The sequence below is a fragment of the Diaporthe batatas genome (genome assembly GCF_019321695.1).
Source record: "Diaporthe batatas strain CRI 302-4 chromosome Unknown Contig00003, whole genome shotgun sequence".
NCBI classification, from domain to species: domain Eukaryota; kingdom Fungi; phylum Ascomycota; class Sordariomycetes; order Diaporthales; family Diaporthaceae; genus Diaporthe; species Diaporthe batatas.
This window is the reverse complement of record NW_025408550.1, coordinates 2,945,231-3,074,539: the sequence shown is the minus strand read 5'-3', so window position 1 is coordinate 3,074,539 and position 129,309 is coordinate 2,945,231. Positions and strand designations below refer to the sequence as shown.

The 129,309-nt window shown below is 55.0% G+C and overlaps 34 protein-coding genes across 34 annotated transcripts in view; 12 read left to right on the top strand and 22 right to left on the bottom strand.

Moving 5' to 3' along the window:
• The window catches only part of KVR01_003507 (uncharacterized protein), a 4,111-nt gene extending 2,440 nt beyond the window's left edge, over nt 1-1,671 (bottom strand). The window contains exons 1-2 of the mRNA XM_044786678.1: nt 1,146-1,671; nt 1-1,069 (exon numbers count right to left, since the gene is read on the bottom strand). The exon at nt 1-1,069 is cut by the window's left edge and continues 2,440 nt beyond it. Of these exons, the coding sequence (XP_044648522.1) occupies nt 1-1,069; nt 1,146-1,353 (1,277 nt within the window). The 5' untranslated portion in view covers nt 1,354-1,671. The remainder of the gene's footprint in view (nt 1,070-1,145) is intronic.
• A 202-nt stretch (nt 1,672-1,873) lies between these two features.
• KVR01_003304 (uncharacterized protein) lies at nt 1,874-4,584 on the bottom strand. Its single transcript, XM_044789202.1, has 7 exons — nt 3,634-4,584; nt 3,365-3,524; nt 3,286-3,311; nt 2,847-3,167; nt 2,538-2,791; nt 2,134-2,484; nt 1,874-2,065 (listed from the first exon to the last, which is right to left on the bottom strand). Exons 1-7 carry the CDS (start codon nt 3,841-3,843, stop codon nt 1,957-1,959), a joined length of 1,431 nt encoding a protein of 476 aa, XP_044648319.1. The 5' UTR covers nt 3,844-4,584; the 3' UTR covers nt 1,874-1,956.
• Nucleotides 4,585-6,252: 1,668 nt separating this feature from the next.
• On the top strand, nt 6,253-11,583 carry KVR01_002140 (uncharacterized protein). The gene is made up of 4 exons (XM_044791370.1): nt 6,253-6,983; nt 7,035-7,125; nt 7,182-10,334; nt 10,387-11,583. The coding sequence occupies exons 1-4, from the start codon at nt 6,805-6,807 to the stop codon at nt 11,017-11,019; spliced, it is 4,056 nt and encodes a 1,351-aa protein (XP_044647155.1). The 5' UTR covers nt 6,253-6,804; the 3' UTR covers nt 11,020-11,583.
• Nucleotides 11,584-12,162: 579 nt separating this feature from the next.
• Nucleotides 12,163-16,297, top strand: KVR01_003564 (uncharacterized protein). The gene is made up of 3 exons (XM_044784232.1): nt 12,163-12,918; nt 12,998-14,039; nt 14,346-16,297. The coding sequence occupies exons 1-3, from the start codon at nt 12,822-12,824 to the stop codon at nt 15,547-15,549; spliced, it is 2,343 nt and encodes a 780-aa protein (XP_044648579.1). The 5' UTR covers nt 12,163-12,821; the 3' UTR covers nt 15,550-16,297.
• KVR01_002614 (uncharacterized protein) lies at nt 16,274-20,542 on the bottom strand. The gene is made up of 4 exons (XM_044792674.1): nt 19,447-20,542; nt 19,265-19,385; nt 16,928-19,110; nt 16,274-16,857 (listed from the first exon to the last, which is right to left on the bottom strand). The coding sequence occupies exons 1-4, from the start codon at nt 20,336-20,338 to the stop codon at nt 16,631-16,633; spliced, it is 3,423 nt and encodes a 1,140-aa protein (XP_044647629.1). The 5' UTR covers nt 20,339-20,542; the 3' UTR covers nt 16,274-16,630.
• Nucleotides 20,543-22,715: 2,173 nt separating this feature from the next.
• Nucleotides 22,716-25,114, top strand: KVR01_003891 (uncharacterized protein; the record flags this gene model as incomplete). Its single annotated transcript, XM_044782453.1, has 4 exons — nt 22,716-22,948; nt 23,034-23,460; nt 23,556-23,768; nt 23,825-25,114. 4 exons carry the CDS (start codon nt 22,716-22,718, stop codon nt 25,112-25,114), a joined length of 2,163 nt encoding a protein of 720 aa, XP_044648906.1.
• An 890-nt stretch (nt 25,115-26,004) lies between these two features.
• On the bottom strand, nt 26,005-27,284 carry KVR01_003782 (mitogen-activated protein kinase HOG1; the record flags this gene model as incomplete). Its single annotated transcript, XM_044790619.1, has 4 exons — nt 26,005-26,086; nt 26,169-26,352; nt 26,415-26,493; nt 26,550-27,284. 4 exons carry the CDS (start codon nt 27,282-27,284, stop codon nt 26,005-26,007), a joined length of 1,080 nt encoding a protein of 359 aa, XP_044648797.1.
• Nucleotides 27,285-37,583: 10,299 nt separating this feature from the next.
• KVR01_003625 (uncharacterized protein) lies at nt 37,584-39,190 on the bottom strand (the record flags this gene model as incomplete). The annotated part of the gene is made up of 2 exons (XM_044794942.1): nt 37,584-38,037; nt 39,171-39,190. 2 exons carry the CDS (start codon nt 39,188-39,190, stop codon nt 37,584-37,586), a joined length of 474 nt encoding a protein of 157 aa, XP_044648640.1.
• A 241-nt stretch (nt 39,191-39,431) lies between these two features.
• On the bottom strand, nt 39,432-40,893 carry KVR01_003227 (guanine nucleotide-binding protein subunit alpha; the record flags this gene model as incomplete). Its single annotated transcript, XM_044783474.1, has 6 exons — nt 39,432-39,531; nt 39,596-39,834; nt 39,887-40,016; nt 40,083-40,211; nt 40,354-40,699; nt 40,770-40,893. 6 exons carry the CDS (start codon nt 40,891-40,893, stop codon nt 39,432-39,434), a joined length of 1,068 nt encoding a protein of 355 aa, XP_044648242.1.
• A 2,618-nt stretch (nt 40,894-43,511) lies between these two features.
• Nucleotides 43,512-49,535, bottom strand: KVR01_002599 (uncharacterized protein). Its single transcript, XM_044792619.1, has 3 exons — nt 48,794-49,535; nt 46,709-48,703; nt 43,512-46,652 (listed from the first exon to the last, which is right to left on the bottom strand). The coding sequence occupies exons 1-3, from the start codon at nt 48,947-48,949 to the stop codon at nt 46,464-46,466; spliced, it is 2,340 nt and encodes a 779-aa protein (XP_044647614.1). The 5' UTR covers nt 48,950-49,535; the 3' UTR covers nt 43,512-46,463.
• A 405-nt stretch (nt 49,536-49,940) lies between these two features.
• On the bottom strand, nt 49,941-51,982 carry KVR01_003362 (uncharacterized protein). Its single transcript, XM_044792693.1, has 2 exons — nt 51,034-51,982; nt 49,941-50,969 (listed from the first exon to the last, which is right to left on the bottom strand). Exons 1-2 carry the CDS (start codon nt 51,104-51,106, stop codon nt 49,984-49,986), a joined length of 1,059 nt encoding a protein of 352 aa, XP_044648377.1. The 5' UTR covers nt 51,107-51,982; the 3' UTR covers nt 49,941-49,983.
• Nucleotides 51,983-52,430: 448 nt separating this feature from the next.
• KVR01_002254 (uncharacterized protein) lies at nt 52,431-56,514 on the top strand. Its single transcript, XM_044783915.1, has 2 exons — nt 52,431-53,190; nt 53,256-56,514. The coding sequence occupies exons 1-2, from the start codon at nt 52,745-52,747 to the stop codon at nt 53,671-53,673; spliced, it is 864 nt and encodes a 287-aa protein (XP_044647269.1). The 5' UTR covers nt 52,431-52,744; the 3' UTR covers nt 53,674-56,514.
• On the bottom strand, nt 53,891-54,553 carry KVR01_003827 (uncharacterized protein; the record flags this gene model as incomplete). Its single annotated transcript, XM_044781331.1, has 1 exon — nt 53,891-54,553. The coding sequence occupies one exon, from the start codon at nt 54,551-54,553 to the stop codon at nt 53,891-53,893; it is 663 nt and encodes a 220-aa protein (XP_044648842.1).
• Nucleotides 56,515-56,609: 95 nt separating the features above from the next.
• KVR01_002500 (uncharacterized protein) lies at nt 56,610-60,059 on the bottom strand. Its single transcript, XM_044787392.1, has 4 exons — nt 59,273-60,059; nt 58,917-59,001; nt 58,153-58,347; nt 56,610-58,022 (listed from the first exon to the last, which is right to left on the bottom strand). The coding sequence occupies exons 1-4, from the start codon at nt 59,449-59,451 to the stop codon at nt 57,027-57,029; spliced, it is 1,455 nt and encodes a 484-aa protein (XP_044647515.1). The 5' UTR covers nt 59,452-60,059; the 3' UTR covers nt 56,610-57,026.
• A 630-nt stretch (nt 60,060-60,689) lies between these two features.
• Nucleotides 60,690-63,774, top strand: KVR01_003075 (ribosome biosynthesis protein KRR1). The gene is made up of 3 exons (XM_044784522.1): nt 60,690-60,987; nt 61,056-61,191; nt 61,257-63,774. The coding sequence occupies exons 1-3, from the start codon at nt 60,959-60,961 to the stop codon at nt 62,061-62,063; spliced, it is 972 nt and encodes a 323-aa protein (XP_044648090.1). The 5' UTR covers nt 60,690-60,958; the 3' UTR covers nt 62,064-63,774.
• On the bottom strand, nt 62,314-63,652 carry KVR01_002956 (uncharacterized protein; the record flags this gene model as incomplete). Its single annotated transcript, XM_044793195.1, has 4 exons — nt 62,314-62,869; nt 62,959-63,162; nt 63,260-63,535; nt 63,594-63,652. 4 exons carry the CDS (start codon nt 63,650-63,652, stop codon nt 62,314-62,316), a joined length of 1,095 nt encoding a protein of 364 aa, XP_044647971.1.
• Nucleotides 63,775-64,151: 377 nt separating the features above from the next.
• KVR01_002928 (uncharacterized protein) lies at nt 64,152-65,216 on the bottom strand (the record flags this gene model as incomplete). Its single annotated transcript, XM_044786256.1, has 2 exons — nt 64,152-65,016; nt 65,071-65,216. The coding sequence occupies 2 exons, from the start codon at nt 65,214-65,216 to the stop codon at nt 64,152-64,154; spliced, it is 1,011 nt and encodes a 336-aa protein (XP_044647943.1).
• Nucleotides 65,217-65,691: 475 nt separating this feature from the next.
• KVR01_003079 (uncharacterized protein) lies at nt 65,692-66,198 on the bottom strand (the record flags this gene model as incomplete). Its single annotated transcript, XM_044783830.1, has 2 exons — nt 65,692-66,028; nt 66,080-66,198. The coding sequence occupies 2 exons, from the start codon at nt 66,196-66,198 to the stop codon at nt 65,692-65,694; spliced, it is 456 nt and encodes a 151-aa protein (XP_044648094.1).
• A 353-nt stretch (nt 66,199-66,551) lies between these two features.
• On the bottom strand, nt 66,552-69,286 carry KVR01_003661 (uncharacterized protein). Its single transcript, XM_044794669.1, has 3 exons — nt 68,846-69,286; nt 67,003-68,764; nt 66,552-66,928 (listed from the first exon to the last, which is right to left on the bottom strand). The coding sequence occupies exons 1-3, from the start codon at nt 69,150-69,152 to the stop codon at nt 66,883-66,885; spliced, it is 2,115 nt and encodes a 704-aa protein (XP_044648676.1). The 5' UTR covers nt 69,153-69,286; the 3' UTR covers nt 66,552-66,882.
• A 402-nt stretch (nt 69,287-69,688) lies between these two features.
• Nucleotides 69,689-73,812, bottom strand: KVR01_003204 (uncharacterized protein). Its single transcript, XM_044788547.1, has 2 exons — nt 72,016-73,812; nt 69,689-71,955 (listed from the first exon to the last, which is right to left on the bottom strand). Exons 1-2 carry the CDS (start codon nt 72,212-72,214, stop codon nt 69,965-69,967), a joined length of 2,190 nt encoding a protein of 729 aa, XP_044648219.1. The 5' UTR covers nt 72,215-73,812; the 3' UTR covers nt 69,689-69,964.
• Nucleotides 73,813-76,279: 2,467 nt separating this feature from the next.
• Nucleotides 76,280-77,061, bottom strand: KVR01_003876 (uncharacterized protein; the record flags this gene model as incomplete). Its single annotated transcript, XM_044790139.1, has 3 exons — nt 76,280-76,359; nt 76,782-76,867; nt 76,949-77,061. 3 exons carry the CDS (start codon nt 77,059-77,061, stop codon nt 76,280-76,282), a joined length of 279 nt encoding a protein of 92 aa, XP_044648891.1.
• A 210-nt stretch (nt 77,062-77,271) lies between these two features.
• On the bottom strand, nt 77,272-79,597 carry KVR01_003074 (uncharacterized protein). Its single transcript, XM_044787458.1, has one exon. The coding sequence runs from the start codon at nt 79,234-79,236 to the stop codon at nt 77,902-77,904; it is 1,335 nt and encodes a 444-aa protein (XP_044648089.1). The 5' UTR covers nt 79,237-79,597; the 3' UTR covers nt 77,272-77,901.
• A 2,769-nt stretch (nt 79,598-82,366) lies between these two features.
• Nucleotides 82,367-85,451, bottom strand: KVR01_003085 (uncharacterized protein). Its single transcript, XM_044782136.1, has one exon. The coding sequence runs from the start codon at nt 85,049-85,051 to the stop codon at nt 83,081-83,083; it is 1,971 nt and encodes a 656-aa protein (XP_044648100.1). The 5' UTR covers nt 85,052-85,451; the 3' UTR covers nt 82,367-83,080.
• A 246-nt stretch (nt 85,452-85,697) lies between these two features.
• KVR01_003584 (bifunctional hydroxyacyl-CoA dehydrogenase/enoyl-CoA hydratase FOX2) lies at nt 85,698-89,701 on the bottom strand. Its single transcript, XM_044791784.1, has 8 exons — nt 89,149-89,701; nt 88,750-89,086; nt 88,216-88,693; nt 87,756-88,164; nt 87,268-87,696; nt 86,550-87,160; nt 86,379-86,483; nt 85,698-86,299 (listed from the first exon to the last, which is right to left on the bottom strand). Exons 1-8 carry the CDS (start codon nt 89,305-89,307, stop codon nt 86,113-86,115), a joined length of 2,715 nt encoding a protein of 904 aa, XP_044648599.1. The 5' UTR covers nt 89,308-89,701; the 3' UTR covers nt 85,698-86,112.
• Nucleotides 89,702-89,902: 201 nt separating this feature from the next.
• KVR01_002756 (uncharacterized protein) lies at nt 89,903-93,536 on the top strand. Its single transcript, XM_044795051.1, has 2 exons — nt 89,903-90,295; nt 90,366-93,536. Exons 1-2 carry the CDS (start codon nt 90,223-90,225, stop codon nt 91,217-91,219), a joined length of 927 nt encoding a protein of 308 aa, XP_044647771.1. The 5' UTR covers nt 89,903-90,222; the 3' UTR covers nt 91,220-93,536.
• On the bottom strand, nt 91,584-93,179 carry KVR01_002677 (uncharacterized protein; the record flags this gene model as incomplete). Its single annotated transcript, XM_044789099.1, has 2 exons — nt 91,584-92,368; nt 92,723-93,179. The coding sequence occupies 2 exons, from the start codon at nt 93,177-93,179 to the stop codon at nt 91,584-91,586; spliced, it is 1,242 nt and encodes a 413-aa protein (XP_044647692.1).
• Nucleotides 93,537-94,095: 559 nt separating the features above from the next.
• KVR01_002015 (uncharacterized protein) lies at nt 94,096-95,197 on the top strand (the record flags this gene model as incomplete). Its single annotated transcript, XM_044790468.1, has 2 exons — nt 94,096-94,369; nt 94,443-95,197. 2 exons carry the CDS (start codon nt 94,096-94,098, stop codon nt 95,195-95,197), a joined length of 1,029 nt encoding a protein of 342 aa, XP_044647030.1.
• A 195-nt stretch (nt 95,198-95,392) lies between these two features.
• On the bottom strand, nt 95,393-96,069 carry KVR01_003547 (uncharacterized protein; the record flags this gene model as incomplete). Its single annotated transcript, XM_044793778.1, has 4 exons — nt 95,393-95,581; nt 95,654-95,787; nt 95,889-95,991; nt 96,067-96,069. The coding sequence occupies 4 exons, from the start codon at nt 96,067-96,069 to the stop codon at nt 95,393-95,395; spliced, it is 429 nt and encodes a 142-aa protein (XP_044648562.1).
• A 6,681-nt stretch (nt 96,070-102,750) lies between these two features.
• Nucleotides 102,751-105,549, top strand: KVR01_002323 (uncharacterized protein). The gene is made up of 4 exons (XM_044781873.1): nt 102,751-103,509; nt 103,622-103,739; nt 103,797-104,072; nt 104,151-105,549. The coding sequence occupies exons 1-4, from the start codon at nt 103,498-103,500 to the stop codon at nt 104,387-104,389; spliced, it is 645 nt and encodes a 214-aa protein (XP_044647338.1). The 5' UTR covers nt 102,751-103,497; the 3' UTR covers nt 104,390-105,549.
• A 4,420-nt stretch (nt 105,550-109,969) lies between these two features.
• Nucleotides 109,970-111,944, top strand: KVR01_003970 (isopentenyl-diphosphate delta-isomerase IDI1). The gene is made up of 4 exons (XM_044788675.1): nt 109,970-110,230; nt 110,290-110,566; nt 110,677-111,015; nt 111,120-111,944. Exons 2-4 carry the CDS (start codon nt 110,374-110,376, stop codon nt 111,350-111,352), a joined length of 765 nt encoding a protein of 254 aa, XP_044648985.1. The 5' UTR covers nt 109,970-110,230; nt 110,290-110,373; the 3' UTR covers nt 111,353-111,944.
• Nucleotides 111,945-113,058: 1,114 nt separating this feature from the next.
• KVR01_003134 (uncharacterized protein) lies at nt 113,059-114,059 on the top strand (the record flags this gene model as incomplete). Its single annotated transcript, XM_044789159.1, has 3 exons — nt 113,059-113,369; nt 113,498-113,750; nt 113,829-114,059. The coding sequence occupies 3 exons, from the start codon at nt 113,059-113,061 to the stop codon at nt 114,057-114,059; spliced, it is 795 nt and encodes a 264-aa protein (XP_044648149.1).
• Nucleotides 114,060-114,552: 493 nt separating this feature from the next.
• Nucleotides 114,553-115,556, bottom strand: KVR01_002259 (uncharacterized protein; the record flags this gene model as incomplete). The annotated part of the gene is made up of 3 exons (XM_044794345.1): nt 114,553-115,275; nt 115,376-115,476; nt 115,550-115,556. 3 exons carry the CDS (start codon nt 115,554-115,556, stop codon nt 114,553-114,555), a joined length of 831 nt encoding a protein of 276 aa, XP_044647274.1.
• Nucleotides 115,557-119,392: 3,836 nt separating this feature from the next.
• KVR01_003027 (uncharacterized protein) lies at nt 119,393-123,741 on the top strand. The gene is made up of 5 exons (XM_044783630.1): nt 119,393-120,426; nt 120,501-122,590; nt 122,672-122,841; nt 122,942-123,167; nt 123,255-123,741. Exons 1-4 carry the CDS (start codon nt 119,952-119,954, stop codon nt 123,027-123,029), a joined length of 2,823 nt encoding a protein of 940 aa, XP_044648042.1. The 5' UTR covers nt 119,393-119,951; the 3' UTR covers nt 123,030-123,167; nt 123,255-123,741.
• A 2,765-nt stretch (nt 123,742-126,506) lies between these two features.
• Nucleotides 126,507-127,680, top strand: KVR01_002375 (uncharacterized protein; the record flags this gene model as incomplete). The annotated part of the gene is made up of 2 exons (XM_044794383.1): nt 126,507-126,677; nt 127,570-127,680. The coding sequence occupies 2 exons, from the start codon at nt 126,507-126,509 to the stop codon at nt 127,678-127,680; spliced, it is 282 nt and encodes a 93-aa protein (XP_044647390.1).
• Nucleotides 127,681-129,309: the final 1,629 nt, after the last annotated feature.

The following is a 129,309-nucleotide window of genomic DNA, read 5'->3' as shown; positions in this document are numbered from 1 at the left end:
TTTGGCACGCTGTCGCTAGCATTCCTTGCTGCCGCTGCCGACTTCCAGCCCCCGTCGCCTAAAGATACCATAATCATCGACATTGGCCGCAGAAAATTCGCCATCGTCTGTAGCCTCTGCAAAGTGTCCGAGACAACCGGCACGGGAGCGCCATCCGTGGGCAGCATCTGCAGGCTGTTGATCTTCATCTGCAATGTGTCTAGCAGTTCGGCCAGTGACGACTTGGCCGTCTCCTTGACGGGCTTAAGCGCTGCTGCGAGCGATGCCTTTAGCTCGCCTGTTGTGGAGTCGAGGTTGTTCGAAAGGTTTGACATGACTTCGACAATCTCGTACGCCAAGAAGCAGTCAGTGTTAAGATGACTCCTGATGTGGATATTCAGCTCTCGCAATGTCCGGGCGAGTTCGGCAAGGGGTGCCTGGCAGGTGGATTGGAACACAGGGCCCCAGTCCTCCCTTGTAAAGATGCGACATATTATCTCATACTCGGCCAAGAATAGGCCTTCCATTGCTTGAGCATATGTCCCGATGCCACTTGTTCCGGCGCGGTAATTTGACGAGGTGTCTTTCCTCTTGGCGGTGTTTACACTTGCCGACGCCAGGTTCAACAGCGTCGCCGTCAGGTACTGGCCGCGAATCTCGGTGTAGATCTTGGCTGCCGGAGATTCCTGCATGACGCCGCTCTCGCGGTGAGCGCCGGCGATATACGAGTTGACGAGGCCCAGCCTGTTGTTCTTATCCTGGGACAGCACAGGGAAGGGCTGCTGCTTCGTGATGTAGTGAAGCGGCTCGATGGACCGGGGTGTCTCACTTCGGAGGACCTTGTCGAAATAAGCCTCGAGTTGCGTATTCCCTGATTTTATCAATCGCTGTAGGTCTGAGGTCGTCTGTTGTGTGGAGCGTAGGTTCGAGGCTTTCATGTCAGCGAGGGCCTTGTTCAGACGCTTGAGCGAGCTCAGGTAGCTGGAAAGGCCGGCCTTCTCGGGGCCCATGCGGATGATCTGCTCCTCGTCATTCTTGCTATCGGACTGCTGTCGCAGTCGGCCGATAGCTGCGAGAACGCCGTCGATGTCTGTGAGTGGGGTGGTTGTCAGAGTGCGATGCGCCGATGGAGGGGTGTTGCGGGCCTCTGGCAACGCATCACGTACTGTTGCAGAAGACCTGCAGCTGCTTCGTCTCCCCGTTGAGGGGGCCGACGGCTTCGTTGAGGCGCTTGCCCGTGCCCTGCACGCGAGAGAGCTGGGCCTCGATCTTCTTGGTCAACTGGGCCCGCTTGTCAAGATGCGACTTGAGGACGTCGACCTCGGCGCGCGCCTCCTCCTCGGCAGCATGCCGACTGGAGGGGGCGGAAACCATGACACTGCTGTTTGCGGTTCCAGCGCCTTTGACAGCACGAGTGCGGATGGGAGTGAGTAGTGGGAGCGAGGATCTCCCGAAATGCGGCGATGGGACACGTGGGAAAGGGATGGCCAAACCCTCAACTCGGCAATTTCACGATGACATGGGGAGGAGGTCCACGGGGTGGGTTGAGATGGAGAGTGCACCCAACACGGGCGTGCATGATGGGGCGGGCCTGTGACGCACGTCAGGTGGATGGGGCGGAGCGCACAGACGTTGGTCTCAGCAGCTTGGCTGATTCAGGGGCATCGCCCCAGTGTTGCTGCAGGAGTAAATCGCCATTCTCTCACATGCCAATTCCAGTGCACTGGAATTGCCTTGGGATGAAAATGAATCTCGAGTCCTGGCTTTGTTTTGTTTTGAGACAACAACTGGCCCGGTCATCGTCTGATTGCATCATTAAATACGTGCGCAGAATCGGACCAAAATGTGGCAAACCGACACAGATATTTTACAGTGTCACGCTTATGACTTGGTCTTGTAGGAGTGGAATCCTTTTCTATTTCATCTCGTGATACATTGTGCCTCGTGTTTTCCCATGGGCCCAAGCCCGCTAGAATCTCAGATGGTGACGTTCCGTCGAAGGAAATAGTCCTCTACAAGTCTCGAGACACCAAGCACAATGAATTCAACGTCCTCAGGTGTCACAGTGTACGGCGGAGCGATTATACTGCGACAAGTTAGCGATTGGTCTCAAATCCCGGATCAAGGCTCCGCCTGGAAGGTGGATGTACTCACATGTGGTCACCGTTGACTCCATCCACGGTTCCTGCACCAGGGTACACCATCATGCAGTATGGCTCTGTCAATCCGAGCTCACTAATCCCCATAGCCACCCCGTCCTTGGCTGGGAATGGTACCTTGGTTGCTCTGTCCTGAACAAACTCGACCGCCCAGAATAGCCCTCGCCCTCTGATGTTGCCCACGTGTTTGTGGGAACCCAGGCGTGCCTGCAGTGATTTCCCGAGAAGGTCACCCATAGCACGGACGTTGGCAACTAGATTGCCTTCTCGGATGATCCGCTGTACCGCAACTATTGCTGCACAGCCCACGACGTGAGCCTGGTACGTGTGGCCATGGACAAATGCTCTGCGAACTGGGGGTTAACAAGTGCCCAATTCCCACACAGGAGAAGTACTCACGCGCTGCCATTCTCAAGTGTGTCGGCGATATTCTTGTGGATGAGAACTCCGGCCACAGGTTGGTAACCACCACCAAGGCCTTTGCCGACTGTCTGGATATCCGGCACAATGCCCTCTTGCTGCCAAGCATGATGCGAGCCAGTCCGGCCCATACCTGACATGACCTCATCCAAGATGAGCAGAGCGCCGTACTTGCGGCACACTTCCTTGATGGCCTTGAAGTAGCCCGGAACAGATGGGACACATCCCAATGCCTGTGTTGAAAGAGTCAGCCATTGGCCTTCTCCACGAGCTCGGTCAACCACTTACAGCACCGACAACTGGCTCCGCAACGAAAGCACAGACTGTCTCGGGACCGACTCTTTGGAATTCTTGGTCAAGCTCCAGGGCAAGCCTGTTCACATACGACTCATCTGTCTCGCCTTCCTCCTTCCCGCGATACGCGTAGCATGGCGACACCCTGGAGATTATGTCTGTGAGCATGGGCTCAAATTTAGCCCGACGAGCAACATGGCCGCCCATTGCAAGAGACCCGAGCGTTGTCCCGTGATACGACTGATGCCTAGAGATGAATCGGGCTCTAGCTGGCTCAGGAGTCTCCTTCTCCAGGAAATATTGCCGGGCCAGTTTCTATTCGGCGACGGGGGCAGTCAGTCATCCGCCTCCTTCCAGCAAGCGAGAACACGTCTCGCGAAGTTTATCCTTAAAGCCGTAGACTCTTGCGAGAGTGTACCAGATTGAAGCTTACCATTGCTGCTTCCATGGCTTCTGAACCTGCTGGGAGTCAGCTCAGCTCTGTCACATTGATGCGTATGTATGGCACTAGCCCGAGCCGACAATGTACGCCCTCGTCATTTGCCCGTCGGTTGTGTCGATCATAGCCCGTCCAGCCTGCTCAACAATGGGTGTTACGAAGAACGTCGAGGCACAGTAACTCAGCTTTTGGATCTGATCAACCATGGCCTGATTAACAGCAACATTTCCATGCTAGAGCAGGTTAGCGAGTACAGGGGTCAAGGAAGAGGCCAAAAGGGGCGAGCCCTGCACAATGGAAAAGCGTGACACTTGGGACATCAACGAGATGAGCTCGACATACACCGACACACGCTACAGCTGCGCCGCCTGAGGCGTCAAAGATCCTCCGCCCGTCTTCTAGAACGAGATAATGGCCGTCGCCCCGCGCAATAGTGAGAAATTCATGGTGGAGATGCCGGTGTAACACGGCGGATTTTGGGGCGCCATTTGCCTTGATGACTTTGCCAGGCTGAATGGCCCCGTTGGAGTTGTCAAGCTGGAGTTGAGTCATTATGCCAGAGTAGAAACAAGACAGAGGGCACTGTGAAATAGAACAGACAGGAGACCTTGGTAGGGGTAAATGATCAGCCGATTCTGGCGACTTGACAAGCACGGCACTACTCACCTAGCCGTGGGCCTAGGCGGATGAATATACACACATATATATACACATGTGTGTATGTGTGTGTCTACTCACAGCCCGGCCGGCAGGCACACAGGTATGCCAACAAGAGACCACTCGTTCTCTACGTTGTTGCTGGGCATGTGGTATCCAAGAATCCCAGGGTTCTTTGGATGCGACCCATCCTCCGCAATGCGGACACGTGTGGGCAGTGACTCGGCAGCCCACCGGGCTGCCATTTGGCCAGGTACCTGCCAGGTGGCCGGCTACCTACCGACTTCAGTAGGTAGGTACTTAGATAGGTACGGTAGGTACACATGCTTGGTCTTTCTGCCGTGCCGCAGGCCGGAGGGACAACAATGGGCAATATTCGGGCAAGCTACCAGTCTCAAGTGGCCGCATGTGGTGTGGTTATGTGGAGCGAACCACGACTCGGGCTACAAGGTCGTTGTACAACCTCCGATTTGTCCTGTGCCCCTGACTCAGTGCGCTAGTTTGCTAGGTACAGTACACGCCGGTCTTAGCACCCGGCAGTGGTCCTTCGGCCAGGTCGACTCGGCACGAGGTTTGCAGACGGGGCCGACGGGATTCGGCACGGATGGTCAACGCCGTGCGGACATACAGGAGCACTCGTAACTCAAGAGGTGCGAAGTCGGATTTATTATTGTTGACTTGTCGTGTGGACGAGGTCTGGGTCACACCTGGGACGAAGATCGGCAGCTTGCTGCAGCCAGCCGGTGTCAACGACGATGTTGCCGTGCTTGCAGGCGCAAAGGCGCTCTTTGCGGCCCCAAGTGCTCTCGGCTTGCCGGTCTCGGGCCCTGCCCCCGAGATACAACGCTCTCTTCCGAGCGGCGGGCTTTCCACTGGATGATCCACGCCGCACCTTGGTTCTGCAGTAGTCGCATGTATATCACAAAGATGGCGGTCTGCAGGTTTGCTCACCTGCCCTTTGCGAACTAGCCTTGCGCAACAGCAACCATCAGTCAGCCCCCAATTCTGTTCTGATGGAGACGACTGTGAACTGTAAAGTCCTTGGTGCAGCTACAATCCATGTGTCATGCCGCACGAGTGAGGGCAAAAGTCCAAGCCGGCCAACACTCGTGGATCTCCGCTGGGGCTCTGCAGGTCTTGGCCAGTCGTTTTGATTCAAGTGCGGTTGCTTGTGCACATTATTTTAAGCATTCCTGACAAGGAGGGGCAGTAACGACAACCGGTGTGCAGGCTGCCCACCATCTTCGCCGGGTCGAGAAGAGCTGAAATACCAGAAAGGAACACGTTAACATTCTGGGTTGCGGCAAGGCAAAACCATCTCAACTGACCGAAGGCCGAAGGGATGCTATTCGTCGGGAGCTGTCGTACTTTGAGCGGGTTATTAATGGTGCGTGTAAGGCTTCGTTCGTAATTTGCCCAAAGCCACATTGCGCGCAGACGGTCAATCCGTGTTTAGTGGTTTATAAGTGGCCCAACGCTGCGGATTTCTCCGGCACCAGATAATTCGTGTTTTTTTGCCAGCACCAGTCGAATGAGAGATCACCTCCAAGCTACACACAGCTCGCAAGTCGAACCAGTAATGCGCTGATGCAGCTGCAGAGATATCTGCTGGTCTCGGCCAACTTGTGCAGACGGCCGGCCCCTATGTTGTATCCTCAAGCCAAAGAAGCGCACATTTCCTAGTGGAGTGTTGGCAGATGTAACGCCGCCGTTGCTGCACTGTCCTGCAGACTAGAGTTTTTGTCAAAATCGCATGGGCGTTCGGGGCAGCTGATTTCGACCCGTATTGGGTGTCTTGGCACCAAGTCCGGACAATTCCATTCTGGCTGTTGCGTATCTGGGCTCGTAGAAGCTTGCCTATTGACAGTAGAGGATGTGTCGGCTGAATCATCAACGTCGATACAAGGGTGCCAGTTTCAACTGCGAACGGCCATGCAGAGCACCCTCGTACAGCAGAGCGCCTCATTCCTGTGCAGCTCGGGGAGAGGTCACGAGTCCCGTCCCTCGATATACGTATATGCATCCGGCAGCCTGTCAGCCTGTGCCTGCTAGTCGGAACTGCAAGTGACTGGAACCAGCGGCGGCTATTGCCGTTGGCCAACCCTCTGTCCCTCTGTGGTTGAGATGTGTGCATGGCCCTGCCGTATCACCAATGCAGAACATCAGGTATCACCTAGGCAGGGCCATTGGAACAACATGCCCGAGCCGACTGACAGCTGGTGCCCAGCCTGAGGGAGTAAAAACAGATCACTGCAAGTGATGCCTGTTCAAAGCCTGACGGAGCTCGAACAGCACGGAAAGGCTGGCAGCTCTTCCACGGACCTGGGTAGCATTCACTTGGCGAATGGCATTGTCCCGTCAAAACATATGGTCATGACGCATCTGAATCTGGATCGTCGGTCAGCTGGATGAACAGCCCGTCGCCTCTTGGGAAAGCGGAGAGCAGAGAAGGAGTATTGCGTGCCCGGTACTCGCTCTGTCTGTCAGTCAGTCGAGTCGAGTCGGGGAGGGCTTGTGAGCTTGTGAGCTTGTGAGCTTGGTGCGGCATGGCTGTGGGGTCTGCGAGCCGGTTGGCTGTGATTGGTCCGACTCCACACAAGGGGATCCACCTAAGTAAACAATGGACAAACAAGCTCTGGCACACTCCGAACCCCCTTCACACGATCCATCGGTGCACAGTCGCGCGTACGTCCATCCCTCACACACATCGTCACCACGACGCGGACCTCGCTTTAAACCCTGGCTTTCTCATTCCACACCTGGCTCAAATATGCTTGCCCTACCCTGACAGCCTCGCCACCTTATACCAATTTTGCATCGCAACACACGTAACACGTCTCGAGCCGGCGCCGCATCATGGCAATGCGTCCGGGCCCGCCGCGTCAGGCCGTGGGGTCTACGGCGTGGTTCACAGAGGAGAGGTCCTCGGCGCTCCAGATCGCGCAGTCCGAGGTGGAAGAGTTCGGTTACTCTGCGAGGAACGAGCTGGAATGGCTCAACGAGCACATGGCAGACGTCTTCTCCGAGAACCAGATGTACGTGTCAGACGCGTCAAGTGTCGCATTCATCCACTGACACTGACACAGAAATGTCGCCGACGTCTTCAAAACGCCAGGAAAGCTCCGTGGGAAGACCCCGAGGACCGTACATAAGCCTATCCAAAACGAAAATAGAGTGGTAAGACTCATGACGCGCCCCATTCTCCTTACCCTCGAGACTGACAGGCTTGAAAGCCCTTGTCAAACATATTCTCTTCGACGCCTAAAGGCGAACCGAACCCTTTCACAACATCCGCGTTGCATATTGACAGAACCCCTAAGTTCCGAATCGCCGAGGACGATCCGGCTAGTCCACCCACACGCCCTTCTGTGGCTCGCAAACCCGTGCCCACGAAGCCCGCAAATCGAGAACCAGTTGCAGTCCTTGACTCTGGCTATTATGGGAGCCAGAGTCAAGAGGTCACCTTCAAAAGTGACGAGTTGGTTGTGAATGCCGAGCCAGTACCATCGCAGAGTCCACAACGGACACTGGAACCGCAAAGACAGTCTTTGACGGCCCCCGGAGAATCTGACGCCATAGATGACCTGGACCCGAACGACGAGATTTTCGAGGATCCCGCTGAGGCTGTCAACGCCACAGAGACAAAACATACGAGAGTTACTTCGCCGGAGGCAGCGGTTGATCAAGGATTTGAAGCAGAACCAGTGCCTGCGTCATCGCCCGTCAATTTGCTGGGTCCCGAGGCGCATGAGGAGCCACCAGTTCAAGCCTCGCCGTTGAGATCTGAACCAGCTCGGCCAGAAGCGCCCGCCATTGATGATGGTGGCGAGCATAGCGTAGAGGGAGCTGCACCAGAACCCGCTGTAGGGGACCCAGCCGAGGACGATGAAGTTGTGGACGTTACCCGATCACCATCCGAGGGCTCAAGCCCAATACGACCTCCGATTCGCAAGAGCAGTCTCAACTTTGCATCTCTTCCTGCCCGCGAACCCATGGCCTCTAACAAGAGTCTGGGTGGGCGGGTATCACGAATAAGCCACATCGACCAAACCCGTACCAGCTTCTATCCCAGGCCGACCGGAGGCAAGAGCCTAGGAATTCGACAAGAAATGCGCGGAGATGATCATGACGCTGACGCGATGGATATTGACGAGGATGACATGGCAGGAGCCAGCAGCAAAGAAATCACTATCACTGCTCACAGCAAAACGTACACCCAGAGGCTGCAGGATCAGATCAGTATGCTCGGGAAATCGCAGTCAGGTGGGCCGAGGCTCTCGAAATCGATACCGAGTCTTGTGGGCACTCAAAAAGCCGTGCCCAAATCCCAGTCACAAGTATCGCAGACCACTCGAGTGGACATGGAGGTTGATCAGACACCACCTAGGATACAGCAGGTGACCAAAACTCCTGGAGCTTTCCCTGACGATGACGAGGACGACTGGATTGCACCACCCACCACAATCCAAGCTGCCGTGCAGAGCCCTCGTCCCGCGATCGCCAAAAGCTATACTGCGGACGTGATGGAGGGACTGCACGGCAAGAGTACTGTTGGTGACGCCGAACAACTCGCTGTCGCTCAGCACTCGTCACAGTTGGGCCGATCGCAGTCGCCGCCCCATCCAACTGCCGCCAAGTCAGACCTGGCTCCCTCCACCGTTGGGCACATGAAGTCAGCGTCGGTCGATTTGTCAAATCACAAGTATCTGACCGGAATCTCTGATTCCAACCTCAGGAAGATTGTGTCGGCCTCGAATCCTGTTTCGGTGACAACCCAGCAAAATGACATAGATGCGCCCCCCAAATCTCCTTCAAGAACTTTCCGCGAGAGTCCGTTAAAACACAGCGCCTTGAAACAGGTTAAGAACAAGTTTTCCTCCATACTTAAGAACTCGAAAGGTCTGCTGGCAAGCAGTGCAGCAATAAGCGCGGAGGGCAAAGCGTCGCTGGTAAATTCGCCCTCGACTGTGAGATTGGAAAAGCAGGCGACCACCTCGACCGACTCCCTGCGAGCCGGTAAAGAGCAAGAGCCTCTTTACCCAGATCTGACGCGTCATCCGTCATGGGATTCCCAACCTGCGCCGACATTGTCAAGCCCATCGCGGTCCGGTGGGCGCCGGACTCGTGCCTCTGCGGAGCGAGATAGGAAGGAGCAGAGGCAGAGAGGCAGGGAGGACAAGGAAGCAGCCCACCTCGCCACTCAGCTGGATAAACTTGAGAAGGAGCGGGAAAAGGAACGGGAAAAGGCGCGCGTCTTCAGCAAAGAACAAGAGAGAATCGCGGCGGAGAAGCAGCTCGCCGCACAGAAGGAACTCGAGAAAGATGTACGGACGCCAGCACCGAGGGGAGCCCCCAAGCCGACGCGTAGTAGCCCGCGAAAAGCGAAGACCCAACAAGCCGATTCCAGGGCCGCGGCAAAGATGGCTGAGCCTGGAATTGTGGATCAGGACACAGAGATGACTGATGCCCCCACGACGAAGGTGGCACCCCCTTCCATTCCGCGCCCAACTCCTGGCTCGTCTTTAAGGAATCAGGAGATAAAACGGCCATCTAGGCCAACGACGGCCTCCAAGCCGAAGCAGGCGCCCACTCTGATACGCGTGAACACGTCGTCTCAGAACACCGGATTTCACCCCTCCAACAGCATCTTGGCCGCAACACTAGAGAGCACCCTTGGACCTTCTCAACAGCAAATCAAGGGCAAATCTAGCCAGCCCACATTGCAGACCAAGGCGTCACAGCAAAGCTTCAACAGTTCTGTGAACTCGACAACAGGTCGTCCCAAGGCCCTAGATCTTGCTGCAAAGCGAAAACAGCAGGAAGAAAAGGAAGCTCAGCGGAGGCGTGATGCCAAAGCGGAGATTGATCGGAAACGAGCGGCTATGCGTGAGGAGGAACGGCGCCAGGAGCAGGAGCGTCGGGATAAAGAACGGCAGCAGGCTGCAAAGGAGGAGGATGCCAAGAAAAAGGCACGACAGGCCGCGATCGAAAAGGCGAAGCAGACCAGAGCCCCGCCGCCTGCTGTTCGTCCCCAGCCAAACGCCGCGCCCGAATACAGCAGTGTCCGGGACAAGGCAGGCTTGCCCAGGCCACCGTCTCGCCTGCAGCACTCCACAGCCCACCGATCACAGGAGGATGTCAGCCGTCCGGTCAATGCTGTCTTGTCAAGCACGACGAGCATGTCACTGAAGAGGCCGCTCCAGCCTGATGGCGCGGAAGACGGCACACAGCGACCAGCTGCATCTCGAAGCGGCCAGCCGCAGCAAAAGGAGGTCAAGCGTATGCGCATGTCAGACGAGTTCTCCTTCGAAGACGAGGCAGAAATCCAGTCGTACGGGACGAGCTTGAAAGGCCCGCCTGTCCGACCTTCAGCCGGTTTTAAGAAAGTAAGTTTTCATCAAGCTAGTCGTGGTGACAACAGGCTGACCAGTACACCAGGATCTGCCTAACAAGCCACTGTACAGTGGCTACGCCCCTGCCGCCCAGGGCGCCACACGCGACATTTTCAAGGCACCGGTAGCACCGCAGCAGATCAACAAGTCTGGCCATCTTCTCGACATGGCACAAGTTTCCAAGGGTCCAATACCGTTTGCGTCCAGTCACCACGCTGCTGGGGCATCCCACAAGACCCCAGCCCGGCCAAAAAGCATTGTGGCCACTAAATCGGCGGCCAAACCGGCCAACCGATCATCGCCGCGCTTGCAAAACGGGGAAAACATCGAGCTTCCGGAGATCCAGACGGACGACGACGATGACGATGAAGAAGAAGACGAAGGGGCAAAGGCGACGGGAGTCGCCTCCTGGGCTGACACGCCTGCCCTTCGGCGCGAGCTTATGCGGCAAGAGACGATTGACCCACTGCAGGTGTTTGGGCCGCCAGCGCCGCTGAACATGGAAGAGGTGTTCAGCAAGAGCAAGGACAGGTGGCAGAAGTTCCGGGCAAGGACGAGCAGCGCCAACTGGAGCGGGGCGGACCGGCTCACGGAAGACGAGATCCGGAAGGATATTGCCGCGAGAGACCGAATGAGACGCGAGGGGGGGTGGACATATGAACTGAGCAAGGACATGTGAGGGCCGTATGGGCTCAGCAGCCTCAATGCGGACTGGGATTGGTGCACAAGCGCCGTGGAAGGGACTTTGTCTGTCTATAGCATTGCTTCGGAGTTGGGGTATGATATCGGCATCAATGATGCTCAGGGCCTTGAGGACATCGGTTGTTTACTGTGGCATGAGAGCCTTTTGACTTGGCTTAATTGGTTTCGGGGTATACCTAGACTCACGATCATGGAGTTTATGACAATGTCAGCATGTTCTTTACTCCCTGCAAACAAGGCCTACTAAAGGTGCTGTCCTTTTCGGAAGCGTATGCACGAATCAATCACCGCATAGAGAGAGGTACTGGCCAGAGAAGGACTGATCTTCTGTGCCAACGTGGCAAGCATGTCCAGGGGAACCTGATACTGCTATTTCCCACTGAGTTCTACACCAAATGTGGCAACGACCAAGCGTACCAGAATGCTGGAGATTAAAGGTTTTGGTTATGACCAGCTCAGTATCTCAGGTAAACGTCACGGCAAGCTGTAGGCACACAGCACGCAAGCGCTCAGAGCTGATAAAGGTACTTAGGTATCATCTGCATGTCTTGTTCAAACTCGTCACTGCACAACTCGAAGACTGGACGGGCTGTAACTACCTAGGTAGTGTCCATATCGCCCAGCTCTTGGGAACTGGACCTGCCTTCAGACGATAGCAGCACCCTGGTGACGCGTCTGCTTGGTACTCGGCAGTGCACTTCAGCCAGGAGTGTTGGCTAGGTGATGGTAGGATCATCGCCACCCTGTGGGCCTCCCGTCACCTGTCAGGCCTGTCAGCCTTACTCGATGCCGGGTGTGTGCAGGAGTCGGTTGGTCCTGCCGTGTACCCACCAGGGCGCGATAGACCACTTACCTAGGTACCTAGGGTACTGCAGGCCCGGATATCTATCCAGTCGGGGTTCACACACGGAGGTGTACACGCAGTAGATCCCTGTAGGGATGGGCCTGCTCTGCGCTGCTACGTCATCTCCGCCGTTCACCGGGGCAGCCAGTCAACAGTCCCACCCTGAGTTAGCTGCAAGCTCTCAGGACGGGCAGGGACAGGTGGAGCAGCGGGGGATGCCTGCTGAGGCGCCCCTTGGCCCCTGCTTCAACCACAGGCAAAGCCCCTCTGTCACGAGTTTGTGGTCGCGTACCAACCACCAGTCTTTTCCATATTACCCACCCAGAGGTGCCTAACAAGCCTGACGCGATCTGAGGTGTGTCTTGGTCTTGTAGGGGCGTCGAGGTGGTTGATCTCGAGTCTTGCAGAATTATCAACGACGCCTCCAGCTGTTTGCCTCTGCCTCTGCCTGGACCTGGACCCCAACCGCGAACCACGCACCACGCACCACGCACCACGCCGCCGTTCGCACAGAGTGCATGTCGTAGAGCAGGCCTGATAACCTGCTCATCTGCAGACTGCGGACTGCGGACTGCGTACTGCATTGCAGACTGCGGATTGGCACAGTGCCAGTCAACAGTCAGCCACCCCTTCGCTTCGCCCCATAGCCCAGCCCAGCAAAAGAAACAAGTGCTTTTTCACGCGACAACCCATGCGGCACCACCAGCTTTGGCCATCATCCCCTCCAGTTTCTGATCCAGTCTCTTACAAGCCCTTTTCTCTGTTCACTCCTCCTACTCCTGCCAGCCAGCGCCGTGCCGATAAACAACCCCCACGATACCCAACCCACGCCCACGGGCTCGGCCATACCTTCCACTGCACCCTGCGTGCAATGTAGCTGAACTCAAGGCTGGACAACGTCTCTCGAGCCACAGACACGCGGTCCCCCTGCCACCATGGTCAAGATAGACGTCAACCAGGACTACTATGCAGACCTGGAGCTGCCACAGTCGGTCGACACCGAGACCGTCAAGAAACAGTACAGAAAACTTGGTAAGTCGCCCGGCCCAACTGCCCTGGCCTAGCCTCCTGCTGCGTCTCCCATCTGACCCTCGGCTTGCCTGTTTTGCAGCCCTCAAATACCACCCCGATCGAAACCCCGGCAGCGAGGTCGAGGCCGGCAAGAGGTTCACCAGGATCCAGGCAGCCTACGAGGTCCTTACCAACCCAGAGCAGAAACAGCGATACGACAACTCGCGTCGGTCTCGCTTCCCCGGCGCGTCCGGCGTCCGGGGCAACCCATGGCAAGATGTCTCCAAGAACTACCCTCCGCCGCCACGCCCGCCAGGCTTCCCTCCCCAGCGCCCGCCCCCTCCCAAGAGACCTGGTAGTCAGACCGGCGCCGCTAGGTACGCCCACATGGCGAATGACGCCAAGTCTGCCTCCCCTCGACCCAGCCGGAAGCCCGCCGAAGAGACGTGGAAGGCCTGGGAGGAGATGAGGCCCGGTACCAAGGCCAAGGCAACCGCCGGCCAGGCATCTGCTTCTGGGGCATCCGCAAGAGCCTCGAGTGCCCCCAGGCCCTCGGCAGCACCACCTCCAGTGCCACCTCGCTCTCCTCAGAAACAGCCCAAGGGGTCTTTTGGTCATCGCGTCAGCCGTGGCTACACGCCTCAGTCGCCTAGTGGGGATGAGCCATCCGTTGCCGGCAACAACTATTTCACAACCAGGACCCATACCAATCTCTTCACTGAGACCTCTTCAGCAGCGCAGGCTCGGCGGCGCGAGCCCTCAAACCCCACCCCTAGCTCCGAGTTTCGCGATAGTACATTCATGGACACCAGGCAGAGGACGCCTTACATGTCACACGGCGGGGAGAAACTCGACCCATTCCAGGGCGCCGCCAACATCAACCGGTCCCGCAGCACGCGAGAGACGAATTCCACGTCTTACCGTCACACCGACGGCGAGGATTCACCACCTTCCGGCGCGCGTCAACGTCGCGCCAGTGTCCCCGACAACCTAGACAACGACCCCAAGGGAAAGCGGAGGGAAGACAGCTACGTGAATGGCGCCGCCGACCCAAGCATAGGCACTGATGGCTTCGACCCGACTCCCGAGGCAACATCCCGTACCCAGCAGGAGGGTGTGGACGGCAAAGAAGGATCCAAATTGTATGCCCATCAGCCATATGCTCGTTCTTGTTTCGCAAGCAATGAAGTTCCTTCAAAGGCCCAGCAAGCGACCAGTCGTGCGGGCCAGGAGGAAATCTTCGAAATCTCCAACACGTCGCGTCACTCCAATCCAGCGTTGCACGAGGTACCGTCTTCGAGTGGAGACCCGAAGCCCTCCGGCCCTGGCTTGACCCCCTTTGACCTCAAGGTCCGCGACATAATCGGCCGCCTCTCGGTACTGAGATACCCAGGCGCGTTGCCTTCACAGAATCTCCAACAGCAGAGGGCTGACAGTGAAAACCCCAGCAGCTTTGGTGTGCAGATCGACGAATCATTCACTGACCGCCACCGATTTTCCAGGAACAGCGCCGATAACATCAACACTAGGTTTGTTGCTGATGAGAGTGATGCTACTAACTGGCAGTTCAACGCTGGATCACCAGTCGACGAGACTGGGCGACCAGCCATGCCGCGATCCAAGTCTGGAAGTCGAGTCGGTCGCCAATCGTCCTTCCGCGCCAACCACTTTCAGGCGCCCTCTGCTGAGCCTGCTAACGAGGGTGGCCCACCCCAGAACAGCTCATTCAACCCTGACGAGTGGTCTGAGAAGATTGGGCCCCAGATCTTCCAGGCATCGGGTGCGCACAAGGCAAACACAGCCCGGCCGATCCGCAACAATAGCAAGAAGCCAAAGCCTGTCCGTATGACGACAGGCACGGCCGGCATGGTTGAGTCTGATGAGAGCAGCAGTGGGCAGGACGACAATCTCAAGCCAACCACACCAGGGAACACGAACGGGATCAACGAGACGGCCAGCCCTAATGCCATGGATATCGACCCTCCTATGGACTATCTCAGTGCGAAAGGGGTGCGCAACATCCCCGTCGAGCCATCGCGTCCGGAGTGGAGGGCTGGTGATGTCAAGGGAATGACCCCTGGTCTGACCCCTGGCGCGGTCCCCCATGCTATGGGATCGGAAGATACTGAAGAGTTCCGGGCCAGTCTCTCCGACCTGAAGAACGTGGAGCCTTTCGCCCAACGTCCCACAGGCCTGGAATCATTCGGAGACCTGAAATCGACACTTCCGTTCCAGAGTGGTCCGTCAGGCCAGGCTCCCGTTGCACAGCCCCAGCCCAACCCCAAGACAAACAACCTCGGCCTTCCGGTGGCACCGAAGCCTCCAAACGCACCGCCTACGTTCGCCGTGCCGGGTCTCAAACCATCGGCGGCTGCATGGGAGAAGTATGCTGTCGAGTTTCATAAGTACCTGACGGAATGGCACAAGTTTAACACCAAGTTCTCCGACCACTTCCTTGCAAGGAACCTCGAGGTGCAGAAAAAGGTGGCCGATTCCGCCTGGGTCAAGTCGAGAGACTCCTCGGGTATTCAGGAGTACCTCACGTGGGCCGAGGAGGATCGACAGGTGCGTGCCACATGGGTACAGGCTTGCGACAACCATGAGATGCATGTCAGGGTCTTCATGGCTCACCGGGAGAAAATGATGAAGTAGACCTCGGCAGACCGGCAGAGGAAGTGACTTCATTTTGGTTCCGGCAGAAAAGCCGCAGAGCAAAGTATCATGGGAGTATTGAATTCGGCAGAGTGTTTCCCCAAACAGACTGCTTTGTACCGTCAAGGTCTGAGAGGGCATCGATCCGGCCGGTACGTTTGTTCAGCGAGGTCACAGTCCCTCGATTCAGCAACAAATGTGCTTCTCCGAAAAAAACTCTTTGCTCCGCTCTGGTACAGCTCCATGCCTGGATGCCCCCAGCAAATATGGCTCTCTTGTTTGCGAGCCGCTGGGGTCTCGGAACTGGGCCCATCGGTGCATACGATGCTTTAATAGGCTGGGATCAATCGTGGAGCTTCATCGAGTTGAGGCCAACTGCGACGAGGGACTCATGGGACACGTCAAAATTTGTCCCATCAGAGATGCCGGGCTCCATGGCCATGGGCCGATAAATCCAGGGCACTTGAAGTCTCGGTGCCTGGTCGTGGATGGCCAACGAGTAACGACGGGTTTGGGGAAACAAGTTCATGGATAGGCAAGGAGTGGGAAGGCGGTGTTTTGGTACAATACCTGTCTCGCATATACATTAATGAATCGGCAAGAGCATTGTTCCAGCGTGTATCTTGTTTTAAAACAGACCGGGCTCGGGGATGGAGGAACGGTCGCCGTCCTTTGGGAGCTGTCGTCTTGGGATATATTTCTCTAGGCATAGATCAGATACACCGACCCTCAAAGCTTGATTATTGAAGCGGTTTCCAGTGATGTCTTCTTGTGTGGCGTAGCAACTTTTTCAAAGTGTTTCTCCCATGTAGGATGGGCCTGCTCGACCATATCACGGCCGCTGGGAAACTCAGGACAAGACGTGAGCAATATTCGAGTTGTCCGGGATGGGGGCAATTCTTGGAATTGCGTCCTTCTCTACCTCGTTTCAGTGGTGTGCTATATAAGCTGGTTTCCTGACCCAACATAGCCCCGGGAACTCCCGTACCGTGAGACCTAAGCAGAGAGAATCCGATTACACCTTTAATACAAGCAGCCGAAAACCCAGCACGCCCTACCTTCCTTCCTTTCATCGCGCCTCTCAGATGGCTATGGCGTCGTCAGGCTCCCCTGTATCATCAGTAACGGAGGGGACACCCTCCTGGCCTTCGCCTTCTATCGTCTTGCCCGCCTCGTAGGTGAGGCGGCGCCAGCCGCACTCGGCCTCGGGGTCTTTGATCCACTCGACCGTGGGGAAATAGTGCTCGTTCTTCTTCATGGTGATGACCCACGGCACGCTGTCAAAGGTTACAGCCCTGAGTCGGAAGTCTGCAGGCGTCCTTGGTTAGTATCTTGCGATTGGTCAGGGGGGGGGGGCCTTTGGGACGAGAAGACTCACAGGTGTTGTCTGGGATGTCTACCACAGCCGCAATAAATGACTCGAGGTCCGGCGTGGGTTTGTTGTTGACGTGCGTGATGAAATTTGTCGGGGCCAGCCCGTATTGGTAAGCGGGAGAGCCCCGTGTGCGAGCAGAGACATATACCTCGCTGAAGAGCTTGCTGATCTGCTGGCGCACGGCATGGTGCGGCCTATGGAGGACGGCACCACAGAAAGAGACAGCACGGTCCGTCTCGACGTCGTCCGCAGCCACTGTGGGCAGCTTTAGTTGGATCTCCTCACAGTCGCGGACGATAACGGCGTCCAAGAAGCTGTTTGAGTACATGACATCCAGCTCCGAGATGCGCGTAATTAGCTTGCCGTTCAGCGTCAGTAAGATGTCGCCCTCGAGCAGCGCCTCATCGCCCTCCTTATCTTTCCGCTCGAACGTCCTCTTGGTGACCATGAACAGCTGGTGATGGCTTGTGTTGACCCGGGATACTTGCGCTATCCACTCTTCGGACACACCCATGAGGCGTGCTTGCGACATTGCGATGGACCTGAACTCAACCGACAGCATCCGAAGGTCGGGTACGACACCTTGAGAGATCTGCGACACTACAGGGAGCAGTGTTGGCGTGGCAAGACCGAGATGATACTCCTCATCCCTGTGGGTCGAGGGGTTGCGCTCTCCGAGATATGTCAACCACAGAGCCTGCACAGTACCGTCTGGAGCGACCAAGACGCCGCTACCGCACTGCTGGCTCAGGCTCGTGTCGACGGTGATGGCATCCACGTTGACAGCCCTGTACCTCGGCGCCCCAGAGTTGGCCGGAATGGCAACAGCAAATATCTCAGTGACGGTCGTGGCGGCGTGGACGACGCGGCCGATCCTGTTGTATCCGATGAAGTACGTCGAAGCGCCCTGCGTGATTTCCTCACTTGAGAGTTTCGCGCTCTGGACAGGAGCGTCAACCAACTTGGGGTCGTACTGGATGATGGCGTAGTTTTGCAAGGGGTGGAGGAAAACGACCTTGCCCTCGACAACGATGGAGTCCGCAATGGTGATGCTAATATCGCACAGGTCGTAGGGCACAATAGCCCGAGAGATGACGACCAGCCCCTTGTCTGCGTCAACGACCAAGCCCATGCCCCACTTCCGGTTCTTCGGGAAGCCGTCGAGCTTGACTGGCATCGTACAGTTGACATGGACAAAGCTCTTCACGAGCTCAGCCACGGCCGGGTGGGAAGTATGCTCGAGCTGAATGAATGAGGCCTTGCGCGGGACCGGGGGCACTGGTGGGATCGGGTCTGCAAGGTCGGTAAAGTCCCAGACTCCACTCTCGTCATTGCGCACAGCGAGCTTCATCTTGGAGGACCAATGCCTATCAACATAAATGATAGTGGTGTTGAGTGTGTGCAGATCTCTGAGGTGCTTGTATGTCACGACGACCCGAGCCTTGTCTGGTATGCCCTTGGCGACCTCAATAAAAGTCTCCAGATCCGGTACTTTCTTGTGGTCGAGGGTCTGGAGTATCCAGCCGTTATCGCTGTTATCGAAACGGAAAGAGCCTGTCGCTTCGCAGATGTAGACACCTCGCGCAGCCACGCCATATAGCCTCGCTTGCTGGTAGGACAGCGTGTGGAAGCTGCCACCGGCGACAGATACAAAGCGGTCAGGAGTGATGCTGTGCAAATCACCGACCTTGATCTCCACCTCGACATCATCCCCACCCCTCTGGAGCAGCAGTTTCACAGTGCTGTCGACATTCGAGTCCATAATGTCATCAAGCCGTACGAACGAGGTTATCAGCTCGTCGTTCACCTTGACGAGGACATCGCCTTCCTCGACCTTGCCGTGGGACGGGCCCTCGGGAAGGACTATTTCGGCAACAAGCATGTTGGTCTCCCTGGGGAACTGCTTCCTCATCTGTGCCTCCCACTCAGAAGACAGCCCGAGCCGCCTGCACTCATCGAAGGGCTTCAGGAGAAACTGGCACTGGATATCGCCTCTGGTAATGGGCTTCCCCTCTTGGAGGCACTTCAAAGCTCTCAATGGCCGATCCAGAGGCAAGAAATAATCCGTAGATGCGCCGTCCGCTCTTCCGCCGGCCTGCAGAGCAACGGCACAGCCATCGAGATTCACGACCGGACTGCCAGAAGAACCTCCGCTGGCAGCGGCACTGGCTTGGTAGTAGGAAGTACTATGCGACTGCTTGTCAGCAATTTGGCAGGCTCTAGTGTCACTGATAGTGTCTGGAGCCAGGAGCCAGGAGCCAGGAGCCAGGAGCCAGGAGCCAGGAGCCAAGCCAAGCCAAGCCAAGCCTCGAGCGAGCTGCAAACAGGGGATAGACTTACTTGAAGTCGCTGTAACCCTCACCGTACTCGGGGGCGTTGCGGTCCAGACGGCTGATTACACCGGAGAGGATGCTGAGCTTTTCACCGGCATCGTTACCAACAACGCGGATCTCGATACCGACTGTTTGCACACATGACATGGGTCAGAATCCATCAAACACGTTGGGCTTGGTGAGACATACCTTTAGCCAGGTCGGGCCGTAGCGACAGGGCCTTCACGGGCATGTATTTGATGGCCTTGGGGTCAAACTTGAGGATGCCAAAGTCGTGGACGGGGTCTCGGTAGACAGGGTAGGCGTCCACCTCCTCGTGGTTGTCAAATATACAGTAGCCCCAGAAGGGCCCGGCGCCAACGACGTGCCTGTTTGTCAGGATATAACCCCTCTCTGCGTCGACGACAAAGCCAGTGGCCTCGGAGTTCAGGGCGGGGTCGGTGTCGAATGAGCAGGTCTGGCAGAAGCGGATGGAGACGACATTTCTCACGACGTTCTCGATGGTCAACTGCCACTCGGCGGTATCAGGCCCGAGGGAGGGGAGGGTCTGCAGGGCAGTCTCGTCGATAAACTCGTGGTCGTGCATGTCGAGGTCGGCGGCCTCGATGTCGGGGGTATTGTCGCCGGCAGACTGCTTGCCGTTCAGGGAGTGGCGGTGGTGTTTTGGCGGGCGGCCGGTGTCGATTGCGTCGAAGGGGGAGGGCTTGCGCTTAGCGCGGGGAGAGGCGGTGGTGCCGTTCATGGTGGAAGCGTTTAAAGCGTTCGAAGCGTTCGAAGAGTGTGATGAAGACTGGCGGGTCAGCGGCGGTGGTACGCGGTCCGATGTGGACGTGGAGACGGAGACGGGGGACGTTGCAGCGAGAGCTCTGGCGAGACGAGTGCAAGGTGGTACAGCTGGTGAATGGCGCGGGAATGGCAAAAGACCAGATGACAACAGGTGGATGGGACGGCGGCGGCGAAGGGCTTGGGTTGGGATGTTGTTGAGGAAGGTAGCAGCGAGCTTGCCAGTTCCTGAGCCAGTGCCAAAGCCAATGCCAATGCCAACTCGGCTGCGCAGTGAGGAGGGCAGAGCTGTTCGCATCAAGACCCGTCCTGTTGCCCTCGTCTGAAGGGATGCAGCGCAGTCACTGGCCTATGTGAGGGCTGTGAAGCACAAGGGCATCTGGTGAGAGGTTGGCGGCGAGGACGATGTGAGGCGCACGAGGGGGACGTTGAGGTCGCAAGCCGCAAACATTTACGGGTTGACCTCGAGCTGACGGCCTTGCCAGGCCTGCTTGGACCCCCCCCCCTGTCTAGCCTCACATGCACTTAAATGGACCCGGTGAAACTGAGCTGTTCGCACAAGGTCGCGGATTCCGCTAAAGCACAGTAGCGGGACCAGGCGGGAAGAGCAGGCTTAGTCAGCCGTACACGATACTCGGTACTCGGTACCTATCTTGACCTCTCTTGAACTCTCATCATCCTCTTCCTCCTCCTCCTCCTCATCATCCTGTAGGGGCACATGCTTGGCCGGCAGGATCAATCCAATACCCCATTTGGTTTCCCCGGCTCCCCTCGACGGGTTGGCTACTCAAGTACCTACCTAGGTAGGTACTCGGGCAAGCACGAGAGGTCCTGACGAACGACTGCCTTCACCCTGTCCATCCCATCTTTGGCTATGGCCCCGAGCTTAGCTACTGTGTACACCACCTACTTAAGTAGGCAGTTCAGGGACTCGCCGCCGAGTCCTGCCCACGTGTGATGATGGGCAGCAGGTGGCCGCCCGGCCGGCGTGTGGTGCAAACGATGGGGTCGTGCCCGGCCGTCCTTGAGGCTTGGGGGCAGCAGGTGTCTATTTAAAGTTTGACGCAATATGCAAGACAGCTGGCATCGGGCCCGTGTGCCCTATGGGAGACGGGGCGAGAGTGGGCAGCAGGCCGGACAGCAGATGCGGGGGCAGATGGTGGCTGCAAGTCAGTCCGAGTGTCCTGGCAACTGGTCATGAACCACGTCGCCGTTGAGATGCGAGATCAGGCCTTGGTGGGCCCCACGATGCAAGAGCAGGCCTCCCTGGCCGGGCGAGGAACCATCTTCGTACCTGTAGACTGTACGTAGACCTCTGGACCTGTAGCCCGTCCGTCGTCTGCCTTTCCTCGGCCCGTCCCCTGGGCGCCTGGCAGGCTGGCAGGCTGGCAGGCAGGCCTGGGTGGTTGGTACCTAGGCAGGTAGGCAGGCCTACACACTTGGTCGTTCCGGGCCAGGTGGTGGTGGTGGTCGGCCCACGGTCGAGGCCAGTGGTCGGTGGTCGTGATTGTCGTTGAAACAATATCTTTGGGGCTTGGGCCACCCTGGTCCGTTTCTCACCCCCTCCCCATGTCCATTCCATCCCATCTCATATATATTGAACGCGTGCCTTTTCTTAGATCAGCCAACGCAACCAAAAAAGCCGTCACCCACAACCTCACCCGGTTCCTCTACCTGCAATTGTGGTCTCGCATGCTTGAGCGCCACCTGATTGATGCCTGTCTGTCCCTGCTGGACGCACCCGGTCGCCCCTCCCCTCGGTTGGACTGCATACGTTCGTCCTCGTCTCCAACAACAGCAACAGCAACAGCAACAGCAACATCAACATCAACATCAACATCAACATCAACACCAAGAATAATACGACAAGCTGCAGCTCCACCTCCACCTCCACCTCCCAACTCCCCCGTCCGACTCACAGCATTCACACCACTTGGCGGCTGCAAGTTGCAACCCCCAGCTAATGCCAACGAGGCTGTCCTGCAATCAATTATCCCGGCTCACCTGCTGGCATTGTTCCTCTCCCGCGCCGCCGTTCGTGCAGACCGCTTTGTGCCCTCATCTCGCTTAACCTCGACTTTTCCGTGGTTGTGGTTGCATTGAGCCCGAGACGTCATTCCCTCCCCCATGGGCATTTCGTCGCTCCACGATATTTCCCTTTGGCGAATACATCTCGCCCTTGTCTTCTGGGTCGAAGCGGGCCCCGCTCGCCTCTGTGCCAAGGGCCCCAGCCTTTCTCGGCCGGAGAATTCTTGATAGCTCGCCCGTTCGCCGCCGGCACTCATCAAACCCGCCCCACGCTCGCCCCTTGCCCACCTTGCCCACGAGGCCAGGCCCCGACGACTGCACCGCGACTCCCACCGCGCCTCCCACCGCGCCACCCGAACCACGGCGGCCTCGAAGCCTCTAGAGGCCAAAGACCGACGCCCGCCCGGCCAAAGACCCGACAGCCTCGGCACCACCGGACCCTCCTCCCTCCATCTCTCAAATAAGCATCGTACCGGCGAGTCATTGCTTGCTGCTGGCCACCTCTGACCTCCTAGACTCTCCTGTCTGCTTCATGGCCGTCTCATGACAGCTTGTCTCTCAACCATTCACACAGGCCCCGTGCTGAGACAAAGAGCCAGGAGAAGGCCCGGGAAGCCACAGGCTCGAGGGCTGCAATCGCGTCCACAATGGATACCCTCACCCCAACTGGCAATTTGACTCCAATAACGCCTACCTCGGGCATCTCAACGCCCAGGGGCCCCAGGAGCACATTCGTGCCGCTGGTCACAGTCATTGGCTTCCACCACGCGAGGGGTCCCGAGGTCGAGTCCTGGTATGGCAACCCCGAGGGCACAGACCCGGCCGTCGAGTATGGTTGGTCACTGCTGCCCTTCATGGCGCTCAGCGACGGCGCGCATGCGTAAGTATCTGCCACATCCAGACAATCGACCGCCTGGCGGTGCCTGGCGACATCTATCACTGACTGTCGTCATCTACGGATATAGCGCGACAGAAGACTTCTCCTACTTCACCCTGCTGAAGCCTGCTACCGAGACCGAGCCCGCAACATCGCTCTTTGGAATATCATGTACCAGACAGATGGACGCCTCCGCCCTGATCAACCGCCCCGCCGACGTTACGCGGTCAACCGTGCAAAAGGCCGTCGTCGTCATAGCCGACAACCCACAAACATTTGGCACGCTCAGGGAGCGGCTCAGTGTCGTCACGCATGCGTGGTTTGCCCAGCGCGAGTTCACCGATACGGAGATCCTGCGTCGCTTCCAGGAGAGCCTGGCGGACGAGAAGGAGCGGGGTCTCCTCAGCGAGGATGAGAACCGGGACGCCTACCTCGGCATGAGTTTGAGGGAGATGATACACGAGTTCAGGTGGCAGACTTTGGTACTGTTGAAATGCTGCCTTTTGCAGCCCAAGGTAAGGAGAATCCGACCGTGGGTGGCCGGGGAGGGGGACTCAGATACCGCTCGGAAATGTGGGCTGTCGCTAACCCAACGTCCCTATCTCTTCAGATGTTGTTCTTTGGTTCACGATGCGAGCGACTTTGCATGATGCAGTTTTCTTTAATATCCTTGATACCCGGTCTTATTCGAAGGCTTCAGGACTGTGCCGATCCGGAACTGAACAGCTACGAGAAGCATCTGACCATGCCCACAAACCTGAAATCTAGTGACCGGTCATCATTACAGGCATACATGGGCCTGCCGCTTCAGATATTCGGCAAGGTCGGTTTGCGTCGTCCCGGGTGATGCCTGCGAGTTGGAGCTGACCGAACACACAGGGAAGCCTGTTTGGGCCATATACACCGCTTCAGCAGCTCGATGTCTTGGCAGACCACGAGACAAAATCGTACATTGTTGGAAGCACTAATTCACTTCTTCTTCAGCAGCGCGACAGGTATAGTGACATCCTCATCAACCTCGATGACGATTTCATCAATATTACGTCGACATCGTTAAAACAAGCACTGCAACTCTCGACCCCAGACCGGAGATGGATCGATTTTATCACACAGACTGTAAACGAGACATGGGACGAGGCGAATCCCAGCCGGCCCAAGACGATGGGCTTCATGGGGAGCGAGGAATTCATCCGACTTCAATTCGAGGACTACATCATTGCGCTTCTTTCGGCCGTAAAGTATCACACCTTCCTGGCTAAGCATAAAGATAATCCGAAAATGCTTCTTCCGCACATTGATGGCGATCCAGCAGTGGACTTCAATCTGGACTGGGTCGAGGCCTGGATGAAGACGGAGAATTACCGGATCTGGAACAACAACACCGACAGCCATCTGTTTGACATTGCCGAACCAAGGCACATATGTGCAGGCGGCCTCACCATTGACGATGTATCAAGGCGCGTGACCCAGCAGGTCCAGGACTTACATCTGGACGAGAAGCTGTCTCAAGGAAGAGAGGCGGCCGCGAGGAACCTGGCCGCGGCTAGGGATAAGGGAGGTGCCATGATCACCAAATTCTACGGGGAGCTTGAGGCATATCGGGAGGCCCAGCGGAAGAAGGCGGAGGAGACCAGGCAACAGCAGTCCAGCGACTCTGTGCCTGCCAGTCCAACCATCAAGAATGGGCATGATGCCGAAAAGGCAGGCGTGGGTGCCTATATGAGCAGTTGGGCCACGTGGGCGGGAGAGAAGCGAAAGGCGCTCGCCAACCGCGGCAGCAGCGACAACAGGAACAGCGGCAGCAGCACGAGCGGATGGGGCCTCGGGCTGGGCAGGACCAAGAGCAAGAAGGACGCGAGCAGCACGACCTCGCTGCACTCGGCCTCGGAAAAGGAGGTCAAGAGCCCGCGCATGTCGACGTCTTCGTCCTTCTTTGGCTCGGTGAGGAAGAGCGTGGACAGCGCCCGGGAGCTGGAAAAGGCGCGCCAGGAGGACCCGGTGCGCCCGGGCACCCAGCACTCGTTCAGCGAGAGCATACTCGGCTCCGAGGAGTCCGGGACCGCGTCGTCGCCCGAGGCCTCGCCACAGAAGCCGCGGATCGACTTCGCGATGAAGGAGACGAGCGTGTGGAACGACCGCGAGTCGCCCACCGAGTACAAGCTGGCATAGCGTCCGCCGGCGGTGGCACGGAGGCGGCGCCGGACCAACCCGCTCGGCCCGCTGAGGAGATGTGGCGTGGGATCGCACCGTAATAGTCTGGGGTGAAGTGAGACTCGTGTCCGTCGGGGCCGTGTAATGAAGAAAAAGGCATGGGAACGAACGAAACGCATCAAGCATCTCGGATGGTTTTAGATCAAAAACAAAGTATACCACGGCATGGCATAGCATAGCATTGACGGCACTTGAAAGGGCCACACAGCAGCCACGGCAGCAAGGACGTTGCATAGTTTGGATAGGTCAAAATACATCATTGTCAAAAGACTTTTCTCTCTCTCTCTCTGTCTCTTGGGTCCGTCTCGTCAATGTTCGTGGTGCACACAAGCCTCCACATCTTGACCAAGTTGCCACAGTTCATCAGAGTAGGAGTGAGTGGACAAGACTCGGACACTTTGCACTCGGTCCGCGGCTCTGATTCGGAGGCTTTGTTATTTATCCCCAACACATGAAAAAAAAGACGCCCGCCTTCTTCCTCATAACGCCCTGGCCTCCGTGGGGAAGATTCAGATGCTGAACTTGCTGAAAGTTTCGGAAGAAGAGGTCTGCTGCTGGCCGACCTCTCTTATCTCTGTTCTTGTCGCCTTGCGCTTGTCCGGGAGGGGCCCGGGGCCAGCAAGGGCTTGGGAAAACGCCGTTGTGTATCTACCGAATGGTTTGGAGTAAAAAAGCACGATAGCCAGTTGTTAAGAATGCGCCTGTGATGCAGTGCCCTCATGTTTTCCCCCCTTGCATCTGCCCCCCTTTGACACATTCCCTGTATTCCTTGGTATCACGAACAGCATCGCCCGAAACACGTATTAAACAGCTACGCCGTCGCGTTGAGCCACGTCGGCGTGACCCGCTCACTGTGGGCCGTGGAATTCTCCTTCCATTGCTGCGACCCCGCTGGCCTCCACGTTATGGTAGTCGAGAATTTCGGAGTACCTGCAATTAGGTATTAGCACACGTGCACACTTTCCTGCCTGGCCAACCCCTTGGAGGTCCCTTGGTATCAGCGAAAACCCACATCATGATCTTCCACGTGTCCACAGGCAGGTCTGCGTCGTTAAAGCTCCAGTCGAACTTCTCCTCTGCCACGGGCTCGTCGGTTGGGTCGTGGTAGGGAGCCAGGTACTCATGCGCCAGAGCATCCGCAGCTGTTATCCGCTTCTTGGGGTCGAAGACCAGCATGCGTTCGAGAAGGTCAACAGCTAAATCTATCGTTAGAAAAAGTTGTTGCTGGCACAGCTATGAGGTGACAGTATGTACGAACCAGACTCGTCGGCGTTCTTAAACTTTGTTGCCAGAGGTTGACGCTCCCGCTTGGGCAGCGATTTCACGAATCTCAAGGTCTGCCAAACTGTCAGTCACTTTGCAGTTGGAGCGCGGCACGCGATGCGCAACTCACGTTTTCGCTAGCAATGGTGTTGATGACATCGTCGGGTGGTGTACCAAGGAGCTCTGTGATGATGGAAAACTGATTGACGTGGTCCTTTCCAGGGAAGAGTGGCTTGCCCTCGAGCATCTCGGCGAAGATGCAGCCCGCGCTCCAGATGTCAACCTCGACGTCGTATTTTTGCCAGGTGAGCATGATCTCGGGAGCACGGTAGTATCTTGTCGATACGTAACCTGTCATCTGAGGGTCTTGGATACGGGCCAGGCCGAAGTCGCAAATCTTGAGATCGCAATTCTCGTTGACCAGGATGTTGCTGGGTTTCAGGTCTCGGTGCACCACGCCAGCAGAGTGCACATATTTCAGACCTCGCATGATCTGGTACAGGAAATACTGGATGAACTGCTTCTCGAGGGGCCGGGAGGTCAACAGCCGGTGCAGGTCGGTGCCCAACAGCTCGGTGACGAAGTAGATGTCTTCGAGGGGGGAGATGAAGATGTCGCTGAGAGATATGACGTTCTCGTGCCTGAGGTGCTTGAGAAGTTTCAGCTCGCGGTAGGTCCTCTTGGCCAGGACTGGCGTGCTGAAGGGCTTCATGATCTTCTTGATGGCGACATTCTGGTTGGTCAGCTGGTCTCTGGCGGAGCAGACCAGACCAAAGGCTCCCATGCCCACTGGTTGTAGGTCGGAGTACCTCGATGTGATCTCGAAGGTCGTCCCAAAGATCTGGGCGCGCACGAACTCAGCCATGATGGATGTGATTCGGAGGATCGAATTGGCGAGGGCGACGTGTCGAAGGGAATTAACAGGAGAGGTAGAGATCGACTTGAGATGATGCGATGCTGACGAAGCGTCTCAAACCTGTTACGTCGCTCGTGGCCGAGCAGTGGTGAAGCAGACCAGCGGGGTTGCTGTAGGAGGGCGGAAAAGAATGCAGCAACGTTCGTCAGAGCTAAGGAGTGCTCGGTTGTAGGACGCCTGGCTGGCTGGCTAGCAACAATGGTGGGGACGAAGAGGCAGGTGGGCGACGCGGGGCTCCGAAAGTGCTGGCGGAAGCTGGGGTTGAGGAACCGGAGTGGCGCAGAGGGGGAGGGAAGGCGAGGCGCTGAAAGTCGGTGTATTAGCTCTCTAGTCTAACAATTTCCTGGCAATGGGCGCTTGCGATTCGATTGGGTTTCAAGTGTCGAGGTGCTGCCATGCAACTGCCTCGCCTTGCGAGCTCACTGCAGACATGGTATTACCCGCTCAGACTGGGCATTTGGGGGCTGCAATCGAGGGGCAAAGTACCAAAAGAGTGCTGGGCTCTGGCAGTTGCAATAGTGCAGAGACGACAGGTTCTGGGGTTGTCTCCCTCTGCACTCTGCAGCTGGGGCAAGGGCCGTCCGTCCCACGTACCGACGCGAAAGAGGAGTGCTTTTGCTGCCTCGGGAGTGCGATGTCAGGGATAGTGCCTCGGCGACTAGCCTGAGTGACTGACTGAGTGACTGACTGACGGGCAAGAGAGGACCGCTATGCAGACATGAGCTTGGGGACCTCGGTATTTGGGCAGGGCCGGACTTGTGTGCAAAGGGCCACACAGCACAAGGACAAGAGTGAAGAGCAGTAAAGGACGGCCGAGGCCTTTGGAGGGGATCGGAAAGGTCAAGATGGCCCCAGACTGCGCCGGGTCTCGATTGTTCCTTATGAACAGGCGAGCTCGTACCTGAGTCAAGTAGCCTCGTCTGGCAGTGCCGTTGATCAGCTCGCGAGTGATTCAGGGTCGGTGTGCGTGTGGTATCCAGAGGGCGTGTCCGATTGTCCTGATGCTCGCCTGGGTGGTTGTATGGGAGGGCGGCGGTAGGGTCTGTGGTGTTTTGTCGACTGTACGGAGTAACTGCGCAGAGCTCGCAAGAGAAGGGAAGACTCGAGGCGGGCCGATGGGGGGAGGAAGGGGGGGTCTTTTGGGCGGGCAGAAACCAGGTTTTAGGGATGCTGGCACTGGGCATGCCACTCGACGATAAGATAGTCGGTCGACAGCTTTTTGCAAAGAAAGGGCCAAATCGAGATGGTGACCTTACTGCCTGCAACTTGGGACTGGGACTGGGACTGGGAATCGGCGTGGCAGAGTGGACTTGGAACTACTGGTACGGAGTACTTGCTTGGGCTGTGGCCGGGGCTGGGCCATGCCCCTTGTTTTTTCTGGGGCGCGAGGTGTGCAGTACGGAGTAAGAAGCAGCAGCAAGCAACAAGTACGGATACAGGGCAGGGCAGGGCAGGCAAGGGCAGGGCCAAATCCAGGCTGAAAAAGGGCACCTTTCCCGATGGGAATCTCCCGCACGCCCAATTCGATGTAGCCAGCTCTGGGCCAAGCTGCTACCGTTGCGGCACGGAAACGGTGACTCGGCTGGTCGACGTACGGAGGCTGCTGCGTGACTACGTGCTACGGCTGGCCGGGAGGGCTGGCTGGAAGAAGGAAGGGCTGGACGGGGCTGGAAGGGCTGCATATCCCACGAGCTCTCCTGGCTCTCAACCTCCCCTCCCCCTCTCCCCCCTCCCCCCACCTTTTCTCTCACCCCTCCAGGGAGACACGCTGCTGGCTTGCTTGGTGATGCGAGTGTTGGGCAGTTGGGTGGATGAGGTGGCGGTGGCGGGTGGTGGGTGGTGGGTGGTGGGTGGTGGGAGGGCAGGAGGGTTCGTCCTCATGTGGTCATCCACATCCCACTTTCTCTCTTTCCCATGCCGCAGAAGATCGATTTCCGACAGCCCACCGACCTGGGCCCCCAGATGGCACTTCTCTCGTCGCGGCCTAGCTCTGGTGCGAGGTAGCCTCGCTCTTCCAAGGTTTTGCCCATGGCGTGCAACTTTCTCATCCCCGGCTGCGGGCCCCAGGCCCAATGGGGATCGTTGATTTGTGCTGGCCTGGTGTTGTTGTTGTTGTTGTTGGTGGTGGTGGTGGTGCTGCTGCTGCTGTTGCTCCTCGGTTGTGCGGTGCGTGCTGCTCATATTGCTGGGAGACCTGACTGCTGCATATGTCCCATCATCCAGCAATAAAAATTACTAGGGGGTGACGTCAGGACCCACCCCTGCCGTTTCCTCTTGACACTGACAGACTGACCACCTAGGTACCCAGATACCGTGCAAGGTATACCTGCCTTTCTCGTGCTACTATTACTGCTTTGCATGGGAGCCCCACCGGAGCTTGAACTCGACCTGCTGTCCACGGCTGCGGGCATTTGGTAGGGCGTCTATCTGCACACGTTCCCTCTCGAGCTCGGCGGCCTGACAACGGGCAACAGGGCACATAATAAGCTGTCGGGTCGGTCGCCGTTAACATATAACCCTGGGCGTATGAAAGCGCAGGTGCACAAACATGATACCCAGGTTGCTGTGCCGGCCCCACAAAAAGACATGTTCCGCTCATCGTCGAAACTGGTGCTGATCGGGAAGCATCTAGCCTGGCGAAGATCCCGCGGGCCTGGACCCGGATCCCTGTCTTACACATTCTGACAAGTGCGGACCTTTCTGTCCGTTTCTGCATGCATGCCGGCTTGCCGGCCGCCAGCTGTCATTCTGCCAGGCTGCCCGGTCACAGAGATGTAGTGTAATAGCGGCGTCGGGATATCAGGTCTCTGTCTACCAGATGTCTACAAACAACACTTCAATGTATATATGCCACAGTCCATGGTAGCTGCTGCCACGCTGAGGGGTGAGCCGTCATCCCACAATCGACATATCATCATGGTCGGTCACCGGTTCGAGATGCCCGCCAAGCATGCCGTTTCAGGAGCACTGCTGTCTACTTGCTGTCTGCTCTGCTGTCCGCTGTCCGCTGTGCGCTGTCCGCTGTCTGTCCCATGATCCATCCTCGGTATATTCCAGGTATGGCGCCCCTCCCGCTAACCAAGTCCTCGAGACAACTGAAGAAAAGGGTCACGCGTCAGCCACACGCCGCAACATCCATACTAGGCACCTAGGTGGGCAATTAGGCTTAGGCTCGGGCTGAAATCACGCTGCAACACCTTGCACCTGAAAAGGTCCAGTCGCAATGGTTACATGCAACATGCGACATGCCGTGTGTGTGCCTGAGGAGCGCCCCGCCGCCACAAAGCTAATCTTGAGATCGGCCTCACCACATGTGCGCTCAGCTACTATGTAGTACACTATAACAAGAGATATATCAGATGTGCCGATTCATGGCACAGCCAAGATCAATCTGGATGCCCCCCCAGAAAGGGAGCTAGAATGGACACTTGGATATTCCATCGTGTCTAGTGCCGCCGCCGCGGCTCTGCCCGATGCCGACCACCTGGGCATTTACCAGCTTGCCGGGTGTCGATCCCTTCCCCCTTCGCCGCCGCCGCGGCGCCAGATGCCAGATGCCAGTTTCTATTATGCTTTTCCGCCCTTCGCACCTTACCTTTAGTCTTCATTCCAAGTGTCCCTTAGGTTCAGGCCGAAGAAAACTCTATCAGCTCCTGCACAATCTATCCAGCACCCCTTCACGACTCAGAATCCCGCAGTCTCGAAGACCTCCCCCTAAAACGCTGGCCGGGTGTCGCGAGGGGCTTACCTCGCTCCCCTGGCCGATGACGACATAGGGAAAGCCGCCGGACCCACAGGCACGACACGCGCTGCGCACAGTCTGCATGACATCATTGAGGGTAGCGGAAGGCGTTGTGGTGCCTCCCAGGACAGCCGAGCCATGAGGGGAGCCTCGACGCTCGCGACGGCGTCGACTCTCAGCTCGCGCGCCCGCCAGCAAGCTGTTGAGAATTGATCACGGTTGACAGATCTGCACCCCACATGGACCCTGGATTTGCACAAGGTTCACCGGCGAGTCTTGTCTCTCAGAAGTACCTAGGCAGCCAGAACAGCGTACTCAACAGGCCCTCTGTTTCGTCATTGCTAGGTCATTATGGACCCGAGCTGACTCGGAGCGGTCGTCTTGTCCGTTTGAAGATTCAAACAACGGACATAATGGGAAGGCCAAATGCAGCCAGGAGGGATACAGAAAGACTTGAAGTAATTAGAGGAACAAGGAATGGGCGGGGGTGGGGAGCGTGTATGTGACCGCTGATAGCTATTGGTGGCTACAGTACTACGTACGGTCACTGCGGCTCTCTTGTTATGACCGGTCCCTGGCACTCATTTGCTTCCATAATTCATGACATTGTTGCGTAGAGACAGCCTAAATCGGGTGACGATTCGCATAAAAGACGAATCCATCTGTTGTATATTCCACTCAATCACATGAGACTGCCGGAGACGTTTGATATGCTCCCATATCGTAACTACCCCCTCACACATGGCTTGGCATCTCAGAGAGATTAATTCTGATTGAATAGAGAGCGACATCTCATACAAACTAGTTTTCCAGCAGGCTGTCCTAACGATAGGCTTTCTTCAGTCGGCACAAAGACAGAGTAGCCATATAACAAGAGAACAAATATTCGCAGGGTAAAAACCGGATAGTACAGGGTAAAAAACAGATGGTATAAGGTAACTTCTTTATAAAAATAAAACTTTATATTATAACTTTAAAAGAGATTTAATTTTTTCAAAGAAAAAATACCTTAGAATATAATAGAAAAAATAAGTTATTTAAAGATATTATTTTTAAAATTTTAGCGATAATATTTATATAATTATATATTATTATAAAAATAAATAATATTTTATTAATGTGGCAGATAAATGGGGGGGTAAGCAGTTAGGTCTGAAAAGAGTGTATTGGGTTGGTTGGTTGGTTGGTTGCAGGCGGGCTGGGGCGAAGGCCCCAGCCTTGGGTCCTAAGAACCTGCTGACTAAGCTGATGACTAAGCTAGAATCCAGTTGACTTACTTGCACCCCCAAGGGGCTCCCACAATTAAAATAAAATTTAAAAATATATTAATAATTTCTAATAACCTTATTCTATATATGTAATATTAATTAAATAATAATAAATAGTAAAAAATATTTAAAAAATTTATATTTAAAGATGTTACTTATAAAATTAAAAAAATTAAAAAGTTACCTTATATTATTTAATTTTTACTCTATAAATATCCGTTCTTTATAATAAACTACCCGGGCAGTGCCTACTACCTAACCTTTTATAAAGTAGTCTCTTATAAACTAATATTTTATAAGATAAGTTTTAAAAGTATTTAGCTTTAATTATATTATAAAATTTATAAAGAATTTTTTTTTTAAATAAGTTTATTATTATAATATTATTATTTTATTAATAGTTATATATTTATAATAGAAATTATATTAATTAATTAATAAAAATAAATTTAAATAATTATTAAATATATTAATAAAAAGATTTATTAAATTTTATATTAAAAATCTTTTTTATAAAATTTATTTTAATTTTATTATATAATTATTTTATTAATTTTAATTTTAATATTACAATAAATTAACTTTTAAACTATTTATATTAATAATTTTAATAAATAATATTATTAAAAATAATACTTTTTAATTTAACTTTTATAATATAAAGTTTAATTATATACTTATATATTATATTCTCTTTTTATTATTATTAATATTATTTTCTTTAAATATTAAATCTTAAATATTTACTATTATATAAAGGCACCACATACATTTTATATATATAGGGATTGAAAATAAAACCACCCCTAAAAATGCTTAGGCCTATGGATAACCTCCTATGAGACAACCTTCTCTGGGACACTCTCCTGTGGGATAACCTCCTGCACCATACCCTCTCATATCTCAACCTCACACCGGATGATCTCTCAGATAGAATAGGATAGTCTCCCACACGGCAGGCCGTCATATCATACCCTCTTACAGTATACCCTCCTCAGGGCACCATTCTAATAGACTTCCACGGCGGGATACTCCCTCACGGGAGGGCCTCTCACAGGATGACGGGAGAGAAGGTGAGAAGTTCGTCTGGAACGATAAAGTTGCTATTCGAACTGATATAGTAAAATGCAGTTGCTCTTAATGTAAAGCAATGGCCTCTACTGGCGCCTTCGCCCTTGTACTTTAGTAGCTAGGTAGGCTGGCCTCACAAGTCTCCGTTCTCCCCCTTGTCCACTGGCAGCGGCTCGACATTCCAGATACCCTCCGCATACTCGTTGATGCAGCGGTCGCTGCTGAAGAAGCCCATGCGGGAGACACTGGTGATGCTCTTGGTGAGCCACTCCTCTTGGTTCTTGTACGCCTCGTCAATGACGGCGTGCGTCTCAATGTAGCTGTGGAAGTCATCTGACACCAGGTAGTAGTCGCCGTGGTCGCGCACCGCCGAAATCATGCCCGCGAAGTCGTTGGGCTGTCCGAACATGCCCTTCTCGATGGCCTCAAATACCTTCGCGAGGTCCGAGTCTACGGCATGCGAACCGTATGTGTGCGAGTGACGCAAGTCCTCGACGTCCTCAGCCAGGTTTCCGAAGAGGAAGATGTTGTCCTCGCCAATCTCGCGCGTGATCTCGATCTATGAGGATTGTTAGTGTACAACTACAGACACCAGTTGACAGCCAGCAGGAAGGGCTGAGGGTTGCAGGCTGTGATCCAAAACTAAAAGCCGCAACCAGAGTGCTGACTTACGTTCGCACCGTCTGCAAAATTCACAAGTCAGTCTCATGCGGACCAAGCAACCCAGGGGAAACAACTGCTGCTTACCGCACGTTCCAATAATCAGGCCGCCGTTCAGAACGAACTTCATGTTACTGGTGCCCGAAGCCTCAGTGCCAGCAGTGGAGATGTGCTCGCTGATGTCCGAGGCAGGAACGATAATCTCGGCCTTGCTGACGTTGTAGTCTTCAAGGAAGACGACCTTGAGAAGATCTCCGATGTCCTCATCCTTGTTGACAACAGCACCGACGTTGTTGACAAGGTGAATGATTTGCTTGGCCTAAAGTGTGCAGAGTTAATTACGGTTAACTAAGTATAATACCCCATGGCAAGAAGTAAGGGTACTGCGCGGTACGTACCATCCAATAGCCAGGTGCGGCCTTGCCACCGAAGATTGTCACCCGGGGTTGCACCTTCTTCCTCTCCTCCGGCGACATAGCCTTGAGAGTCAAGTAGCGGTGGATCGTTCCAAAGATGTTCAGCTGCTGTCGCTTGTACTCGTGAATACGCTTGACCTGCACGTCAAAGAGGGCAGCAGGGTTGACAGTCACGCCAGTGCTGGCCTTGATGTGCTTAGCAAGCCTGACCTTGTTGGCGTACTTGATCTAATGAGTTGACATCGTGTTAGTTACTTGATTTAGCCTCCAGATAATGGCCGGGAATTGTGGTCGGACTAACCTCTTGCCACTCCTTCCTAAAGTCCTTGTCTTTTACGGAAAGCTCGATCTTGTTAAGCTCCGTCAGGTCCTTCAGGAAGTTATAGCTTCCGGTCTTGCTGGCGATAAGCTCGGAAAGACGGGGGTTAGCTTGGTGGAGCCATCGTCGAGGGGTTATGCCGTTCGTGACGTTTGTGAACTTGTCTGGACCGTATATCTCCACGAAATCCTTGAAGATGGTCGTCTTGATGAGGTCGGAGTGCAGTTCCGCCACACCGTTAACCTTGTGGGATCCGATGATGGCCAAGTATGCCATGCGCACCATCTTTGGCTGAGACTCCTCAATGATAGAGACCCGGCTGAGGAGGTCGCGATCGCCGGGGTGGGCACGCTCTACGCTTTGAAGGAAACCAAGGTTGATGTCGTAAATAATCTGCAGGTGGCGCGGTAGGAGATGCTGGAACAACGGCACAGACCATTTCTCCAGAGCTTCTGGGAGGACAGTGTGGTTTGTGTATCCGAATGTTTGCGTAACGATGTTCCAGGCTTCGTCCCATTCGAGTCCCTCCTTGTCAACCAGGATGCGCTGCAGCTCCACGATAGCCAGGGTCGGGTGGGTGTCATTGAGTTGGATAGCGACCTGGTCCGGGAATTCGCTCCAAGGACGCTTGGACTTCTTGAAGCGGCGGACGATGTCGTAAAGTGACGCAGCAACCCAGAAGTACTGTTGCTTGAGACGGAGCTCCTTGCCCCTGTCAAGGTTGTCATTGGGGTACAGCACGGCGCTGATGGTCTCGGCACGTTGCTGGTCAGCAACAGAGCTCTCGTACTCGCCAGAGTTGAACTTCTGGAAGTCAAACTCTCCACTGGCGGCCTTGCTCGACCATAGTCTGAGGTTATTGGTGGACTTGGTGGCGTAACCGGGAATGGGCACGTCGTAGGCTATAGCTGTCACAACGTCTCCGCCCTCCCAGGTAGCAACAGTCTTGCCAGCAGAATTCTGAGATTTTGACACGTGGCCGTAAAATTGTATCTAAGCTCGAATTAGTATATTACCAACGGATACGAGATGGTAAAAGCGGAGAAATTGGCATGAACCTACATCCACGGTCACATCGTGACGAGGGAACTCCCATGGGTTCGAATCCAGCCAATAATCTGGAACTTCGACTTGGTAACCATCAATAATCTCCTGCTTGAATATACCATAGCGGTATCGCAGGCCATACCCCCAAGCGGGATAGTCGAGACTGGCCAGACTGTCCAGGAAACAAGCCGCAAGGCGGCCCAGGCCACCGTTGCCCAGGGCGGCGTCGTGCTCCTGCTCGATGATGTCCTCGATGCGGAAGCCCAGCTCTGCGAGGCCGCTCTTGGCGACGTCCTTCTGGCCGATGTTGAGCATGGCGTTGTCGAGGGTGCGGCCCATCAGGAACTCCAGACTGAGGTAATAGACGCGCTTGCTGTCGGCAAAGGTCTGGCGCTGCTGGGTCTTGTTCCACTCGAGGATGAGGCGGTCCCGGAAGGCCAAGCCGGTGGCGGCGTATGCGGCCTGCTCGTCGCAGTTGTAGACGCTGCGCGCCAGGGTCGTCTCGACGTGGCGGACGACTTCGTTCTCGAAGCCATCCTTGTCCTTGAAGCCATTGGTCCTGTGCTTGTTCCAAGCCTCCCGCTGGGGTTCAGGAATGGAAGCTGCGCGTCAGAGGTGGTCAGCATATGCAACTGCAGGTCACCTCGCACCATTTATCAACGGGGCCGCTTGTCCAGGCGCCGTCCTCCAACCCCGGCTCCGGGAAAAGGCCCCACTGTTCTGGTGTAGTAACGGTGCAAGGGTCAGAGCATCCCCACCTTCGACGGTTTTGATATCGCCGGCTCCAAAACCAGTAAAGGTTCGCTTGTGCTTCGGCCTCGAGATACCGGCCGGGCTCACAGAGCCTTGTATGTCGACGATGGGGGCGCTTGTGGAAGGGCGGCGCTCCCTGGTCGGGATCCTCTGTGGTTCGGTCGAAGCCATTGGGTAGGCGGCAAGGGCAAATCTTGAGTATAGTCGTCCTGTCAGCAATTGGAATCTGTAATTGGCCCAAGAAAGAAGAAATTCGAAGAAACAATAGAAAAAGCACAAGAGTTCGAATGGCCAGCCCAGGACAGAACAGCTGCAGGCTTGCTTGCGTGTAAGCTCAGACACCCCCGCAGGAGCCGCTAGCGGTGGCCTGCAGCCATGGTGGGGTAAATGAAGCTTCAGAGGAGCTGGTGTGAGCGGTTGGGAGAGTGGTGAGACCAATGATGCGCCCCCTCTGACAGAGCTTGGGCGTCCAACGCTGCACCACACGGCGCCCGGAGCTCTCCCCTGGCCTCTGGTTGAACCTCAGGACTTCTGAAAACAACAGACCGGCAGCGGACGCACAACAAGGTGTAAAAGGCCCCCGTGGAAACTTGCATGGGGAGTCAGCCTGCCTACCTAGGAGTCCCAAGGAGCGTGAGAGCCAATTGGTGTTGCTAACGCTGCCGGCGTGAGGAAGACGGAATTGTTGTTTGCGGGAGCGATCAGGCAGAAGGCGATGACAACAGACCAATCCAGCCCAGTTCAAGACAGTCCTCGTTCAGATGAAGGTCGGGAAGGGGAGGAGAATAAAAGAGAAGGGGGAGTCCAGAAGAGTAGGCCATAAGACAAAAACGAGCGACTCCGGGGTAGCTTTTATACAAGCCGTGGGGGATGGAGCTCGCTTCTGCACGGCCAGCTTGCTAGACCACGCCTGCATCCTCCCAACACTGAGCATGACTTGACTGATCATGACCGCGCCGGTGGTACCTTCTCTCACACACCCACACCCACACCCGCAACCAAGCTGCCGGCCCCCCTGCAAGACGGGGCACCAAGAATAGAGATGCAGGTTGCAGGTGCAGGCATGCGCATGGGGCAGGACGGGAAGCGCAGGATTGCTCGCAAGTACGGATACCTAGTGCAGGAGCTCTCACCCTTGGCATCCGGGCCTGTACCTTGTCCCAAGGTACTGCTAGCTCTCCTTGCTGCCCTCTCACCACGCCATCCAGGCTTGCGAGGCCATGTAAATGCGGGGTGAGGTGGTGGTGGGGGGTGCTCGGCCGCCTGCCAACAAACGGCGTCACCCATAGCCTTCGTTGAGTTCACACCGCCGACGGCAGAGTGTTGCATGTCGCACGTCGCATGTCGTATGTCGCATGTCGCAAGGGGGGTTGGCTTTCCTGCGGCTGCCCAGAATCGAGTTGGCTCCCGTATCGGCTTGCTCGTCCTCGATGCGTGCTCGATGGCGCTGGGAGGTGGGGAATGCCAGAGGCTAGAGCTGCAACTCCTTCAGCGATTCTCGTACGACTCCCCGGCCGCAGCTTTGTCCCCCTCACTGCCCCTCCACCACATGCCCCTCTCTCCCGTTCTCTTCTCTCTTCTCTACCTCCCCATTCATCGGGGAGGGCTGTTGGAAGGCGTTGTACTGGTCTTCTTTCGTTCGACAGCCAAGACAAAAAAGCAACTCGAAACAGTTGGACGGTTGGGCTCTCTCTCTTGGTGCTACCCAGGTGGGTTATGAGGCAGGCATTGGGTGCCCCCCCCGAACGTTGAGACGTAATTGCACATGTTGCGTGCTACACGTAGCTGCAGTACCCCACCTTCGCGGGCCCAGCCCGTCTGCCGTCTGATAACAAATAATGCACCAACGTTTCTCAAGGGCCTGCTTCATCGTGATCTGTGTGCCCTCGTCGCTGGGCTGACAGGCTGACGGGGGCGGGTGGGCGAATTGGGGGGCAACACAATGGCAGCAACATGCCTGATCTTTTCGGCCATTGTCTCGGCCGTTGTGAACTTTACCATGTCCCAGGTTTCCACAAAGCCCCACGGGTTGTTGCGTGGGTGGTCGGGGGCGGGCCAGGCGGGTCGCTGTCAGTTCCCCAGCGTGATCCACTTTCCGAGTTTCTCGACACGCGAGCACCCCCGATAGTGGACGATAGTGGACGATAGGGGACGATAGGGGACGGTGGTTTGTCAAAACGAGACTGCCTGTTCGCGCTCTAAGGACTGTACACTATGCTTGGTGGAGACACAGCAACCAACATGGCCTGATTTCCTCCCCCATCGTGCTCGCCAGCTAGCCAGGCGGCCCAACAACCAGGCCCTGCACCCAAGACCCAGCCAGACCTTCCAATCGTCTTCTTGAATTAAACTAATAATCCCACTATTTTGTTGACGTGCTGGGGCTGCTCCGCGTCTTGCCGAATACATGTACAATCCGCCTCCGGCCCGTAACCAGGTATCATGAACCAGATTGTTCGTCTCGTTCCCTTCATGACCCGCCCCAACTCCTTGCCAGAATAAAACAACCGTCCTGCCCTCCTCCTGCTGGAGGGTCAGGATTGTCAGGCCACCGAGTACCGTTGTGTGATAGCAGTCATGGACTGCCGTCCTCCCGCCGTTTTCCACAAAAAAAGACCACCGGCCGCGCCTAGATTTCCAACAAAGAGCAATTACGGCAGTGCTAGAGTTTGGGCCCGATCCCCTCCGCAACGCCGGGCCGCGAACACACTGTCGTCCTGAACGCCGAACTGATGCATTGAAATGGTAAAGACCGCTCGTCGACGTGATGAAAAGCCGAAGCCGGACAAGAGAAAAAGAAGGCAAAGTCTCGGTGAGATATTATAGAATACCTGAATCCTTCAGCGCGTTGTTGAGGATGGTCTCTTTCACGGCGGCAAAGACTAGTCGGATGTTTGACGTGTCTGTTGCTTGTGTAAGGCTGGGTGACGAGGATCAGTATGCGTACCACGGGGCAACAGACTCGGCTAGGTTGCAAGACTTACTGCGGATAAAGATTCAGATGCGCCCTGTTGACTTGATTGAATCTCCACAAAAGGTATTTTGCCGCCTTGTTGACGTCGTTGCCGCCAGAATAGTCTGGGAAGTAGTTGCCAAGTGGCGACCTGCCCAGCTTCTGCTTGAAAATGTCGACTTTGTTGAGGAACAATATTATACTTGTTCTCATGAACCATCTCGAGTTAACCACCGAATCAAACAGGAGTAAACTCTCCATCATACGGTTCTGCTGACGTTAGCAGGCGGGAAGTCCGAGGGGTTCAGCAATTTAGGCCTACCTGACTGCTCTCTTCCAGCAACACTTGATCGTACTCGCTGAGAGCGACACAAAAGATAATTGACGTAACATTCTCAAAACAGTGGATCCACTTCTTGCGTTCGCTGCGTTGTCCACCTACGTCGAACATGCTGCTGCGAGTCAGCTTCGACTTGATCAAACAAGCCCCGGAACGGCAGTCAGTTGGGCTATCTTACTGGATGCTCAATTGGCCCATCTGGAATCGAGTTTCGTATATGCCGGTGGTTTTCGTCCTCGCCCGAAGTACGTCCATCTCGTTCGGCAGGTAGTCCGGCCTGACTATCCGCTGGGCCTGCTCGAAGAAACTATAGAACATCGCGGTTAATATCTCGCACCTCGGGCCTATAAAACTGTGGTAAAAGAGAGAGTCGGGGAGGCTGGGAGGAGGGTTTCTCTTGGGGGGGGGAGGCGTGGTGAGCGGGCGGGTAGGGATCCTTGAGCACGCACTATTCGGCCGAGTCCATCAAGTAGAACTCGGTTTGCCGATCCATCAATTGTTCCCTTGCTGGATCGTTCCATATTGCGAACACTGCATCTCCAACCCTTGAGTCCATGATCGCCTGGGGGCCGGCCTCGACGCTGTATTCTAGTATGTAGTCGCAATATGCCCTATTCTCCTCGTTGGCCGGCTCGATGTCGAACTGGCGCATGGCGTTGATGACGGCCTTCGCACATTCTATCAGATTTTTGAAAACTGTTGGCCTGTAGTTGTAGAGCTCATCGTCCGAGTAGCCCTTGAGATGGATGATTTTCATTTGCTTCACAATCGTGGACTTGCCGCTCTCACCGGATCCTGCGTTAGCCATGTCAGTCTAATCGCCATTTCAAGTCACGCCCTGTCTGGGATATGGGCCTTTCCGTACCCAACAACAATATCTTGCATTCTCGCCGCAGACGTTTCGAGTCTTCCTCCAAGTCCTTGTCGATCTTCTGGCTCCGCTTCTTTTGCTCCGTCTCCTCACTGTTCGCGCTCATGCAGGCACCCATCTTGTGGGGTGTTGGTGCCCTCCCACGGAGCCGCGTTCAGGGTTCACAAAAGACGGGACGGCTGCGAGGATGGTACACGGGCCCGCGAACTGGAGTCGAGGATTTCGGTTACCAGTTCAGGTAGGCGCCCATGAGACTCGGAGCTGGAAAGAGGCACTGTATCGATGGCGGCCAGCTTGGTGGGATGCGAGGGCGAGAACGGGCCAGCGTAGGGCAGAGCGGTCCGTTCGCGAGGTCCACGCAACCGACGTACCTCGGCGCGAGTATTCAGACCGGGCGACAAAGGCAATTGATGAGCGCCGATGGCTGGCGTGAATGAGCGAGCGAATTTGATGCAATTGCAGGTCGCTTCACAAAACTGGGAACATATGCGCCGGAGCCAAGGGCTGAGTTAAAAAGGCCAAAGTTGTCGTAGCAGAGTAAGTAAGGTTTGAGGGCTTGGGCTTGCCGTTGCGGGGGTGGTAGGTGGAAGGGAGCTTGACAACGGGTTTAGCCGCAGAGGCCGGACTGAGTTTGGCTCTCGTCTGGTTAATCGCGCCTGCACTGACTGCGGCCTAACGAGCCAGCGTTGCGAGATCCAAGAGGGATTCGGGATCAAAGAAAGTCGAAGTTGTCGGGAATTGAGCAATTAGGGCCCGTAAGGCGGGCGAGCGGGCGAGCGAGAGATAGATAGACCACGAAAGGTAGAGATAGAGCGGTGCAGCAAAAGGATGGCGGGATGGCTCCTCGGCAACAAAACAACAGGGAGCACGACGCCTGCTAGACCAGACGGTAGCAGAGATTCGCAATCGGCTGCAGGGTTGGCAGGTAAGATGAGTTGGGGGGCCCCAGGTGTCTGGGTTCGTGAGAAGACAGATGGTGGACTGCGATTTTGACGAGGCGTCAGATCCGCGCAGTCTAGCTACTATGTAGCTATGTACTGGCGAACGTGTGGCGTGCTGGTAGAGATTGGCGATGCGACGGCATGTCCCTGCGGCGGCCGAGACAGAAGTGAACGACAGACCGACGTCAGATGGGCCTGGGGGAGAGAGACGGGCCGTAGAGGGTCATGAAACCACACGTGGTGGTGTTGCAGGATCGAGTCGGGCCAGGTCGAGTCGATGATGGGGGTTCAAGAGCGACAAATTCAGCCCAGGTCGAAGGAGGCGAGTCGAGGAGCCGACGGAAGGACTGGCTGACAACGGCGGCGGCGGCGGGAGTGGTTGGGCGGTGGTGACCTCGGGGGAGAGTGGTTGTGTGTGTGTGAGAGTGAGGGAGAGTGTGTGGGTGAAGGTGAGTGGTGAGTGAGTGCAGATACCAAGCTAGACCACCCAGGCAGGGCAGGGTGCCAATCTGGAGGGAGGCAATCGAGCCCAGCACGAGGACGGGAGCCGGGAGCCTGGCGAGGTGCTGCGAGGTGCTGCGCGGTGGTGGTGCTTGCTTCCCTGCTCGAGCTGCGGGAACTCTCAGTGTTGAGATGAGGTCCCTCTCGGTGGTGAAATGACGAAAACCGAGTACGAGCCTCCGACAACCGCAAGATATGGCACTGCAGCGTCGGGAACAAGTACTGGGCAGGTACCTCCTGATATCTACCTAGCCAGGCGCAGGTGCAGGTGCAGCCATTAACAGGAGCGAGCTGCGACACAGACAGAACGGGCTTGGCGGCAAGAGAGTCTCACTTGTTTGTCTGCTACAGACACGCCGCGAAGAGGCAAGCAGCAGGGCAAGGCTCGAGCGCGAGGGAGAGACGGCGCACCCACAATCGACAGGCAGGACAAGTGAGGAATAGGGCGGGCGTGGGAGAAAAGGAAGGCAGGCAGAGAAGGGCAAAGCGCAAGATGGGCGATGGGCGGTTTGATGGCGGTGGTGATAGCACCCCAGCCCAAAGTCAAGACGGCCCTGGACGGTAGGCAGGTACCATACGGGAACGGAGCACTGCTGCCAAGCTGCAGGTAGCGGTCAGAAAAGCGGGACGCCCTGGTCGAGGTCAGACTGCTCTTGTCTGCTGGGTCTGCTGGGTCTGCTGCGAGTGCTCGACTGTAAGTGTCCGCCCTGGCCGGCAAATGCAGCGAGCTGGAGCGCCCCCCCCCCCCAGGGCCGACCGCTCAGCCCGGCCGCTGGGTCTACCCAGGGCGTAGCGGCGAATCTCAATCCAAGGCCCCGTTTTTGTCCTCTGGACCCCAGATGGCGAGGGCCCCACCCTGCCCACCTGGGCCACAGCTCGCAGCTCTGCAGCTCTGCAGCTCGCAGCTTCGGGTGCGCACGCAGCACACTGTAGGCCGTGCACCGACTCCCAGTCCCACCGTTCTGCCGCACGAGGAGCAAGAAGCACCCGTGCCCAGGTGCTCACCGAGGCTAGACGATAACCCCCTGCCCCCCAGTCAGCCCGGGTGCTGGGCTGCTGGGCTGCTGGGCTGCTGGGCTCTGGGCTCTGGTTTGACGATTGCCATCATTCCATTCCATACCATATCACCCTGCCACCCTGCCTGCCATGCTGCCTGCCTGCCTGCCTCCCTGCCTGCTAGGGCCGTCCGTCGTCACCCAGGAGGCCCGGCAAGATACCCGTGTGGGCGGCGATGCATTCCAGAGCTGGTTGATGAGGCTGATAGCAGCGGGCAGTCCACTGTCCACTGCCCTGACTGCCCACCGCCCTGCCGCCCACACGCCCGCCCGCCCACACGGCAGGCCAGAGCAATTTCCCGGGGTGTGCCCTCTCGTCGGCTCTCATCCTGGTTTTGGCTTTTGGCCTTTCAAGGTTGCTTTTACTTTTGACTTCGACTGCCGTCCACTGTCCACTTCGACTGTCCACTGTCGACCGCCCACTGCCCACTGCCCACTCGTGCGAGGTGGCGGCATGGCGGCAGCGTCCTCGTCTCCGCCTGTGACGGAGCCCAATTATTAATTGCCCGAGCCCATGCGGCACCTGGGCATGCTGACAAGACGGGGTTCGTCTGAGCATTCTGCTATTCTACCTGTCTACATACACAGCACCCAATCTGCCAATCTATGATCCCTACGCCACTGCGTGTCAGCCTTGTTCCGTCAGCCTGCCGACCTGCCGACCTGCCGACATGCCGACCTGGGCAAGCTGGGTGCTGGCTGCTCTGTCAGCCACCCCCATCGCAGCCACCCGTTCGTTTGACTCGAGACGACACTGAGGAGTCCCTTGAGTCCCTGACTCCCTGACTCCCTGGCTTCCTGACTGGGCCGGCAACCATCTCCCAAAAAGGGTTTGCCTTCTCGGCCGAACTGAGCCCTGGCTGCCGACCGTCACCAGCACACATCCCAGCTCGGGTACCCGGTCGATACCATGCCGGCATGCCCTGAGCAGGACCAGCTTGTAATACAGCTAGCTTGACAGCTCGTGCCGACCGCTTGTATACGTGATGCCCCCCCAGGTAATACCAGGCCACGGCGAATTCGTCATGCGCGGCGCTCGTTGCCGCCAAGACACAGCCAGCCAGCACGCCCCAACAGTCCCGACGCGCAGGCCCATGCGTGCGGCGTGCCACAGCGGCTTCGTGCGCGGCTTCGTGCAAGCTCCGGGTAGCTTCCACCGGATCCTCTTTGCGTTTCGGGCCCGTGGGCAGTCATATATCTGAAATCCCTGCCCCGTCGAGCAGCAGCCAGCAGCCAGCAGCCCGCAGAGTACCAAGAGTACGTACTCGGTACACAGCTGCCAGAAGCCGGGGACGGGAACGATGAAGGAGAAAAGGGATCGCTCTCCGAGCCACGTGTTTGATGCCAGACACAGCGCTGGCCCTGGCCCACCCGGTGCTTCATCCCGACAAGGGGGCAGGCTTGAAGCACCCAGACTGCCAGACGAGGCGCCCAAGGGGGCCACAGGCTGGGAGCTCTCCACCACAGCCCAGTCCGACCTCAGCCGCCCTCCCGAAAATAGCCCTGTCCCAAACGAGGCTGAAATCGCAGCAATACGCAGCAGGCCCACCCGAAACCCCCGAATGAGATCTGTGGCATGGCCTATGCTGTTCCATATTTCACAAAATAACAAAACAACTTAGTCTGGACTACTCAGTCGCAATGCCGGTGCTAGCCCCCACAATCACACTGCCAGGCTGCCAGGCTGCCCGACGCCCCAGACAGCCTGGCAATTCCTCGCCGGACAGCACACTACTGTGGTAGACTACCGTGTCGATCTGCTGCTGGGCTGCCCACATCAAGTAGCTAGCGGCGCGCAGTCGACCACAACCACAGACAAGCACATGAACACATGCCCACCCACACAAAGCAAGCCTCTCGCCGCTTTCTCTACCGGCGGGCATGCTTCGGATGGCACAGCCGGCCAGCCCTTTCCGACCGAATCAACAGTCGTCTCGAGCTGGCCTGGCCTGCTGGGCTCTGTCGCTGGGACTCTTTTCGCCCCCGGTAACGCATAGTGATATATACTTTACGGCTGCGAGTCATGGGAAACCTTACCGCCTGCTAGCCGTCTCACAACCATATATCAATCACTCAATCGTGGCGATTCCACCCTGGGCGGTCTAGGCCGCTGCGTCCTCGCAATGCCTGGGGGGAGCAACGGGATTGGGCGGTCGGTGGGCGGGCCCCGTTTCCACCACTTCCGGCCAACCACGCTCGCCGTAGCAAGGCCCTTGTTTAGAGTTTTGCTACCTTGGTTGACGCTGTGGCCGGGCCGGGTCCAAAAGGTAGGTGTGAGTGAGCGAGTGTCTGGCTGCTTGTTTCGCTGATCATCATGGTTTTTAAACGGGGAAACCTCGAGAGAAACTTGGAAAGCGAGAGCCCTCGGTGTTACCGGCCCCACGCAAGCACTCATCGTCGCGGTCGACCCGGGGGGAGGGGGAGGGGTTCTACACCGCGTTGCGCGGCGCGGGTTCGTCCTCATGTTGGCTCCCCCAACGCTCTAGGATCGTGTGGCGAGAATCACCTTGCTGGGCAGCAGTATTGGGCAGGTTGCGAATACAAAACCAGGTTGCCGCCTTCGCCCCAGCAGTGTTAGGTTGTGAAGTTGGCTGTTTTGACCTACTTCTCTGCGGCCGAACAAACATTCTTGCATCTGCTGCGATGCTGGTCCCTCTCCAACCACTCTTCGGCGCCTCTGTCTATCCACAATTTGCTTGGCCCACTAGAACACAAGATCATAAGGTCAGAGGACGTGGGCCATGTTGAAAGGCGACTGCGTGGGCCCGCCCATAAGGCACTCACGTAATTACAATGCCCGTGGCAGATCTATTCATATAATTTTTTTGATTCCACCCAACAGGCTCCTGGGTCATTCTATCCTCGTAGGCCCGCTGCGCAGCGCAACAAGCCGGCTATGTTCGTAACCCTCCTGCCTCATCATCAAACGCCACACCAACCGGGCTCGCCTGACAAGGCAAGCCTCTTGTCGGCATAAAACTAGCATCGTATTCAGGTCGGTGCCGACCCTCCCAGCGAACTGGACACGTCAAAGGACAGCCAATGCGAAACGATCTAAACTCCCCCCAGATTGACCAAGTCCAAAGTGACCTTCGGCCCCCAAAGTACGACGGACAACGCCCCGCATGTGCTGAGCCGCAATCAGAATCCGAAATGCGGGTGGACGAATCAATGCTGTACTGCTGGGCTGTCTATGCGAGGTAGCCAAGCTCATCATCCTCAAGACGCTCTAGGTACTCCTTGTCCAGCAGGATTTCAATGCACTTCTTGATATCTGCCACCTTTGGAACGAATCGGGTGCGGATCTGGTTGATAGTCTCGCTGACCAGTTGCTGGTGCTTCATCTTCTTGCGGGCCTTCATGATGCGGACAATCGCAGACTACGCGGAAGATTAGCGCATGTAAGAAAACACGGCACGCTGGCACAAGAGCTTACCTGAAGCAGGAGCTTCCGATCCTCCTCGATGGTCTTGTTCGTTTCAACCTCTTCCTGCTTGGACTCCGTCTTGGTTCCGATGTTGAGGTTCACCCGGATCTTCTTGCTCTTGAAGCCGTAGTTTAGGTGGAATGTCTTTCCCTTGGCAGGCTTCCCATCTTCGGGCGACATGGTGAGGATCTTGGCCTTCAGAAGGATCCCGAGGGCGGGATCCAGACTCTCGGCGTTCATCTGCGTCGCCTCGGCGATTTCCTCGTACGTGTTCTGATCATTGTCATTGAAGAGTAACAAAACCGCCATCTGGTACAAGGAGACTTGGTAGGTGTACGGGGTCTTGCTGTTCTTGCAGTAGTTCGCCTTCAGCTCGCCCTTACACAGCTGCCAGAGCCACGTCAGTTTCCGGCCCTCGTGCTTGTGCTTGTAAAACCTCGTAAACCTCTCGATGTCCCCGGCGATTTCGGCCGGAGGATTGTAGGTCGTCGACGGAGGAGTCAGAGGCCAGAAACCGGTACCAAGGATGTTGTAATATGAGTCTAGCAACGAAGAATCCTCGAGGCCGCTTGTGTGCTCCTTGAAGCCAGCGTTGAGGTCCTTTGAGATCTGCATGTCCTGGAACATTCGCTGCAGCTTGTTGGTGTACTCGAAGCCGCATGCTTCCTTGAGCTTGCTGATCATGCTGGTTTCCGCATCGTCCGAGGATGAGTTGCTGTGCACAAGTCGCCGAGCAAGCATCCGCGAGTAGAATTTCTGGAATACGTCCTTGTCCTCGATGTACTTAAAGACGGTCATAATCTGGCCCAGGGTCTCCTCCAGCTGCGACTCCTCGACACCAGTGCCGCTCTTGCGAAGCAACACGTCTGTGTACTTGGCGAGAAGCTCAGGCGACTTGTTGGATCCCGACTTGCACATGTCATTGCGGTTGACAAACTCCCGGCAGGCATTGTCGAGTGATCTCGTGAACTCCGGCTCGTCCCTAAATGCCCGCTTCACCAGTCCTTGATATTGGGCGTGAATCTCCAGAAGGGCATCGACGTAGACCTTGGGCTCGAGCTTGTCGGCATCTTGTGCGACCTTGGTCACGGCAGCGAGACCAGCGCCTCGGACATGAGCCTCGAATTTGGCACGAAGGGGGTCTAGGCCGTTTTGAATCCTCGCAAGCAGATCGTACATCCTTGCCATGTCATCCTCGCGGTCGTTCTCGAGCAGAATCTGGAACTCGTCTCTGAGGAGGTTGGCGTGGTCTTTGATCAGGGCATCATTACATGCCATCTTGAGCGACACCGCTATGTCTGGATGAAGATAGAGCTTGACACGCTCCTCTTCCTCATCCAGCCGAGCCACCGCCTTCTTCATGTACTCCACCACGCTGTTCTCAGCAAGGAACTGCTTGCTCTCCCTCTGGTAGAAGGCTCTAGTCGAGTCGAGGAACGGTCGCTCAAAGTGGTATCGGTAGCAGTCGAGTGTCGTCTTGCTGGGGTCAGACGGATCCAAGCCGAGGGCTACGAATGAGTCAACAACCTGCTTGATCTGGCTATGCTCGATGGTCTCCCCGTTTCGTTGCTTCTCGACCAGTTTCAGGACCGCATCCATGACCTTTTCGTCGATCTTCTCGAAGAGGACACCACGCCATTGCACGAGATGCAGAGTATACACGTCAAAGATATTCTTCTTGCCCTCATCCATCTCCCTCTTCACCCAGTGCCTGTTCAGGTATCGGAACAGGTGGTGGACGTATTTTCCAGCGTTGGTGAAGCGCTCCCACTCCTTGATATAGTATGTGAGTAGTGCTTCGTCTGTGTGCTGCAGGGCCTTCTCCAACAGGTCCCTGAGGTGTTGGTCGAGATAGTCCATCAACTTCTTGTACAGGTCCTCGCCTAGGAGATGTGCGCCCCTGTGGTTCGATCCCAGGTTGGACGATGAGGATGCTGAGTTGGTCATCGGGTGGGCCTTCTGTGACGTGCAGAAGTTGTGAACGGCAGTGTAAATACCCATGTACTACGATTGTGTGCAGACGTGTTAGCTGTACAACTTCTCCGGCAGACAAGCAATCTTGGCTGGGGGGAGCAACAGGTGGGAGGCGCTTACATCGTCCATGGTCATGCCATTCTGAAGATCAGTCATAATCTTCGTGATGCCCGACGCCAGGTAGCTCCAGGTGTCCTGGATCGAATCACGGTCTGGCCCCTTGGGCATGCCAGCAGGGGACCGCATCGTGGTCGTGGTAGAGCCACTAGGCGGCATGGTGGAAGGTGGTGATGTTTCGTCAAGGGCGTGCGTGGTGTAGGGTATGGGGTTTGTGGTAGGATCTCAGAAGAGGGCGGGGAAAGATGGTTCTGAGGAATTTGTCTGTTGTGTCAGGCTAACGAGGACTAGCAGACAAGTCAAAAGGCCGATGTGTAGAGTAGCGTTTTTAATGGTGTCCTAGGCGAGATGCCGATGCCTCGAGTCGCGGGGTTGGGTTGGGAGAATGAAGTAGGTGACGTGAGGTTAAGTAGGATGGGGGGTTCAGCGGCAGTGAAATGGCAACGCCCTCGTGCCTTTGGGGCCTGGAAATGCGCCCCTCCGAAGCAGACCTCGAGAAAGAAATAAAGAGACCGGAAATCAGACGCGCATGAAGAAGATAGACAATGCAAAAACGCGGTCTCGACCTGCAGCGGGGAAGGGTTAGTCGTTGTGGTTGGTGTTGACCTCGTCACGGGATGGAAGGCAGGAGGCAGGAGGGAGGCGAGTTTGTTGGTAGGGCAGTTGGTTTGATGCCTACACTACAATGGGGCAGGGAAGGTGGTGTTGGGTGTGAATCCATTGGTGACTTGATCCAAGGTGGCCAGGGGTCGGTCGGGGCCTGCCTGGCCAGGCGGGCTGGCAGGCAGGCAGGCAGGCACTTATCTACCTACCTAGGTACCTAGGTAGGTAGGTAGGTACCTGGGTGGACTACAGATGAGCTAGCCAGCTAAAGCTGAGCGAATGGCTGGCCAACTATGCACCAGGCTGCTTGCAGACCCACTATTTCGACAAGTCCACTGTTGAGATGCATAATTTGAACCCCAATTTACTTTGGACAGTCTTGATTCATTAGTCAAACATGATTTTGTGCCAGTCAAGTCCAGCCAGCTTACAGGCACCGGTGGGCAATTGATGAGTGCTGACGGAGTATGTGTGAGATTTGAGCATTGTCTCGTCACTATTCGGCCTGTGCAACCAAGCCATGGGGTTGAGCTGTGGCCAGCGTAGGTAAGCATGGAAAAGTTGTTTGTTGCATTTTGAAGTACTGTACACTATGAGAGTGGTCTCCGGTCGTCTTCCCCCCCAAGCCTCCGGACCAACCTGAACACATTTACTGTGAAATTCAGTATCCATCCGAACAGGCCCAGAAGCAGGAAGGAAGCCAGAGCCTTCATCTTGACATTCTGATCCCTCGGGCTATTGTTGATGTTCAGAGAGTCAAAAGCCAGCGTGGTGCTTGCAGACTTGAATATGATGAAGAACAGGTCCATCAAAGTCAGCGACACCTTCTGCATGGGCGATCTCAGCCCCAGTTGCAGGCCTCTGTACTCGTCCCATGTCATATAACACACATATGGCATGACAATACAATCCACCACAATGGCCACTATCCACTGAGAGCGGAGAGTTGACTGAAGCCCTCCCGCCCTGTCACTGTACAGCAGCCAGAGGTTGCCGGAAAAGGCCAGTGAGATGGCTGATGTCACCAGGACAAACAGCCGCAGCAGAGCAGGCACGAGCGGGTTGTTCAGAAGCAGCCGCCATACCTGCTCGTGCAGTGCCTGCCTCCTGCTCCTCCGTATGCGCTGCTGTTCCAAGGTGTCGGTTATGCGTGGCACACGGACGTCGTTGAACCCGGGCATCAGTTCCTCGAGCTTCTCCGGTTCGACGTGCTCTGACCTCTCACCGGGAACTCGGCCGTATTTGGAGGCCTGGACAAAGCCGGTCCATGGTGAGGTCGAGTCCGCATATCGCATCATGTGGTTCGGGATGATCACAGGCTCGGCATTCCGCAGATGATCCCACTTCTTTCCTCGTTGGGTCTGCCTTCTCCTTTTCATCGCGAGGTGTTTCTTCTTCAAGGGCATAGTCGGTTCGGCCTCGTCCCATGCCACGAACCCGTCCCTAGAGACCCTCCGCTGCGGTGGTGCGGGCGCATTGTTGTGGTCGGCTTGTACGGTCTGCGGTGGTCTGCTTGGTTTGGTCTGTTGTGTTTCTGGTATCGGCGGGCCATTTTGCTCATAAGAAGCGATCCATGCTGCGCCGGATTAGCCACGTGCATGGGGGTTGTTGAGGTGCGGTGGGTCTCTGAGAGGGCTCACGAGGTAGACTTCGGAATCTGCCACAATTGGCTTCAACAGCAGTGCTTCCGGTCCCGGGGCGGAAGCTGTCCATTACAATAGGTCCCAAGACCAGCCGAGGACACGGGGGCAAGGAGAGACAGGTTGGGTCGGACAAAGGGGCGTCGTCAAGGTGTTATGGCGCTTCCGACCCACAAGGGGTGTAACACGGAGAAGTGAGAGGTTTTGCGTTATATGTTGGGCTGTTAGGTAGTCGGCGGACGGTCGCCGCAGTACTTCTGTTCCTCCGTCTCTGCTTTCTGTCTGCTTCCTCTCTACCTAGATATTTGGGCTGAATGCACACTAGTCTGCCCTTGGGCGCACCAGACAGGGCCGGGATTATGCGGCTGGGACATGCGCCGTCGCGGTCGGAATGAGGTATCAGGGTATCAACAATCGCTCGGGATGCCAGAAAAGAATTATGAATTAACACAGCACCAAGGTCGAAGGCAAGAAATGGCTGCAAATGCGATCACACGTGTTCTTCAGGTTCAGCAGACAGGCGGGTGCGGCCCGTACAGCGTGGTAATAATAAACGAGTCGTCGCTTGGATGGCCGCGACCTGGTGGTGGTTCACTGGCGCCAGACAAAAATAGGCGCGGCCCTAATGAGATGACGGGACGGTCGGTCGGTTGGTCAAATCCAGCGGACCACGGCACAGTCCTGCCAACGCATTGCTCGGTTGGCCAGCGCGGCTGCAGGCGAGGCTGACTGCTGTGGGTGAAAGAAGAATACAAGGGAAGAGGGAAGGGGAGAGAAGAAAAGGCAGCGGCTGGCGGGCAGCAGAAGCAAGCGAGTGCAAGTGGAATTGGCGTGAAGGACCAGGACCTCCGCCGCGAAATGAGGGAGGCTAGCCGGGCTGGCAGCGGATATCAAGCCATGCGAGCGACTGGATGCAATTTCAAGGTTTGTTTGCCCAGAAATAGTGGACAGGGCCAATCCTCATCAGCAGTGCGACAGTGCGACGGGCCCTGGGGGCCTGGGGGCCCACACGTAAGAGAAGCACCCCGCGATAGTTGCCATCGATAGCGCCGCTACCAGGCAAGCCAGGCAAGCCAGGCCACCTCGAAATGGCAAGATGGACTCGGGTGCTGTCAGCTGTGTAGGGGGCGGCCTTCAGGTTGCACCAGCCTGCCCCGGTAAAACATGCAGATCTCCTGCGCCTGGCGGGCCCCGGCGGTTCCACTGGCTTACAGAGTGGCTGCAGGGCGGCCGCAGCTCAACTGCCCTGCTGCCGTTGTGTCTGCCGTGGCCTGCGTAGGTACGGGGGTATGAAGTAGGTATCTGGGTACCCTGCGTCGGGCACGGGCCACCAGAGGCGATTTAAGCATCCACCTCGTGCGTCACTGCTCGGCCGGGATTGGGGAGGGAGGGAGCTTGTTGCCGAAAAAAATACAATGCCAGCCAGGGCCCAGCTAGATCCAGATAGACTCGGACATCCAGGCTTGCATTGTGACGACAGCTTCTCGCAGGCCTCCCTCCCTCCCTCGCCGCCACCGGTTTTGTAGCCCGCTTTTGTTGACACGCCCAGTCGTCCGCAGCCATGCCCTTCCTCGCCTAAAGATGGAACACTTTCTCTGTGCACACAGGCTGGTATCTTGAATGAGCGATTAGCTTTCTCGACCCAATCTTCACAGTTTTTGGAAGTCATCCCCCCGTCAGGTACAGCGCCGAACGCCACCCGCCGCCAAAAATGCGCATCTTCCTCCTCCCGATATCGACGCGTCGGACGCTTCTGTACGCGCACCGTATGAATGCGGCGACCGCATCGCAGCAAGCCAAGCAATCACTCCTCGAGAGAATACAAGAGAAGGCGGCCAAGACCTGGGCCGGCTGGGAGCAGAAGAAGTCAGGATGGCAGAAGACAGTGGTCGGCTATGGGAATGAGGCACTAAAGAGGATCCCCTACGAGGAGTGGGCATTGAAGTCCGTGCCGCCTCTGTCGACAAAGCGCAAGGACGACGAGCTGCGGGGCAACGACAAAGTAGAGGTCATCTACCCCAGGAAGCTGGTATCAGCCGACAAGGTTACCGAGGTCCTTAATGCTCTGAGCACGGAGCGCGAAGCCTTGCATCGGCGGAGGCTGCTCTGGTGTTTCGTCGGGATGCCGATCAGTGCACCGTTTGCATTGGTTCCAATGTACGTGCTAGCATTGCCTGTGCTATCGTCGCGTGTGAAGTCCATACTGACCGGGGCCCGGCCAGTATCCCGAACATCCCCTTCTTCTATCTCGTGTACCGTGCTTGGTCACATTGGCGCGCCCTGGCCGGCGGAAAACACATCCAGTTCTTACTTCAGAACAAACTCCTAATCCATACCCCGTCTCCCAAACTCGATGAGGTCTACTCAGAGCAAGAGCCACCGCTGCCGTCAACTCCTGAAACCACAACCACGCCAGGGGAACCCAAAAACAAAAACCCAACGCTGCCGAAGGACGCCCAGCCGGAAGATGGTGAAACGATGTTGCTGTCCCAGTCGAACGGGAAGATAATGACGCAGGCTTTGGACCTGCCTCAGCTCGAGATCGAGCTTGAGCGAGCGATATGGCAGGTGGAGACTGCCATCGAGAAGCAGAATGCCGAGCGCAGCGCCTCGAAGAAGGACGACCCGAAGTCGCAATGATTAAGGGTGGCCGATAATATTATGATGTAGTATGAGTCGGAGATGGTGTCACGATAGCGTGCGACAGGCGGGGAGGTCAAGCCGGCTGGCACCGTGCGTATGGAGCTGGGACCTCCGGGTCGAAATCCCACCCAAGTCCTCGTCTCGGGCGACGATCTCCACACAAATCCAATTCCGCTTCTCAATTCCCCTCCATTCTCGCCCCCGACCGGCATTGTCAGATCTGACGGGCAAGGTAGTGCCCTCTTAGTGAATCAAGCCCGACGATGGTGAGGAACGTTGAGCAAACGCTCAAGAGGCTCAGGATCAGGGCTATCTGCAGCCTGTGCCGGGCGGAAGAGTTCTGCTGGAGCAGGGAAAAGTCACTCGCCGCCTGCCTCTCCACGTCGGAAAGCCAGCCGTGCCGAACGTCGCCGACCTTGACCACCCGGAACATGGTGGCTGCCTCTGTGTTTGATTCCGGAGTCGTCTCCACCGTGGTGATGGCCAAGCTGGAGCCCTTTGCTGACGAATCGCAGATCTTGGTACAGATCACCGTGCTGCTCGCGTCCTTTGGTGGGGGTAGTGAGCAGGCCGTCGTACGCTCATAAGCAATGGCAGCCTTGCGGCGCAGGAGCCGTTCCGTTGGGGTCTCGCTGGTCTTCCTTCTCACGGGCCTGAGTCTCGTAGAACGGCAGCTCTGTCTCCTGAGCCCCTTGTCACCGCAGCAGGTTGGGTTTAAAGGTGACGAGGCGCTCGGGGCGTACTGTTGTGCAGCTGCCACGATCAGGGCTTGGATGATGTCGTCCTTGGCAGACATTTCTGGGTATCTCATCCTGGCGGCGCCGTTTTGTGAAAGGGTTTGAGACATGTTGGATTGGGATTGACTGGTCTGCAGCATTGCAGAGGACGCCTGTGAGAGTGATGAGGACGGTCGAGAAGAGTGAAGGAAGAGGCGGGGTTGAGTGAAGAGGTCGAGGGGCCGGGAGGAAGGGATGAGCAATGCTGTATGAGACAAGTCACGATACAATGTCGCACTTTGTGACCTGTGGAATTCTACCCTGGGGGCACGCAGGAATGTGGAATCCACAGCGGCCAAAAGGGATCGAGGCCATGCCCGTTTTGTTTTGTTTTTATCACCCTTGGCCCGAAATCTTGGGGATGGCCGGGGCCATCCGGGGCCATCCTCCTTCGCGACAATATGTACAAGGTTTGGCGAAAGTGCACAAGAGGGTGGCCGGCTTGCCAAGTTCACCACGCAGCCCACACGCAGCCCACGTCGGCGCCCCAGAACGATCGTTGGAGGGTCCACAGAATGTCTCAGTTAAGGGGAAGGTGGCTTCTGCCACTCCCTGTCAAGACGCTCATCACATAACCTAATTTCGACTCGACGGGCCAGATTAATCTATTCAGATGACGGGCCGCCTTTCAATCTCGGGGGTGAACTCCCCTGGCCGGGGTTATCTGCTGTGTGCGCACTGGCCAGCTCTCGGTCCCATTCACCACTTGGACAGTCCAATGCATACATGTATTTGTGCTGACCGGCTGCACGCACGCAGGATGCTGTCAGCAGCATGGGCGCACGCAGCCAGGCAGTCAGGCTGCACAGCAAGAGCTCTCTGGTGCTGATTGCCGTTGGATACTGTGGTAATAAGTCGGTCGTACCCCCCCGAATCCCGATGCATTCCTGACGCTAGACCTCACTGATTGATGGCCACAAGTACGGACCTCTTCTCACCGCCCACCGAGCTCCAGCGATCCCGACAGGTGGGTGCTGCATCAGTTTGACAAACCACTGGTCCCAGATGCGGAGCCCACCCCCCAGCACCGTGCTCGCCTGGTCCGTTGGCCCCATGCCGTCGAATGCCGTTCTGGATGCGGGTGCTATCCGGGGCCACGCCCGGCATGATGAGTGCTCTCAAGGGCAGGCCGGCATGTCTTGGGAGCAACTATGATGAGTATGAGGCGATAGGCGTTGGAACACCCCTTTTGCGGCTCGATAGATAAGAGCCGACCGTCTCGGTGAGGACACGGCACAATGGCAACGTCCTTATCTCGCCCTCATGCACCACGTGGGTGCTGCCGCCCTGGTGAGGCGAGTCAAATCTGGGCCCAAATCGAGGGTGTGATCGTCGAGGGAGACCCTCAGCCGGGACGCAGGCCAAGGCCGTCTCCTATTGATCGAGCGGACACCCACGGTCCGGGACTGCCAGTCTGTCCGCGTCCACGGCCGCCCGAGGCCCGAAACAAGGGAAATGGATATACTGTGTACAGGTAGTATACACCACAATCCCCTTCCCCCAGTTCGGCGAGACCGGAGGGGAAGTGCTTGGCCCCTCTAGATAGGGCTGCCAGCGTAGCAGGCAAGAATTGTGGTTTGCCCAGAGACCCACAAGCGTCTCCGCTTGATCGCAAGCGGGAATCGGCCCACTTGTGGTCTAATTGATACGTGTGTTTGGCTCTTGAAGGCGGCGTGTTGGAGACAGGAGCCAGCACAAAAGGGACATGCGTGCACAGCGTGAGTGCGCGTGCATCCGTTTTCCTGTGGGGCCCGAAGGTGCTCACGGCGTGATCGTGCTCGGTCATCGTCACCGGGGACCAAGGCGATTATTGGTGGCTTCAGAAGAGTCCCCTTGGTATAGAAAGTGCACCGTAATAAGCATACATCTTGCAGTGTGATTACCGTTATAAGCCCCGGTTCCCAGTAGTTCACTCGGTCACCGACCAGCACAAGTGATATTTACTGGTTTCACCTCTTTTTGAGAGGTCACTCGTGTATAGCGTGGCAGGAACGACGTAAGGCAGTCTCCACGTAGAAGGCATTTTATGATAGTTCTTAAAGTTGAACACACTCTCAAGCTGCTGACGCCGTCCATGTACTTCAAAGTGTGCTTGTTGCAGTCACCAGGTATGTGCATATGACATCGGGTGATAGTTAAGGAGCACCTCGGCGGTAATTCAAATAAACTTTTGGTTTCCATTGCCATGATCTAAGTGGAGGCTGTGAATAATGAGATACTCCTACAACTCCACAATACACTGTCATGTCAGGCGTACCACTGACTCCCGCCTCGAACTCAGAAGCTACCAGAAAATGGCACAGGGTAAAGACACCTCAGAATTACGGTCTACCCAGTCCGTCCCTCGTTATCAACGCCAAAAACCATCAAGCTGCATGTATGAGGCTAAACCATAAGACACTGGTACAGCAGTGGTCGTGAGCAGCCTCGACCTTGGCACGAGTGCTGCCGCGACCCGCCAAGGTGGCGCGCAGTAGTGGAGTAAGTGAGTCGTGATTCGATGTACAGATCTCGTTCTGCAATCGACGTCACAAGATCGCGTGGAGCAACTACCAGCAAAGCAAACCTGAGCAGTTATGAAGCGGCCTGCAGAGCCTCTGCGGGGTCCCCTGTCGACGCAGGCACTTCCGCGGTCGTCTCCGTGGTCGTCTCCATGGGGGCCTCCATGGGGGCCTCCATGGCAGCTTCTGTTTGTGCTTCCGGCGGCGCCTCTTGGGCCGCCTGAACAGGGGCATCACTGACAGCTTCGGGAACAGCTTCAGTTGCGCCTTCGATAGCAGCCTCCGTCGGAGGCTCGGGTGCAGGCTCGGTGGCGGCCTCAGGGGCGGGCTCGGGCGCAGGCTCCGTTGCAAGCTCGGGCGCAATTTCTTGCGCAACATCTGCAGGAAGATCTGTTGGTATATCTGCCGTGGCATCCGCAGGCGCCTCTGCCAGGAGATCATCCTTCAAGGCGGAGACTGGATCGGTGGTCTCAGTCATGCGCATCTTCTTTGCGCGGCCATTGTCGTGGAACTCGAGCGACTCCTTCGCCTCCTTCAGCTCCAGCTCCATCTCATCTAGTCGTCGCTTCATGCTGTTCTCTCGTCGGTGGCTTTCGTCAAGCTGGGAGCGAAGCTGGGCTTCCGATGCTGAGAGCGCGTCGACCTGGGCACGCAGCTGGGCCTCGGCCTGGGAAACATCGTGACCGTCGAGGCCGTTGCCGGCAGCTGGGCCTGCGCCTGCGCCGTAGGTCTCGTAGTGTTGAAGGCGGCGCTGGATCAGGTCGTTGATGACTTCCAGCTCGTCGATACGGGTCTTCAGGCCTGAGTTCAGGGCGAGGAGCTCTTCGGGTGTTTGTGGCACGCCCTCGCCGTTCATGGGTGAGGGAACGCGACCGTTGCCTCCACCTGGGACCCCGAAACCAGACAAGGGCTGCTGTAGGTGGTGCTCGTCGAGGCCATGGTACAGCATGTGGCCGGCGTACATGTTGGGCGTCGCGGTTCGCGAGATCGGGGAGTTGGTATCGTCGATGTGGCCATTGCCCGCCTTCTGAGAGGTGCGGCGGACGCCGAGGGCAGCGGCAGCAGCGTTCTGGGCCTGAAGATCAGCGACGTTGGAATCAGAGGCGACAGCCTGGTTCTGCCAGGAGGGAAGGAATGCAACATTAGCCTCGTCGGACTCGAGAAGCGTTGTTAGATGGGCCTGCGCATGGAAGGCTTACCTTCTTCTTCATATCCATGCCAGGGCGCATTGTCTTGACACGGTTGCGGCTCTTGATAACGTCTGTCTTGAGGGAGATGGGCCTAGGCCGGCCGTGCAGCTTGAGGAACAGGCCGCAGGCATTGCAGAGGACGGCGCCGGACTCATCGCGACGCCAGAGGGGAGTGGTGGAGGTCTGACAATTCTGGCAGACGGGCTGCGACGTTTGTTGGTCATTGTTAGCCGCCATGGAGGCCATCATGGTTGGGAGGGATGCAGCAGCACGCTGCAGAGAGACAAAGTCGCGGCGAGATGGGACGGGATGATATCGTAGCGTATCGGGGTCTATCGTGAGATACAGGTAAGGCGAAGGGAATGGGCGTGTTGATAAGATCTCGGATGCCAGAGATAAGGAGGGAGAAGTTTTGGGGGGGAGAGAGCGAGCCAGCCCACAGGCCAACAACCCAGTTTTTTTTCTTCACTAGCGGGCGATCCCACCCGAGCCACGCCCATTGCTCACATGCTTCGGCCAATCAGAAGATGCGCTTACTATCAGCGCCGGCAGTCTACACCCTTGCAACCTCTCTTTTTTTTTTTTGGGAAGGGGGGAGGGGATGAATTTTTTGGCTTGAACGGCATGGCCTCTTTTTGGCTGTTTTGCGTGACGCGTGGCGCGAGGATGCAACGCTTTACTTGGTCGCACAAGAAAAAGTGATGGGTTGCGTGGGCGGGTGATTGAATATGAATATGTGCAAAAAGGGAAAAAGAAGGATAAACGTCACTTACCAGATTCCCACCTGGGCCAGCACTTGTCGCAGCTGGCGCCGTCGCGGGTGTCGAGTACATTGTTGACGGCGTACTCGTCACTGCTCTGTGTCGTGGAGGAGACGGGTTAGCTGAGGATCGAGTCAATGCTGATGGAGGTTTGGCAGAGGTGACAGCGTTCGCTTCGGCCGAGTGCGGGTCTGAAGGGGGGCGAAGACCGAGCTTAGATGGACAAGGTGCCGTAGGCGCGCTCGCGTGCAAGAGCGAAGCGAGTTCACATCTGCCTGTTCCCATTCGACGAAGCTGGCGCCAGCAGGCCTCAACCAACAAGTGATTCACATGGACAAACAGATTTCGCAGTCTGATTATTCACCTACCTCTGCTGCGGCGGACTCGACGTCGAACTGGCGGCGGCGGCGGCGGCTGCTGCTGCAGCAATCGACGAGATGCCCGGGAGCTGCTGGTGGGAAAGGGAGGCAGTGGTCGAGGTCGAGCTCGGTCGCGATAACGGTTCGAGGGTTGGCGGCGGGGGCAGGCCGCCTTGCCCTTCTTCCATCTTGACCCTGGGGGAGAAGGTCAAGGGCGGCAGCCCGATATGGCACAGGTGGTCGTGATCGGGCGGAGGTGTCAAGCAAGGATGCGGGATGGGCAGAGGGAGAAGCAGCGGAGAGCGAGTCGAAGCCAGCTTGGCGACGGGCAGGGAGGTCACGGGGGAGAGACAGGTTGGCTCGTCGGGTTCGGGGTGTCGGTGCCGGGGCCGGGGCCGGGGCACTGCTGCTCTCGGTTTGGTTCGAGGGTGCTGTGGCAGACTGTCGAGTAGTCTCCAAGATGCCCGGGTCGGTACAGACGGGCGGAGGAGGTGTGTGGAGGAGGAGGAGCAGTAGGAGGAGGACAAATGAGCGACTGGAGGATGGAGGGGTAACTAAACAAGAGATAGACAGCCACCAGCAATAGTTCAAAACATTACAACTCGACGGGCTAACGTGGTTGGCTTGCAAGTAAAGGGACGTTTCAGAAGTATGTATCGATACCAGGCATGGGAGATTGGAGATAGAGAAGGCGTTGCAAGAGCTCAAATAGCAGCAGACGAGGAGGAATAACCAGCAACACATGCTCGGTACAGTACACAACAGATTATTTCACAATCAGCCAGATACAGAACCGCTCCAGACCCTGGCCAGAATAGACCGAGCCCCTGATTTCTGCGTTCTACTAGTCCTTGGGGGCAATGTCGTGTTGGCTCGAGCTCGAGCTCCAAGCTCCAAGCTGACCCCAGCCGTCACGCACTGTACCGTGTGTTTACGAGGAGGGCGGGCTTGGTGCTGCTTGTGCGGTGCGAGCAGGCCAGACAGCAACGGAGTGGCCGTTTTATTGGGCCATCCCTTGACGGCGAGCCCAGCAACCAGAGTCGTGGCTGAGGGCAGCTGGACGGAGAGACTGAGAGACTGATACTGTACAAGGCCTTGCCACAAACCAGGACTAGTTGCACAGGATACACAGCCTCTGCCCTTCTCAAATTATCAAATTTGGGAGATTGGGCTGCATGTCTCGTTCTCACATACGTCAAAGGCCACACCGGAAAGGAGAGTGATCAGCCGACCAACTCCCCCATGAGGATTTCTATATCGGGAAGCAGTGGAGGCAAGAGCTTAATTGGGACATTCGAACCACGCACTGAACGACAAGAAGATGCCGACACAATACACGAGTTGTCTCGGTATGACTTGTCGGACGTCCAAGTTCATCTATGCTGGGCCATCTTAAAGGGGTCCGTGGCCCGGGAGCTCAAGAGATGAGACGGGAAGGTAGCCGAGTGGTGGTTTGTGGCAGCAACATGGGGCGGAATGCAAGTACTGTACCCACATACCCAAAGTACCTAAGTACCTAGATACCTTGATACCTCCCTCCGCCTTGGAGCTTTTTTGCCTGCCGACCCGCGACCGAAAAAAAAGATAGCCAAAATAATTTTGGCAGTCAACTGCAGTTCCAATTGTCGGGTGTCTCTTGCACGCCGACGCAACAATACAATCGCACAACGTCCTCACCGAGGCTTCCCAGCAAACATGTCAACAAAGCACGAGAAAGACAAACCGTACGGGGTCCCCGCAACTTTCATCCCAAGCATGAGGCTTAAATTCGCTGACCAACGTTCTTCTCCAGGTGGGACACGGAGGACATCAACAAGTGGGAGATTCCCGCCTTCAAACGGGAAGACAATGCCGGCGGCACTTTCGCAGAGGAGTCAACATTCACAGTGCTCTTCCCAAAGTATCGCGAGGTGTATCTGAAGGAAGCAGTCAGTCCCATCGCCCTCGACGCTAGCAGCCCTGAGTGATCCGAGACTGACCAGAGACCCGCCAGTGGCCCCTTGTCACCCGAGCGCTTGAGAAGCATGGCATCGCCTGCACATTGGATCTTGTGGAAGGCATGATGACTGTCAAGACCACTCGAAAAACATTTGATCCCGCCGCCATATTGAACGCGCGAGACCTCATAAAGCTGCTCGCCCGGAGCGTCCCCGCCCCTCAGGCGATCAAAATCCTCGAGGATGGCGTTGCATGTGACATCATCAAGATCCGGAATCTGGTCGGAAACAAGGAGAAGTTTGCAAAAAGGCGCCAGCGAATCCTGGGCCCCAACGGTTCCACATTGAAGGCGCTAGAACTGCTCACATCTACATACATCTTGGTTCACGGCAACACCGTCAGCGTGATGGGCCCGTTCAAGTCTTTGAAAGAAGTCCGCAGGGTCGTCGAGGACTGCATGCACAACATCCACCCGATCTACCTGATCAAGGAGCTCATGGTCAAGCGGGAGCTGGCCAAGGACCCAGCACTGGCCAACGAGAACTGGGACCGGTTCCTGCCAAACTTCAGGAGGAATCTGAGCAAGAGGAGAAAGCCACACGTGGTTACCGACAAGAGCAAGAAGACCTACACGGCGTTTCCTCCTGCGCCCGAAAAGAGCAAGCTGGACCTCGAGATCGAGGACGGCACGTACTTCATGGGCAAGCAGGCAAAAGAGCGAGCTGCCAAGGCAGAGCGGGAGGAGAAGGCCAGGCAGAAGAAGGAGGAGAAGAAGCGGGAGCGCGAGCAGGAGTTTGTCCCCCCAGAGGAAGCTGGTTCGAAACCGAAGAAGAGGAAGAAGAACAAGGACGCATCTGCTTGAGCTTCTCAATTCACCTACTGGCCGGCTGCTCGGCCACCCACGCGATACCCGGTCGAACCTTGGACCAAATGTATTATCACCAAATGCAACAAGCGATATTCACCGATTTGATGTGCCTGGACACGTTTTCACGACTACGCGGGCTTCATTTGCGAGCAATGCGGATCCGTGGTGTGATTCACAGTGCATGCTTGCTCGGCAGGGCAGTACTGTACATGAGGCTATCTGTGACAAGCGCAACGACCGGGCCCTACAACTTGGAGCTCGGCGCGGCCCCCGAGGAGATGTCGATAACCAACTTGCCAAACTGCTTGCCGTCCTTCATGTCGGCAAAGAGCTCGTCGATTCCGTCCAGGTTCTTCAAGCCTTTGGCCACCCGGCTTATGACTGGTTTCAGGAGCGGCCGTTCCCTGACAAACGCGACCATGGCTCGGAACTCCTCTCTCGAGCCCATCGTGCTGCCTCTCAACTCGATGTTCTTCATGACGGCTTGCATGACCCACGGCATGGTCGGGCCGGTGGTCATCCCGTACTGAGAAACGATACCTCCCGGCTTGAGCAGCCTGGCCGTCCTCAAAACGATGTCTCCGCCAGCCCCGTCGATGACGGCATCCAAGAAAGGCCTCTCCTTTGGCAGGAGTTTCTGCAGCTGCTTCTCCCAGTCCTTGTCTCGATACGACACACCGCCCTTGGCGCCCAGCTTGACGGCCTTGTCGATTTTGGCCTTGTCGCCACTTGTGACCCATGCATTGCACCCGAGCGCGACGGCGAACTGCAACACTTGTAGAGCAACGCCCCCGCCAATACTGTCCACGCTATGAGTAAGGCGATGCCCTCTTTTGGCGAGCCGTAGCAGCTGGGGAAGTGCGAGGGTGAAGCATGGCAGATTACGTACCCAGTGATCAGGATGTTGCGGCCACGGCTCGCGTTTTCTCCGGTCTTGGTCACCAGCGCTCTCCAGCCCGTCAGGCCCACGAGCGGCAGCGCTGCGCCCTCGACTGGAGACAGGTGCGACGGCGCGACCTCGACGTCTTCCTCGTTGCAGACTATGTACTCTTGTGCAGTGCCCGCGTCATACATGGCAGTCCCGCCAATTACGCTTTATACTATGTCAGGTCAAATGTCCTGGGAGGGAGGGCTAGGGGTGCTGGAGAGGAGTTGAATCAGCCTGTCAATAATGAAAACACACCGCGTACCTGTACTTCTTGGAGTCCTCGGGTCCGTCGGGATGAGCGTCCCAGCCCCGCGCTGGGAACAGGAGGACGTCCTTGTCCTGGAGGTTGCGCACACATTGCGGCCCGGACTGGATTACCGTCCCGTGGCCGTCCGCGAGCAGTGGGTTCTCGAATGAGATACCGGGGTAAAGCTGCTGGCGGACGAAAAGGTCGCGGTGGTTCAGAGCTGCGGCATTGAGGCGGATGAGGACTTCCTTTGGGCCAGGGGACGGCTTGGGTACTTCCTTGAGCTGGAGGCTGTTGGAAAGATGAGTATCTCGGCACGGTCGGTAGTTTGTAGTACTGCGTAACTTACGGGTAGTAAACCTTTCCTGGCTTTCCATCGATCTTCTTGACGGTCAATGCGATGGGCATATTGGCTGCTTTGCTGGCCTGGCAATGTGCGGCTGGGATGAATTGTACCTAGGTATAAATATAAAAAAAAAAGTGAGGGCTATCTTGGGGCCAGAAATGAGACAATAGTTGAGGCAACAAGATCTAAACTACCATGCCGGTCAGATCGAATGACGTCTACGCAAGGGGGAATGAGGTTCATTCAGATCTCAAGTACCGCTGCTGCATGAGCTACGCCCCGCATTTCGGTGCCGATGAGCCTCGGCTCCTGTGCCGCCGGGACGGCCGGGATTGCTCAAGAGACACCGGAGCCGGATGACAGGAGAAAGAGCAAGGGCATGCAGGCCAAGGGGCCAGGGGGCTAGGCGGATCCTTCGATTGCGGTATCTGATGAGGCTGCGAGCCAGCGGTCTCTAATCTAGGGTTCTAAATAGCAGTTGAATGGGACAACAAGCCGCCGGGAGAAAATTCCCTCTCACTCTCGCCTCATTCATTCCATCACACACACACACATATACACTCACAGCCTCGACACTGCGAAAGCAGCAGCAAAAGCAGCAAACATAGATACGAAGCTGGCCACAGACATCAGACCCATGCCACTGATGCCATGTCCTGATGAGCACCCGCCGCCCAGCCTAGAACCCACAGCCATGAGGAACCCACCCCAGAAGGCCTTCCCCGAGGCCACAGCGGGCGCCAGGATGCCGGGCGCCAGGGCGAGCTCAGGCATCCGGTAGGCCAGCAGGCGGGCACCGGCCATCATGGACGCGGAGAAGAGCAGGGTGGCCGTGGGGGGGCGGGGACCTCTGGCGCCGTCGAGCAGGTACAGGACCCAATCGCCAATGTGCTCGTAGCAGGTCGAGACGCCGACCAGGGAGCCCCTCGTCAGCAGGGAGATCAGCTGTGCGCCCCCGATGACCAAGCCACCGGCGATGGGCTGCAGGGCTGACGGCTCCGACACCGCCCTGCCAGCCACCGTGACCACGATGATGCCCAGCACGATCTCGTAGCACACAAAGGTCTCGAAGGGCGGCGTGCCGAGCAGCTGGGCCAGCGTCTTGGGGGAGGAGGCCATGCCTCGGGTGCCGTGTCCCCTGGCGGCCTGCTTCCGCAGCCGGGCGGCTATCCAGCCCTTGAGCACCGCCGACCAGAATATGCCGCCGGCCACGGCGCCGGCGAGGGTGAGGGGTGCGGAGGGCACGCCCATTGCGACCTGGAGGAAGACCATGCCGGGGCACGAGGACGCGTAGGACATTCCGGCGCCGAGCAGGGCACCGCCTATGAGGTTGCCATCGAGTGGGAAGCCCAGGAGACCTGCGGGCGAGTAGGACCGCGGTGGGGGGACCCGGCTGCCCAGTCCGGAGAGGAGGTGCACGGCGAGGCTTGGACGGCAGTGTTAGCCGGGTGAGGAAGACAGGTACGAGGGAACAACTCACGCAGTGCAACCGGTGGCGGTGAGGAAGGTTTGCAGCATGTTCCACCTCTGCATGGTGAACTGCGAGGCGATCAGGTAGGGCGAGTACATGCCCGAGGCGACGAGGGCAGCCCCGAAGGCGGCGCCCGAGAGGACTGTTGCGATCATGACTTTGTGTGGTGAATACGTGCAGGGTGGTTGGTTACACTGCCTACACCACGAAACTCGACCGTGTCGAGCGAGGCTAATAAGTAGGCAGGTAGGTAGGCACACACCATCCACGACAAGGTCGCCGGGCCCACGGACGGTTGCGGCAACCTCGACCCAGTCTCCTCCTTTGTAAGTCCAGTTGTCTCCGCAGCCCACGTCTCCGTCAGGTGGAGCTCTCTTTGGCACCACTACAACTCGGACTAGACCACACAGATACAACCTTTGTGAGGGGGACTCACCAACGTGACAAAAGCCAGGCCCCGTGGTCATTAATGTCTGCCATCCTGGGGTCGAGAACAAACACATGGGGAAAGAGCATAAGGAGACCGTGCCCGTGACAGGCAACCCAAGTCCACATTCGACCCACCCCAAACACTAAAAGCCACTCCCGCCCCGTCAGGCTCGCCGGGTCGGCGAGGTTTGGGTCGACTTGTCAAGCAAGGCCCGCCCTCCCGCCGTCCCCGTTCGGCGACCTCGACAAAGCCAATTGCCCTCCCCTCCTCCTGGCCGTGACCTCAACCTCGATCCTCATCTCCTCCTTCATCAGCCCTGCCACAATCATGGTAGCCGCAGGCCTGACCTCGCCCAGCCAGCGCCTCAGCACCGGCCACGTCTTGGGGAAGTCGTCCCGGTCCGGGAGCATATACCGCACCCTGACGATATCCCCGACGGCGGCCCCGGCCTCGGACAGCGCCGCCGCGATATTGACCATGCACTGCTCCGCCTGCTCCGCCACGTCGCCCGAGATGGCTCCCGTCTTGTAGTCGTACCTGTGCGCGCCGTCGTCAGGCCCAGAATGACTCGTTCGGCAGTGGACTTACCCTGTGCATCCTGACACGAACACAAAGTCGCCGTCGACTACGGCCCTGGAATAGCCGATCTCCGCCTCGAACGCGCTGCCCGAGCTGATGAGCTGCCGGGAAGGGGTGGAAGAAGCCATTGTGAGAGGAGGTTGACCTCAGTCTTGAGCAGGGGGGCTTCTGATTAGACTTATGCAGCTTTTTTTGACGTGCAGATGTGAATCACCCACCACGTGGCTCTGTTCTGTGGAACCCTGTGAGTCCTTCTGTACTCCGTACGTACCGAGTGCAAGACAGGGATTGACTTGCTTGTTGGAAGCACGAAACGGTCCACTCTGGCGCATCCTGCAGCTCTTAGACTGGTTGGACGGTCCGAAAATATACAACCACCAAAGATTCCAGCCACACACATTGGCTCTTCCCGCCAGTGCCACCGTCCATAAACCAGTGGAACGCACCCCTACGAGTAAATGGCACAGCTAGGCCAGCATGCTTCATCATCAAGACCAAGTCTTTTATTGTGATACCTGCCTATAATCAAACACGCCCCAGGCTCGCGAGCTCTGCATGATGCTTGCTCTCTGCTCCGGGGCGGAATGCCCACCTCCCAAGTAGTAGCCAACTATATAGGCATCCTCGGCTTTTCTCTTTTCGCTGTCCTGTTCATACCTACTCTGAGCGTCCCAGTCATCGCCTCTAAACTCCAGGCCAGGCCCCTGAAACACAAATAAGCAACAACTCCCAGCAGTCGTTCATCCCTAGGCACAGTCTCATCCCCTCCTGCAAATTAATTATGCTCTTTCTGCTTGTCAAAAACGAGTATATCATCCCAGCATGGAATGTGTCCGGATGGCCTTTGGTCCAAGTTCACTGGGGGAGGGGTGGGGTGTTAGCAAGGCATCCTCTGATCAGGCTGCATGAGTCCCGTGGCAGGAGGGACTTACTTGAAATCGACCCGGTGCAGGCTCATGGATCTCTGGGCCTCTAGGCCTTGTGCATCCAGGTTGTGTACACAGAACACCAAGCGGGCGGCTACCAGGGAGCCCAGGAACATGGCCTCCTCGAAGCCGTGCTTCGTCCACTCGGCCAGGTAGGTCGGCATTGTCGCCAGCTTGATCGACGTCGGCGTTTGGCTGTGGAAATGGTGGGACATGTGCGGCGCCGAAGCCTCGCCCGACGTGGACCCTGGCGCCCCGCCAGGCGTGGACACGCCAGGGTGCGGCGTCTGCTGAAGCGATGCCGCCGTCGTGGCCGCCTGCAGCAGCGGGTTGACGCCCGACGAGGCCCCCGTGGGCATTGTGTGCGGTGGGCCGGTGAAACTGCCCGTTGGTGTCTGCGACCCGGTCCCGGCGGGCGTCGCCACGTTAGAAGGAAGCTCCGACGTGAACATGGTCGCGCTACTGGGCGAGATCAGGTGTCGCAGTGTCAGGGTCTGCAGGATGTTGTCTTTCAGCCCGCGGATGCGGCTGCCGTTGCCCACGAAGACGATGTTGTCCCAGCAGCCCGGTCGCATGTACATGTCGCCAATCTCCTGCACGGCCCGGTAAATCGTCGTTGCGATTCGGTCGATCTCGGCGCGATCCGCAAACGTAAATCTCTCCAGGCCGATTTCGATATCTCTCTTGATGCGTTTCGTCTGCGGTTCTGAGGACGTGGCCGGTGCGGATGTCGAGTCCGGAGGTGGTAAGAAGTTGTCTACCTTGAAGGCATCACCACTTGGTTGCTCCCCAGCTGGTTTCTCTGCTTCCCCTGCCTGAGCTTCCACCTTTGGCCCCTCGCCGTTAGCGGGCGGCGCAACATCCTCCTTTTCCTTCTCCTTCTCCTTCTCTTGATCGACCGCCTTGGCTGGTGCCGGTGCTGGCTCCTCGTGAACGATTTCTTCGTAATGGAACACATTCTTCAACCTCTTCGAGTTCGGCAACCGCGATGGCTTGTTTGCGTCCACGGCATCTGGGCCTTTACCTTTCTTCCCTGCCTTTGCCCTCTCCTGCTTCTCCCTCTCCTTCTTCGCCAGGAATTCTTTGGTCTGGCCGCTCGTGACGATGTTTGCGATGTCAAGGACACCGTCATTATCGGGACCCTTGTCGTCCACAGTGACCCCGTCGTCAGCCTCCGCACCCACCGACAAGTCGCTTGTTGTGCCAGCTGCCGCTTGCGCCGCAGGCTGACCCGTTGGTGCCGCTGCCGACTGCTGGCTACTGCCACTCGCCGAGGGCAGCTCCATCAGCCCAGGTTGATCCGCCGCGTACGGCAGAACCTCGCAGATCTGGCTCTTCTTCAGCTGCTCCGCCATCTCATAGGTGAAGCCCTGGCCCTCGAGCAGTTTCTTGAGCTTCAGAGTGAACGCCTCGCCCCCGGAGATGGCCGCCTCCTTCTCGCTTTCCGGGGTCGTCAAGCCCAAGTCCTTGTGGTTCACGATCCTGTTGTCATATATACAGGTCACGTCAACCTTCTGGAAGCCAATGTCGACGACGGTCATGGTGGGCCACCGAAGCCCGTATTGTGTCGCGACGCCGCTGTGGATAAGGCAGAGTGCCGGAGTCTTGGTCTTTTCAAACACGTAGCGCGCAATGGCTTCGCAGTCAGGCCGTGTCCACTGTGGCGACGCCATGAGCGTGATCGGGGTGTTGTGGTACGTCGTCGTCAGCATGCTGTGGACATGGTCTAGGAACGCGAGAAAGGCCTCCATATGCACGATGCGGCCGCCTGTACAGCAAATCGGGCGTGTAAGTATACGCGGGTGCTTTCAACGGGCACCGATGGAGGTGCAGCCACGCCAGAACTTACCTCGGATGGGGTATACGGCGCCTTCGCTGGAGTCGGGGTCCTCGACGAACTCATACTCCTCCTCAGCCTTGGCCCCATCGACAGGACCTGCCTGCGCGCCTCCATTAGTGTTCAGCAGGTTTTCCTTCTTCCTCTTGACGGTATGATACGGCCTCCACGCCCCGGTCTGCTCGTCTTTAAACATGCGCGTCGGGAAGCGCTGCGAGGGCGGCGTCAATTCGCTGCAGCCGAGCTGGGCCATTGTTGTGGAGGAGCCAGGACAGATGACGAGAACCTGCTCCTCCTTCCATTTTGTTTGCGAAGACATCGTGAGGCCTTGCGGGTTGACGGGTGAAGGCTGAGAACGAGGGGATGCCCGCCGTTTGAAGTCCAGTCAAGTCGACGTGCCTGCGCTGGTGTGTCGCGACCGCGCCTTCAAGTAATAAGCTCGCTGGGAATTTTAGCGATTTGGAGCTTGGGCGCGCTCGCGCAACCCCTAACCCTCAGTCAGCTGCAGCCCATGCTTGCCTGGTAAACAGTACGGAGTACCTAGGCGATGCCCAGAACCTATTCGGGGATGCTTGTGCCAATCCGGTCTTACTGGCCTCGTACCAGCCCCAGCATGGGGTGTTCAAGGCTAAGAAGCTTTGTAAGAAGTGTAATCCTTCGGCGAACTCAATCTATCGCGCTGCTTAAAGACAACCATGCCAACGTGGAAGGAAGGCCTGCTCGTCCCGGTACCCCGGTACCCGCCCAAGGATCACAAGGGCTTTCTTTGGTTTTAAAGCAATACCCAGGTAGTGATCTACCACCATTCTTGAACGGTACCAGTCCATTCATTCACTTTCTACTTCGTGGATGGAATTGTGTGCAAGTTGCCTTATGATGTTGTTGATGTTCATCATAGTGAGATTTGCTATCAACAGGAAGTGTACCCATGTAGCAATGCATAAAACATTAGACATAAAAGCTGCCTGTCGCCCGCTCCCAGCCTCCAGCCTCCAGCTGCCGTGCCGTGCCATGCCCAGACCTGTTTTGCCCCTCGAGGGGATGGATATCGCGCTTCTGTGCCTATGAACGCCAATGCCGAAGAAAAAGTATGCCCAGTCCCAAAAACCAAAATGAGGGCTCACCGGCCCTTTAGTATGTGCCGTCGAGCTCGACCCCGAAACTCATCACCTCGTGTCTTGCCACCTTGGCATCTCCGGTTGTGGCCACCTCGTTCTCTGGCTTCGGCGTGCGAGGCTCCTGCTCATCCCCTGATGATGTTGGTCCAGAGGTGTGGAGCGTGGACGGCGTCCGGGGCATGTCCTCGGTTTCCATGCTCAAATGCTTCTCCATGACAGTGGTGTACGTGGGCGAAGATGCTCTGGACCGCAACTGCTGCTCCTGTGTCTCAATATCCTGCTCACATGGGCTTGCCGGTGTTACATTAGTTGCCCATTTGGATGTAGACTCGATAACCCCATCCATGGTCTTGTGCTCCGCTCCCTCTTCGCTCTTGCTCGTCATTGTCGACTGGAAAGAATTCCTCAACGGACTCTTCGCTGGGATCTCTCCGAAATCGCTCTTACTGAAGCGTGAAGACCTTGCAGGGCTCCTTGGTGGAATTGCAGGTACAATACGCTTGGGGATGTTCACGAGTGCCCCCTTCGCGTGGATGATCTGAGTGACCTGAGGTGACGACGGGACCGCCCGGGCTGGTTGAGCAGCTGTAGCCACCTCGAAAATAACCGGCTCGTCGTCGTCATCGTCTTCATCATCTTCATCGTCTTCTGACAGATCCTGGTCGTCCTCCAGCTCCGGGCCGCTCTCGATATCTGAGCCTTCCTCTTGCTCGTCGTCTGCATCCTCATCCCGCTCGTCGACAGATACTCCGTCTGCCTTTTTAGCGTTTTCAGCGGCAGGGGTTTCCTCGGAGATCGTTGTGATCTCGTTCGCCGCCTTCTCCTCGGCTACACTGTCCTCCGGAATCGACTCTGGTCGCTCCCTGGATGGGCTCCTGGCGACGCTCTCCCGCGAGTGCTCGACCTCCTCCGGCTCCATCACAACCGGCAGCTTGTCAATCGAGGCTCGGTCCAGCCCCTCGTCTGACGTTGGTGTGGTCCCCCGAGTGTCGACAGTCGTCTGCGTGAACGCATCTGTCATGCGGCTGAGGGTAGTCCTGTTGGACATGTAGCTGCCCCTATTGCTCTGGGTTATGGAGGTGTCTGTGCTCTGGCGGTTGTTGAACTGGCCGAACAAAGGACTGTTCGGGCTCGGGCTGTACTCGAATTGACTGCTGGCGGGCCTGTGTCTGGTCCCGGCTTCTCGGATCTCAAGACCGGCCATCTCGAGCGCCCTAACACCAAATGGATCTGGATCCTCGTTATCTGGTACTCCGAACGCAGGCCTCCCCGGGGATAGCAGAGAGAGCGCGGATGGGTCCTCAATCACGGCGTCGCCAGGGGCCGGCTGCAGCGCCAGCTTCTCCAGGAGAGGCGCGTTGAAATCGACCCTGCCCTCTGCGCATTTGAGAACCTCATACAAAGTCTTAATTTCCGGGTCGTCCTTCTCAGGGACCTTTCCTGCCAGCACATCAAGAACAGAGACGTCGCCACCGTAGAATCGCTGGTTTTCCGATCCCCGTTCCGTGACTGACGACCCATCGATATTAACAGCCCGGTGCTCACCCTTGGCCCTGACGTAGGTCAACACCGTATGCCCTGGATCCTTACCCCGGACCTCGTTCTCGATGCGCCCATCTGTTATGGTAGGCCCAACGGCTAGCTGTACGTCGGTGCCGAGGGTGGTTTGGGGGCGTGTGAACATCTCCAGATCAGACATTGAGTTGATAACCAAGACGCAATCGTAAACGTCGACGCCGATCACGAATCCAAGGGCTGCCGTGTGCAGGAGGAATGCCGAAGGCGGGGACCATCGTCCATCGGACTTCCTGGCGACCAGAATTCCACTTCCTCCGCTGCCGCTCTTCCACAGTCCAGATCTCATACAGGAGAAGATTGCCAGGCCGACAGCGTTCTGGACTATTCTGGGCGGTATTTTCCTCTTCTTGTGCTGCAGCGACGTGGTGGATGCGCGCCTTTCGAGATTGGTGGGGCTGTCATCACGAGCGGCTATGCAACCCTCGGCTGTTCTTTCATGTTAGTTGGAACGCATGGAAATAATGTGGGTTCTCGGACGTGACGTACTGCAGAAAGCCTGAAGTATACGAGCTGCTTTTTCGCTCTCGCGGTCCAAAGTGGAGGGCCAGTAGTCCTCAGGCCCGTAGCGACGGGTCAGGGCGTTGGTGGTGTCATGGACAGGGGCGGGCGCGGTGACAGGATTGAAGAGCCCAACATTCGGCTTTGGCCTGTCTCTAGAAGACCAAAACGCAGAGAAGCGCTGCATGGTGAAAGCGGATGTCCTGAAGAATTGTTGTTCAGGCCATTAAAGAAAAACAAAGGATGGCAGGCATTGGGGTGAGCTGTGAGAGTGCAGGGGCAGAATCTGGCCGTGTTTGGCCCCTGCGCTGGTTGCCCGTGTCCAGGTGAGGTGGGGGAGGGGGGGCGGGATGCTGTTATGGTGAAGGTTGGATGTTGTTAGACGGGTGGGTTTAGGAATGGTGGTGGTCGCGAAATGGGTTGGTGGCTGGTCACACAGAGAGCTTCGAGGCGGCGGGTACCAGGGTGACGGTCGTGGGCGAGGTAAAACCTGCTGAAAAAAAAAGAGGCACGGCCGCGGGTCGGTAGTGGGATCAGTTCGGGTCTTTTGGTCAAAGGCCGGGAGAACGGGTCGAACAAGCACGGTCTGGGGGCCAGCCTCGTTATGCTAGTTCTAGTTCTTTGAGCGTGAACGGCGAGCAGCAGTAGTATTAGATCGGGGGCGAGGAAACTCGGCGTCTGGGGCCGTTTTGTAGCTGCAGTTGACCCGAAAGACGGGTGACGTGGGTGCAAGGTTGTTGCAAGGTTGTGGCACGGTGTTTCGTGCTTGGTACAGGATGCAAATGCAGGCCAGCAGGCAGGCAGCAGATGGGTAGTTGTACAATAAATAAAAACAGAACCGATCGGCGTTTCTTGCCCGGCAGCTTCGGCAGACGTGTTGCGTGGGTGTGCAAGGCCAGGTCGAAGCGAGCGGGTCAGGCTGCTGGTATTATTACTATTACACAGTATGTTACCGGTGCGGTATGGGTTCCAAAGGCCTCTGGACCCGTCTGGGTTGGGTTTGAAGACTGGATCTGGTGGACTGTCGAACTGGCAGCAGTGTTGCAATGTCGCAGTGTGGGAGGGCCAACTGCGCCTGTCTGCTGACGTCGACAAGTCGTGGATGACCGAAGGCCCCTCGAGGTAGCTGATGGCTGGGCGTGCAGCACGGGTGCAAGGCCTGCAGGAGCTAATACGTAGCGAGCAGAGGGGTGTATGCAAGCGTGGGTGGCATCCGGCTGTTGGCTAGCTCTTGTCAGGTCAGGCTTGCCGAGTTGGTGGTTCGTCGTGGCCTTGGACTGGTTCGAGTCCAACGGTTCCTGGCGGTTGATATAGTGGGGATGCACCCTCTTTGACTGCAGCCTCCCGTACTATCGGTGTTGGGTCGTAGTAAGCTCTGCTGGAGCTGGGCCGGGCTGACCTGGTGCTGGTGTGTGGAGAGGCGGAGGGGAGGGGGGGAGGGGTGAGAGGAGGAGAAACGAGGCAAGAAGCAGACAAGGCAGGTCAGAGTCGAAGGGATCGCCGTGAGCGATACGACTCAGTTATGTTATTGAATGGGAGCGAGCCGTGGTTGACGCTGGACAGGCAGCAGAGCACTGCACGGCACAGCAGAGTGTGGCTGCGCCTGGGCACACAATACAGTAGTACCGTACAATACAAGGAACGGACGTGCGAAAAGGAGAGAGGGGCCGAGAGGGTCGAGAGGGTCGAGAGTGTCGAGAAATCAAGGCACATCAGGTCGAGTCAAGTTAGATTGCAAGAAGGGGGAAGAAAAAAGACCAAGCCCCTAGACAAGAAGAATGTGGTGGAGGGGCGGACGGGGCAGGGGAGGGTCAATTTGACGCCCGTTTGAAAAAGAAAATGAAGAGAGAAAAGAATAATAATGGTCTCCCCCATGCCAACCAAAGGCGGCATTGCAGCCGTCCCGGGGCAAGAGATTTGAATTACTGAAATGGAGGTTTGGTGTTCCAGTGTTGGAGTGTTGCAGCCCGCCGTGTCCAGGGGCCGGCCCTCGCGTGCGACTTGCTGCTTGTTGCTGCTTCCGCTGGTGCTCTGCTACACCGGGATGGACGGGTATTCTGCAGTCTCATTACGCGGCGGGGGGCGGGGGGGGGGGTTCGAAATGAGACGAACCTTTTGCGTCCAGCCTTTGAAACATGCACAACTGCCACTCCACCGGCCCTTGGACTATCCACCCCACCCTCGGTGCCTCGATCAATCTCTCAGTGTCTGTTCTCTGCATTGCCCATAACGGCCGAACGGACGGCAGAGGCAGCCCAGCCCAGCCCTCGCATTGCTGGCCCATCTCCTTGTTCACGACGGATGCTACGATGCTACCCTCTACTACCCTCTGCACTATACAGCCAGTCCTGCGCTCGCGCACTTCTCCTATTCTCTTTTGATTAACGCCATGCCAGCATGCCCAGGGCTGCCTCGACGCTCGGACTCGTCCTCATCAGACTGTCAGAGCAAGGACTGGGAACGAATGACTCTGTCTTCAGCACCTGCCGTGGCTTGGACAGCACAGCGGGGCACGCTGCTTCTGGCATTCCATACTATAGTACAGATTACTCCGTACTCCCTGGCACCGAGACGGCCTAGGTACCTAGGTACCTACCTGGCCAACTAGCCTACCTAGCCTAGGTAAGTACTTACACAGTAATGTGTACGGGTTTGTCTGCCATCTCATGTTTGGCATGTTTTTGTTCCGACACAGGCCTGGGACCAGACCTGGGACCAGACCTGGGACCAGACCCAACTAATCGCAACCGCACAACAACATGTTTCGTTTGTTGTGTTTCCTACACCTATACCCACACCGACGACGCCAAGCCCCCAAGCTACCGCCCCGGGCTGTTGCAGCCCTGTTCCTCTGGTCCCTGTTGCCCGCACTCGGTCGACATTTCCGGCTGTCCCACCGTCCCGCTCAGCGGAGGGGCCGACAACAGCTGTCGCCATCGCCAGCACGCTTCAACGGGGCCACGGGGCCACGGGGCCAGATTCCGTGCCAGCGTCGTAGTGATGGCCAATTCCCGATCCCGAGTCGATCAATCACATCCGACCACATCAATTCCTCGTCACGCCCGCCTGGCTGCCCCCAGACACTCTCTGCCAAGACCAAGAAATCTCCCGGTCCGGTCACGACGCTCGAGCACAGCTATGCGAAAAGAGTCGCTGTCTACCAGGCAGGGAACAAGAGAGAGAGGAGGGAGGGAGAGTCAAAAAAAAAAATCACCCGGCCCCCAATTCAAATGAACATACTATGTAGTATTGCTGGGCCGTATTCTCTGCTCCTGGTGTGCCCCCAACAAGATTCACCCGCAGTTGCAGCCTGCTCCCGATTTCCTAAAACGGGGCCATCTTGTCGAGTGCGACGCAGTCTCGCGACCACAATAAATAATCTCAGCCTTTCGGTAACTCCAAGCAGAGCCGCCCTCCGCCCAGAACCTTCCTCAGCAACAGTTTCACAGGGCGGAAGCAACCAACCCACGCACCACGGCGGCCTTTGGTACATCGCTGACACGAAGTCCTGGAGCTTATGCCGCCCAAGGACACTCCTGTCACACTCACGTGGAGATCCGGGTCCACACGATCGACACAAGCCCTCTCTCCCACGCCCATCCAACGACTGGGGCCGACCCCACCCGCGGACATTCTGGCCCATCCAACCTTGAGTCGCACGCATTCGCCGCCTCAACTCTAATGCCCTCCTTCTTCCTCCCCTCCCGCCCTGCCGCCCTGCCGCCCTGTCATGCAGTGCCAATGATACGAGGCAGCCGCAGCTTGGGCTCAGCTCCAACGTGGCTCGGACTTCGTCACCCAACCTTACATTGTGCTCTTGACTATCCGGCCAGCCAGCCAGGCCCCTCCCTCCTTGGCCTCGCCATGTCTTGCATGAGCTGCTGGCAGACACAGACGCGTTTTGACTTTTCGCACCTCACAGACGCCGCCTCCACTCTGTCGTCCATGCGTCACAGAGTCGTGTCAATGATTTCATCTGAGCGGCTCCGCTATATTCCAGAAACTATCAGGCCGAACATTGTCTTCCCACGTACCTAGGTAGGTACTTACTAACAAACGCACAAACAACAAGTTCTGCTCCCCAGATGGCGTACGCATAACGCCAGGCGCATCAACAAGACCAGATACTACCATTCACACACGCAGTACAAGTAGGGCATCAAGAAAAGACACCCAAATCGCTTCATCTCGCCGAACCGATCGTGGTGAGCCCGTGACGTTCCGTTCGCGCGTGGTCGCGGCAGTCCCATATTTAAAGGCTCTTCTTCAGGCCACCTAGCGACCCCATGCCTGCCTTGATGTCCTGAGCCTGCTGGTTGCCCTTGAGCTCCGCTGTGATTGAAGAGTCAGCAATGCCGTGGTGAGTGCTCCGGGAGCGGAAAGATCGCGATAACTCGAAAGCAATAAGCCTTTCATGTGCTCCAGACATGGGCCGCGAGGTGAGATTCGAGAAATCAAGCTCGCATTGGATGAGAAAGCCACCCTCGCACAACAAACTTTTGCTCGCCGTCCTTCCCCTCGGGCCGGGCGCAGGATCCGGCACGTGAGGAGGCAGGCGAGGCAAGACCCAGACCGATGTCGTAACAGTCCAGCCCAGGCTCGGGGGGAACACCGGGCACAAGGGGCGGGGAACAGCGGGACGAGTGTGAACCCAGCCGCGCCATGGTACCCGAGGTCGGGACGAGCAGCGACAGCGCGGGCATTGCAGACGGGCATGACTTGAGATATGTAGCAGACGACAGGGACAGACTCACAGTCAACAAAGTCCTCTCCCCTCTTCAGGCCTTTGGCCTGCATCTCCTTGGCCTCCGCCTCCGCCTTGGCCTTCATCATGAAAACACTAGAGAAAAGAGGGCAAGTCAGTAACCCAGTGTCCTCGGCACCCATCAGGCGCTGGTATGTGAATTTGGTGAGGTCTCACCCAAATTTCTCAATCAGAGGGTCCATGTAACCCTGGTCATAGGCAAAGTAGGACGCCGCCATGATGAGGATTACAGTGAGGAGCGCAACGGCGATTTGGTAGGTTGATTCCATCTTGAAATGCGGGTGGGTTTGTAAGTGATTCAATCAGAATGGATGTCTATGGGTAAAGCACTTGAGTAGTAGAGGTGCTTGAAATGGGAAGTAGTTGGGTTCAAGTCCCTTGGAATAAATCACCACTTGATCTTGGACCATGTTCTTATATGAAAGCAGCTTATTGATGTGTCTCTCTACCTCAACTCATTGCGGTTGCACAGTATCCCAGTTCCTCCCAGGAAAAATGCGGGTAACCTACGATGACGTCTCCCCTGCGTATGGTGATCGCGGCTACCCGTCGCCGTTCCAAGTTCCCGGGCAGCAGCACTGCAAGCAGGTTTTCGGCGTCCCATGTGGCGTCGTCAAAACCGCCTTGCCAAGCGGCCGCCTGCTTCAAACTACGACGACAGGTTGCACCGCTATATCGGAGAGGTCTTATATATGCTGTTGGATGGATGCACGAACACATGGTATGGATAGACGCATAAGGAGTCGGCAGATAAATGAATGAATGATTAACATGATTGGCTCTGGGCTCATTTTCTATTTGATATCGTCAAATCGTCTCGAAGCTACATGAATGTTGTAGATCGGTTTGGATCGCCGTGGGGGCATTCGTCTATATATAGTTGAAAAGGAAGCTGCAGCGGCGAGGAGCGGCGGCGGCAACAGTGAACTCCCAAACTTGGTAAACCCCGACCCCAGAAAAGCAATTCCCAGAACACCAGTACTCGATCGCCGAGTCCAAGTCTAGTTGCAAGTCTATGCAGTGTGTGTGTGTCAGAGAGCGTAAAGGTTGTGGTAGTAATTTAACAAGGTCGTCCGTCGCAAGAGGCCACATGTGGTCCCGGTGGTCAGCTACTGCGCCGGGGCCACGACAGCAGGGGAGACGGACGTGGAGCCCGGGTATCTTCCCCCCTGGAGCAGATATCGCTCGAAGTCGAGGCAATCCCTGGTGGTCCTGCCGGACGATGACACGGCGCGGCCTAGCCGCCAGTCACCCGACATGTCCTCCCAGTTGTCGTTGGTGACGCCGTGGAAGCTGTAGGCCTCGTTGGAGGACCTCTCGACGCCGACGCATTCGAAATCACCCTCCAGGTGGATCCTCTCCAGCTTCGGCAGCCGATTCCGCAACCCGACGAACAGGCCCCGGAAGGTGCCCCGGCAGAGGTGGATGCCGCCCAGGCCACCCTCGTGGGCCTTTGCGAGGCCGCGACCGCCCAGGCGGAGCCGCTCGAGCGTGCCGGCGTGCCGTAGGATGAATTTCCGCAGGTCTTCCTCGTCGCACGAGATGCCCTCCAGCTTGAGGTCGGTGAGCTTCTCGAAGGTGAAGCCCTCGAGCAGTGTGTCGAACCAGATGATGAACTTGTGCTTGGGCATGCCGTAGGTGTGGAAGGCCAGTGTGAGATTGGTGACATTGGCAGCACAGCGCAGGATGTGGCCCAGGCCCTTGATGGCCTTGAATCTCTGATTCGGCAGCTTAAGCGTGGACGGGTCGACGGTGATGTTGAGCGTCGTCAGTTTGGCGAACGAGGTCGAGACGCAGTCGAACCAGTGCCTCCTCTCGTCCGGCAGCCTCAAGGTCTCCAGCGGGAAGCGGTCGATGGTCAAAGAGGTCAGGTCTGTCTCCTTGAGGGCGGATGCGATCAGGGCAAGGTTCTTGGCGGCATGGTCCCGGTCCATCTTGCGGCAGCTGGGCAGGCCCTGGAAGACCTGGTCCAGGACCTCAATGTCGAAGGGGCACCTGGTGAAAGTGACATCGAGGTGGCGTAGATTTGGCAGGTTCCGGAAGGCCTCCAGGACCATGTCCGGGCGGCTGTCAAAGGCCGGGACGGTCATGCGCTGCTGCTTTGCCTCCCAGTAGGCCAGCCAGGCGGCCTGCAGACGCTCATTGCGCTCCTCGGGGTCCTCGAGGTAGTGCTGGAAGAAAGATGCGTGACGAGCATTGTACTCGTCGACATCGGCGAAGTTGATGGTGAGAGACTGGACGGCACTCCTGAGGCGCTGGTGGGTGGCGATGGAGTGCAGCCTGGCGACGTCGTCCCTCCAGCTGACGACGTTGATCTTGGACCCCATCAAGTACTCAAGGCCAATCTCGGCAAAGAAGGAGGACATGAGGCGGAGGTTCTTGACGCTGGGCAGGTCACAAGACTCATAGATGAGGCGCACCAGCTCTACGGGGAGGGACTCCATGATGGAGGAGCAGGTAGCCTGCCTGAAGCGGCTGCAGGTCGCATACGAGGGTGGAACGCAAGGGGGAAGGGCGGGTGTGGTGCGGATGGTCGATGCCGAGGGCGAAGGAGGCACGGCAGACGAACACACAAGATCGGGCTGGGACGGTCAAGCAGGCAGGCAGGCAGACAGGCAGACAAGACAGACAGACGGGTAGATTGTAGAATACAAGATGCTGAAGATTGAGCAAGGTGAAGGGGAGGCGGGCGAGGAGAGAGAGAGGGTGGGAAAAACGCTTGTTGAAGAAGTCCTGAGGCTTTGTACCTACATCAGGGGGGAAGGGGGATGGGGTCAGATCAACGAGTCGGGACTGGCAACGCAAGCATTTTGCAGGCATGTCACCAGCAACAAGTCGTCTGGCGGACAGGGGCCTGGCAGGTACACTGGGAGCCGGGAGCTGGGAGCTGGGAGCTGGGCGGCATGGACGGCCCAGCAATGCGCAGGAACCACACGGCGACAAGGTCTGTGGGCGAGGGCTGCAGCAGCAGCAGCAGCAGCAAGTACGTAGCACGTAGCACGTAGCACGTAGCACGTAGCACGTAGCAGAAAGAAGCGGCAGTCGCGAGTGACATCTCACCAGGCCCAGGATCCCGGAGTAAAGGTCCAGGTCAGAGCAGAGAGGGTCCAGGCCACCAATGCCGGGCCGGACGGTGAAGGAAAAGGTACCTGGATACCTGGATGGATACCTGGATACCTGGACCACGCGCACAAAGAAAAGCATGCGACCAGGGCGACCATGGCGACCCAAGACCCAGCGAGACCAACCAGACGAATGAAAATGTGGGCAAACAAGCAAGACAGGCGGCCAGAGAGGGCCAGAGAGGGCCAGAGGGGGCCACAGAGGGCCAGAGGGCCAGAGGAGACCAGTGACCGACTATGTGATCAGAGAAGGAGAAAGTCAACGTCCAAGATAGTCGGTGAGCCTGAGACACACACACATGGGCCGCCATTGGCCCCCAGCCCCCGATGCCCCCCCGGCCTTGTGCGACGACACCTGGTAGCGTCAGTCCAAAAGGTTGTTTATTTTGTTTCGCCCTCTCTTCCTTTTCCCCATTCGCCTGTCCGCCCGGCTCCCGCTGGTCGTTTATACTTCTGGCCGAACAGCTGCTGCCTCCGTCCTCCGTGGTCCGTACTGTGCTTGTGCTGGCTGGCTGGCTACAACTCTGCACCATCACACTGCACCACCACGCCAGATTGATGCCGTGCCCCGGTGCTCCCGTGCAGCGCAGTGCGGCAGAGGACGGTACAGGCACGGTGGGAGGCATCAGAAGATGAGATGAGATGAGAAGGCCGCCGGACTGACGGGGCCACTGTACGGATACATAACACCACGCATCGACAGCAAGTCATCTGCGACCAGTCGAGCCCGAAACAAAACCCACCGCCAAAGGTGGGTAGTGCAAGTCCCCACGGGTCTCACAGTCTCACCGTCAGTCCAAAGGCGGGCAAGGTGTGAAGCGAGAAATAAAAAAAAAGGTTAGGACATTTCCTTCTTGACGCTGCGTGACGGTTTCTAGATGCCCGGGGATCTGGTTCAATGTTCCGACACCAGAATTGTGGTGCCCACCACACCCCCATGCTGCATGGCTGCGGTTATCCTTGCTCCGCCTTTCTTTGTTTTTCGTCGTCTGCCAGCCCGCCTGTTAGCCCGTCCGCCCTTGCAGCCCTGCCAATCCTTAACTCTCCCGCATGCCCAGAGGTCCCCAGGTATCCATGTACCCTCGTACCCACATGTCCAGCCAGCAAGGTCTGGCCTGGGCCCATACTCCGTACTCGCCTCCACACAGCTAATGTGTGTTTATTTCCTTTTGACGGTCCTTCTCCAAGTCCTCCTCGTCAGGCTCACCACCGACATCATTATTAATCCACAGTTCTGCAAGGTACAGTGGGTGCTGTGGGTGCAGGAGGTGAGAGGAATATGGCGAGGGCCCCGCCCGTCGCCGCCAGACCTGCCTCCTCCTCCAGCGGTCACGAGAGGAATGCTCCGTCAGTCCGTCCGGTACCCACGGCAAGCCACGGTGCTACTACATGGCAGATAGACACACTCGAGACTGCAGATTCGATTGGCTTGGGTGGTCTGTGTACGGAGTAGGATGGGCACTGTATGTACTATGTGCGTACTACGTGCAGGTGAGTTGCTCATCACACTTTCCACAAATATACACATTTCCACAGCACAGCCAGCAACCGGTGAGCGGCAGCCTCAGCTTCCTGCTGGTCAAGCTCCGAGCTTGGAGCTGTAGACGCAGCTCACAGCGAGGTGCAGCTGCAGCTGAAGCACTGCAGCGTCATCGTCGCCGACTGGGGAACAAACCCACGCTGCCGGGCCTGTGTCCCCCGTTCAGGGTCTGCCTTGCGCGACGGCGTTTCGTGTGGTATCCAGCCGCGAGAGCGGTCTTCAACACAACGTGCCATCAGGGGGGGCTAGCTCCCGTGAAGTTTTGCCCACGCCATGCCATGCCCATGCCATGCCATGCCCGGGGTGTGGAAGGACGGGTGAGGTCATGCACGGCAAGAACAACGTGAGCGTGGGAAGGGAAAAAAAAAAGAGACCGGGGTGGGAAAAGAGGGGCGGGTCCTGAGTCCTGGGTTTGATCATCGGGTTAACAAGTGACTCGTACCCGAAACCTTGAAAGCCTGTCTGCTCCTGCTGCGGCCAGGGCAACAGGGCTAACACTACACATGTAGAGGGGAGGGGGGGGAGGAGACAGAGAGAGGGCCCCGAGAAAAAAGAGAGGCCCCACTCGCAATGCAGCGTCGCATCCACCACAAACCACGAGGGCCGTGATAGGGCTGGGAAAGGAGGGTGGGAAGAGGGTGGGCTGCGCGTGCGGGTTGGCGGGCTGGCGGGCTGGCGGGCTGGCGGGCTGCCGACAGGGCTTGTCTCGTCGAGTTAGCCTCACCGCCGACCTTCCTGCCCGTGGTTTTGTCTCCGTTGACTGGCTGGCTTGACCGCGAGGCCTGCTGTCGAGGCCGGCCTGCCTGACTGCCTGCCTGTTCTGTCCATGTGTGGTCTGCTGGTCTGGAACTGCAGGGTGGATATTGTCAGAACCGTTTCCAGCTTGCTCACACACTCTCCCTCTCACACTCACTCCCTCACGCACTCACGCACCCATTCACTCACTCACCGACGCAGTGATCGACTCCATCCGACAGTGGTGACCAGGCACCAACCCCCTCACCTCCCCATCGCTTCTGGTCAGCAGAGCAGGCTTGGCGCATCAGCCATCGTGCCCCTCTGCCCGCTTCGGACCTCGACCTGGTGAAACCTCGTGTCACCCACGTTGGCGACGGGGGATGAGAATAGTGGGGATCGTCCTCTCACCACCTCTTCGATTCCATCTCGTACATATCTCGAGCAGTCGGTGAGCACCCGTCTCTTGCCAGCCGAGGCCCGCCCCAAAACGGGCAACGCGCACATGGCAAACCACCGGTGAGCATGGCAAGCTCGGCTTCAGCAGGTAGATTTCTATGACATCGGAGATTCGCACCCCATCTCATTTCTATTATGTATGATAATGTATTCACAAGAACCTGTCAGCTCTTGCCGCACTTCTTTTCCTTCCCGGACGGACCGATTCCAGCTACCGACGCCCGAAACGCCAGACTCCCTTTAAAACAAAAATACACCCTCTTGGACCCTTCGCCAAAACCTGCCTGGACGCTAGAAATGCTATTGCTCACAAACGTGTGCTGTCCGTTGATGAACCCCGTGTGTGCGGTTGCAGCCCTCGTCTGGCTGCTATTGTGATGTCGTGTCGTAATTATGGCCTCTTCGGCCACTGCGTAATAAACGTAGCCGTTCCTAGTGCCCGAAGAGCAAGCCCACGACCACGTCGCACACCTCCGCTACCGTGGGCACCCTCCCGTTGGTCAGGGCCGCCTCGACGGTCCGGTTTGTGATGGCAATTCCAGTCTCAAGATAGGCCTGCTCGGCACCGCTCAGCTTGCGGTGCTCGACCTCAGCCCACTTGCGCTCGGCCTCCTCCTTGGCCTTTTGCACGACACCATCCTCGTCCTCCTTCTGCCAGAGGTTGCACTTGTTGCACAGGTTGCAAGGCCTCCCGTCGCCCTGGGGCCTAAAGTGCTGACAGTAGTGCTGGTAGCCCGCGTCACTGCCTTCCTTGCCGGTGATGTCCTTGCGGCAGACGTAGCACATCTTGTAGCCACACGGACATGTCATCTTGTTGCACCCTTGCGTCTTGACGAATGAGGTGTTGCACTTGGGACACACACGCTTCAGAGCCATGCTCATCGCCTGCTCCACCTGGGTGCGGAGGGCGATGAGACTGGACTCATTGCATACGTGGATGTCGACCCACTCCTTTTCACAGTCGAGGCAGGAGCTGCGCCCGCAGTCCGGTGATTGGCAGGTGAACTTGAGGCCGCGCGAGCGTCGGCTGTGGCGCTTGAGCGCCGCGTTGAACTCCCCGACTACTCTCTTGCCGAACGGCAGCTCCATCGCTGCCAGCAGACAAATGAACAGGTAGACTAGGCCCAGGATCACGAGGAATGGGAACCCCGCAATGATTTCTAACGCCCGCAAGAGGCTGTTCCTCGGCCCTTCAGCCCCGAAGCAGGGAGGGAATTCCCGCGACTGGAAGTACACGTCGTCCACCTCGGCGTAGTTGCAGAATGGACATCGTGCGAGGGGAAGCCCAGAGGCTTGGAGACTGTACTCGGCCAGCCTCTGGTCGAACTTGCGCATAATCTCGGCACCCTTCTTGACGCCAAGCACCGCCCTCTGCACCTGGTCAAGCGAGATGCAGCTGTCGCACGAGTCCGAGCTGGCGTTCTCGGGCATCGCCGGACATCTGAGGGTGCCGGTCTGCGGCTCGATGGTCTTGGCCCAGCTCTGGCCGAAGACTGCCTCCGTGACCGAGAGCTGGACGCATCTGCGACATATCATGTGCCCGTTGGCGTTGCAGGTGGTGAAGTCCTCGAATGAGCCGGCGGTGAAGCAGCAGCAGCACTCGTGGGTCTGGTTCTCCCTCTCGGCCTCGTCTAGGTTCATGGCCGCAGCCATCTCCAGGTCCTTCTCTTCCGTCTTCTCCCTCGCGGATATCCTGAGCGGAGTGATCAGTTCGTCGAACAACTCCCGGTCGAGCTCTGTATTGCCCGTAGACTTCAGTGTCGGCACGATGGATCCCTGGCCAGTCGATTTCCATATGACCAACGGGTGGTTCCCCGTGTCGGCGGACGAGACGGTTTTTCGTCTGTATAACAGGAGTGATGACAGCGTAAATCTCCACGATTTTTGGGAGAGGTCGACCAAGGTCTTCCTCGCGGCCAGGTAAGAATAGTTGGACTCTGCGAGCACAGCGTTGATGGTGGAGCGAGGCAGCCCCTTGAACTCGTGCCAGGCCAGATCTTTGGCGGCAGCTATATATTCGGGGCTCTTAAATCTCTCGGACCTGGGGACCAAAGCAGCGACGTCTGCCTTGGTCTGGAGCTGCCTCCAGCGGCCTTTGACCCATCCGACGCGGTTTTTGAGCAAGGCGTCAGCGACAACTGCCAGCCTGGACTCCTCGGAGAAGCTGGACAGCATCTCGCGAAACACCTCGACCTGGACGTCTGGGAAGACCACGGCAAGGGCCTCCAGACTGCGGTTCAGGTCTCGCAGGTCGGGGGCCTCGTCATCGTGCGGGCAGGCGGCGAGCTGAGAGTCGTCGCAGATGTACTCGGGGGTGGTGTCACTCTGTGCCGAGGATGTGCTCATGGTGCGCTTTTTGCCGGGCCGCGCAGGGGCGGAGTGCAGCAGGGCGGAGAAGACCATGTTGACCTGTTGTCGCGGCGGCGCGCCACAGTCATGCTAGCCTGAGCGTCTGCTGCGGCGCTGGGTGGTGGTGAGGATAAGGGCGGTGGTTTCTTTCCATTTGCGTGCGATGTGTTGCGACCAGGTCGGAGGGTTGGTCGCGTCGCGGGTGGCTGCTCTGCTGGCAGGTATGTGTGTACTGTATGTAGGCAGAGAGAGACTTGGGAACTGGGCGATGGCGGTCGCGAAGAAGCGGCAGTACAATCAAACCATGGCAGTTGGACCCGACACTAAACCTCGCTGTCACGCCCCGGCCCTTTGTGGTCTCAGCCCAAGCCGGCGCGGCGTTGAACGAAGTATTTGTGTGTTGGGGGCATTGATATAGGTCATAATGCCCACCTACTCCGTACACAGAGACGAGCCCCGGACCAGGTAAATTGGACTCCATAATTCGACTTGATTGCTTGGCACGAGGGGTCCTCGGGTCCCGACAGATTTGCCCGCCTGCCCGCGCGGCCAGATTTATCGATAAGCGAGGCGCAGCTACAAGGGGCAAGGGGGAAGGGGGGGTGGGGTGGGGTGGGGACAGGGGTTGAGGGGCTACGTAAGGCCATTTCCTGGGATCCCGTCTTGCCAGGTCTTGCCATCAACATGCGGTGCCAGCAGACTTAGACCTGCCATCCAGCCCATCAGGCCCATCCTTCCCATGATCCCGTATCCTGTGTGCAACCGTCACCTGGGCAGCCTGGCAATCATCCAGGCCATCCTGCCATTCATCTCAGCAGGACAGCAGGAATGGCATGGGGAAATGAGCCCACCAAGGATCACGCCCTCCCGCTTGCGATCAACGAACCACATCTCACCTGTCAGCCTGTCAACTGCCATCATGTCTCAGACCTAGGGCCTGAGCAAGACATCTCATTCTTCAAGACAAACAGTACACAGTAAATCACGGGCTTCAAATTGTAGTACAAGAAACGAGGATGGCGTGGCAGTAACGCCGCATACAGACACCTTCCATCAGTCGTAGATAATATCAATTGCCAACCATCGTATCATATCACTTCCAACTCGTCATTCACCTACAACTTACCCTTTGCATCCGACACCAGCTCCACGGCGGCGCCGCCAATGGCCAGCTTGCCCGTCTCCTTGACCTTTGTCTGGAAGATGACCTTGTTACCTTCCTTCCACATCTCAGTCACCAGCGTCTCGCCCGGCAGCACCGTGCCGGCGAAGCGGACCTTGATGTTTTTGAATGCGCCGAACCTAAGTAGTAACACGCCCATCAGTATCCCGGCTACGAAGTCTTTCTGTTCCCAAGTGAATCAGGGAATGGAGAACTTACTGCTCATAAACAGCCTTGCCAGCAATGCCCATAAAGCAGAGGCCGTGCAGGATAGGAACCTTGAAGCCACCCATCTTGGCGAAGGCGGGATCGACATGGAGAGGGCTGTTTGAGTATCAGTCAGTAAAATTGCCTCTAAATAGTGGCAGAGTCGACCCTTTCTCTACTTACTTGTAGTCGCCGCTCAGCCGGTAGATGCATGCCTGCTCCTCCGTCGTCTTGGACTCGACGACAACGTCTGCCGCCCGCCCAGGCGGCTTGTTGGCCGCCGTCGCAGCGCCCCTGTCGGAGGGCTTCTTCTGCCCGCCAAAGCCGCCGGAGCCGCGGAGGAACACGGTCATCTCATTGTAGAACAGCTCCTCCTTGGTCTCGGCGTTCACGGTGGTCACGCCGTGCCTGACGATGGCCGCGTTGCCCTTGTCGACAACCTCGATCAGTTTGGCGTAGCTGAGCAGCCGGCCCGACGTGGGGATCGGGTACTTCCGGACCTCGAGGTACTGCTCGCCGTGGAGGAGCATCATAGGGCTGAAGTTGGGCACGAGGCTGTCGAGGCTGAAGGGCGTCTCGGCGTCGAAAGGTGGGATGACGCCGTAGGTCGGGAGCACTTGGAAGTCCTCGGCACCCTCGAAGACGTAGCGAAGGTCGTCCCTCTTCGCGCCCACCCCAAGGTTGTAGAGGATGGAATCACGCTCAGTGAATTTGAACTCGGTGGCTGGAGACTCTGCCTTGAGGGCAGTCTGGATAGCGTCCAGGTGCTCATTTCCGCCCGAAGGTGCATCACTCTGGAGACAGTGTCAGAATTTCTAACAATTTGTATTCTTTACACTATGCTATCGTAGAACAGAGCACAACGACTAGATGCAGGTGAACTGGAAGAGGCTCATCATACCTTAGCACTCCCGCCTGCCTTGTTTCCAGCATTTGCCATGATCTTCTCCAAGCTGGCCTGGGTCTTGTCGGGGTGGTCGGAGCGGCCGTCGAAGGTGACGACGTCCTTCCAGTGCTTCAGAACCTCTTCGGGCGTGAGTGGCACATTTGTGGGGAAGCCGTGACCACCAGTCCGCTGCCACCTGGTCGCACCGACCCACCCGCTGCCAACCTCGTACAGGCCTCCAGTTGGGTTCTTGGGGACCTTGTCACTGGACAGGGCAACGACAACCGGGGCGATGTACTCGGGCTTGAAGGCCTGGACCAGCTCCTCAGGCAGGATGGTCTTGGTCATCGCCGTGCCAGCGTTGGGGGCGATGGTGTTAACGTAGATATTGTACTTGATACCCTCGAGAGCAAGAGCGCGAGAGAAACCAAGAATACCGCATTTCTAACGACCGATCAGATTCTCTGAATGGATAGGAGTCTAGAGCCAGACTGAAGACTTACCGCTGCGGAGTAGTTGGCCTGGCCGAAGTTTCCGTAGATACCGCTGGTGGAGGTAGTGTTGATGATACGGCCATACTTTTGCTTGAGCATGTAGGGCCAGGCGGCCTTGGTGACCTTGTAAGTTCCACGCATATGCACATTCATGACGGGGTCCCACAGGCTGTCATCCATGTTGTGGAATGACTTGTCACGCAGGATTCCGGCGTTGTTGATAACAATGTCGATCCGGCCGAAGGCGTCAATAGCAGCCTTTACGACGGTTTCGCCATCCTCAGCCGAGGCTTTGACGCCAACAGCCTTGCCGCCAGACTTCTTGATCTCGTTAACAACATCGTCTGGGTTGACAAGGTCATTGACGACAACGGAAGCTCCGTACTTCGCAAACGCCAGCGAGTAAGCGCGGCCGATACTGGCACATTGTTAGCTGGGCACATGTCAAGTCACAAGAGACCGTACTCACCCGGCGCCTCCTCCGGTCACCAACGCAACACGGCCGGAGAAGTCAAGCTTGTCACCTGCCTGGTTGGCGCCAAGCTTCTGAGACTCTTCCAGCAGGGTCACAAAGTCGTTGGGCCCGGTTGGGTACTGCGGCTTGGAGAAGTCGATGACTTGGTCCCACTTCTTCAGCACAGCTCCTGGTGTGTAGCTGTCGTCGCACTTGAGCAGCTGGCCGTTGGAGCGCTCCCACCTGTACTTGGCCATGTGGCCACCGCCAACCTCGAAGATGCCGCCAGTCTCCTGGGTGTTGTCCTTGTGGACCAGGACAGCAACCAGAGGCACGACCCATTCGGGCTTCATCAGCTCAAGGACGTCTGGGGGCATGATGGTCTCGGTCATGCGGCTAGCTGCGATGGGGGCAATAACGTTGCACAGGATGTTGTACTTGACGCCCTCCTTGGCCAGGGTCTCGGTGAAACCGACCTGGGCCAGCTTGGCAGCTATGGGAAGTCAGTCAGGATGGGTCTCACCCCAGCATTGTGGGTCATCTTCTTACCAGAATAGTTCGTCTGGCCAAAGTTGCCAAACAAACCAGCAGCCGAGGCCGTGTTAATAACACGACCGTACTTCTGTTTCCTGAAGTGTGGCCATGCTGCCCTGGCGCACTTGTAGGCACCCTTGACATGGACCTTGAAGATCAGGTCCCAGTCCTCGTCCTTGATGTTCTTGAAGCTGACGTCTCGCAGGATACCGGCGTTGTTAATGAGGATGTCGATGCGGCCGAACGACTTGATCGCGGTGTCGATGATCTTGTCGCCGTTCTCTACAGAGTCGTAGTTTGCGACGGCCTTTCCGCCGGCCTTCTTTATCTCATCGACGACGACATCGGCTGCCTGGTCAGAGAGAGGGTGGGGGTCAGCTGCGAGCGCGGAAAAGCAACCGCCGGGTGTCTCACTTTTGAGGAATTGCCTTCGCCCTTGAAAGACCCGCCCAGGTCGTTAACAACGACGCTGGCGCCCCGGGAGCCGAAGAAGGTGGCATATGCCTTCCCGAGACCACCTCCGGCGCCTGTGACGACCACGACCTGGCCGTCATACCTTAATTGGCCCGCCATGCTGTCTGGAGTCTGGTTGCGAGGGTTGTTGGGAGAATCGAAAATTAGCAAGGTCCGATTACTGGAGAACAGCTGGGAGGAGGAAGGTGGAGTGGGAGGGTTTGGAGGGTTTAAAAGAAGACGAGAAGCAAAGTGAGGACGTCAAGGAAGCAAGTTGACCTCGTGGTAGGCGTCAGAGTCGGCAAGCCGTTGCAATGAGCCTCGGCTTTGAGCCCCTGTGGCTACGGTTCCAGAAAGCCAGTCCGATTTACCGAGGGGCCCGTGGGGAAAAGCCCCGGCCAAACCCTTCTGGGCGATGGCCCGCTTTGCGCGACAAGCTAGCTCATGCCACCCTTTTTTCACATGCTTTGATCGACCCAGCCAGCCCAGCAAGCTTACTCGAGCCCATATGCACGCACGCACTGTACCTTAGTCACTGTCCCGTTTCTGGGGTAATGAGGTCACCTGGGGCTCGGGGCCGGGGGCTTGGGGCTTATACCTGTGCCAGTGCGCCTGGACGGGCAGAACTTAAAAGGTAAGATGGTCACGACGGCGACAGTTTGACCACGAGAGAATACCCAAATCCGTAAGGTCCGTAGTAAGGCATGACCCGACACTGGGTTATGACGGGTGGGCTGCACGTAGCTGTACCGAATTCCAGTTGCAGCATCATCCTTCCGGTGCCGGAAGAGACAAGACGGGCGACGCTCTCAAGACGTTGTGAACCAGTCCTAATGTGGAGACCCTGGTTGACTACGGACTGCCGTCCTGTCCTGAACCATCGCCAACGACGAGATAGCTGGCTTGTATTTGCATGTCCAAAGCAGCCCACGGAACAACATTAGTTTCCTCCCATGAAGCAACGAGCAGACCTCCCTCTGTACCTTTACTAAGTGGCCGTAGGTCTCGACTCACCCACCTCCCACAGTCCACACCATGGCGAGCACACCAGATGTCCCACTCCAGTCGAGAGTGGTCGATGACAAGTCCCCTAAATGTATACCATTCAGTATGTGCCTGTGCCTTCGCTGGGAATTCCTCATCTGCAGATACAGCCAACGTTGACAGGCGCCTGAAAGTCCTCGAGCGCCTCAAGGCCCACCAAGCAAGACAGCCCGCTTCAGGCGGCAGCACCGTCACCAGGCCCTTCATCATAGGTCTGAACGGCGTCCAGGGCGTGGGCAAGACGACTCTCGTCAAGGCCCTCGCCGAGACACTGCAGCAGCGGGAGCTCCTCCAGACCATCGTCGTTAGCATAGACGACTTCTACCTCCGCCACCAGGACCAGCTGGCCCTCGCCGCCGCCCACCCGGACAACGCCCTGGTGCAGGTGAGGGGGGAGCCCGGCACGCACGACACGGCCCTCATGCGCCATGTGTTCACCTCTCTGGTCAACGCCCAGCCCACCCTCATCCCACAGTACGACAAGTCGGCCTTCAACGGGCTGGGCGACCGCTCGCCCCAGTCAGCCTGGATCCCCGTCAACCAGCCGGGGCAACGCACCGTGCAGGTCGTGCTGCTCGAGGGGTGGTGCGTCGGGTTCAGGAGCGTCAGCCACGACGAGGTCGTGGCCAAGTGGAGGGCCCCGAGCCGGACGCTACACAGCCACAAGCTCGAGGACCTCTTGTTCGTCAACGACCAGCTCAAGGAGTATGACGTCGTCACTGACCTGCTCGATGCCTTTATTCATATCGACGCCGAGGACACGGAGTATGTCTACGACTGGAGGCTGCAGCAGGAACGGCAGCTAAGGCACGAGAAGGGCTCCGGCATGACGGACGAGCAGGTGGTCAAGTTCGTGGACGCCTATTACCCGGCATACGAGCTGTTCTCCGACGCGGTTAGGAAGGGCATTTTTGCGGACCGCAAGGGTTGTCAATTGCAGCTGATTGTAGGCAAGGATAGAGGCGTTGTCGACAGCTTGGCCATCTAGTCCGAGCAGGAATACCTCGATGGGAACTCCTCGCAGCACCTAACCCCAGCTTTTGAAAGGTTCCTTCGAACACATGGACCATTATACAGCAATCAAAATGGTATCATTGGATGCTACCGGCATCCTTCTTCTTGGGTCCAGCTTGTCTGGTTATTACCTCATATCACATGGTTTAGCTCCAAGCGACATTCCATATCCCCCGGCATTGTCCTGGCCTCGCTGCATCATGATGCCATATGCATATAACCCTGCGCCAATTACCTGGCACCAGCCCAGCAGATCTCCAGCACAGCCAAATACTTCTGCGCCACTGCGAAGCAAATATATGTAGTGGTTTCGAGAAGCCAGCCCTGTTCCTTGTCCCCTAGTCGCTGGGCTCGCTGCCCTTCAACATCGCACTGCCGTCGTGCTTGAGCTTAGACAGCTTGCGGTCTATGGCCTCCTTGCTGCGCCGGACTTCCTCCTCGCGCTCCGAGACCTCCTTCTCGTACTGCTCGACGATCTTGCGTTTGGCTTGTCGAGCCTCCTTCATCCTTGTCACCACGCTGCTGAAGCGTTCCAGAAACCAGTCGCCGCTCTCATCCCACTCGCGCACGGACATCTGGGTGAAGAGTTGAGCTTGGGCACCCTCGTCCTTGCTTCGACAGAACTCGAGGCGGTCATCAAGATTGTCGGCTGGAGGTTTGGCTGGTGATGTTATGACCTGTCTGGCAGGATCATGATCGAATGGTTCGTTCCGCAATTCGGCGAAGTTCATTTTTCGCAGAGCCTCCTCGTCGTAATCGCTGTCATGGACTCGCTTCTTGGGCGGGGAGAACATTGGGCCGAGGAGTGCCTGGCGGATGGGGCTTCCTAGCAGGGCATCATCCTGTAATCTGACAGTCTTCTGTGGTTTCGGTGCTACCACGGGCTTCGGAGGGTTGAGGATCATCGTCGCGTCATCAAGAATAGCGTGTTTCCGGACCGCCTTGGGGGTATGCTCCTGTTCCTGATCTGGAAACTCATCTCCCTGGGAATGGAGGTCACTATCATCACTGTCCCAGTCCAGAGCAGGGTTACGGCCATTCTCATTCTGAGAGTTGGTGGTACGCGGGGGGGCCTGATAGAGCTCCTTTGGGGGCTGGAAATATGCGCTAGGTTGGGGGGCATCTGCAGCGCTGCTGTGCTTCGTAGGAGAAATTCTCCGGAATGGTTCCATGACGGGAGGTGACCGATCAAGACGACGCGATCTCTTGGTCTCCGTACCGGGAACGGGAAAGTTGGAGCGCAAAAAACGAGGGTCTCTCTGGGGCCGAGGACTCGACTCGTCCGACGTGCTGCCGAAGGGGTTTTGCCGAAACCTGGAAGCATCTGTTCTAGGATTGTTCGGCGCATGAGTTATCATGCTGGAGCTGAAGCCCTTCTCCATGAGCGAAGGAACCACCAATTGACCATTCTGGTACTCAAAAACCGGGGTGTTTTCAGACTTCCGATGGGCGTTATGACCTCGCCGTGGGGGTTGACGGTTGTCGACGATGTCAGATCTGGTATCGTCATTATCATATTCTCTCTTGTGAGCAGAATATTGCACCGAGGCTGGCCGAGCAGGTTCACTCCCGGAAAATAGAGAGTTGATGTTGGACTGCTCCTCCCATCGCTCTCGTAGCCCGTCTGCGGCACGCGGCTCCTCCTTCAACACTTCCCAGGCGTGGTCAGCCTCTGGGCCATCATGCCTTTGCTGCCCGACCAATTCATTGGCCCTTGATGGTCCTAAAGATACCCGAGCATTGTCGCCGAGTCCCGGCGGCCTGGAAACCTGCGGCGCGAAGTTGGCCCCATCACCGGAAACCTGGCGATCTAGGACAGGAATTACTGGCGATGCGACGGGAGCCGCTGTGTGGTTCAGGTTCTGAAGGGGCGGGCTCCCTGGAGCATGAGGGTTTATGGACGCGCTCTCATGCTTCTGGATGAAGCTCTGCATCTTCCTCTTGGCCGTGGGCACCATCATCGTGGCGGAGGCGCGAGCGCGTCGGAATGAATACAAAGGCGGGCAGGTGTTGGGGCCGAGTGAACGAGACTGTCCTTTCAATGGCGCGGTGAGAGTGAGACTATCGTGGGGTGTGAAAGGGCGGTAGACCCCCGAGAGTCGAGGGGTCTAAGAGATGCCGTCCGGTACCAAGCTTCACAACAAATTTGCGATGCGCCGCATCGTACGGAGTACGCTGAGCCTCGTCGCTGCTCAAAGTTCCCTGACGGGGCTTGTTTGACCTGCTTGTCAGGCATCAATCGAGGCCCGGAGTGGGTGGTTACCAGAAAAGGCACGTCGTGGACGCGCCGCATCGTGCCTTCCCCGAGCCAGGGTCTTGCGGTGGACCCTTGCCGTTGGCTGGTGCAGGCACAGGTGCAGGTGCAGGCGCAGGTGCATGGACCGGCACAGCAAGCACAACCGCCCTCGACCCATCCCTGCGCATCGCCACAACTTGCCTAGGTACTCTGTACATGTGTGCCATACAAGCTGCAAGGCTGATTTAGGACGCTGGGGGGCTATAAAGCTGCTGCATGTAACCTTGGTTTTATTCAGTTAATTCTTGAAGAAAACCAACCACAGGAACAAAACGTAGGCGGCTACTGATCTGGGGCATGGCAGTATCAACTATCAAGTAGTAGTACTATTGCGTCAGGTAAACAGGCCCAAAGAGCCTAGACCCAAACACTCGCATGGGGCCGACTTCGGCAGCCGCCGCCGCCGCAATTATCAATCAGTGGCCCGGACTGGACGGGAAAACCGCCGCTGGAAGATATGCACAATATCTAATCAGTCGTCAGTCCAACCTTCCCGGCACCATCCTGAAGACCCGTTGCACAATCATCGCCATCGTAACTCGGCACCAGGCACTATGGCGCCCTCCCTAGAGGAGCCTGAAGACGTCCAAGAAGTCCTTAAGAACCATGCAAAGACGAAACCCTCATTAGTGGCCCCCGAGCCAGAACACTGTCCCGGCCCCGAGTCCGAAAGAGCAGGCACCGCCGACTCATGCGCCGGCTGCCCCAACCAGAAGATATGCGCCTCGGCGCCCAAGGGGCCCGACCCAGACATACCTCTCATATCACAACGACTAGCTGGGGTGAAGCATCGGGTCTTGGTCCTGAGCGGCAAAGGAGGGGTTGGCAGTGCGTCCCGTCCAGTGCATTGCAGTTTCACCTCCAGGTTCACCGGCACAGTGCTGACCCCAATGCCTTCTAGAATCGACCTTTACAAGCCTGCTCGCGCACGCATTTGCCCTGAACCCCGACAGCACGATCGGAATCATGGACACGGACATCTGCGGGCCATCCATCCCCAAGATGATGGGTGCCGAGAACGAGACAATACACATCAGCAATTCGGGCTGGTCGCCGGTGTGGGTCATGGATAACCTCGGAGTCATGAGCATACAGTTCATGTTGCCAAACAAGGACGACGCAATCATCTGGCGTGGCCCCAAGAAGAACGGCCTGATCAAGCAGTTCCTGAAGGATGTCGACTGGGGCGAGCTGGACCTTCTGCTGGTCGACACGCCCCCGGGCACGAGCGACGAGCACCTCAGCGTCAACTCGTACCTCAAGGAGAGCGGCATCGACGGCGCCATCATCGTGACGACCCCGAACGAGGTGTCACTGCTGGACGTGCGCAAGGAGATCGACTTTTGCCAGAAGGCCGGCATCAAGATACTGGGCCTGGTCGATAACATGGCAGGCTTCGTCTGCCCCAAGTGCACAAAGGAGAGTCAGGTGTTCGAGGCGACGTCCGGGGGCGGCAAGGCACTTTCAGAAGAGATCGGCATTACGTATCTCGGCGCCGTGCCCCTTGACCCTCGCATTGGTATGGCTGGCGATTACGGAGAGAGCTACTTCGACTCGTTTCCCGACAGCCCGGCCTGCAAGGCCATCAAGAAAGTGGTGAAAGGGGTGGCCTCTCAGATAGCACTAGACTCCGAGGACCTCTTCCCTGAGGACTAGGCCTCGCTCAAGAAAACAACCGCGTGATACCCCGAGACCCTGCCACTCGCGCATGATCCATCCCGCGAAAGGAGGACGTGTGGTGGATCCATCTGCACGTGGTTCGTGCCACCATTCCCTTCTTCCGCCGTGACGGTCTCCAGGCGGTCCTGCTTCTCATCTGGCTCAGCAATGTCCATCCAAAACCACAACAGCTTAAGCGGCCCCGAGCTTCTCGGGGATCTCCTCCAGGTCGTCAACAGAGTTGATGTCGATAACCTTGTTGACCTCGGCCGTGTTCCGGAACAGCTCCTTTGCGCCGGCGTAGAGCATGCGGAGCTCGCTGTTGCAGGTGACGGGGAGGTAGAACAGGAGTACGTAGGGGACAGACTGTCGTCCGGAGGGCTGTGTGTGGAATCGTGTCAGTCAGATCACGCCGTCTGCTTCCTGCCGGATGTGCTACTGGGGTGTTCGTACCAAGGTCATTGGGTAGCTCAAGAGCACGAATCTGGGCGAGTGGTCGGGCAGGTCATCGCCGATCTCTTCGAGGCTCTTGTAAACGGTCTTGTCATCGTCCTGCTTGATCTCTTTGGTCGCTTTATCGATCATGTCTGCGCCCAGGAACAGTCTCAGCTCCCAGCTCTTGCCCTAGCACCACCAGCTGCCGCAACTGCGTGCTTCCACCGTGGCGGCGGGCTGAAGACGTACATACAGATGACGGCCTGGGCATCGTTGGACCTCGACGTCCCGAGTCGGAACTTCCGCAGGTGGTCCTTAGTGTCCTGGGAGAAGGTGTACAGCCTCGCTTCGGAGCTCTAGCGACGGCGCAGCTGGTCAGCCATTGCGCAACATGGGAGAGGGTGGTTCTGGCAGGGCAAGAAAATCCATACCATGATGTCTGGTCTATGCGCTGCAAGAATCGGGTCCTTGGTTGTTTGCAGTTGTCGATATCGATGTGGTGTTTGGCACGTGGTTTCAGGCCATAGTGTACCTTTGATGTGCTGAGGTCCAGAAGCATACCTCTCGGGAGCAAGGTCAGCCCCGCCTACCGCCGCCCCGCCTCATTGGGATCCAGGGACGAGCCGAGAGCGGTGCCGGCCACCGGGGTCCCACCACAATGAAGCTTCACAAGCGTCTATGACGGAATCATATTTCTTCAACACAACACCACTGTTGCTCATCCAGGACTTGGCGTCTCTTTTTTTTTTTCTTTGTCGGCGAGTCACTGCCCTCTGACAATCCAAATCTCGCGCGTGCCTGGCACTGTATTCCGTGCCTAGATTGACAGTTTTCTTCATGTTCTCCCGCGTCTCTCAAATTGCTCGTCACCTCTCTAGACCCGCCGCCCAATTCGCTTATTCCGGTACCACTCCTGTCGTCACGGCCGGAGCACGACCACAGATTAAAATGTCGACTGCCGAACGGAACTTTGCCCGGACGATCCATACCGCGGCATGTCTCATCATCGGTGATGAGGTGCTGGGGGGCAAGGCATGTACCGTCCTCATTGACCCGGATATGCTGACTCTGGCACTGTGGCTGACGTGATGGTGTTGCTGCGTGCAGACCAAAGATGTAAGTTATGTGTATATATAGCATCGTCTGGCAAAGTCACTAAGTACTCGGTACCAAGAGCAATTCGAATTACATGGCAAACTTCTGTTTCTCATTGGGCATTGTGAGTACCGCGTGTGTCCCCGTGCTCCGTGAAGCCGACTAAGTGTTTCCGGACAGCAACTCAAAAGGATTGAAGTCATAGAGGACGATGAGTCTGAGATTGTCGAGGCTGTCCGCAGGATGAGTGAGAAATATGACTTTGTCGTCACCAGGTGAGAGGAGATATGAAGGAGGCCGAACTTGGCCTCCCCAAGCACCTGAAGTCCACCAAGATATTGCCGCTGACAAGACAACCTTGAAGTGGTGGGATTGGGCCAACGTAAGACTCCTGGTAATCATCGAGAAGACTCAAAGGTTGCTGAATCCGTGACAGGCACGACGATATCACTTATCAGTCCATTGCGAAAGCCTTTGGGCTCAAGATTAAGCTGTATGAGGAGGCATACCAGCGGATGAAGAAGCTGTCTCGGCCTCACTCCTCGCAACCAGCCTTCAACTGGGACGAAGACAGCCCTGCCAAAAAGGCGAAGCTCAGGATGGTCGAGCTGCCCACGGACGATTCTATTCCCCCTGAGAAGCAATTTCTCTTCCCCCGTGAAGACCTGTGGGTCCCTGTTGCGGTGGTTAACGGCAATGTTCACATACTGCCCGGAGTGCCTCGGCTATGTGAGTCCCGTCCCTGAATGCTCATGTGCTTTGGCCCGTCACTGACGCCAAATCCACCCCGCTCCAGTCGAGGGCCTCTTGGATAGCTTGAAGCCGCATCTTCTACCGCGTCTGGTCGACCCGGAGGGAAAGGGCATCTACAGAGTGCTCATATCGACGCCAATGGCCGAGAGTGCCGTGGCCACCTACCTGACCGAGCTTGCGGCCAAGGTCGAACCGTACGGGGTCAAGGTTGGATCTTATCCTCGATGGGAGAAGAAGAGAAACACAGTGACACTGGTTGGCAAAGATAGAGAGTACTTGGACAGCATCAAGGATGACGTGGCCAAGAACGTAAATGGGCGGGTCGTGCAGGTTGAAGGCGAGGACGATGACTTGCCCGATGTCAACTAAATAGAGACTGGAGTAGTCAGTTAGATACCTCGAAATTTGCTGGTTGTCTACCGTGCTTTCACGAGGTCTATGCAGGCAGTAAACTACCTGGGCAGTGCCCACTGTAAATCCAGTTGCGGGAGGGCCGTCTATAAGATCACCGTCCGTGGAAACATTGTTGGGAAGGTGCCTTGTGTACACTAGGGTCACATGATCATGGCTGAGGTTTTTTTTTTTTTTAGCACGTGGCAGCATTACCGCAATGATATATGTGATGATCAGGTTGCAATCAACGTACATCGCTACGGCTTGACTGTGTGATTGTGAGATCTATCCGGCAGATCCATCGACAGTTCCGTGGAGACGGTATCAGCAAGATGCACCGAATACGACGGGATCCACTTGATGTCGAGATACATGAGGAGGATCAGACACAGGGCGACAATGCGTCGGGACGGGTAATCACTTGACGGCTTAGCTAAATGCCGGGATGATGCTTTCGGGACTCTGAGAAGTCGAGGGTCCGTTCCGTTCAGCAATCACCCCCACTTGCCCACCTGAGTCGTCCCGAGACGAAACCAGAGGAGGGGACCAAAGAGCCAGAGTCGAAATCAGATACGGCATGTATGCCGCAGCCATTGATGTCCCGGCTTCCCGGATACATGAATGTTGATATGGCACAGGACAGTGGAGTTCCTCCCGGCGGCCTCTGCCTCGACCCGGTGTCAGGGAGGTAGGTAGGTCGAGGCAGCAGATTTGGTGTCCGGCCCAAGAGCTTGGTCGCCGGAGCTCAATCACAGTTTACGTCGGACCCCTGTTGCGATCAAACACCCTAGTCCAAGAAGCTTGAGGTATCCGTCCCTGAGACTTCCCGTCTGCGGATCCACTTGCTTCTAGAAAATTTGTCGCTCGTCTTGTGGGCGAGATTATCGAATGGCCCCCCAGAAGGTCAGGCCCCACGAAGAGGATGGGGCCGAGTGACGGACCGTAGAGGCCTGAGTTTGACGGAAGATATACGATTCGAGTAGGCCAAAGAAGATTTGCGGGAACAGGCTCGTATATTCACCCTCAACAAAAGGGTTCCTGGATTTCGGTGAGCCTTTTCGAACAAGACAAATCGGCCCAGATCGAACGTTCCCGCGATTACCAACAGATCGGAAAGACAACCACGAGCATCCGAGCCTATCAGGGGCGCCACCAGTTCGAATCCTCCGCCGTGGCAGCAGCGTTAGGCAGGCTTCGCTCCGGGGTTTTGATACCGGTCTGGCCAGCTACTACATAGTATGGGTGCCATGCGTCTGCGCGGTCGCTAAACCGATCTCGAGTCGTGGCCCGAGATGGCACATGGAAATACCCAGCTGGGGAGCTCCCACGGCAGCCGCGCGCCGGCCCACGGTAGTAGATTGGTCCTGTGTAGGGGCGGCCCAAGTCCAAAGTGGCCTCGTCTTAGGCTGCGTGATGAAGATGCTCCCCAATGCCAGCCTCGATTCCCTCGAAGCTGGTGGGGTTGCTTGCTCCTGGTGGGCGTGAACGGTCGGGCTCGTCCAAGGCGGCGGGGCGCTGAGAGAGCACCACTGAGGGTGGTTTTTGAGAAGGGAGACCCAGGCAACCAGGGCAGCTGCCAGGCAAAGCCCGATATCAAACCAAACCTGAGGCGGCTAAGGACGAAGCTACGGGCACATCACCGAAGGTTGGTTCCTCGCCGCACGAACACCCCGGGCCTGGTGTGATGGTGGCCGGTGGTGGTTGTGGAAATGAAGACTAAACCGTTTGGTCTCATCTCATTAAGATTGGGTGTGGTGGGGTACGCTCTCTCCCCTGACTCCTGTTACCCGTCTGCCTCTTTTTGCGTACAGTAGATACGGTACAGTGGATACTGAGTAGTCTACCCCACCCCGGGAGAGCACATCAGCCAGATAGCTGCTTGTGGGTGACAGCTTTTCGTCCGCTAGCACCGCGGCAGCCGTGGCCGGGGTCTCGCCTGTGGCAGGCTTTGTGTTGTGCCTATTTCCGAAGGGGTCCTGAGAACAACGACAATAGATTGAGCTCATGTGAGGAGCATGAACAAGGCGCCAGGTTCGCGGGTTGGCCCGCACTACATTCATTGTGTAACTCAAGGCGAGTGTAACTCGTGGTTGTATATCTCAGAAGCCGTTGTGGTGTTTCCTGCCTCGCCATCCCCAGTCGCCCAGTTGGTGCGTGCCGCAAGCTGCAAGCTGCAACTAGCCATGCAGGAGCAAGACACTATCCTTGAAGACGGGCAGGCCGGCCACGTGGATGGGCTGGGCAGTGGATCTCAGACAGCCGCGAGTCTGCCTGTGACGGAGCGAACGAGAGGATACACAGTAAAGTGTGTTCTAGGTTTGGAGGTGGTTGCTCGATGTCGAGGGATTTGGCACCCTCAGAAACTTTGCTGAACTCGTGGGACAAGCATGGCCCGTGGATCCATAGCAAGTACAACTTTGACGAGGCCCGAGTCTTGTGTCAATTCGGCATTACCAGCCGAACGGCCGAGCACCACCAGCCTGCCTGCCTGCCTGCCAGCCTGCCTGCCAGCGCAGGGCATGGCATTGGGCAGAGCAATGTCGACCGTTGTGGATCACGGACTCGGGCGACACTGAACCCCAGGAAGTCTTGCATGGTGCTGGACGACAGGTCCACAACCACGATTGGCGGCGGTGAAATTGGCGCGTGTCCGCTCTCATTTCCATATCACGCAACCCGGCCAGCCTGCCCAAACCCGGCGGCTGAACAGGAACACGGCGCCAGCCCGAAAGGGGGGCTGGGCCGGGCTGACGTGCTGACGGGCTGGTTATGTTTATTAGGAGCTGCAAGAGAGCCGCGGCGATCTGAGGGGAGCCTGGGGAGGAGAGACTGGCAGAAGTGGCTGACTGGTTGCACAAGCACGACTCGCAGCTACGGGACTGTTCAGATGTGCATCACAATGGGATCAGGTTTCGACAGGCAGGATGTTTCCCTTGCATGATCCCCCGGCCGTAGTCTATTTGGTGCCAGTAATCTTGGCCAACCCCGGCTGCGCGGACCCTAGATCTCGCGCCGTCATCATGACGGAGGGAATGCAAGAAGCCTGTGAGGCCTGTATTGTGCGTGTTGGGTTGAACCGCCCGAGCGGTGGCACGGATGCAGTCCACACCTTGGTTTCGACACCGTCTCCATCCTGTCCCCGATACTTCCTGTCCTTTAACCTCCAGGCCCCATGAGAAGCTATGGTCCGCGCTTTGATGCGCGCTGCTGCTGCTGCTGCTGCTGCTGCTGCTGCAACTCGTCGTTCCTTGCCTCGGCCTGCCTCGGGCGCTGTCATTGCCGCTGCCGCTGTCACCATCGCCCGGACCAGAACGACGGCCCGGGCGGGAGTTTGACAGAGACAGAAGCAGAAACAAAAACAGAAACAGAAACAGAAGCAGCGCTGTTGAGGCCCTCGCGTTGTGTGCCCTCGTGGCCTCTTGGCTGCTCTGCCTGGTGCCCGTCGCCTCCTTAACCGCCACGGCGTCTGGCGTCTGGGGTCCTGGCTGCTCGGCCGGCTGATGCCTGATGCCTCCCGGGACGAGGTGCAACAGAAGTGACACGGGCTGTGTTGGTGGCACTCGAGGAGCTGTCGTCTTCCGCGTGGAGCCTATTTTTATTGCGGCGAGACCTCTGTGGTGTAGCCGTGCTTCGGCTCGCACAGCATGTCGCCCAACGTGAACGTGAACGTGAACATGAACATGAACATGAACATGCGTTGCCAGGCATTATGCGATGCGGATCAGGTTAGACCAGCCAGGCCAGAGGGGGTCAGATACAGTTGACAAGATTGGCCGCCTGTCTGCCCAGTCAGCCAGTCAGCCCAGCCTGCCAGCCTGCCAGTCCGGTCCCCAACGCAGCTACCGAGGCATGCGATGCAGGCTAGCCCATACGACTGCAACCTTGATGGGGAGGGTCGCAGCGTCCTCTCGGCTTGCTTTTCAGCCTGGTCAAACATCGAGAATGTTCCTTCGACTTGCAGAAATAGCCACACGCAGGCGCAGGCGCAGGCTCAGGCGCAGGCTCAGCAGGCCCCTATGTCGGGCCGTGCTGGAGGGATGAGGTGAGCCCCCCTGTGACTGTGTGAGGCTCAAGAGGGTCACATCCAAGAGCGTATAGGAAGGCCGTCCCACCACCGCATGCGTGCCATGATATTCTTGTGCCCTGCCAACCGCCACCCGCCGAGAGGCTCGCCGTGGGCCTGTGACGCGAGCCGGAGGGGTGTGGATGTGTGTGGACATTCAAACAGTGGACTGGTGCTAAACTCGATCTGTCCCTGCGTCGAATGGGCAAGCAGGCAGGCAGGGCTGGTCAAGCTGGCGCCGTATACTGTGTGTGCGCGTGTGTGTGACCCATCTGCCCTGGCCCATGCAGCCAGCAGCCAGCAGCCAGCAGCCACGGGGGGGACTGTGTAATACTGTTGGTATGGGCGAGCAGCTGCTTGTTGAGCAAACCTCCGAGTGACGCGCAGGCCCACCATCTCGCTGGCAGCATGACAGGTCAAAGCCCGGAGCGCCCACCTGCCTCTTACTCGACGCCTCGTGCCCCACGGCGGCGCACCCCCAGGGCTGCCAGGGCTGCCAGGGCTGCTGCCAATTTGAGGTCAGCGAGGACTGAGGACCTAATGAAAGCACGGAGTATTCAATTTAGGACCCCATCATACCGACACGCCGATCCGCACTGTGTACCAGCCCTCCCTCGGTGCCCCCAACTCCTGGGAGCCAATCACAGCTCCCAGTCCCTGCAGCTCTGGTAGCATTCTCGGCTCATCTTTGTCAGAAGCACCCTTGGTTTTGCCTGGTGGGCCCTCAGGTGGGAGGCAAGGTGGGGTACCAGGGTACATCCTCCTCCAACGTCCTGAGCGCCCCAATGTGGTGGACAAAGCGCTCCTACTAGCACAGGACACCCAGCCAAAGACAGCCAGACACTGACAGCAACTGACAAGAGCCCGCCCCGGGGGGGGGGCGGCCAGTCTGGGAGTGTGGGAGTGTGGGAGTGTGGGAGCTGCTTGCTGCTCCTGCTGCTCCTGCTGCTCTTGCTCCCCTACCGCTGCCGCTGCCGCTGCCTCTGGAACCTGGAACCTGCAATCACTTCCGTTTCCATTTCCCAGGCGCCCACCCTGCACCCACACACCACACCTCAATCTGGCGTACCCACGCCATCCATTTTAATTCTTTCTCCTGCCTACCTCCTACTCCTTGCCAACCTCCCGCGCATCAGAACTGCCGCGACAATCCTCGACTCTCGACTCTCCATCGCCTTCCTTTCGCCTTGGACCCAGCCAACACCATCCGATTTTCCGGCGACCGAATTGTTGGCTCCACGAACAAGACCCTCCCCCAATTGATCAAGCCGCCCCCGGACGTTTTAAACAACACCCCCCCGGACGAACTTGGGCATTTTGACTCCCAGCTTGGCGCTGGAACTTGGACTGGGATCGCCGTCTCTTCTTCAAACAAGCACAACCACACTAGAGGGTCCCGACTCCATCTTCTGTCCCGGAACGCCAAACGCACCTGCATCCGCCAACACCCCATCATCGTCCTTCACCTGTTCCGACCACTGTTGTTCGATATAACTAGTTTCGGTTCTTGTCAATACTGCAGACCTGGGTCGTCTCGGTTCTTCTTATCGCACCTGCAATGGCTTCCAAGGTACGCTCCAGGCGCCCACGTCCCATCCCTTGCCAGCTCCTGCTCCGGCCATGATCTGTTCCCAATTGCGCCTTGTTGCGTCGCGCCGCAGCCTGCTGACAATCTTCGCCAGCAGTTTCTGAGAGAGTACAAATTGGTGGTTGTCGGCGGTGGTGGTGTCGGTAAATCGTGTCTTACGATTCAATTGATCCAAAGTCATTTCGTTGATGAATACGACCCAACAATCGAGGGTATGTCGCACACCAGCCCAGTCCGTCCTGGCTGCATCAATTGACCCTCTGTCGCAGACTCCTACCGAAAGCAATGTGTCATTGATGACGAGGTCGCGCTGCTCGATGTCCTCGATACCGCCGGCCAAGAAGAGTACTCGGCCATGCGAGAGCAATACATGCGGACGGGCGAGGGCTTCCTGCTTGTTTACTCCATCACGTCCCGCCAGAGTTTTGAAGAAATCACAACCTTCCAGCAACAAATCCTGCGGGTCAAGGACAAGGACTACTTCCCCATGGTCGTTGTGGGAAACAAGTGCGATCTAGAGGGCGAGCGAGAAGTTACTAGGCAAGGTATGTCGCCTGACGTCGCCTCGCCTCTTTTGAAGATATCTACGTGCATCCGAGCCGTTTGCTAACGAGTCTCCGCAGAGGGTGAGAACCTGGCAAGGTCATTCGGCTGCAAGTTTATCGAGACATCAGCAAAGTCCAGGATCAACGTCGACAAGGCATTCTACGATATCGTCCGCGAAATCCGACGCTTCAACCGTGAGATGCAAGGATACTCAACCGGCAGCGGTGCCTCTGCACCAAACGGCGCCGTCAAGCCAATGGACGTCAGCGATAACGATGCCGAGGCAGGGTGCTGCGCCAAGTGCGTGATAATGTGAGGAGCTTCGGATCTGCAGCGGCGCAGAACGAGATTTCGAGGGGCCAGAAGGCGTCGTCAAGAGGAGAGAGTATCGGAAGGTCAAGGAATGGGACGCACTGATTCTTAACGAGTCAATCGACGGTAACGTCCAAGCTTGATACGACGACATATTTGCATAAGGCTGGGGAGTCGAGTTCCCTTCCAGACGATATGGACGCACATTGGCCAGCATTTCTGGAGGAGTTGACGCGCGCGAACTCGGACTCTCATGGGACACGACAGGGCATGGCCTCGATTTGATTTTCCCCTTCTCCTTGTCAACCGGAGACGCATATGGACACTTTACAGAACTTTTTATTTACTATTACCCAAGGTCACTTTGCCAAGTTGTTTTTCTTTTCTTTTTTTTAAAGGAGGGGTTTGTCCTATCTGCACCGAAAACTGAATCTTATATTATGGTTGCTATCCCGACCTGTAATCTCCTTCGTCTGCCTTCCCTCGTCAGTGGACCATTGGCTCTCGCGTATCAAGACGTTATATTCCTCTCAGGAGCTCTATATGTAGGGGCCGGCATATCTCGACCTGCAAAGAGTGTTATCGAAAATCGAGTGCAAGAAATTTCCCCATCAAGTCTGACCCAAGCCGCTTGTGACACCGTCCTTGAAGTCGATTGTTCCATGTCTCAAAAAGGTGGTCAATAGCTCCTTTCTGGGCGTTTCCGGCAATGACTATCGCTGCCGGTATCTCGGTGACATCACATCACCTCAGGCTTACGATTTAAAAGCCCGTGGGAGAACAAATCCTGAGTCCACCGCAGGTAGTTCTGTCTCAGAGGCCTGCAAACCTCAGGGGTCAGAGGCAAATTGCCATCGCCCGCCTTTCCTTGGGTGCGCAGATTCCTCCAGATTGACTGCCTCCATAAGAGAAGGCGCAGCTTTTCCAGGTCTTCGCCCAACCTGATATTTCCTGTTTGGCAGAAGATAGAGCAAGCACATTACCCAAGAGATTCTCTCACAAGTATCTCCTGGCCGAACCAAGATATCAACCTTCTGTGCCAACACAGGAATCGCATTGCTCTGATGGCATGGAAACAAGTTCTTGAACTCCATTCTGATAGGCTCCAAAATTGAAAGAGGCGAAGGCTCTTTGCAAAATTTCGATATCACTCTTCTTGGTCCATATTCAGATTCTTGGTTTCATTTCCACGCTACGATGTCTTCGTGCGACTTTCCTATTCGGAACAAGTGTCACTATTGTGCGGACAGCATGCCTAGATATTATTAACAAGCACGGTCATCCCAAGGTTTAAACCCCCCCCCCCCTCTGGCCATAACACAGCAGGTCGCACAGCGTCACGCCCTTACGCACTTCACGTGGAGCTTACATGGCAACGAATTAAGCTAAAGGGGGTTGAGGGACTGTGGTTTACGCATGGAAGTGGAGCTTGCTCGGAGCCCCCCCCCCCCCCCCGCGCACGGCGACTCTAACTAGATTCCAACATGCAAAAGACCTATGCTACGTCTGTGGCCGACCTTCCTGCCTGCCCAATGCCGGCTCTCTTGTTTTCCCTATTGTGGCTGACTCCTGCGACGAGGAGGAGGGGTCGAAGGACGGTGAGACAGCGGAACCTAGGCCGAGGCTAAGCCTGGATTTCTTGACTCTTAAGCCAAGAGGGCTCACAGTGACAGTACACCGCGCCGAGACCGGGAGGGAAAATAATATAAGCAGGGCCCCTTGGTTTACCAAGCTAATAGATGTAGCCAATGCTCCGTTCGACATTATTTGGCACACATCGACGGCCTTGGTGGCTGACAACTAGATTCTGTCCTAGGACAACTAGTATGTGCCGAGCTGGATCTTCCGTGGAGCAAACAAGCCTCTCCACTAAGATTGTCTATACTAACAGTCTAGGCAACCCTGATCTTATAGGAGACATTATTTTAACTTAAGAGCTTCTAGGCACCGTTACGGGCCTAGAATGTAGGCACTGCCGCGGGAACGCACCACTTATACCCCCTAATTAAGTTCACTCACCTACTATAATAAATATATTAAGTATAAGTCTAAAATTAATATTTTAAGTTATTAACTTTATAGTAAACAACTATTCTATCTTCTTCTATAGCTTAATAAAGAGGTAAATTATTTATAAACTTATATAATTTTAATAATATTTTAATAGTTTAATTTATTAAAACTTATTATTAAACTATAAACTTATATATATAAATAAAATATTAAGTAGTAATAAAATTATATAATAATAATATTTATATAGTATTAATTTTACTTTATTAATTAACTTTAATAACTATTTATTATTATATTATTAAAAAAGCTTTTTAAATATTTATTTAACCTTCTATTTTACTTTTAAAAACCTAACTATTTCTAGAAGATTTATAATCTTATAGAAAGTATAAATACCTATAGGTATTATAGTTAGTCTATAGTTATTAGTTTAAATCGCCTTTAAAGCTAGATATAGCTTTTTTTTCCCTCCTTCCCCCTCCCCCCTCCCCCTCCCTTCTCCTCCCTCCTCCTCCCTCCTCCTCCTCTATTTACACCTAAACCCACTATATTATACACACTAAGATCTTAAGTATAGTGTAATTAAGTTTAAAATACCTTTAATATAATAAGGTATAGTAGGCTTATTTATATATACTATACTACACCGATTACACTAAGTGTAGTGATGCATCCCACCGTGAATTCACGGTGAATTCACCGTCCCACCGTGAATTTACAGTGAATTCATAGTGCTTACTAATCCACCGTGAATTCACGGTGGATTCACTATATAGGAATGCCTAGTGAATTCACTAGGAATTCACCAGGCTATCAATCTATTTTATTTCCCATCATATAGTAAGTGGCAATCTTATAATAAATATAAGAGTTAAAGTTAAGTGCCCTCTAATAGTATCTTTTTTACTACTAATAATATTAATCTTTTTAAAATTATATATATATTTAAATATTTATTATTAATATAAAGGTATTATATATAACTTTAAATATATATAAAATAAAAATAAAATTAATTAAAATTAAAATTATTTAATTATTTAATAATCTTTTAAATATTTTTTATAATTAATTTAAATTATATTATTATTTTTATTTTAAAATTATAAATATATAAATTATTTTTATTATAATTAATTATAAATAAATTATATAATATATAATATAATTTAATATTTTTATAAAAAATATTATTACTTTATATATAATTTTAATTAAATAAAAGTTTATATAAATAAATAATTAATAATTTAAAAGTTTTATTTTTAAATAATAATTTAAATTAATAAAATATAATATCTTTTATTATAATTAAAATTATTAATATATAAAATATATATAATATTTTATATAATAATAAATATTTAAAATTTAATATTTAAAAAATATAATATTAATAATAATAATTATAATATAATAAATATTTATAGTTTTAATTTTATAATATATAAATAAAGTTAAAAGTATTATTTTAATTATAATATTAATTATAAATAAAAGTAATTTATAGTTTAATTATTATAAAAGTTATATAATAAAATTAAATCTTTAAAAATAATTACTATATAAATAAATTATATTAAAAAGTTTAATTAAAAATTATTCTTTTAAATATATATATATATTTTATTATAAAACCTTTATTAAATAAATATTATAACTTTTATTTAAATATATAATTATTAACTTTAAAAGAATTTAAAATAAAGAAATAATTTATAATATATTACTTTTAAAACTTTTATAATAAAATATTAAAACTTTTAAAAATAATTTAAAAATAATTTATAAAAAATAAAAAAGTATAATAAATTTATTCTTTTAATTTATACTTTATTATTAATAATTATTAACTTTTAATAGTATAAAAATATAATAAAAATAAAAGAAAATAAATTTAAAGTTTCTTTTTAAAAGAATTATAAGAATATATATAAAGTTATTAAAAACTTTATATATAAGCTTTAAACTATTAAAGAAGAAATAAGTAGTTAAATTAAAAGATAGTTATATAATATAAAAGAAAAATATAGTGTGGCTAAAGCTATATAGAAAATATATATATATACATTTAATAATCTCCTAAATGTTTAGATATAAGCTAGTCTTACTCACTGGACCACCTAATATTATATTATAGAATTGTGTGGGCTATGGAAAAGGCTATGGCGCACGAAGATTCTAAATGGCTTAAGAGATTAATAAGGGAAGCTTAACTGTGATGTGTTGTTGTATTGTGTTGGCTGGACCTTAATAGAGCCCATATCCTTCACTATAAGACCAAGAATCAACGTAGCTAACACAAGAATGGTAAAGCACTACAGCATAGACTGCTAGCAAAATGAAGTTCATAGCATGACCGCAAAATTCTTCCAATTATGGTGCTTCAAGGGTGACACTGCATATAGCTAATGTTGTTGCAAAAGTCACAGGTAGGCAATGACCCTCAAATTCACCCCCAATGCTCATGTCAACCACTTATTTTCGTGTGAGTACTCCGGGCTCTGAAATCTCAATTACAGCCGAAGGTCTTCACCGACGGAGATTTATCACAGCATCCCATATTAGCGGCGAGACCGTGGGATATTCATAGCACCACAGCCAGCATGTCACAAAAAGCCACGTGAGGAAGGATGTAATAAGTGAACAAGCTGTCATGAGCGTACACATATATCTTGAAGGAGAGTGATTGAACCCGAACTTGCGTAAAGAATCTGACACAAGAGCGCCAAGTGCTGTGCAGAGACACACCATGTGTATAGTTGCAGGGCTTGGTAATGTATTCACAGGATAATGACTGCATGCTCATGATTCTTGGAAGAATAGAATTCCTCGATTGGGTATTGAAGACATATCTCGGGTCGCTCGTCGTTGCGCTGTAGCGGTTCAATCCGGCAGGTGCACCATGAGAGCTTCACTGCCCAGGACTGAATGACCAGAAAAACCTGAATGACCACTTTAGTTCGAGAACTCTTGCTGGCATGGCATATCGGTATTTTGAGGCAGAGGTTATATCTTCAAGCTTGTAGTCTTCCAGCGCTGGTAACCTGTGGTAGACTACTACACGATAGGCAATTGATCGGCTTGCTGCTCAAGCACTTCCGCTTACAATCCAATCTAGTAGACCGGGCGGTCGATGACCGACAGGTGTCTGTTCTATGGGGCATGACCAACAGCGGTGGAGACAGTTCTGTGGTATACATTGATATGTGATATCTTTCATCCAGTGTCAGGCACACTCTGACGGATGTCCGCACATGCAGCTGGAGTGGTTTGACTGTACGGCCTCATCGGACGAATCAACTTACACGGTTTGGCGCTTTATTAAGCTGGTGAGAGAGGGTGTCCAGTGCGTCGAGTCAGGAGTACGGAGTACCAACACATGCATACGCAGAAAAGCGATATCGCTGGTCGTTCGTTGTAACAGACTGGCTGACTGGGTGGGTCGCGCTGCCACTCGAATGACCGGTTGACGGGCAGATAACGCTGGAAGGCAGACGGGCGGGCAGAGTCAGGTTGCCAGGGCACAATGCTTACGGCGTGTACGGAGTACGGTATTGGAATGGTCCCAAGTCTGACACAGTTGGGTTCCAAGGTTGACACACCACTGCAGAGCCATGCAGCCATGTCGCAACAACCTTCTGAACAAAGCTGTCCGGACAGCCCCACCGCTACAATAGAGAGGTCAACAGCAGCAGACTGACTGAGCTGGAACCAGCATGCTGCCGGCTGCCCCCCAAGCCCCCCTGGTCCCCTGCAGCTGTCGGTCCCGCATCGGCAGCAACCCTGCACACTGCGGCGGGGGATAGCAAAAGGGGCCATCTCCCCAGTAAGCAATATTTATTGAATTTTGCCGCCTTTCACGCCCAAAGCTTACTCTCTCCCGAGTCGACCTTGTCATCCTTCCGCCTTCCTCCACCGACACGCACGCATAGCCCAGATACAGATAGCCTGACAGCAACCCGGCGCAAAATGTCCACCACAACAACCGTCACGACCTCGGGCATCGATGCCGAGACCATCCTGCGCCTGTTCCCCGACATCGACACGACCAACACTTCGGAGCTAGACGGCCACGATGCTGAGCAGATTCGCCTCATGGACGAGGTCTGCATCGTCCTGGACGAGAACGACCAGGCTATCGGAACTGCCAGCAAGAAAGTTTGTGCGTCTTGTCCATTCAAACTTGCCCCCCCCCCCACCCCCAGGCGCGCGGCGCGCGGCGTGGTGGCACGGTGGTGGTTTGCGCGTCGCCCAACTAACAAGAGCTTGCAGGCCACCTGATGACCAACATCGACAAGGGACTGCTTCACCGCGCCTTCTCCGTCTTCCTCTTCAACGACAAGAACGAGCTCCTTTTGCAGCAGCGCGCAACAGAAAAGATCACCTTCCCGGACATGTGGACCAACACCTGCTGCTCTCACCCGCTGAATATCCCCGGCGAGACCGGCTCCAACTTCGCAGAGTGTGTCGAGGGTGTCAAGAGGGCGGCCCAGAGGAAGCTTGACCACGAGCTGGGAATCAAGAAGGAGCAGGTCCCTATCGAGGACTTCCACTTCCTCACGCGCATCCACTACAAGGCTCCCAGCGACGGCAAGTGGGGAGAGCATGAGAGTACGTCGAATTCACCACCGCCCCCCCCCCCGCCCTGACTGCTCCCCAGGTCGAACTCCACGACCGAGTCATACAGGTAAGCAGTCTGTGCTGACAGCCTGCAGTTGACTACATCCTCTTCATCAAGGCCAACGTCGACCTGGATGTGAACCCCAACGAGGCCCAGGCGACGCAATACGTCACACCGGAGGCACTCAAGAAGCAGTTTGAGGACCCGACGCTTAAGTTCACACCTTGGTTCAAGCTCATCTGCAACTCTATGCTGTTTGAGTGGTGGTCGCACCTTGATTCGGGCCTCGAGACCTACAAGAACGAGCAGCAAATCCGGCGCATGTGAGGCGACGTCTGGCGGGATTTTTTTTCAATTTGACGATAATTCCTTTTCGATGGAGGAAAATATATGAAAACAAAAGTTTAGACGTGGCACTGCCTGTGTTCAGCCGCACAGCCTTGTTGCTGTGGCCCCGGTCCTCACCTCACGAGATACCCATATCCAACTGTTGGCAAGCTGGAACTATTACGATACTCCACAATAGCACTAATACAATGCATTGGCGATCCCTTTCCATCGCATACGCCCTGTACATCGACTTTACTGTTGGGAATGGGTACACCACCACGTATCACTGCCGATCCTCAGCGATCCAATTGCTTCCCGGGGTGGGGGCGGCCTTGCAGGGCGAGACGACGCAAGCTGTACACATGCATGGCCTTGGCTGCTCGAGGGCAATGGATGGGGCAGTATGGCGGGGAAGCTTGGGTGGAAGGGAGAGGCGGACACGGGTGTCAGCATTGCTTCGAGGCCGAAGCCGAATGGCAGGCATCATCGTGCAGCAGCGAGCATAGGCACGAGGCTGTCACCGGGGTCTATTGACTGTATCTGGTTGGCGAGATAACACTGGCATCCTGAAATACAAGGTATCACGTTGCGTCTTTAATGCAGTCAGACTGGGAGACAACAGACTCGAATGCCCTGCCAGTGCTTTGGACATCCCGACGCTGGCGGGCTTGGCCGATGCATGTTCGTGTGCCCGTGCCCTCATTTGACGCCTCATGGCAGCAAACAAGTAGCTGGCATAAGACGCCCCCGGAGCAATGATGCCGATCTGCGTGGGACAGACCACAACCCACGGCGTCACCTGTTGCCCTCTCGGGTCGGAGTCCGATAAGCCACCCAGATATGCTGCCCGTCACCTTCAAGGCCGGCAGGTCTCACCCTGCCAGCCCTGCACCTACCAAGAGTTCAATGTTGCTGCACATGCACGTATCCCGCGTGCCGGTGGTAGCCCGCCTACCCCGGCAGTCACGAGTACCCAAGTAGGACTCGATGGGTTGGATGCAGGCAATAGACAGGCAGACAGGCCCGACTCTAGGCGAATGGGACGAATGTACCTGCCACTGCCAGTCCCAACATTCCCGTTGTGACGGCCACTATTTAAGCTTCCCTACCATGTCCCGCCCGCCGCCTCTCCTCCCTTCTTGGTGCCCGTCAACGTTGCCACTACTCTATTCCAACCCTCCACAAACAAACACTTTTGGCACAAGACCCGGACTATTCACCATCAGAGTATAGGGTTCCAGCAACACATCACCATCTTCATCCACCAGGGCTGCTCCTGTGTCTAGAACAACTCATATCGTCCCCCCCACCACTACTGACCCCGCCCTTTGTCCCTACACGAACTCACGAACAAAGCGTCTCAGCATCTGCTCGCCCGATAGCTTGTGTGTCTGTCTGCTTTCCTGACTGACTGAACGAACGATCGAACCTCATCACCTGAATCCCAATTGCTCAAGGCGGTATTCGTCGAACTCTACATTGATGTCTGTTGATATACGCACCTGTCTCAACTGCCTCACCCACCCCTCCAGGTTTATGCCCGTCTCGAGATCCCAATTGTCTCGAGTCCACACGGGTGATAGTATCCAGAATATAGAACCCGCGTAAAAGCCAGAGGTGAGTCTCCCTCTGCCCTGTCCACATGGCTGTCGCGGGAAACCCTCTCCTGACAGCTTGTTCGCCCAGTCAACGACGTGCCCAGCATGGAGACTGTGAACAGTCCTAACACCGTCACTCTTGTCGAGCTGAAGCACTCGCTCATCCCCAAGAAGTGGGGGGAGTCTGTCCGTATTGTCGACATGGGCGAATGCCAGCAGGTGGCCATATCGCTGGCTCATGCCTTCGCTACGGACGACCTCGCACGCTACCTTCTGGACTCGGACGACATGGCCGGGCTCTCCCCAGAGGAGAAGTGGAAGCTGCACGTGGACATCTTCCAGTACATCGTCGCGGCTCATTGTCTTAACGGCGAGGTTCACGTCATTGGGCCAGATCACGAAGGTGTCGCGTTGTGGTCAGTGATCCCGTCATGTCCCTCCATTGCTCCGCCCTCCCTCGCCGACCCTGGCTGCCAGTCCATGCTGCCCCTTGCCTTGAAAGTCAAAGTGAATGTCACCGCCAGTGGATCTGACAGTTTGAAAGGATGCCGCCTGGCAGAAATATCGACGACTGGTTCACCCTAATTAGAAGTGGCATGTGGAGGTTGTACTTCCAGCTCTCGTCTGAGGGCAGACAGCGCTACTACAGTGAGATGCTTCCGCTGCTCCACGACACCAAGGCCGAGGTTCTAGGCGAGCGCGACGAGAACGCCTACTATCTCGTCTACCTGGGCACCAAGCCCCACGCGCGAGGTAGAGGCTACGCCCGCAAACTCCTACAGACCATGATCGCCAGGGTATGTCCCGATGCTAGCCACTCCTCCTCTTCCCGGGCCCCCTCGCGACCGTGATCAAGGGCTAACATTGCCGACTAGGCTGACGCTGAGAACCGGCCTGTGTACCTTGAGTCGAGCTCTTTCGCCAACAACGCCTACTACGCCAAGTTTGGGTTTGTTGTGAAAAAGGAGATATTCCTCAAGCGAGGGGCCGTTCCGGTCCAGCTGACCATCATGGTGCGAGAGCCCCAACCCGTCGCCAAGGTTGCTAACGTCCCCGCCGTCAAGCCGCAGTTTAAAACAGCAGCACCGGGTGGCCCGAATTCTTGAGGGAACTCCTGGATGGTGGGCCGGGAAAGTGGCCAACTGTTCTGTTCTCTTGAGAGGGAGGGAGAAAGAGCCCCGTGGTTGCTGGCCCCGTGTGCACCCCAGACGCGTGCCTGTCGTGTGGTTGTGTGATTTCATTCCTGGTCTTTTTTTCTCCACCCCCGTGGCAATCAGGCTAGACTGACTCAAAGTCCCTCCTTATGCTCCGTCCTGATTTCACGCTTTGCTGCAGTGGCCATTAGATTGAAAGCTTGTCAGGCCCTTGATTTCTACCGTTTTGTCCCCCCAAAACCAACATCCGCCCCGCGCAAACCAGTCTTTACATCAATAGCATAGGTATTATCGTGACATTGAAGAAAAGCAAACAGGGCAATCATTCTTTTTGCCGCAGAAGACGCCATTCCAGCCCCAACCGGTACACTTGTGGATGCAAATGTCTCCCGGGCGGCCATGTTCCCACACACGCAAACAGACAGAGACGGGCAAATTTGGTTGATCAGTAGTCGAGTACTGCCCACGTCTCGTCGTCGACTGTTGTGTATATAAGCCCCTGCCCCAGTAGTTCGTCCGCCGCGGCAAAGACCTCACGGCCCGTCATGCCCACGCCGCTCGTGATGAGGTTCAGGTGCACGCCTTCATTGCTGCCAGGCGTCTCGGTGAGGAACTTGTACATCTTCTTGGCAGCGGGACCGCAGGCGCCGAGCTTCGCGGCGTTCTCGTCACCGCCGTTGGCGCCGTAGGAGTCGACAAACATGCTGTCGCCGTTGCCAGCGTTGCCGTCGCCGTTGGCGGCGGCGCCGCCGGCGCTCAGGTCGCCCTTGGTCATGTAGAGGTGGACGTAGGTGGCCTCGAGCAGGTGGTAGTGGATCTCGTCGGGGTCGTCGACGGCGCGGAGGAAGTGGGCACCGATGTGGCGCTTGTTGCCGAAGGGCTTGAGCCGGCCCCAGACGCGGACGTACTGGTCGACCTGGTACTTGGGCTCGAGCTCCTCGGGCTTGTCGGCGTCGACCCACTTCTTGACCTCGATGGTCCCCGTGCCGTCGTCGATGCGGTAGGTTATGTTGGTCGACTGCGGGCTCACCTGGCGCACCTGCCCCACGAAGGTCACCTGCGTGACCGGGTGACCGTCCAGGGAGAAGTCGTTTGCGCCTGGGTATGTCTCCTCGGGTTCGTAGAGCTGTTTGATCGTTACGGGGCGGAGGGAGTCCTCGGAGTAGTTCTGGATTGGTGGGGCAGGGCCATGTTAGCACGCGCATTTTGTCTTTGGGCGACGTGCCGAACGCGAAGAGAGACAGCATCGAAAGGGGAGGCGCGGGTACCTTCTGACCGCCTTGTGCTCCTTGGCTGCCTGGCTGGGAGCCGCCATAGACGAAACCGCCGTCACTGTCGCCACCTTTGGCGCCATATGATGCGTATGAAGCTGTCGCGTATTTGGTCAGTCCAGGTTTTGTCTCGTTATGATTTACATGATTGAAACGAAAGAGTCAACTTACTACTCATTTTGAAGGGCAGTGGTGAGTCTAAGGAGGGGTTGTGGTGTGGGTGAGGGTGTGGTTTGGGTGGTGTTGAATGAAGTCTGGGATCAAATCGAGGGAGACGCGTCTTGAGCAGGGAGTTGACGCGCCGTGCTGCCGGGAAACCACTTTAACGTGCTTTACTGGGTGAGGGTGGGGTCCTGGGACCAGCAGGATAGGCACCGGCTGGGGGGTGGGGATCGAGCCTGTACTAAGGGTGTGATCACGGAGGAAAGTTAGTGTGGTGTAAGCCCCTATAAAGTAACCTTCTCGCCAAGCCCCCTATACGTGTAATTATTCCTCTTTAGGTATTAACCTAGAAGTTACTTATTAGGGGCTAAGGTTGTTACTACCTTTTTTATTAGGTAGTTTAGTTAGGTAAGGAGAAGTTTATATTATTGCTATTATAGCTATAAGTTATTATTTTTAGCTATAAGTAAGTTAATTATACTATTACTAATTAAAAGTGTATACCTTTTAGTTATTATAATAGCTTTTAAATTTTTTATTAGTTAAGTTATTTATAGTATTAAAGATAGTATTTTTTTACTAAATACATTTATATAAATTCTTTTTAATAATAAGAACCCCTTTAATTTTACTAAATTTATTAATTAAGCTTATTATTAATTAAAATTAGTATTAATTATACTTTTAATTAGGGTAAGCTTATAAAAGTAGAAGATTATATTATTAATTATAAAAGAGTTTATAAGTAAGTAATAATATATTTTAAGTTTATATATAATATTAATTTTAATAATTTAAAAGGTGTTATTTAAGTTTATATAGCTATAAATAAAGTAATTTATAAAGTTATTAAGAAACTATAAGTTTAAGGAACTTTTAAATTTAATAAATTAATTATAATAAGGATTTATATAGGAGAAGCTTATTAATGCTTTATTAAAGGAATAGTTTTTTTAGTTATAGGTAGTTAAGCTATTTAAAATAAAATATAATATTAAAAAAAAGTAATATAAGTAATTTATAATGTTTTTAATATATTTTAATATATTATATAATAAAGAGATTAATAAAGTTAAGGGCTTAAAGGAAAACTTTATATTAATAATTAATTGCTAGCTAAATATAAGTTAGCTTTTAAATATAAAGTTTAGGGATAGGGTAGTTTATAAAAATATTTTTTAAAAAAAAGTTATATTAAATAAAGAAATTAATATCTTATTATAAAAGGAAGTCTTTTTTAATAATTATATTATAATTAATAAGGAAAAGGAGTTTAATAATAAGTTAATTTATAAGTATTATTATACTTAATTAGAGGATTTTAATAATTTAAATTAAACTTTAAAGGTTAATAGTATATTATTATTTTCTATTAGAACTTTAATTCCTTTTTAATTACTTAGTAAATTTAAAAGATTATTAGTAATACTTTAAGTAATAGTATACTAATTATAGTTATTTAATTAAATAAGTTTATAAAAATTAATATAATTATAGCTGCCTTTAAAAATTTATAGGCCTACTATAAAGTGAAGAATAGTTAGTTAAGTTTTTATAGTAATAAAATAGTAATTACTTGTTTATTTAAGTTTATAATAAACCCTTTAGCTATTATAATATAGAATAATATAGGGGAAATAGTTAAAAATAACTTAATAATAATTTAGGCTTAAAAAGTTAGTAATAGTTAAGGAAGTAAGTAATATTAATTAAGTTAAAAGAGTTGGTGGGCTATAAGTGTGCCTAATAATATAATAATAGTTAAAAGCTTTTAATTATCTTGAGGATTATATTAAATATTTTTATTTAACTTTTATAAATTATGTTCTATTAAGATTTTAAAATATATATTTTATAGCTTATTTTTTACTTTATATAATTTATTAATAATTAAATTTTATTTTTTTTTTATATTAAAATATATTAAAGTGTTATTTAAAATATAATAGATTTTAATGTTTTTAGCTATAATTAGTAAAGTATTTAGCTTTTAGTAAATTTAAATTTTAAGTATTAGAACTTTTATATCTTTTAATTAATTAATAAAATTAAAATTTAAGTTAATATATATAAATAAAAATTTAATTAATAAATTTAAAACTTTTAGTATTAAAATACTCTATTTTAGTTAAAAGTATTAAGTTTTAGTACTTTTATAAAAGGTATTTAAAAGTTAAGCTTTAAATATTTAATTAATAACCTTTTAGTATTTAATTAGTAGACTATTAGAGTTTTTATTAAAAACTATTATTTTTAATTAATATTATTATAATATTTTTATAATAATTTAGCTATATCTTTATAGTAATTATTTTCCTTAATATTTTAAGTTTTATTTAATAAATTATTTACCTTATTTTATAATAATAAGTTTATAGAATAGTTTATTAGAAGCTTTTTTAGTGCCTTTAAAACCTTATTCTTTTTATTTATTTAAAGTTAATTAAAAGTTTTATAATATTATATAAGTATAAATAAATTTAATTTACACTTTAATATTATATTTAGGTATAAAGATTTAAATAATTTTTATTTTTTTAGTAGCTTAAATACCTATTTTATTATAATATAAAGGTAAGTATAATAAAAGTTGTATAACTTTTATATTATATAGCTTTACTTCCCTTTTTAATCTTAAAAGTAGTATTATATTAATGTAAATAGTACTAAAATATTTTTTTAAAGCTAAATTTTATATTTATTAGGTAAAATCTATTTAAAAGGACTTTAAAGTTCTTCTTTATAGTTATATTAAGGAGTATATAGTTATTTATTAAACTTTTATTATTAGCTAGTATATATATAAATAATTTATTACTTTTATTATAATGAAAATATTTTATAATATTATTTTTTTAATTTTTTATTTAGCTTATTTATTTATAGGAATATAAGTTATAATATATATATTATTAATTGTATTAATATATTTATTAAAGTATATATTTTTTAAAGCTTATATTATTTGTTAAGCTATTTTATTAATTTAGGGTATATAATCTTTTATATAAAATATAGAAATATTTTAAATAGTTTTTATAATTTTATTAATAGTTAATTAATATAAAGGAACTAATAAATATAATTTTATTATATTTTATTATATATATATATTTAGAGGAATATTATTAATTATAATATTATTATTAATTGCTTTATATTATTAAAGGTTGTATGTTTTTTTAGTTAGGTGAGAAGGTTTTTAAAGGTTGGTTTTAATATTTAAAATATATTATAAAAGTGTATTTTACTTTTATGTAGGAGAGTATTTATTAATTTATTTATAGTTTTTAGTTTAGTTTTATTATTTTTATTATTAATATTAATAATAATAAAAGTAAATAATAGGATTTAAGTTTTATATTAATTATTAAAGTTAAGGGTATTAATTATTAAAGTAATAGTTATTAAGAAGTATATTTATTAGATTTGGTTATTAAATATTGTGGTTATAAGGGCTATATTAATAAAGGTTAGTATATTATATTAACCTTATAAGGTTAGTTTGTAAATTAATGAAAATATTAGTTTAATAATAGAATATATGTAGATCTTTTTTTAAAGTAGTTATAGTTTATAGTGGGGTGAGGAGTATATGTTAAGGCTTAGTGTGGATTAGTGTGAGTAGAAAATTCTACTTATAGGTAAAATTTATTATTAAATTGGGAATAGGGGCCTTGCTAAGATTATATCCTTATTGGAATATAATCTGTTCAATTATTACACTATACTAACTTTCCTCTGTGATCACACCCTAATGCTGTGGAATGACCCCAGCTCATGTATTGCCCCTCTCTCTCAAGAGCCAAGAGGGAACTACTCGATTTGTATGTATCGGATTCTTGATGACTAGTCTACCTAGATACCCCATTCACCTTCACTTCATGATGGCCAATCGATCGGACGGTGCAGCGTGAAGTGCTCAGTATGATATAGAATGTTCTAGGAGCCTTTCGCAACCCCGCGATCGGTGGTGTTGGCATCCTGATCAGGAGCCCCAAGCGGCAAACCATATGCGGTAGCCGGGGGGAGGGGGCAAACGGTCGCAGCGGGTCTTTTTTAGCCTCGGCTCTCTCGCCTCGTCATGGTCAACGTCAACCGGTCCAGCATTCACCATTCTGCCAAACACCACCATCTTCGCTGCCTTTGCTGAGGCGCCCTGCATATAGTCACAGTCTTGTGGAAGCCAACACCATTCTAGCCAACTTGTCTTCCTGCATATTGTATTACTGCTCGTCTCTGTCCCAATCGATTCTCCTTTGTTTACAGCCAGCTCATCTGGATCCGCCTCCGCATCTCTCTGTCGCCCATTATTCGCACTTACATCCGTCCATAAACTCCTTCCACCTCGACCGGCCCTTCGAAGACAACTTGAAGCACTGTAGTACTCCACAGCTCGACCCGGGTCATCATGGCTCCATCCAGTTCCGCCACCCTACCCATCATTCCTTTGCCCCATGGCATTGTCCTCCTGCCAGGGACCATCCAGCGAATCCCGGTTTCTCCCAGCCGTCCGGACATACCGGCATTGCTCTCAACTGTCTTCACCCGTGCTGCCGCCGGCGGTTCCAATGGTCGCATAGAGACCGTCCCTATCGCTTGTGTCCCCCAGGCTCGCCTGTCACCTCTGATGGGGCCAAACGGCCAGCTGCTGATTGAGAATGGCGAGCGGGACTACTCAAAGGTCGCCCAGGATGACTCGGGACGAAACTTGTCAAAGTCCGATCTGTTCTCCTGTGGTGTCGCTGCGAAGATCACTGGTGTCGAAGGCCGCGGGACTGGCGACTTCTCTCTTATCGTAGAAGGCATTACGAGGGTCAAGGTAGATAAGATATACCAAACACAACCATACTTCGAGGGCAAGGTCACCTACCTCAAGGATCAAGGTAAGGAATCACTATGCTTCTACTAGACTGGGCGCCTTCGCCATGGCGGCCTCGCCTGCTAACCCGCCAACCAGTATCACAAGACAAGCCCGTCGAGGATCTATTCCAAGCTCTCAGGCTTCTGTCGAGGGAGTTGGTCGCAATTCTCAGGGTGGCTGCCATATTCAGATCATCAGGTTCACCGGGCCTCTCGCCGCTTTTGGCTCGCAGGCTCGATTTCTTCATTAACAAGAAGACCCTCGCCGAGGCCGGCCTCCTGGCAGATTTCATGGCCAATGTTGTCGAGGCATCATTTGAGGAGAAACTCAAAGTCCTGTCACTTTTTGACACAAAAGAGCGGATGGTCAAGGTGATAGAGCTTCTGGAACGGCAAATCTCGTCTATCAAAAACAACATTCGCATTACCACTTTCACGACCTCGTCTGTCCCAGTTATCATCGACTCCGACGACAAAGACCAGGAGCCCCAACGCAAGCCTGGTAAACCCCTCGGCCCAGTGCGTGGCTCTGGGAGTGGATTGGGAATTCCATTCACGGGTTCGAGAGGAATGAATGGTCCATCCGGCGGCGACGATGACGAGCCTAACGAGATTGATGAATTAGAGAAGAAGCTTCAAGCGGCGAAGTTATCCCCAGAGGCGGCCAAGGTGGCTGAAAGAGAGCTCAAGCGGTTGAAGAAGATGATTCCCGCCCAGGCTGAGCATGCTGTCACCAGAAATTACTTGGAGACGCTCGCCGAAATTCCATGGACCCATGTTACGGATGACAGACTTGGCCCTGGGACTCTAACAGCAGCAAGAAAACAGCTCGACGACGATCACTACGGGCTGGAGAAAGTCAAGGCCAGGCTTCTCGAGTACCTCGCGGTACTGCGGCTGAAACAGTCGGTCAACGAGGACATAGACGCCAGGATCAAGCAGGCCGAGGAGGAAATGGCAGCTACGGAGACAGCCAAGGATTCCAAAGACGGCGCGCCTGCTCCAGAGAGATCAGATGACGAGGTCAAGTCAAGCACAGCTAAGCTTGAAGTCCTGAAGAGTAAGCGGATGGTTGACAGGTCGCCAATCCTGCTTCTCGTCGGCCCTCCCGGGGTTGGGAAGACATCGCTGGCGCGATCGGTGGCCAAAGCCCTGGGCAGGAAATTTCACCGGATCTCGCTGGGCGGTGTTCGAGACGAGGCAGAGATCCGTGGCCATCGCAGGACTTACGTCGCTGCAATGCCGGGCGTCATTGTTCAAGGCCTGCGTAAGGTCGGGGTAGCCAACCCTGTCTTCCTCTTGGATGAGATCGACAAGTTGGGCCAGGCAAACTTCAACGGAGACCCCTCAGCTGCCATGCTAGAAGTCCTCGACCCGGAACAGAATAACACCTTTGTGGATCACTACATCAACATACCTCTGGACCTTAGCAAGGTGCTCTTCATCGCTACTGCCAACTCACTTGACACTATACCAGCTCCTCTTCTGGATCGCCTGGAGATGATCTACCTCCCCGGGTATACGACTTTGGAGAAGAGACACATCGCTACGTCTCACCTTATCCCTAAGCAGGTGCGTGTCAATGGTCTTGACGAAGATCACGTCAAATTCACCGACGATGTTGTGTCCAAGATCATCGAATCCTACACACGCGAGGCTGGAGTACGCAATCTGGAGCGGGAAATTGGTAGCGTCTGCCGAGCCAAAGCAGTTGAATACGCTGACGCCAAAGACGCTGGCCGCTTGGAAACATACAAGGCCCAGCTTACGGTTGAGGACGTCGAAAACACCCTGGGAATTGAGAAGTTCGAGGAAGAAATCGCCGAGAAGACCAGCCGCCCAGGCATTGTTACGGGCCTTGTGGCTTACAGCTCTGGCGGCAATGGCTCCATCCTCTTCATCGAGGTGGCCGACATGCCTGGCTCCGGCACTGTACAGCTGACTGGAAAGCTTGGGGACGTCCTGAAGGAGAGCGTCGAGGTTGCGCTGTCCTGGGTCAAAGCACACGCCTTCGAGCTTGGACTGGCTCAGGACCCATCCGAGAACATCATGAAGAACCGTAGTATTCACGTGCACTGTCCTTCCGGGTCCATTCCCAAAGACGGGCCTAGCAGCGGCATGGCGCAGGCGATTGCGCTGATATCCTTGTTCTCCGGCAAGGCTGTACCACCCACTATGGCCATGACGGTACGTACTGTGCCACTCCTGCGCACACTCACAGGGCTTACGTCCGTTGCGGGTCGGAGGCTAACATGACATACGACTTAGGGAGAAATATCGCTTCGTGGCCGCGTCACAGCAGTCGGTGGCATCAAGGAGAAGTTGATTGGGGCGCTTCGAGCTGGTGTCCAGACCGTCATCCTACCGGCCCAGAACCGCAAGGACGTCAAGGACCTGCCACAGGAGGTCAAGGATGGTCTTGACATTGTCCATGTCGGGTAAGTCCCCCCTCGTTCATGCTGTGCTCGGAGCGCAGCCTCGAAAGATCTACCTGCACCCTCGTCTATCTACACCCTTTACTGATAATGAGTGCTTCAGCCACATCTGGGAGGCCCTGCGTTACATCTGGCCAGAAGCACACTGGCCCGAGGATCACGAGCTTCCGGGGTTCCAGAGCCGGCTGTGAACATGGCATCGATCGCTTGCGCTCCTGCGAGTCGCGAACCACAAGCTGCGTGACCGAGACATGCTCTGTCTCTGTGGCTGGGTTCGTCTCACTCATAGACCAAGGCAAATATTCCGGTCTCTGGGCGCCCGAGCATATGTAATGGTTCCCATTGGCCGCCGGCCCTTTCTGTTGTGATTTCCCACTCACCCATTTCCGGACTGTTGACCGTTGGACGAATGCCAGGAGCCCACGTTGCCCACATATGCGAGCTCGCGACGTCGCGCAGCAGTAGGGCCGGCACTTACCAACGTCACGGATATAGTGCTTTCTCGTCTAAATCTGAGATGGGATCTTTGTGTAATCCGCACCTGCCTTGCACAAGTCTTTGATTTGGCTGCGGGACAAACGTGCTGTGCAGGGGCACGGGGCGATTATGGGATCGCATTGATCGATGGACGCCCCACAGCCGCCCTCACGCATTCGGAGAAGGGAACGGGCATAAGGGAAAGGAACGGCTTGCAGCGAGGGACATGAACATGCACATTACACATGAGACTACCGTGGTGATGTTGGGGGCGGATTATGCGCGGTTCCTGCGGACGTGAGTATTGTACATGGGAGCGACATTCTTAACGCTGTGTTATATATATCCGGTTGAACAAGCGCAACCCCGTTCATCGTTCAACAGCGTCGTTTAATTGCAAGATCTTTGGACGAGGTTCGCACAAAAGGAGAGTTATACAGTCACCTACCACGGTGCCACGTTTGACAATCTGACACAGGCGCCCGACGATCACCGTTGGTCCCCGGGCTGCTCATTCGTCGGGTGCTGTCTCTTTGCGTCTGGGTTTCTGGTCCGATCTCCCATGACGGCCCCGCTCACCCATGTCTTGGTCCCATGCGCATCTCTACGTCTGGCCTGGGTGAGTGAGTTTCGGCTGAAGTTGCGGATAGTTTTAGCCCATCTGTCAGTCACCCGTCATCCCCGCCCCAATGCCCAGCCCTTGCTCATGTTCCGGCCTGGGGGGGTTGTTTGGGCGGAAGGACGGATGATGGGGTAGTAGGAGTGCACGCACTGCAGATTTATTAAGAGAATGGATGAATTTGTTGTGACCACAAAGGGACGAACTGAGTCTGGGCATTACCCAACGCATCTGTCTTCTTGGGTCCCGCGTCCTTGGTACTCGACCCATCTGCCCCGCGCACACCGCCTCGGAAATTCTCATGAGACGGGAACCGGACGGAAATGTGCGCTGCCCGGGCTGCCGTGCCTGCGTGCCTGCGTGCGAAATCGCCCGGCCGGTAGGCGGGGAGCGCAGGACCGTGACTTCTTTTTGTTCTGCTCCTTGTATGCCGTGCACACCCCCCCCGGTGTTTCTTTCCCTTGCTGCCCCCTCCTGTTCTCGACGGACGAACGAACGAACGAACCGTGAATGAACTATACCACACATGCATGCACGCATACATGCTTACAGGCTCAAGGCAATGCGCTCCGGTGCTCTGGCCCGGCGGCCGTGTTTTGGCCGGGGGGCGGATAAATCATGCAAGCTTGAGTTTCCAAACCGCCCCCCAGTGACCAAGTGTTCAAACCATACCCTCGCGTGACCCGTTCGCGACGTGTATGCGTATGCTAAATTTGGGGGTGGGCGATGATCAGCAGTCAATAATCTTGTCGCAATATAGGCGTGACAGGGCGGCGGTCCTGGGTTGTTCCCAGGTGACGTGCCGGCCCTGCGGCCGTGGGGAATTTTGCTGGCTAGTCATAGCACAAGTGCCCCTGCAACGGAGGTTCCGGACGAGTCGAATGCGGCGCCTGCTCTACGGTGACAGTACTTTTATACACCACGACTTTTTTTTTACCTCTCGAAGGAGGATGTGGACAGCTGATATCACCCCCGTGTCCCCTCAACATGGCATTCCAGCGTCGATCCCTCGGCCCAGGGTGGAGCCCGAGTCTCTCCACAACCGAACAATGTCTCTGTCTGTGCCTGGATGTCCTGGTGACACGGGGTGTGACGATGGGGGCAGCGAACCGGGCAGGAGATGGGCGATGGGCATGGGGACCGGCACCTCGGGCGAAGACACCGCGGCCGGGGCCTGGGGAAAAGGGAAAGGGAAAAGACGACCATGTGCAGGGCCGATGCGACGTTCACCTTTTGGGAGAAAGGAGGGATGAAACCAGACAACGATGGACGAGGGCGTCGAAGGTCACAGGCCTTGAGCTCGTGTCGGAAAAACCGCCCAGAGGCGACTGCCTCTCCCTGACCGCATCCCACAGCACACTTGCGGCGCACACAACAGACCGTCTACACGCAGCGTGCAGCAAACCGAACACAGCATACAGCGCCGCACTGGGCACTGTTGCAGTCGAAGGCGGCTACGACATGTCGATCCTAACCGACTGTGCACGCATGCGGTTGTGGTTTATGGTGTGGGGATTCAAGCGTGAAACCCAAAATGTGTCCCATCTGTGTAATATGATGTGTGTGGGGTGTGGGTGAGTGAGTGCGAGTGTGAGTCTATGTGTGTGCGTGCGCGGGCCGTCTCTTTTTTTGGAAGCGGGAGAGTACATAGATACGTCTGTCTGTCTGCCCTGCCCATCTCTCCCTGCGTGTGTGTGTGCGAGCAACGTGGACAGGGACACCGGCAGTCCGAGTCGTTGTTTGTTCCGAAGTGCAATATATTCCAAACGTCCGAAGATACAGCGCTTGGCGACTGATCTCCGGGCATCTGGGTCCCTCGAGGGGGGCCGCGGAGGTGGTGCATGCAGCTCTTGTTACAGTAGCGAGCATGCAGGCACGGCTTTTGTTCGGTACATGACCAGGCGCACTGGAACCCTCCCTATGTGGTTCCGGTAGCAGCTACCGAGCCACACTGCCGGGGCGGCCCGCTCTTCAAAGTACCTGGCCATCGCCGACCAGAAGAGCATGCAGGTACTGTGTAGTAACAGCCCACTTGTGGCAGTAGTGATACCGCCACGACACAGGTAGGTCCATGTAGAACATCGCGGGGCACATAACATGTCTCGCAAAGCCGTCGAGATGCTCGGCCCGCCTTCGCCGCACTTTCAGACTGAGCTGACCTGTCGAGACGGCTAGCCTAACTCTATTGCTCCTCCTTGCCGCATCAGACAGTCAGACATACACACCTGGAGTTACAGATGGAGGACGTCATGCTCTCTGGCCGGACGAGGACAACAGCAAGATAACGAGTCGGAGGGCGGTGAGCACGCCGTCGACACGACCGACTGACTGCCCGCCCGCCCAGGCAGCCCGTCGGGGAGGAGCAGTAGGTCCAGCTGGGGGAAGAGGAAGCTCGTCTCGCCCAAGGTCCAGGTGACATGTGGCCTCGCATTCGGATTATGCGGTGGTCCACTGGCGGCCAAGCTTCGCCAGTCAGTTGCGCAGGTTGGGCTGCGATGAACGGAGGACAAGTGGCGAGCGAGGCATGAGTATCGGGAAAATCCCCGAGATCTTCGACGTCAAGAGGACTGGGATGCCGCCATGGCCGTCGAGTCGGGACGCCGCAGCGTTGTCCGCGCACGCCTACGGGATCGGGTTCGACAGCAAAGAACTTCTGGAACAAGCGACTCGAAGGTTAAGCCTCGACAGGAGATCTGCTCCGACTGACACAGACATCAACGACCTGATTCCCCGACCTGGGATAGTCTGGGCTGTCCCCTGCTGTCGTGGTCGAGGGTCAGGGCTTTTGTTGTCCGTGGCCTCGCTTGGCGGGCGTCTGCCCGGAACGAAAGCTTGAACTTGGCCCATTCGTGGTGGTGATGGTGAAGCAACAGCAGCACCGGCCGTTGGTTTCCCCTCCGCCCCCTCCCCATCTGCCCGGTGTCGCTGTGCTCCATTTCTCAATTAGTCTCAAGGGAGCACCGCTGGTGAGGCGGGTTTGGATGATATGGGGGCGAATCAACTGTGCTCCATGAGGTCCTGCCCAACTCAATGCCCGGGACAGGGACAGGGTTGTCGACAGGGACAAGGACCCCTCCGCCAGGCAAGGGCCTGTCGGCGTATTATTTCTGTAGGCTAGGAAGGTTGTTGACCATCAGACCTAGCGATGCTACGCTGGACGGAGCGCGCTGGATCCAACAGTTCGAGGATCGAGAGTCGCAAGCCGAGGTGCCGGAAAGCTACGTTAGCATGAAGGCTACGGTCGCAGGGCTTCTTCCCAAATGCCCGCGTGATATAGGCAAGGGTGGGCTATATTAAGATCGTGAAGGTGTGAGCGATCGATGACCGGTTCCCGAGAATCCTGAGTTTCAGCTGCTGCAGGTTCCCCAGCCTGGGCCGACAGCATTTGGTTCCTGGTAGCGATGGCACCTTTGGCGGGCCCTGGGAGATTTGGAGATTTTTTTTTGAGGGGGGGGGGGCATGAACTCGGGCCTCACTCTCCCAGTCTCCCGCTCACGACCTTCACCAGCCTTGGCCAAACTCACCTCACCTCACCCTGGTCTGGGCCCCCGACACTTGACGGCCCCCATTGAGCAAATTATTTCATCCCATCTTTTGCCCTTTCTTCTTTATTCCTCCGCGTACCCATGTGCCAGTCCCTCCCCTTGTCCTTGACGGTGAGCGTTTCTGGGGAAGCCGTGCCACACCCCCAGTCCGGCCCCCATCTATTTCGGAAATACGCTGAGGCTCGGAGAGCTACCATGTAATGGTGGAGTTTGGCTCGAGGTAAGCCGAGCCGCCTTCGTCATTGCATCCAAAACCCGGCGAGGAGGGCAGCCAGCCAATTGAAGAGACAGCCTTGGCGGTCACGGTGCTGCTTCTTGATCGCCGCAAAGGCTTGCAGCGTCGAATCCGACAATCCGGTAGAGTGGCATCTATACCACATATACAACGCGGTTCTAAGCAACAAGTGGTAGTAGTGGCATCACCAGCGCCGACGAGGGGATCCCATGGCCCGCTGTCACATCAGCCAGATGGGCCCGGATAGTTTAATCGATGGCGTAGTAGACCTCTATGCGATGCCACGCCGCACCGCGCGCGATCGCGTCCCGCTGCATGTATGTGCAGACACAGGTGAGCAGTTGGGAAGGCGTATTCGCATGTGTGCATACGAGTGCGCACCCACTACAGGAAGCTTTTCGGGTATGTCGAGGCGCTGAGCACGTCTAAAATGGGTTTGCAGCCCACCCTGGGCGGCGCGCGGCTCGGACATGCATGTGGCTAGCAACATGCCACCTGCACCACACCACACCAAACTATACCAGTGCATTCGCACAGGAACAGTAGTTGTTGTTCACGTTGCCATCGCGGTGCTACATGCAGCGCTGTACCTCAGGAAGGCGACAAGGGGATAGGGAAAATTTAAGGGGTCTGGTCCTCTTGCTGATCCGCGCGTCAGCTCCATGCAGGCTAGGTCAGCACCAGAACGAAGAGTTCGATAAATTCTCCGCGTGATGCAATTCCGTTCGGCAGCTAGCTCGCAGACCGCCCGGGGTGGGCGTATCAACTGGAGACTGGGCATCGCCTCACGCAATACTGTGGTAACTGTGGTATGCACGCAAGCTACCATCTCCTCTCCCCCCCTGGTGCCTGCTGCGACGGCAACGTGGCCGCTCCGGACAAGGCGGCGGCATGCCCATCATCATCAAAAAATTCAGCCCCCATCCGCGAGAGAAAGTGTAAGTATAGTGTGCCAAGGCCCCTTGCCGGAAGTGATCTGGCAGGCGGGGTCCGCTGGATTCACCACGCTTTGGCGCCCTCGTGGTTCGTCGACAAGGGTTTTGGGGGACAGGACGAGGAAGAGGATTTAACCGCAGTCCAGGTCAAATCGGAAGATTATGAAGGGTCAACAAGGGGTTGAGGCACTGACATGCTGCAAATCAACTAAACGGTGAACCGGGGTGGCCGTCTGATCTTTGACTCGATGAAAACCTCTGGTTATTCCTCCCTCATTGCCGACTGTCGCGCGGGGTGGGAACGACGGAATGACAGGCGGCAGGTGGTCCAACAGAGATCCAGCCTACAAGGCCTACAAGGGGGGTCGCGAAGGAAAATAGCTCTACTTGGTTGCTTGGTTGCTTGGTTGCTTGGTTGCTGAAACTTGATCGCGCGAGTCAGCGGTGCCAGTAAATCCGCCGTGTCCCAACTCCTCACTGGGCCTGACCATTTCAGCAAGAGCCTCTGTCTCGGCATGACTCTTTGGCCGCCGGCCTCGCCGTGGTTACATATGACAGTGCTACCTGCTTGCTCTCCCCGGGAAACACAAGATTTTGGTGAGATCTATGGGTGTCAACATGGCAGCATGTCCCTCGGCCTCCGCATGGCTCTGTGCAAAT

Bases quoted from the DNA above. Each gene is read 5' to 3' on its own strand.
- KVR01_003362 (XM_044792693.1), bottom strand. From the start codon at position 51,106: ATGGACAGCTTCCGCCCCGGGACCGGAAGCACTGCTGTTGAAGCCAAT. The intron at 50,970-51,033 runs GTGAGCCCTCTC...AATCCGGCGCAG, and splicing joins CAGATTCCGAAGTCTACCTC to CATGGATCGCTTCTTATGAG.
- KVR01_002614 (XM_044792674.1), bottom strand. From the start codon at position 20,338: ATGCGAACAGCTCTGCCCTCCTCACTGCGCAGCCGAGTTGGCATTGGC. The intron at 19,111-19,264 runs GTAAGTCTATCC...GCAGTCGCATAG, and splicing joins GAGGGTTACAGCGACTTCAA to TACTTCCTACTACCAAGCCA. The intron at 16,858-16,927 runs GTGAGTCTTCTC...GGACGCCTGCAG, and splicing joins AGACATCCCAGACAACACCT to ACTTCCGACTCAGGGCTGTA.
- KVR01_002254 (XM_044783915.1), top strand. From the start codon at position 52,745: ATGCGCATCTTCCTCCTCCCGATATCGACGCGTCGGACGCTTCTGTAC. The intron at 53,191-53,255 runs GTACGTGCTAGC...GGGCCCGGCCAG, and splicing joins CCGTTTGCATTGGTTCCAAT to TATCCCGAACATCCCCTTCT.
- KVR01_003564 (XM_044784232.1), top strand. From the start codon at position 12,822: ATGGTCAAGATAGACGTCAACCAGGACTACTATGCAGACCTGGAGCTG. The intron at 12,919-12,997 runs GTAAGTCGCCCG...CCTGTTTTGCAG, and splicing joins GAAACAGTACAGAAAACTTG to CCCTCAAATACCACCCCGAT. The intron at 14,040-14,345 runs GTATGCCCATCA...TGAAAACCCCAG, and splicing joins GGCAAAGAAGGATCCAAATT to CAGCTTTGGTGTGCAGATCG.
- KVR01_003661 (XM_044794669.1), bottom strand. From the start codon at position 69,152: ATGTCTTCGCAAACAAAATGGAAGGAGGAGCAGGTTCTCGTCATCTGT. The intron at 68,765-68,845 runs GTAAGTTCTGGC...TTTGCTGTACAG, and splicing joins CGCCGTATACCCCATCCGAG to GCGGCCGCATCGTGCATATG. The intron at 66,929-67,002 runs GTAAGTCCCTCC...CCCCTCCCCCAG, and splicing joins CTGCACCGGGTCGATTTCAA to TGAACTTGGACCAAAGGCCA.
- KVR01_003027 (XM_044783630.1), top strand. From the start codon at position 119,952: ATGGCTCCATCCAGTTCCGCCACCCTACCCATCATTCCTTTGCCCCAT. The intron at 122,591-122,671 runs GTACGTACTGTG...CATACGACTTAG, and splicing joins CACCCACTATGGCCATGACG to GGAGAAATATCGCTTCGTGG. The intron at 122,842-122,941 runs GTAAGTCCCCCC...TGAGTGCTTCAG, and splicing joins CTTGACATTGTCCATGTCGG to CCACATCTGGGAGGCCCTGC.
- KVR01_003584 (XM_044791784.1), bottom strand. From the start codon at position 89,307: ATGGCGGGCCAATTAAGGTATGACGGCCAGGTCGTGGTCGTCACAGGC. The intron at 88,165-88,215 runs GTGAGTACGGTC...ACAATGTGCCAG, and splicing joins GTGACCGGAGGAGGCGCCGG to TATCGGCCGCGCTTACTCGC. The intron at 86,484-86,549 runs GTAAGTAGAGAA...ATACTCAAACAG, and splicing joins CGGCTGAGCGGCGACTACAA to CCCTCTCCATGTCGATCCCG.
- KVR01_003304 (XM_044789202.1), bottom strand. From the start codon at position 3,843: ATGACTCAACTCCAGCTTGACAACTCCAACGGGGCCATTCAGCCTGGC. The intron at 3,525-3,633 runs GTATGTCGAGCT...AACCTGCTCTAG, and splicing joins CAGCTGTAGCGTGTGTCGGT to CATGGAAATGTTGCTGTTAA. The intron at 3,312-3,364 runs GCTAGTGCCATA...GACTCCCAGCAG, and splicing joins GGCGTACATTGTCGGCTCGG to GTTCAGAAGCCATGGAAGCA.
- KVR01_003085 (XM_044782136.1), bottom strand. From the start codon at position 85,051: ATGGTCTTCTCCGCCCTGCTGCACTCCGCCCCTGCGCGGCCCGGCAAA.
- KVR01_002323 (XM_044781873.1), top strand. The intron at 103,740-103,796 runs GTATGTCGCACA...CCTCTGTCGCAG, and splicing joins ATACGACCCAACAATCGAGG to ACTCCTACCGAAAGCAATGT. The intron at 104,073-104,150 runs GTATGTCGCCTG...GAGTCTCCGCAG, and splicing joins GCGAGAAGTTACTAGGCAAG to AGGGTGAGAACCTGGCAAGG.
- KVR01_003970 (XM_044788675.1), top strand. From the start codon at position 110,374: ATGTCCACCACAACAACCGTCACGACCTCGGGCATCGATGCCGAGACC. The intron at 110,567-110,676 runs GTGCGTCTTGTC...AAGAGCTTGCAG, and splicing joins AACTGCCAGCAAGAAAGTTT to GCCACCTGATGACCAACATC. The intron at 111,016-111,119 runs GTACGTCGAATT...GACAGCCTGCAG, and splicing joins CAAGTGGGGAGAGCATGAGA to TTGACTACATCCTCTTCATC.
- KVR01_002756 (XM_044795051.1), top strand. From the start codon at position 90,223: ATGGCGAGCACACCAGATGTCCCACTCCAGTCGAGAGTGGTCGATGAC. The intron at 90,296-90,365 runs GTATGTGCCTGT...GGCGCCTGAAAG, and splicing joins CCCTAAATGTATACCATTCA to TCCTCGAGCGCCTCAAGGCC.
- KVR01_003075 (XM_044784522.1), top strand. From the start codon at position 60,959: ATGTCAACAAAGCACGAGAAAGACAAACC. The intron at 60,988-61,055 runs GTACGGGGTCCC...GTTCTTCTCCAG, and splicing joins AAGCACGAGAAAGACAAACC to GTGGGACACGGAGGACATCA. The intron at 61,192-61,256 runs GTCAGTCCCATC...GAGACCCGCCAG, and splicing joins AGGTGTATCTGAAGGAAGCA to TGGCCCCTTGTCACCCGAGC.
- KVR01_003204 (XM_044788547.1), bottom strand. From the start codon at position 72,214: ATGCAGCGCTTCTCTGCGTTTTGGTCTTCTAGAGACAGGCCAAAGCCG. The intron at 71,956-72,015 runs GTACGTCACGTC...ATGAAAGAACAG, and splicing joins TATACTTCAGGCTTTCTGCA to CCGAGGGTTGCATAGCCGCT.
- KVR01_003074 (XM_044787458.1), bottom strand. From the start codon at position 79,236: ATGGAGTCCCTCCCCGTAGAGCTGGTGCGCCTCATCTATGAGTCTTGT.
- KVR01_002500 (XM_044787392.1), bottom strand. From the start codon at position 59,451: ATGGAAGAAGGGCAAGGCGGCCTGCCCCCGCCGCCAACCCTCGAACCG. The intron at 59,002-59,272 runs GTAGGTGAATAA...TCCACGACACAG, and splicing joins TCGAGTCCGCCGCAGCAGAG to AGCAGTGACGAGTACGCCGT. The intron at 58,348-58,916 runs GTAAGTGACGTT...CAAACGTCGCAG, and splicing joins CTGGCCCAGGTGGGAATCTG to CCCGTCTGCCAGAATTGTCA.
- KVR01_002140 (XM_044791370.1), top strand. From the start codon at position 6,805: ATGGCAATGCGTCCGGGCCCGCCGCGTCAGGCCGTGGGGTCTACGGCG. The intron at 7,126-7,181 runs GTAAGACTCATG...CAGGCTTGAAAG, and splicing joins TCCAAAACGAAAATAGAGTG to CCCTTGTCAAACATATTCTC. The intron at 10,335-10,386 runs GTAAGTTTTCAT...CCAGTACACCAG, and splicing joins CTTCAGCCGGTTTTAAGAAA to GATCTGCCTAACAAGCCACT.
- KVR01_002599 (XM_044792619.1), bottom strand. From the start codon at position 48,949: ATGCCGCCTAGTGGCTCTACCACGACCACGATGCGGTCCCCTGCTGGC. The intron at 48,704-48,793 runs GTAAGCGCCTCC...ACACAATCGTAG, and splicing joins ATGGCATGACCATGGACGAT to TACATGGGTATTTACACTGC. The intron at 46,653-46,708 runs GTAAGCTCTTGT...TCTTCCGCGTAG, and splicing joins ATCGGAAGCTCCTGCTTCAG to TCTGCGATTGTCCGCATCAT.